Genomic DNA, 134169 nt, shown 5'->3' with positions numbered 1-134169 from the left:
TTTCTGGATCAGAGAATTCTGGGGGCGCGCGGCCAAGAGAGGCAGTGAACGATTTCCATACTATATGACAGACGTTATTACTTTATTCATTCCTAACACTCTTCTGAAGGTGTTGATGTTCTCCAACAAGGTTGAGGGTGGTTATCAGCCCAGCTAGGCCTCGCGGGTTCCAACGGCACGCCTCTGGAAACCCCTGGTCTGTTTTCCATCCCTGTAAGTTTTCCTTTGCAAGACTATTATATAAATGCAATCATGAAATATGTAACTTTTTGTCTTTGGCTCCTTTTACCTAGCATAATGCATCTGAGATGCAACTACGCGGCTCCATATATTGTTTCTTTTTTATTGCTTGCTAGTGTTTCATTGAATGGATGTGCCATATTGTTTATCCATTACTCAGTTAAAGGACATTTGAGTTGTTTCCAGTTTTGTGGTTAGGAATAAAACCACTGTAAACATTCGTGTGAAGTTTTTTGGGTGAACTTAAGTTTTTCTTTCACGTGGGTGAGTACTTAGAAGTGGGACTTCTGGGTCAGGTAAAACGTGCATTTAACTTCATGAGAAACTGCCAAACTGGCTTCCAAACTGTACAACTTTGAATTCATACCAGCTACGGATGGGAGTTATGGTTTGGTTATATTCTTGCAAGAAATTGGTATTGTCAAAAAAAAAAATATATTTTCAATTGTTGTAATTCCAGGAAGTGTGTAGCATCTCATTGAAATTTTATTTTACATTTCCCTAGTGACTAATAATGTGTGGGGATCTTTATGTACTTGTGTGCCACTCGAATATATTCTTCTTTGACAACGTGTCTGTTAAAATCTTTTACTCGTTTTTAAAAGATTGTGTTGTTTGTTTTCTTACTATCGAGTTCACGATTTGTCTATATACTTTGGATACAAATCCTTTATCACACATCATGCGATTTGCAAATATTTTCCCAGACTGTCTATGCCTTTTCAGTCTTATAACGGAGACTTTTGAAGAGCAGAATTTAATTTGTATTTTAAATTTCTGTTTATGTATTTATTCTTTTAAAGTAGGATCCACACCCAGTGTGGGGTTCAAACTCATGACCCTGATATCAAGAGTGGTACACTCCACTGACTGAGTCAGCCAGGTGCCGCCCAAAATTTCTTAATTTTGATGCCATCCAATTTATCACTTTTTGTCTTTTATAGATGGTACTTTTGGTCTTGTATGTAAGAAATCTTTGCATAACTCATGGTTAACAGGATTTCTTTCTCCTCTGTTTTCTTCTAGAAGTTTTATGGCTTTATTTTTTATATTTAGGTCTATGAATAATTTTTTTCCAAAACTTTTTACTGTTTATGTAAACATTTTTAATTGCACTATAGCTAACATATGGTGTTCTATTAGTTTCAGGTGAATTTACCTGACAAATGCACTAATTCACCTGAAACTAATAGTGATTCAACAACTCTCTACATTACTCGGGGCTCACCATAAGTGTTCTCTTAATCCTCTTCACCTGTTTCACCCATTCCCCCCCACCTCTTCTTTGCTAATCATCAGTTTGCTTTCTATAATTAAGAGTCTGTTTTTTTTAATATATCTCCTTTTTTATTCATTTGTTTTGTTTCTTACATTCCACATGAGTGAATTCATATGTTATGAATTCAAAAAAATTTGAATTTGTCTTTCTCTGATTGACTTATTTTGCTTGACATTATACCCTCTAGATCCATCCATGTTGTTGCAAATGGCAAGATGTCATTATTTCTTATGGCTGAGTAATATTCCTGTGTGAGACAGAGAGAGAGAGAGACATCTGTTTTATCCATTCATCTATGGATGGACACTTGGGCTGTTTCCATAATTTGGCTGTTATAAATAATGTTGTAATAACACAGGGGTGCCTATATCTTTTTGAATTGGTGTTTTTGTAGTCTTTGGGTATATACCCATTAGTGGAATTACTGGATCATATGGTAATTCCGTTTTTAATTTTTTTTTGAGGAACCAGGTTTATGATCCATTTTGAGTTAATTTTTGTATAGGGTACAAAGTATGGATTGACATTTATGTGTTGCATGTGGATGTATAATTGTTTTGGTACGATTTGTTGAAAAGAGTGTTCTTCCTCTACTGAATTGCCTTTGTGCCTTTGTTGAAAATCATTTGATGTGCAGGACTATTTCTAAGCTGCTAGTCTGTTTCGTTGAGCTGTGTGTCTGTATTTTCTCCAGTACCACACTTGTCACTACTTTTGAAAGTAGTACAGTAAGTCTAGAATTCAGATGAGTCCTTAAACTTTGTTCTTCTTTATAAAAATTGTTTTTGGGGGTACCTGGCTGGCTCAGTCAGTTAAGCCTCCAACTCTTGATTTCAGCTCAGGTCATGATCTCATGGTTGTGGGATTGAGCCCTGCAATGGACTCCACACTGAACGTGGGGCCTGCTTAGGATATTCTTTCTCCCCACTACCCCCACTCATTCTCTTTTTCTGTCTCTCAAAATAAATAAATAAGCATTGGGAAATAAATAAAAATTGTTTTGGCTACTCTTAAGTTACTTAACCTTTTCCAAAATTTTTTTTTTAGTATTTACTATTTTTAGGCAAAAATTGTTAATTGAAATGCATTGTATCTATTGATACACTTTTCTTGGAGAAAAGTGATATTTTAACAATATTATGTTATTCAGTCCATAAACATGATATATCACTCCATTTATTTAGATCTTCTTTGATTTCTTTCATTAGTTTTTTTATCATTTAAAACATGCAAATATTGCATATATTTTGCAAGATTTATACCTTAGTATTTCTTTTTTTATATTATTGTAAATGCTACTTTTTTCAATTTCCAGTTGCTTATTACTAGATTTTTGGTTTTTGTCTTGGATCCTGAGACCTTGCTACACTCACTTATTAGTTCTAGTAGCTTTTTGAAAGACTGGGATTTTTTATGTAGATAACCATGTCATCTGTGAATAGAAACAGTTTTATTTCTTCTTTTCCTGTATGTTTGCCTATTATTTCTTTTTCTTGCCATATTGCACTGGCTAGGATGTCCAGTACAATAATGAGCAGGAGTGGTGAGAACGGACATCTTTACCTTATTCCTGATCTTAGGGTTCAGAAAGCATTCAGTCTTTCACTGTCAAACATTATATTAGCTAAATATTTAATTAGATGCCATTTATCATGTTGAGGAAGTTCTTTTCTGTTTCTGGTTTTGGAGAGGTTTTTTTGTTTTGCTTTCTTTTGTTTTTCATAAATGGAGGTAAAATTTTGTCAAAGGCTTTTGCTTCTCTTGAGATAATCATAGTTTTTCCTCTTTAATCTTTTTGACTTGGTTAATTACATATAAAATTTTTTAATGTTGAACCAACCTTTCATTCCCAGATTAAACCCTACTTGATCATGAAATACATATTTTTTGTAGCTTGTTGAAATCAACTTAATACTTGGTTGATGATTTTTACATCTATATTTCTTATCTATTTTCTTATATATTCTGGAAGAATTTATATAAAATTAGTATTATTTCTTCCTTAAATGTTTGGTAGAATTATCCAAAAAAACCACCTAGGCCTTGAGTTGTTTTTTTTTTCAACGTTTTTTATTTATTTTTGGCACAGAGAGAGACAGAGCATGAACGGGGGAGGGGCAGAGAGAGAGGGAGACACAGAATCGGAAACAGGCTCCAGGCTCTGAGCCATCAGCCCAGAGCCTGACGCGGGGCTCGAACTCACGGACTGCGAGATCGTGACCTGGCTGAAGTCGGACGCTTAGCCGACTGCGCCACCCAGGCGCCCCTTGAGTTGTTTTTTTAATTCTTTTTTCTCAAAGATTTTAAAATACAATTTATTTATTTAAAATATACTTCAATATGTTTAATAGTTATAGAACTATTCAGTGATCTGTTTCTTCTTTGCTATTTTGTCTCAAGAATTTTATCCATTTCATGTAAGTTGTTGAATTTATGGCCATAGCGCTCTTCATGCCCTTATTATCTATTGAATGTCTGTGGATTTGTGATGTCCTCCCTTTTACACTTGGCATTCATAATTTGTGTCTTTTGTTTTTCTTGGTAAGTGTGGTTAGAGGCTTATTGTATTATTTTTTTAGAGAAGAAAGCTTTTGGTTTTATTTTCCTTTTTTTTTTTTTTTTTGCTATTAATTTCATTGATTTCTGCTCTAATTTCCTTTCTTCTGCTAGATTTAGGTTTAGTTTGCTTTTCTCTTTTTAGTTTCTTAAGATAGAAGCTTAAATGATTGATTTGAAATCTGTTATGTTTTAATGTAAGCATTTAACGCAAAAAAAAAAATTTCCTCTTAGTGCTTCTACTGCATCCCATAAATTTGAATATGTTGTGTTTTCATTTTTATAAAATTCAAAGTATTTTCTAATTCTTCATGTGATTACCCTTTTTACAATGTGTTATTTAGAAATGCTTAATTGCCAGATATTTGAGGGGATTTTGTGGATATATTTTTTGTTGTTAATTTCTAGTTTCAATCCAGTATTGTCCAAGAATTTACCTGGGAAACTATCTATTCTTTTAAATTTGTCAAAGTTTGCTTTATGTCTCCGAATATGGTCTACTTTGGTGAATGTTCCAACTGCATTTGAAAAGTTGTTGTTACCTGGAGTGTGGTATACATGTTAATTAGGTAAATTGGTTGGCAATGCTGTTCAGGACTGTTAGGATCCTTACTGATATCCTGTCTACTTGTTTCATCAATTGCTGAGAGAAGAATGTTGAAATCTATCAATAATGGGGGATTTGTCTGTCTTTCTACACAATCCTACTGTTTTTGCTTTAGATAGTTATATTTTGGAACATTTATAAATATGATAAAATGAATTTTTATAATTACCTCCATGTATGCCATTCTCAGTGTTCTTCATTCATTATATAGATACAAGTTTCTCTCTGGTATCATTTTCCTTCTATCAGAGAACTTTAACCTTTCTTGTAGAATAGGTCTGCTGGCAATAAATTCTTTCAGGTTTTGTTTATTTGAAAAGTATTTATTTCTCCTTCAATTTTGAAAATATTTCCAGTGGATATAGAAGTTTAGGTTGACAGGATTTTCATTTCAGAACTTTAAAGATGTCCCTTCATTGTCTTATGGCCTTCACAGTTTCTGATGAGAGGACTGCTGTGTTTTTATCTTTGTTCTTCTGTATTTAATGCCTTTTTTACTTTGAGTATCTCAGTATTTTCTGTTTGTCTTTGCTTTTAGCAGTTTAAATATGATATATCCAAGTGTGTGGGATTAGGGGTGGGTGGGTATTTATCTTGTTTAGCATTTTATAAGCTTCTTGAATTTATGGTTTTGTGTCTTTCATTATGTGAAATAATGGGAAAAAAAAATATGCTAGTCTCTGTCCCTAGTTCCTGTCACAGAGCTCCTGAAACCCTTGTAATTTCCTAAGTGATGAGACCATTAGGAGCATCGTTTGTTCTAATATTTGCTCTTTAACCTGTACCTGACACGGGGCTCCTAAGACCTTCATAAACTCATAGTGGTGAGAGCACTAGGAACATCTTTTGTTCTAATGAGGTGACTCTGAGTGGGCTCCTGGATGGCTCCTGGATGGTGACTGGTTACCAGAAAGGCCAAGCCATTATTAGAAGCTTGGACTTTCAGCTCCCTGCCTCCTCCAGAGGGAGAGGGGCTGGAAATAGAGTTAATAATTGATCATGCCTATGTGAGGAAGCCTACATAAAAATCTCAATTCTCTGGGGCTCAGAAAACTTCCAGGTGGGTGAATACATCCATGTACCAGGATGATGTACCTCAACTTCACAGGGACAGAAGTTCCTAAACTCAGGACCCTTTCACAACTTGTCCTATGTATCTCTCCATCTGACTTTTCATCTCTATCCTTAATTATATCCTTTAATAAACTGGTAAACAGAAGTGTTTCTCTGAGTTCTGTGGGCCACTCTAGCAAATAATTGAATCCAAGGTGAAAGGAGTTCATGGGAACCTGTGAATTGTAGCCAAGTTGGATAGAAGTTGTGAGTAACCTGGTGACATACTACTTGCAATGGACCTCTGAGGTGGGGGTCAGTCTCATGGGATCTGATGCTATCTCCAGGTAGACAGTGTCAGAATTGAGTTAAATCAGAGGACACTGAGATGGTATTGCAGAGAATTGCTTGGTGGCGGGAAAACCCCTACTATGTGAGTAGTAAAAGAGGCACACAGGAGAAAGAACTGAGGGTTTCCCCCTACTTAGAAGGAAAAACTGGAGGCTTTTTCCAATACATAATAATCTTGAAGAATTCTCAGCTATTGTCCTTTCAAATATTTCTCTAATTCCATTATCTCTCTCTTCTCTGAGATTTCGGTTTTATGTTATACTGTTTAATATTGCCCTACAGCTTTTGGACATTCTGTTTTGTTGTTTCCACCACACCTTACTTTTTGTGTTCTTTGCTTTTTTGTTCTGGTGATTTCTTTTGATCAGTATTTAGGTTCACTAATTCTTTCTTTGGCTGTATTGATTCTATTGATAAGCCCATCAAACACTATCTTCATTTCTGTTACCAGGTTTTTCATGTCTAGCATTTCCATTTGATTTTTTTTTTATGGATTTCTATCTTTCTATTTGAATTACCCATTTTTAACTTTTTTTAAGTTTTATTTATTTTGAGAGAGAGAGCAAGCATGTGCAAGGATGAGCAGGAGAGGGGCAGAGAGAGAGAGATTGAGAGAGAGAGACAGAGAGAGAGAGAGAGAGAATTCCAAGCAGGCTCTGCACTGTCAGCACAGAGCCTGATTCAGGGCTTGATTGCACAAACTGTGAGATCATGACCTGAGCCAAAATCAAGAATTGGATGTTCAACTGACGGAGTCACTCAGGCACCCCTGAAATTACACATTTGATCACACATTGCCCATTTTTCCTCTAGAGCTTTTAATACGTTAATCATAGTCATTTAAATTTTTAAAAATATTTTCAGCTATCTATCATCCTTTAGTCTTTTTCTTTCTTTTGATTGCTTTACCTTTACCAGTGGGATTTTTGTTTTCCTTGATGTTTTGTATGTCTCAAGTTTTGTTGAAAGACATTGTGTGTAAGACTATAGAGAAAGATATCTATTTTTTGCCTGAAAATTAACACATGTTTTCTTTTGCTATGCTTTTAGTATGGAGGTTGTCAGTCTAGTCAGATGTTGATTGGATTTGTTGGATTTGTTGCTATGGTTACCCCCAACAATACCATAAATTTCAAATTTCTCTAGTGTTACCCTGTGTTTAGGGTGGAGACTGGTTTGCCAGTGAATTTTTCTCAGTATCTGCTACATGCTCATCTTTAAGTCTTTCTTTATGCTTGGTGATAGAGAGATGGTCTCTCTCCATGCTTTTGCTCCTCTGATAGCAGTGGACTGCTTCTGTTACTGAATGCTTATTACCGTGGTGGTAGGAAGTACAGGAGGGAAAAGGGCATTCTCTGCTGTTCTAATTCAACCTCACAGGCAGACACTATGGATATTAGGATATCAGAGCATCTTGGATTTCAAGGTGAGATCTTCTCAATGATCTTTCCTGTCCCCAGTGACAGGGTCTCTCTAATGGTCTAGAGCCATGATACATTTCCTGCCCCTGTCCCAGATTAGGTTTATTTCTGTTTTCTTCTCCCCAGCTGTAGTAGGTCATGATCAGTGTCCTATAGGTGGTAGAGTTTGCTGGGGTCATGATCTCACAGCCTGTGAGTTCGAGTCCCACATCGGGCTCTGTGCTGACAAGCTCAAGCCTGGAACCTGCTTCTGATTCTGTCTCCCTCTGTCTCTGCCCCTCCCCTGCTCACACACACACACTCTCTCTCTCTCAAAAATAAATAAACATAAAAAAAAAAAAAAGTTGGTCTAAGTTCCTGGATAATATAGTGGTAGATTTCCTTGTGAGGTCCTGCTTTGTCCTTCACAACTTCTAGGATGTGAACTGCACTGGCAAAATCATTTAACCATCTGCATCAGTTAACACAGAGTAGCATCAGTGATTTTGGGTTTTTGAACCAGATCATAGCCAAGAAGTGTGTTCATCCCTTTATGACAATTCCCAGGCATTGATATCTGACTTGTTGAAGCATGTTGCCCAGTGAACATCAAACTCCTCATCTGTCTCATGTGACTCCTGGGAGCAGCAGGGAATTGACTGGAAAGTGGCCATGACGCTGGAGGACAGAGCAGGGTACAGGAGGCCTCAGGGGCTGGCATTGGGGGGTGGCTGCTGCTGCACTGCAAAGGGGTAGAGTGGGAGCCGAGCATGATGGTGATGGCGGCACACAGTCTAACGCTAAAGGGAAACTGGGTGAGGCTTTGTATGTTTTATTTATAAGAAAGTGACAACTGGTTTCTAGTGTGGCTAGATACCATTTTACATTCCCACAAGAAATGTATGAATGATCCAGTTTCTCTGCATCCTTGCCAGCATTTTGTGTAGTCACTATTTTTTATTTTAACCTTCCTGATAGATGTGCAGTGAAAGCTCATTGTGATTTCAATTTACATGTCACTGATGGCTACTAATGATGGTGAACATGCTTTCATATGTGTGTTTGCTATATGTATATGCTGTTTGGTGAAAATTTGTTCATGTCTTTTGCCCATTCTAATTAGTTCTTTTTACTGTTGTATTTTGAGATATATCTATCTATATCTATATCTATATCTATCTATATAGATAGATAAATAGGTATTCTTATATGCCATTCCTTGTCAGACATGTGGTTTGTAAATATTTTCCTAATCTGTAGCTTACCTTTGCACAGAGAAAAATTTCTAATTTTGATGAGATCCAGTTTATCAGTTTTTTCATTTATGGACCATACTTTTGGGATCAAGTCTAAAAACTCTTTGCCTAACCGTAGAACCTAAAGATTTTTTTTTCTAAAATTTTTATAGTTTTCTATTTTACATCTGAATCCAAGATCCATTGTGTGTTACTTTTTGGATGAGATACAAGTTTTAGGTTGAGTTCCCAGTCCCATGGATATCCAATTGCTCCAGCACCACTTGTTGAAAAGACTGTCTTTTCTCCATTGAATTGCACCATTGTCAAAAATCACTTGAGCCTATTTGTGTGGGTCTATTTCTGAGTTCTTTGCTCTGGGGTCAACTATTCCATTAATACCACATTTTCTTGATTACTGTAGCTTTATAATAAGTCTTAATATCGTACAGAATTATTCCTCTCACCTTTTTTGTCAATGTTCTTCATTCTAGCGCCTTTGCCATTCTGAGTTTTAGCATAAGCTTGTCTATGTCTGTGAAAAACTTCACTAGGATTTTATAGGATGTGCATTAAAACAGATTAGTTTGAGAACTGAATCTTTCCTGTGTTGAGTCTTCCAATCTATGAACACAATAGGTCTGTTTAATTTTTTCTTCAATTTCTTCCATAAGCATTTTGTAATTTTCAGCATACAGATCCTGTACATTTTGTTAAACATATACCTAAGTATTTCATTTTCTTTGGAGTGATTATAAATGTTACTGTTTTTAAGTTACCATATGCTCATTAGTAAGAGAGATCAGATTTATTTTTGTATGTTGATACTGTATCCTGTGACCTTGCTTATGTCATTTATTGTAAGTTTTTTGTAGATTTCTTGGGATTTACCATGTAGAAAATCATGTGCAAAAATTCAGCTAAATTAATTCAGAAACTGCTTAAATGTTACAATTACAAAAAAAAAAAATCCCCATAGCTTATGGTGAAATCCTGTACTTTTCTTTAAAATTGTAAATAAGAATGATTACTATCGCTTCCATTATTTGATATTATTTTGGGAAAGTATAGCTAATGAAATTGAAAAAAACCCAACTGAGACAATCTGTATGACTTTTCTTTTTCTTGCTTTATTACATTGGGTGGAATTTCTAATTCTATGTTGAATAAGAATGGTTCAGAGTGGATATTCTTGCCATGTTCCCAAATTAGGGGGAAATCATGGAGTCTTAAGTACAACATTAGCTGCAGATTTTTTCTGGATGCTCTTTATACTTAACACCATTAAGTACAACATTAGCTGTGGATTTTTTCTGGATACTCTATCAGATTGAAGAAATTTCCCTGAAAAACTTGCTGAATCCAAACAAGTTGGATTTTGGATTACACTGATTAATTTCAAATGTTGAAACAGCTTTGCATACCTGGAATAAATCAATTTTTCATGGTATATAATTATGTTCATCTATTGTAGCATTTACAAAATTTGCTAATATTTTCTTGAAGATGTTTGTGTATAACTAAATTCATGAGAGATAATGCCTGCAGTCTTTTTTTTTTTTTTGTATTTGGTTTTAGTATCAGGGTAATACTGGCCTTATAAAATGAATTGGGAAGTGTTCCTTCTTCCCAATGATAAAATTTGTCCTGTCATGGGACACGTGGCTGGCTCAGTCAGTACAGCATGTGACTCTTGATCTTGGGGTTGTAAATTTGAGCCCCACATTGGGAATAGAGATTACTTGCAATCAAAATCTTAAAAAAGAAAATTTTTGTCCTGTTGATAAAAATTATATAACCAATTTCTGGAAGAAGAGTTTTCTGGAATAGATTTTTCTGGAAGAGACTGTCTTAAATTAGCATTAATTCTTCCCTAAATGTTTGGTGTAATTTTCCAGTGGAACTGTATAGGCTTGGAGATCTCTTTCTCAGGAGCTTTTAAATTATGAATTGAAATTAATGTTACAGGGCTATTCAGATTATTTCATTTTGAATTTTGGTAGTTTATGATTTGAAGAATTGGTCCACTTCAATTTTTTAAATGTAGTTATTGGTAGTATTCCTTTCTATTTTTTTTTTAACAGTTGTAGGATCTTTGGTGATATTCACTACTACTTTCTTACTGTTGGTAATTTGTGTCTTTTTGTTAGTCTTGCTAGCTGTTTAAACACTTTACCTTTTCTCCCTCAACCAGCAGCTTTTTTTGTTTGTTTGTTTTTTTCAATTTCATTAATCTCTGCTCTGATCCTGCTTTGGATGTGCTTTTTCTAGGTTGTTGAGTTAGGGAATTAAGATTATTGATTTAAGACTTTTCCTTGTTTCTAATGCAAGCACTTGGCACTTCTAAATTTTAGTACTCTTTAACAGCATCCTACATATTTTAGTATGTTGTATGTTGACATTCATTTCTGTGTTTTTAAAATTTTCTTGTAAGATTTCCTCCTTGGTGGTGCCTAGGCGGCCAGTCAGTTAAGGGTCTGCTTCTTGATTTTGGCTCAGGTCATGATCTCGCAGTTCATGAGTTCGATCCCCACATCAGGCTCTGCACTGGCGGCACAGAGCCTGCTGGGGATTCTCTCTCTCTCCACGCCCCCCTTGCTTGCATTCTCTCTCTCTCTGTCAAAATAAATAAACTTAAAAAGATTTTGTCTTTGACCCATCAATTATTCGTAAGTGGATTGTTTAGTGTTGTGATTTTCCTATTGTCTGTTATTGATTTATGATCTGATACTATTATGATTAAAGAAAATACTCTACATAATTTCAATTGTTTTAAATTTGTTTCATGACCCAGGAGATAGTGTCTTGGTGAACATCCCATGGATGCTTTTTAAAAAAAAAAAAAAAAAAAAAAAAGTGCATTCTGTTGTTGGTTATAAAATGGCAGTATCTATTTACACTCCCCAATAGCAGCATATGAGTTCCCATTGATCCTCTCCAACATTTTATGTTAGAGACCTTATTTTTGCTAATTCAGTAGGTAAAAACTGTTATTTCTTATGGCCTCAAATTTTCATATGCCACACATAAGAAGGCTGAGTATCTTTTCATGTTTATTAACTACACGAATTTCCTCTTAAGTGAAATGCCTGTGTATGACAGAGAATTACTTATATTCATATGTTGCTCTGTAGTCAAGTATGCCCAAGTGGGTTCTGGCCAGAAGGATATGAGTGCAAGAAGTCTAAGTCTCTACCAAGTCTGGCCCTTAAAAACATCCAGTGTGATCCTATCTTGCTCTGCCACATCAATATTAGAGACCATATGTTCCAGGTGGCATAATTACAAGATGGAATAGGGCATCTCACACTGCCATACTTTCCATGAAAATGGAATATCCTTTATACATTTGCTTTATACATTTATTTCACTTTCATTTTGATAGTTTTGCTGGGTACAGAATTCCAAGCTGGTAACTTTCTTTTTTATTTAATCAAAGACTAGTGATAAATAGATACAGCACAATTACCTAAGATCATTCTTTATACACACAATGTATATAGATTACATACAATCTGAAAGAAACCTGCATTCAGCAGTGAAATGTTTAGATTTTCCTTCCCTCCCTAAAGAAATTTTTTTAACCACCCAAATTTAGAATTTCATCAATACACACTCTCCTGTGACAAACAGTTCAGACATAGAGACATCTTGCAAAAACAAGATGCTAACGTTATGAAACTTTGTTAATAAAAAAAAAAAATAAATAAGTAAACAGAAGCAGCCATGATTGAGATACATTGTTACTGACAACTGTGTCCTAAGGGACAGTATCAAAAGGTTGTGATGCGAGGAAAGCTATATATACATACGCAATAAGAAAATAAACTTCACAATTAACACATGCATGTTTAATTCTGGAAAAATCATAGCCCTCCAAAATTTCTTCGCATTTCAAGCTGACAGTTATTTTTCTCTCAAAAATTTGAAGATATAATTCCACTCTTTTTGGTGGTCATTGTTGCTAATAACTCATTATTTCTATTTGGTGATCACTCCATTTCTCTGACTGCCTGCTTATGGTATTGTTAAGACCATTGAAAAATAGGTATGGATTTCTTTGGGATGTACTCTACCAATCCCTGCTATAGATCTCTTAATAGCTCTTGCATTTTCTTTCTCCTTGTCTGTGCTATATCCTGGTACATTTACTGTATATAATTTCTAGCTGATTTTCTCTTTATGTGTCCAATTGTTTTAACCCATCCATTGAGTTTTGCTTTTGGTTTACTTCAACACTTTCTTTCCTACAAATCTTTTTCCAAATCTGCCCATTTTCCTCCAAAAATCTTATTTCTTTAAACATTTTACAAATAGCTAGTCTACTGCAGTCCTGGAAAGAGGATGATGAACTCTATTTGTTGTTCATTGTTTCTGCTAACTCTCACCCACTGTGGCTTGCTTTTTGTATCATTCATCTTTGATACTAATTTCTTGACCTTAATTTGTGGTGATCCTGCTTATGTCTCTAGCCAACCTGGGACCACTCCAGCTTCTTGAAGACAACATTCCCTCAACATTGGTCCTGGCATCTGACTTGAAGAGAGCCCTACCATTTCAGTTGCTTACTGCTCTCCTCCCAACTAAATGTGTGTGTGGCAGGGAGGGAGGGGGTTGGTCCTCAGAGAGTTTCCCCTGCCTCTGAGACTGGCAATGCCTTAAAAAATGGGTCTCATGCAGGATATATTTGTAGTACTAGAAACAAAATTGGTAGGTGTCTAAACTTAATTATAATCTAATCCCAATCAAAATTCTAATTTTTATTTTCACTCAACTTTTACAAATTGGATAAAGTGATTATAAATTTCTTAGAGTGAGAGCTATTGCCATTCAAAGGTTCACTAAGTAAACTGTGGCAGCATAACTGATAGTTCATTTAGAAAAAAAGAAATCTGGTTCCCTATCTCTTACTATATATAAAAATGTCTTTAATCCACCTGGAATCTTAGTGTAAAATTTAATTGTCTCGATTTTAAGTACAAAATAAAGACTATTTTATCATCTTGACGTGGGGGATACAATCCAAAACAAGGCAGAATAGCCAGACACTATAAAGGAAAATCCAGACATACGGCTATATAAAATTTTAAATTTTAATGGAAAAAAAGGCAATAAATCTCAAAAGACAAGCAGTAGATTGTGAAAAAATGTTTCTAAACCAGAGGGCCAACATTTAAAAAAAAGAAGAAGAAGAAGCAGAAGCAGCAGCCTTGTACACATTGATAAGATAACCCAAAAGGAGAATGAGTAAAGGATATTATTGGTTACTAGGCAAGTCACATGGCTAACAAATACAAGAGAATCTACTCCACCTGTAGTCTGGGAAATAGAAATTTAAAAAGCCGATTATAATTTTTTCATTCAGATTAGCAAAGAATATGAAGGCAGTAATATCCAATGCTGGTGAGAATAATGGGGAAAATAGTACTTTCAAACTCCTAGGAATGTGACCTGATCTAACATTTTTTGGAAAAGTTATCTGGTACCTCCTATTAAAATAAAAACTACTCCCTTTGATTGTAACTTCTAACCCAGCAATCCCATTTTAAGAACTCTACTCTTTAGAAATAGAAGCACAATTATGCAAGGCTACATAAACAGTATATTTACTTCAGCATTGTTCATGGTAGAAAAAGACTGGAATCAACTGAATCAGTAGGGGATTATATAAATCATGATATGTCTGTTCTTTTAAAAAAAAAAATGAAAAAATTTTAACGTTTATTTACCTTTGAGAGAGAGAGAGCGAGCCGAGAAGGGGTAGAGAGAGAGGGAGACACAGAATCTGAAGCAGGCTCCAGGCTGAGCTGTCGACACAGAGCCCCACGTGGAACTTGAACCCACGAACCATGAGATCATGACCTGAGCCGAAGTCTGGCACTTAACCGACCAAGCCACCCAGGCGCCCCATGATATGTCTGTTCTATGGAATGAAATACATACTTTTAAAAAAGAATGAATTAGTCTATGTCCATTTAAAGACCTAGACAGATGCTCATGATGCATTAAGAAAAACCCAACTGTCAAGTAACATGTGTAAATGATCATGTTTTTGTAAAAACAACCCCCTCAACGTCCTGACATGTCTATATTTGGATGAGCAAAAGAAGACTGAAAAATCTTTGATCTCTCAATAGTTGGGGTGGAGAGGAAAGTGTTTCTTACTATCTCTACATTGGTAGTAAGATTTCTGGGCAGCATTATGGCTAACGAGTTTATGCTCATGAATTTGAAGTGAGACTGGTTATGGTTCCATGTGTTTCTGTAACCACAAACAGCTTCATGGGTGCAGAGCGGGCAGTCAGATTTAATAAGGATTTGAGTTTTGCCAAGTGAATACAACATGAAAGTAAATTATAAGGAACAGAAACTTGCATAAGGAAAGCAGTGAGGGTATGAAGGGGAGAGGTACTGTGAAAATCTATAGGATTAATGGATTTTAAGGTCATGGTGAGGTCTAACAATTGTTGGAGTCAAGGGTTATCTGGAGTAAGCTAGAAAAAGGTATGAGGAAGTAGTAAGAAACTAGCGTGCTTGAAATTGAGATCAAGGAAAGATTTTAGTTATTGGCAATGACAAAGGAGTGGTTAAAGTTAATTAGCTATTTTGATCATTAGCAGGGAGGTCAAGGGACTGAGAAGTGTCCATTAGAGAGAAATATTGAGACAGAGACTAAAATCTCTGGGAAACAAGGAGTGAACCAGGGATGGTAAATGACTATGGGTGGTATAGTCTGATGATCATGACAAACTTAAAGTGGAGGATAAAAAGGAGGAACTGCGAGGGTGTGGGGGGGAAGATGGTCTGCAAGTGGCACCCCAAAAGTAAGAAAAACACTAGTGAAGAAACGGACTAAATGAGAGCTTGCAAGGGAGAGCCCAGGTTCAGTCAGAGCAGTGGTTCTCCAACTTTAATGTGTATTAGAATCACTGTTCATCTAAGGATTATTGGACCCTGCACCCAGAGTTTCTGACTCAGTAATTCTGAAGTCTGAAAATTTGCATTTCTAAAACATTCTCAGATGATGCTAATGCAGCTGGTCCTGGGACCACATTTCCAGACAACTCAAGAAGAGGGAAAAAACAAGCAAAAACTTGATTATATCGGGACTGATCCCGAATCCCAGAAAACAATATGAAACAGTTTTAGAAGTTGGAGAGTAGTAAGAGATGGGGACAGAAATGGGGTCCTCACAAAACTAGGCTTGAGTTGAAGGCAAATAAGTTACATGCAGTATTTCATGCATAAAATTAACAGAAATAAACTCCATACAAGAAGTTAAAAAAAAGCGAAACAGTCTTTTACTAAAAAATAATGCCTAATATAGGAAGGATCAGTTAGTCAGTAAGCCGATATTTTCTCTGCTAATCACTACATATATCTGATATATCTTCCTTAAAAAAAAACACACACACACAGATATATCTAATCTACAGATGATCTTTTAGGAAAATAACAATGCATACTATTCAGTATATATATATATACATACTAATTTCTTGGTTAAAAAATAGCTATAGTTGAGTGGATATGATTACCACTTTAATTCTAGCTGTTTCCTGAAGGTGTCACCACCATTTTAGCTACTAGTTGATCGTAATTTTAAAAATGGCTGTAAAGTATTTCAAAAAATTATATTGATTATAAAACAAGTGAAGTCAAGAAAACTTTTCCTCTTTCTCTCAATAATACACACAAACTTTGAATTTTTACTTCAGATGGTATCTTAATACTGCCTGAATCATTTTACACTTTAAGAGTGCAAAATGTTAAAATATATGAAGCAGATACACATGATTGATACATAATTGCAACTTGAGGATGATGAAACAAAAATAATTTATAGATTTAAAATAAATACTATATAGTTAAGTAAAAATGTAAACATTCATTGCTATCACATATTCACATTAAGAAATGTATAAGCTCCTATAGAAACTTACATCATATTTACTATTATTTTGCTCAAATTTAACATCAACCAAACCATAGGTAACATTTTCTTTAAGCTAGATTTCATTATCAACTTTGCATACAGAATCAGCAGAGAATTTTACGTAACCTGATGCTCAAAGAAACCAAGTATTATTTGTTAGAGGTTCTAAATGTTTTTGAAGGCAGATAGATACTTGTTATAAAAGTTAAAAACTCAACAGGAACTGGTTTTTATATACCTTTATATATTTTTTTCATTTTTAAACAAGGGGCTATCTCTTTTGGATTTTCATTGCTTATACAGGCCTATAATACATAGCAGACTATTATTTATAAAATAAATAAAATCTGGGAATTTATTCAATTTTTAGGGATTCAAAATTATAAAATTTCCTGTAAATTACACCATTTAGAAAATGAACATATAGCTATTAAAAAATATAGTGAAAATTGTTTAATCATTTTAGAGCAGTCAAAAATACAATATAAGATTGGTATCCTGGTGTTTGAAAGCAATCATTTTACCATATGCATTTTAATCTTTTAAATCATTCATTTTAAGCTGATGGTTAATTTAAAAAGTTTTAATCAAAGTTGTTTTCAAACATTGTCATAATATCGCTTTGAAGAGTCATATCAATGGTACCAGCCATCTGTAGAAAGAAGGAAACAATTCAATGTTACTTTTAAAAAATGTATGCCTTCATTATAACTATATAAAAATGATTACACAACATTTGAAACAAATTATACAAAATGAACACTATTTAACATAATGAGTTTATGCAGTTTTCTATTTCTGTTCAAATACTATCTGACTTTTGTTAAAATATTGCCCATATCTGGGGCGCCTGGGTGGCTCGGTCGGTTAAGCGTCTGACTTCGGCTCAGGTCATGATCTCACGGTCCGTGAGTTCGAGCCCCGCGTCGGGCTCTGTGCTGACAGCTCAGAGCCTGGAGCCTGTTTCAGATTCTGCGTCTCCCTCTCTCTCTGCTCCTCCCCTGTTCATGCTCTGTCTCTCTCTGTCTCAAAAATAAATAAACGTTAAAAAAAAAAAATTAAAATATTGCCCATATCTGGGGCACCTGGGTGGTTCAGTCGGTTGAGCATCTGACTTCAGCTCAGGTCATGTTCTTGTGGTCTCTGTAAGTTCAAGCCCCGCATCGGGCTCTGTGCTGACAGCTCAGAGCCTGGAGCCTGCTTCAGATTCTGTGTCTACCTCTCTCTTTGCCCCTGTCCTGCTTGCCCTCTGTCTCTCTCTCAAAAATAAATAAACATTAAAAAAAATATATTGCTCATGTGATAAGTAAAAGTTTTAAAACTTACAAGAACACTGAGAACAAGTTTAACTTCTCTCTTCAACTAAGAGAGTAAAGTCTCAATGTAGGCAAAATATTAATAAGAATGTGAACTGAGATTATATTGTTTCATCTACCTCTGTAATCAACATAGTGTGCTAAGACACGTAAAATTATTTTCTGAATAAACCAATATCTTAACTATTAGAGAAAACTATTAACATTAAAGTTACAGGCTTTCCTTGATTGTGCCACTTACTATGTAACCTAGGACAAATTTTGTAACCAAGTTTATTTTATATATTGTCAAATGTAGGTATTTATGAAGATCGAATCAGATTGCATATGTAACATTTAGCACACTGTTTTTCATTAAATGCTAAAAAGCCACTAAAAATAACAAAGTAAACAAAAAGCAAATTAAGACAAAGGAAATAAATGTTTCCTATATTTGAAGCCTTCTATAAATGCCCATGTGGTACTAGTCTTTGGCATCTGAAATGATACCAACTATGAAATTAAAAGAAAATTTTTTTTATCAGTAAATAGTAACAGCCCAGAGTGATGGATAAATGTGCCAATTTGCAATCAATTGGTTAACTTCCTTGATGAGAATCAGTATTCTTATTGGCTATGTGGGAGAAGATTTAGAATTATGATTTAGCTACCAAAAGGATAATATATGTGACTCATAAACTATAAATATTTCTTTAAATATGCCATAGAAACAAAAGAATTTTTTTTTGAGAGAGAGAGTGCATGTGAGCAGGAGAGGGGTGGAGGGAGAGAGAATTGTGGGGCTCGACCTCACAACTATGAGATCATGACCTGAGCCAAAATCAAGAGTTGGATGCTTAACCAACAGAGCCACCCAGACGCCCCCAAAATAAATTCTTAAAATCTTTACCCAGACCACTTTTTTTAAAAAAAGGTTTTATTTTTTAAGCAATCTCTACACGTAACTTAGGGTTGAACTCACAACCTCAAGATCAAGAGCTGCATGCTCAGTTGGTTAAGTATCTGACAGCTCAGAGCCTGAAGCCTGCTTCAGTTTCTAGTCTCCATCTCTCTCTGGCCCTCCGCCACTCATGCTCTATCTCTCTCTCTCTCTCAAAAATAAATAATGGGAAAAGAACACTAACCATCTAGAATTCTATATCCAGCAAAAACATATTTTAAAAAATAAAGGCCAGTTTAAAACACATCCACACAAAAACCACACAAATATTTATAGTGGTTTACTGTAAATGCTGTAAGCTGGAAACAACCAATATGTCTGTCAATAGATGAATGGATAAACTGTGGTACATCCATATAATGGAAGTATTTAGTCAGCCAAAAAAAAAAAAAAAAAAAAAAAAGCTATTAAGCTACAAAAAGACATAGAGGAACCTTAAATTCATATTACTAAAATGAAAGAAACCAATCTGAAGCAGCTACATATTATATGATTCCAACTATATGACATTCTGGAAAAGGCAAAACTATGGAGATAGATCAGTGGTTGGAAGGCATGAGTAGAACACACACAAGCAATTTTTTTTTTAAGAAAAACAGACTTAAAAAAATGTTTTATTTTTGAGAGAGCACAAGTAGGGTAGGGGCAGAGAGAGAAGGGGACAGAGGATCCAGTGTAGGCTCCATGCTGACAGCAGCAAGCCCTATGTGGGGTTTGAACTCACGAACTGTGAGATCATGATCTGTGCCAAAGTCAGACACTCAACCGACTGAGCTACCCAAGCACCCCCAGGTGACTTTTAAGAAAGGGAAATTACTCTTATTTTTTTAGTAGGCTACACCCCCAGCGTGGAGCCCAATGCAGGGCTCGAACTCACAACCCTGAGATCAAGACCTGAGCTGAGATCAAAAGTCAGATGCTTAACTGACTAAGCCACCCAGGCACCCCAGAAAGGGAAATTACTCTGATGGTACTGTAATTGTTGATCTATGTCATCATACATTTGTCAAACCCATAAGAAGTACAACACTAAGAGTGAATGTTGAAGTAAACTATGGATTTTGCTTGATAAACCAAGGTTGACAGTGATGTGTCAATGTTGGTTCATGGACTGTGGGGTGCTGATGGTGTGGAAAGTTTTGTGTTGATGGGAGGAGGGGAGGAGTATGTGGAAACTCATTGTATTTTAGGCTCAACTTTGCTGTGAATCTAAAATGCTCTAAAATATAAAGTCTATTACTGATATAAAAAGGCCAAATAAAGATATTTTCAGATACACAGAAGCTGAAAGAATTCATTACTAACTGACCTACGCTACAAGAAATGTTAAAAGTCCTTTAGGAAGAAGGAAAATTGTATCATTTGGAAATCTGGAGCTAAATGAATGAAGAGCACTGGAAATGGTAACTACACAGGTAAACATAAAATTTTAACTTATTTAAAACTTTTAAAAAGATTATTTTATGGCTTAAATATTAGCATAAAAGCAGGGAAGGTAGAAATGGAAGTACACTGTTGTAAAGCTATTCTATCAAATGTGAAGTGGTATAGCATAACTCACAGGAACACTGTGCTAAGTTAATGTATGTACTAAAATCCTAAAGCAACCATTAAATAACAAAGTGTTAGTGATAAGTCAATGAAGGAAATAAAATGGGATCATAAAAATGCTTGATTAAAATAATTCAGGAAAAAAAGGAGATAAAAAGAATGGACAAACAGAAAAGAACAAGATGTTGCACTCAAACTTAACCATATCAATAATCATATTGAACGCAGTTGATCTACACACTCCTATAAAAGGCAGAGATTGGATTAAAAAAAAAAGATCTCAATACATGTTGCCTAGATGAAACTCACTTTAAATATAAAAACACAGGTAGGTTAAAAATAAAAGGATGAAAACATTTTTTAAATCATGCCAACACTAGTAATACAAAAGTTGAAGTGGTTATATTTCAGAGTAAATAATATCAGGAATCAAGTACATCATTTTGTAATGAAAAGGGGGTCAATTAATCAAGAGGCCATAAAAATCCTAAATGTTAGGTCCCTAACAATGCAGCTTCAAAATACGTGAAATAAAATAGAATTACAAAGATAAAAAGACAAATCTGCAAATCATACGATCATAGATGCCAATGCCCCCTCTGGACATTTGGTAAAATGAGCAGGCAGAAAATCAGCAAGAATACAGGAGTCTTGAACAACATGCTCAACCAACTTGGCTACCCAACAGCACCAGAACATACATTCTGCTCATGTGCACACAGAATATTTACCAAGGTAGACCATAATGTGGACCATTAAAAAAGTCTCAATGGGGGCGCCTGAGTGGTGCAGTCAGTTAAGCATCGGTTATGAGATTGAGCCCTAAGTTGGACTCTGCACTGAGCTGACAGCGGAGCCTGCTTGGGATTTTTACTATCTCCCTCTGCCCCTCCCCCACTCATGCTCCCTCTCTCAAAATAAAAATTAAAAAAAAAAAAAAAGTCTCAATGAATCCAATACATTATATATTCTCTGATTACACTGGAATTTAATTAGAAATTAATAACAAATTACTAGCCAGATAATTCCCAAATATTTGGAAACTAATATACTTCTAAATAAATAATCCATGGCTGAGGGGCACCTGGGTGGCTCTGTGGGTTAAGCATCCGACTCTTGATTTCAACACAGGTCATGATCTCATGGTTTGCAGACTGAGCCCCACATCAGGCTCTGTGCTGAGCCAGCAGTATGGTGCCTGCTTGGGATTCTTTCTCTCTCCCCCTCTCTCTCTGCCCCCTCTCAAAATAAAAAACAAAACAAAATAAAAATGAAAAAATAATCCATGGATGAAAGAAGAAATCCTAGTTTTTAAAACATCATTTTCTGTATATTAAGACTCCTAAGCAAGTCAGGTTTTTTTTCTTTCCAATCTTATTAAGATATAGTTGACATATAATAGAAGTCAACTTCTTCCTCTAGTGTTGAACTAAGAAACACTGACCTGGGGCAGTTATGCAGATGGCATAACTCTGGGCCACAATTTATAGATAGTTTATTGATTTTTTCAAGAGTAATAACTGTAAGTAATGAACCACTTTATGTGCCAGGCACTTTCCTATGTGTTTACTACATGTAAATTCATTCCATCTTTAGAATAGGTATTATTTATTACCGACAAGTAGACTGAGGTACAGAGAGGTTAAATAAATTGCCAAGCCCAAAAGTCTAGAAAATGGGAGAACTAGTATTTGAACCACATAGTCTAGTAGCTCTAAGACAATACTCTATGATTATATTCTAGATCTTTTAGTATAAAATTTTTATTTTAGGCTCTGAATTTAAAACTTGATCCTCACTAAAGATGTAACTCCACTGTCACGGAAAATCACCCTGAATATATCTTTGAACATGTAAAAGACAGTACTCTGTTAAATCTTTCCTTAGATGTAATGAACTAAAATTTACTTACTGCTTCTCTCCTCCTCCGCTCTTGTTCTTTCTCCCTTGCTAAATTACGGTCTTTGAGAAGCAAGAGTTTGTATTTATCTTGAGTTTCCAAAGACTGCTGATGTTCTTCCTGCTCTTTTCCAAGGCACTGGTTTTGCATTTTATTTGAAAAAGATTGTTGAATGCAGCCAAGGTCCCTTAAAGAAACAGTATAGCTCAAAGTGGGTTTCAAAAGTTCCTTAAAAGTTTTTATTACATTACAAAGATATGTCATTAAAGTATAAATATAAAGCAATGTTTTAGATTCCCCTTGTCATGTTGTGATGTCGGTTTTTGTTATAATGCCATTTTTAAGCTTAACTTTTGATGTCAAATTTTACAAAGACAATCTATATTAACAAAGAGAAGTTTACATAGAAACTGTGACCAAGGTTATATAGAACTGTATTACGTTCTTACACATAGAATGGAAACATTAAGACATTTCTGGAAAACAACGTCTTTCTAATTTAGTTACATTAGTATCTTTGATAGTTTAATCACTTGATAAGTTCTATCCTCTTCAAAGTAGATACTACTTGTTAATTAAAAAAATCAATAAAAATTTGATTTTTGCAGTTATAATTTGCTCTGTATTCTACTAAATAGCTTAATCATGGTCACTTGACAAAAAAGAAATTTAATATATTTAAAATTATATGTCCATCATAGGGAATGGAGATTGCTACACATAGTCAATGCATGCAGATATGAATGAATACTTGAATAAATAAAAAGGAACTGATAAATGGAAAAAAAAAGTCCATATCTCCCAAGTTATAATCCAGTAAATTACAGACCTCTGATTTTCTTGCAATACTTTTGGTTCCTTTGTATTTTGTTCCACATGTTTCCGAATTAGTTCCTGTGTTCGAGCTTTTACTTCTTTTTCTATTGCTGCTTTTCTAAATTGGTTGAAGAGCTCATCTGAGGACTTTAGTATACCTGATGTTTTGACTGATTTGCCTAAACTTTTCCAAGAGTCTGCATTCTTGATCTTTATATCCTAAAACAAATAGTTGATTCAGTCTGTGTCTACAGATGTCAACATTTTGGAAGGAAAACAATAATTTTTGATATAGTAATAGATCACAGTAAGATTCTAAAGAACTTCCTGTAATTTTATTAAACTTAAGTTAAAAGTAACTGATGTCAGAAAAAATATGAAAATATGATTAACAGATAAACTCAATCATCTAAGACCAAATTAAAATAGCATACTTACCAATTATTTCAATTTAATGTAAAACATATACAGTTGACCCTTGAACAACATGGGGATTAGGGGTGCCGATGCCTGCATAGTCAAAAGTCCATGTATAACTTCTGACTCCCCCAAAAAACTACTAATTGCCTACTGTTGACTAGAGGCCTTAACCAGTGACATAAGCAGTCAGTTAACACATATTTTCTATGTTATATGTATTACATACTATATTCTGACCATAAAGTAAGCTAGAAGAGAAAATGTTATTGAGAAAATCACAATGAAGATAAAAATATATTTACAATACTATACTGTATCAAAAACCTGTACAAACTGTATCAAAACCATATCAAACTGTATCAAACTGTATCAAAAACTATAAGGGGACCCACACAGTTCAAAACCTCTGTTGTTCAAGGGTCAACTGTATATTTAAAAAAATATATTTTTTAACATTTATTCATTTTTGAGAGACAGAGACGGAATGTGAGTGGGGGAGGGGCAGAGAGAGAGAGACAGACAGAATCAGAAGCAGACTCCAGGCTCTGAGCTGTTAGCACAGAGCCTGACACAGAGCTCGAACTCACGAACTGCGAGATCATGACCTGAGCTGATGTTGGATGCTTAACCGACTGAGCCACCCAGGTGCCCCAAGGGTCAACTGTATATTAAGAGTACGAGAATCTGCAAGGAATATAAAAATAAGTAAACTAGTCACTGTAAATAAAGATATTTTTGGTCCTATAGGGAAAATAAACCAAATATACAAATTATTAATAAGAGGCAAAGAAAGATAATGCCATATTTGTTGGGAACCCTCTGACATGCCTTTGTCTTTCCTTTCTTAATAATTAACTGATTGTGACTGCTGTTCTTAAGGGAGATGTGTCATGATCTAGATCAGTGCAATCCAATAGAAATACATATAGTTTAAAATTTTCCAGCACAGGGATTATATCTGGAAGAAGGTGGAGGAGGAGGATCTTAAGCTTACCTTGTTCCATGGATACAACTAGGTAACAAGCATATAAATGTAAATAACCCAGAAAATCACCAAAGACTGGCAGAGCAGCCTCTACACAGCTAAATACAGAGAAGAGGCCATGTCAAAGAGGGTGGGAAGGGCTAGAGGTGGTGGGGAGCTAAACAGACCCAACAGACTCTCTGTGGGACTGTCTGTGGGAGGGAGGATGCTGAGCACAGGGAGAAGAGAGAAACGGACACCCTAGGCACCAGGAAGATGAAGCTCCATAATATTTGGCTTTGAAAGCCATAGAGGCAAAATTTTGCAAGTTCTTACAATCAGCAGGACTTTAACATTTGAAACATTAAAAATAAGAGGGCTCTGAACTCAGAAACCAGGAAAGCAGAGTCCAAGTCCTTAAATATTCCCTGAGCACTGAGACCATCCAAAGTGATGCCACAAGCCTGGCAGTGTGCAAGCAGCCCTGAAAGGGGCCAGCACCACTCCAAAGTGACCCCTACCATGGGAAGAGAAAAAGATAACCACACACACCAGTTCAAATGCAGCACCAGCAATAGGGTGGGGGCAGACATCTAGTCTGGCTGCAGTACCCAGCCACTAATGAAAGCTTGTCATGGTCGGGGATCCTTGGTGGCTCAGTCGGTTAAGCGACTGACTCACTGTTCATGAGATTGAGCCCTGCATTGGGCTTGTGCTAACAGTACAGAGCCTGCTTGAGATTCTGTCTTCCTCTCTCTCTCTCTCTGACCCTCCCCCACCCTCTCCCTCTCTCAAAATAAACATTAAAAAAAAAAAGAAAGAAAGCTTGTCAGGGCAAAACACCTATGCTACTGTGTCTCTGGCAAATGCTGGGTCTGAGTCAACTCAAACCCAAGGCAACCAAAGACTGGCTCATTAAGAGCATTGGGACTAAATCCTACCTACAACAGGCAAAGAGAGCCATTGCAGATGACTGGGCTGAAGGCAACAGTAAGGCACATACAACACACATAAGAGACACCTCTGAAACTCCAGGTTCTGGTGAACAGGGAGCAACTGCGTTGCAGGGCTCTATAGAACCTCTTTTTCAAAAGGCCATTACTTTCAAGTGTAAGAGGTGTAGCTGACTTTCATAACACACAGACACAGACATACAGAGTTAGACAAAACGAGGAGACAGAAGAATGTGTCCCAAATGAAAGAACAGGAAAAATACACAGCAAGATACCTAAGTGAAACAGATAGGTAATATGCCTGATGGAGAAGTTAAAGTATTGGTCATAATTATACTCACTGGACTTCAGACAAGAGTGGAAGAGACTTCGGTGAGACCATTAAAAAAGAGATAGAAAACATAAAAAAGAACCAATCAGAGATGAGAAACTCAGAAACTGAAATTAAAAATAAAATAGGTGGAAGAAATAGTAGACTAGAGGAAGCACAAGAAGAGATTAGTGACCTGGAGGAAAGAGTAATGGAAAACAATGAAGCTGAAAAGGAGACAAAAATATAAATAAATAAATAATGAAATGACACTTAGGAAAATCAGCAACACCATCGTAGGTAATAACGTTCACATTATAGGGATCCCAGAAAAAGAAGGGACAAAAGGGGGGCAGAAAATTTGAAGAAATAATAACTGAAAACTTCCAAAATCTGAGGAAGAAACCAGAAATCCAGATCCAGGAGGCACAGAAAGCTCCCAACAAAAATCAATCCAAGGAGGTCTACTCCAAGACATGTAGAAATTAAAATGGCAAACTATAGTTTTAAAAGCAGCAGGAGAAAAAAAAAGTTACATACAAGGGAAAACCCCACAAGGCTATCAGCTGATTCTTCAGCAGAAACTTTGTAAGCAAGAAGGGAGAAGACATGATATATTCAAAGTGCTGAAAGAAAAAAACAATCTGCAATCAAGAATACTCTATCTAGGGGTGTCGGGGTGACTCATTGAGCATCAGATTCTTGATTTTGGTTGAGGTGATGATCTCATGGTTCATGAGGTCAGGGCCTGTGTCGGGCTCTGCGCTGACAGTGCGGAGCCTGCTTGTGATTCTGTCTCCCTCTCTCGGCCCCTCCCCACATGCTGTCTTTCTTTCACTCTCTCTCCCCCAAAATAAATAAATACTTAAAAGAGAGAGAGATTACTCTATCCTGCAAGGCTATCATTTAGAATATAAGGAGATAGAGTTTCCCAAACAAAAGTTAAAGGAATTCAGCACCACAAAACCAGCCCTACAAGAAATATTAAAAGAGGATTCTCTGAGTGGAAAGAAACATCCTAAGTAGGAATAAGAAAAGTAGGAAACACAGAAGTAGTAAAATTAAGTATAGCTATAAAAATCAGTCAAGGGAGTCACAAAATAAAAGGATGCAAGGTATAATACCACATACCTGAAACATAGGTGGGGAGGACAGGAGTGAAGAATGGGTCCAAACTTAAAGGACCATCATTTTAATATAGACAGCTATATATAGAAGATGTTATATATAAACGTAATAGTAACCAAAAATCAAAAACCAGTAATAGATAAGCAAAAAAATAAATAGAAGAGAATCCAAAGTCTGTCACTAAAGAAAGCTGGCAAACCTTGAGAGAAGGGAGCAAGAGAAGACAGGAACAGGGAAGAACTACAAAGCAAACATAAAACAAGCAATAAAATAGCAATAAATCCATTCCTATCAATAATTACTTTGAATATAAAAGGACCAAATGCTTCAATCAAAAGACATAGGGTTTTGGAGTGGATGCAAAAAAGCAAGACCCATCTATATGCGATCTCCAAGAGACTCATTTCGTACTAAAGATACATGCAGGGGTGCTTGGGTGGCTAAATCAGTTGAGTGTCTGACTCTTGATTTCAGCTCAGGAGGGTTCCCCAGCGTTGTGGGATTGAACCTTGCATTAGGTGTAGAAACAGAAAAGCAGTTCTCATGCAAATGGAAGTAAAAGGAGAGCCAGGGGAGCAATACTTGTATTAGACAAAACAGATTTTAAAACAAAGACTGTAACAAGAGACAGAGAAGGACACTATATAATCATACAGGGAAAAATCCAACAAGATAGAACAACTGTAAATATTTATGCAGCCAACGTGGGAGTATCCAAATACATAAAACAGCTAATAACATAAAGGAAATAATCAATAGTATTACAATATAGTAGGGGACTTGAACACCCCACTTACACCAATGGATAGATCACCCAAACAAAAAATCAACAAGAAAACAGTGGCTTTGAATGACACATAGCACCAGATGGATCTAATAGGTATATTCAGAACATTCCATCATTAAACAGTAGAATACACATTCTTTTCAAGTGGAAACACAACACTCTCCAGTATAGATTTCATGTTAGGCCACAAAACAAGTCTCAAGAAATTCAAAAAGAAGTCATACTATACATCTTTTTCTGACTATAACACTATGAAACTAGCCATCAACCACAAGAAAAAAAATCTGAAACAACACAAATACACGAAAGTTAAATATCATGCTACTAAACAACAAATGTGTCAACCAAGAAATCAAAGAGGAAATCAAAAAATACATTGAGACAAAAGAAAATGAAAACATAATGGTCCAACATGTTTGGGATGCAGGAGAAGCTGTTCTTTTTTTTTATTCTACAAATTATTTTTTTGTTACATGTAAAAATTTTTTTTAATATACATACTAGTTAGCATACAGTGCTATAATGATTTCAGGAGTAGATTCCAGTGATTCTCCCGAGTATAACACCCAGTGCTCATCCCAACAAGTGTCTTCCTTAGTGCCCCTTACCCTATCCCCCCCACCTGCAAAAGCTCTTCTAAGAGGCAAGTTTTTAGCAATACAGGCCTACTTCAAGATGAAAGAAACATCTGAAATAAGCAACCTAAACTGACACCTACAGGAGCTAGAAAAAGCCTTAAAGCCTAAAATCATCAGAAGGAAGGAAATGATGAAGATTAGAGTAGATATAAATGAAATAGAAACTTTTCCCCTAAGATCAGGAATAAGGTAAGGATGTCTGCTCTCACCACTTTTATTCAACATAGTGTGGGAAGTCCTAGTTACAGCAATCACACAAAAGAAAGAAATACAAGGCATCCCAATTGGTAAGGAAGAAGTAAAACTTTAGCTGTTTGTAGATTACATGATACTATATATAGAAAACCCAAACATTCCACTAAAAAAACTACTAGAACTGATAAATGAATTCAGTGAGGTCACAGGGTTACAAAAAAAAAAATAAATAAACTTACATAAATCCATTGCATTTTTAAAAAAAAAATTTTTTTTTAACGTTTTATTTATTTTTGAGACAGAGAGAGACAGAGCATGAACGGGGGAGGGGCAGAGAGAGAGGGAGACACAGAATCTGAAACAGGCTCCAGGCTCTGAGCTGTCAGCCCAGAGCCCGATGCGGGGCTCGAACTCACGAACCGTGAGATCATGACCTGAGCCGAAGTCGGACACTCAACCGACCAAGCCACCCAGGCGCCCCAATCCATTGCATTTCTATATGCTAATAATGTAGTAGCAGAAAGAGAAATTAAGAAAACAATCCCATTTACAATTGCACAAAAAACAGTAGGACACATAAGAATAAACTTAACCAAGGAGGTGAAAGACCTGTACTCTAAGAAGTATAAACTGAAGATGACACAAACAAATGTAAAGGTATTTCATATTCATGGGTTGGAAGAACAAATATTGTTAAAATGTCCATACTACCCAAAGCAATCTACTGATTTAATGCAATCCCTATCAAAATATCTATAGCATTTTTCACAGAGCGAGAAGAAATAATCTTAAAATTTGTACAGAACCACAAAAGACCCCAAATTCCCAAAGCAATATTGGACAAGAATGAAACTGGAGGTATCACAATCCCAGATTTTAAGATATACTACAAAGCTACAGTAACCAAAACAGAATGGTACTGGCACAAAAATAGACACATTGATCAATGGAACAGAATACAGAGCCCAGAAATAAACCCATGATTAATCTTTGACAAAAACAAATCTTTGAAAAAGGAGGCAAGAATATACGCTGGGAAAAAAGACATTCTCTTCAACAAACGGTGTTAGGAAAAGTGAACTACTTTCTTAGACTATACACAAAGATAAACTCAAAATGGATTAAAGATTTAGACGTGAGTCTTGAAACCATAAAAATCCTTGAAGAGAGGAGAGGCAGTGATTTCTCTAACATCAGCCATAGCAACATTTTTCTAGATATGTCTCCTGAGGCAAGGGAAACAAAAGCAAAAATAAACTATTGGGACTACATCAAAATAAAAAGCTTCTGCACAGCAAAAGAAACAATAAAAAGAACTAAAACACAACCTACTGAACGGAAGAAGATATTTGCAAATGTCATATTGGATAAACAGTATCTAAAATATATAAAGAACTTAACACCAAAACCCACAAATAATACAATTTAAAAATGGGCAGAAGACATGAAAAGGCCATTTCTCCAAAGACAGACAGATGGCCAAAAGATGCATGAACAGATGCTCAACATTACTCATTAGGGAAATGCAAATCAAAACCACAATGAGATCACCTCACACCTGTCAGAATGGCTATAATCAAACACACAAGAAACAAGTGTTGGCAAGGATGTGGAAAAAAACAGACCCTTGTGCACTGTTGTTGGTAGACATGCAAACTGGTGCAGCCACTGTGGAAAACAGTATGAGGAGTCCTCAAAAAATAAAAAATAGAATTACCCTATTCCATTACTGGGTATTTATCCAAAGAATATGAAACACTGATTCCAAAAGATATATACACCCCTATTTTTATTGTAGCATTATTTACAATAGCCAAGTTATGGAAGCAACCCAAATGTCCATTGATAGATGAGTGGATAAAGAGGTAGTATATATACACAATGGAATATTACTCAGCCACAAAAAGAAACGAAATCTTACCAGTTGCAACAACATGGATGGATCACTTAGCATCTAGCTAAGTGAAATTAGCTATTCAGAGAAAGACAAATAGCATATTATTTCACTCATGTGGAATTTAGGAAACAAAACAAAAAAGACAAACCAAAAAACAGACTCTTAATTGTAGAATACAAATTGATGGTTACTAGAGGAGAGGTGGGTGGGAGGATAGGTGAAAGAAGTGAGAGGGATTAAGAGTACACTTATCATTATGAGCAATGAGTAATGTATGGAATTGTTGAAATCACTTTTTGCACACCTGAAAGTAATATAACACTATGTTAACTACACTGGAATTAAAATTTTTAAAAATATTCTAATACATTAACAAGTTTAAAAAGTGTAAAATTTTACTATTTATCCAAATATACTCAAAGCATTATTATTTCAACATACACTCAGTGTAAAAGTTTGAAGATAATTTTATATTTTTTGTAAGTCCAAATTGGTGTTTATTATATATTTATAGCATATCTCAATTCAAATGCTAAACTGATTGGAAACAATTGATTTGCAACTGCATTTCATGAAACATACAGCTGAAAAAGTAGATATGCACAATCAAGCTGTTCCAAACATACTTAAATGTTCCAAAAAGTGAACAGAGTACCAATTTTGAAATTTAATTAAATAAGGATTAAAACTTAGTTCTTCAGTTGCAGTAGCCACACTTCCAGGTTTTAATAACCATATGTGGATAGTGGCTACCATATCAGACATTGGACAATTCAAGTCTAGATGGCCCTTCTAAGAGTTAACGTGCCACATCATCTAGTATAGATCATGTGCTATGCCACAAAACAAGTCTGCATAAATTTAAAAAGATTGAAATTTATCGAGCATCATTCTTAACCACAACATTATGAAACCAGGAATCAATAACAAGAATAAAACTGGAAAATTCACAAATATGGAGATTAAACAACATTCTACTACTGAACAACCAATGGCTCAAACAAGAAATCAAAAAGTAAAAAATATCTTGAGACAAATGAAAATGGAAATATACCAAAATGTATAGGATGCAGAAAAAGCAGTTCAGGAGGAAAGTTCACAGTGATAAATGCACACACAAAAAACAAGAAAGATCTCACAAAACCTAACTGTATATACCTCAAGGAACCAGAAAAAGAACAAAGCCCAAGGCTTACAGAAGGAAGAAACAAAGACCAGAGTAGAAATAGATTTTTAGGGGCACCTGGGTGGCTGGGTGGATTAAGCATCCGACTCTTGATTTCAGCTCAGGTCATGATATCATGGTTCGTGGGTTCAAGCCCCACGTTGGGCTCTGTGCTGAGTGTGGAGTCTGCTTGGGTTTCTCTCTCTCCATATTTCTCTGCCCCTTTCCCACTCACACTCACTCTTTCTCAAAATAAACAAACTTAAAAAAAAGAAAGAGTCCTAAAAGACATTAGAAAAGATCAGTGAAACTAAAAGCTGATTTTTTTTTTTGTAAAGATAAAGGAAATAGACAAACCTTTGACTAGACTCACCAAGAGAAAGAAGACTCAAATAAGCAGAATCATAAATGAAAGAGATATACAACTTATACCACAGCAATACAAAGGAAGATAAGAGTCTACTATAAGCAATTATATGTCAATGACATGGACAACCTGGAAGAAATGTATAAATTTCTAAAAACATAATCCTCCAAGACTAAATGATGATGAAACAGAAAATCTGAACAGAGTAATTACTAGTGAGGACACTAAGTAATCAAAACCCTTCAAACAAACAAACAAAATCTAAGACCAGATGGCTTCACATTTAAAGAATTAATACTAATCCTTTTCAAGCTCCCCCCCAAAATTAAAGGGGAAGTCTTTTTTTTTTTAAAGTGTATTTATTGTGTATGTGTGTGTGTGTGGGGGGTGAGGGACAGAGAGAAGGAGACAGAGGATCCAAAGCAGGCTCAGTACCAACAGAGAGACCAATATGGGGCTCGAATTCACTAACTGTGAAATCATGTCCTGAGCTGAAGTCAGATGTTTAACTGACTGAGTCACACAGGTGCCCTGAAGGGAAAGTCTTTCAAACTCATTTTATGAGGCCAGCATTACCCTGATACCAAAACCAGATAAGGACACAAGAAAATTATAGGCCAATATCCCTAATGAACATACATACATACAAAAGTCCTCAACAAAATATTAGCAAACCCAATTCAACAGTACATTAAAGGCATCATATATCACAATCAAGTAGGATTTATTCCAGGGGTGCAAGGATAGTTCAACATCCACAAATCAATATGATATACTAGATTAACTAAATGAAGAATAAAAATCATATGATTACCTCAATGCAGAAAAGGCATGTAACAAAATTCAACACCTGTTTATGGTAAAAACTCTCAATAAAGTGGGCATCAAAGTAAGATGCCTCAACATAATAAAAGCTGTATCTGACAAGCCCCACAGCTAATATAACAGTGAAAAGATGAATGTTTTTCCTCTAAAATCAAGAACAAAATAAAGATGCCCACTCTTGGCAATTCTATTCAACATGGTATTACAAGTCCTAGCAAGAGCAATTTGGCAGGGTAAAGACAAGGCAGTCAAATCAGAAAGGACGAAGTAAAACTGTCAGTACTTGCAGATTACATGATAGTATATATAGAAAACCCTATAGACTCAACAACAACAAAAACCTGTTAGAACTATTAAACAAATTCATTAGAGTTGCTAGACACAAAATTATATGAAAATTTATGCTGTTTCTATACACTAATAACAAACTGTCAGAGACACTAAGAATACAATGCCATTTACAATTATATCAAAAAAGAAAAAAAATACCTAGGAATAAACTAAGGAAGTCAAAGGCCTATACACTGAAAACTGTAACCATGGTGAAATAAACTGATGAAAGAAATTGAAGAAGACATAAATAAATGAGAAAATATCCCAAGCTCCTGGAATGAAAGAATTAATATTGTTAAAATGTCCATACTACTCAAGGCAATCTACAGATTCAGTGAAATCCCTATCAAAATTTCAATGGCATTTTTCACAGAAATCAATCTTTAAATTTTTATGGAACCACAAAAGACTTCAAATAGCCAAAGCAATCTTGAAAAAGAACAAAATTAGTATCATGCTTCTGAATTTCAAACTACATTATAAAGCTATAGTAATCACAACACTATGGTATTGACGTAAAAACAGACACATAGGTCAACAGAGCCCAGAAATGAAATTATACAAATTTGGTCCATTAGTGTACAACAAAGGAGTAAAGAGTATAGAATGAGCAAAGAACAATCTCTTCAATAAATGGTATTAAAAAAATTTTTTTATTTAGGGGCACGTGGGTGGCTCAGTTGGTTAATAAGCATCTGACTTTGACTCAGGTCATGATCTCACAGTTTGTGGGTTCAAGCCACACATCAGGCTCTCTGCAGCCAGCGCAGAGCCTGCTTCAGATCCTTTGTCCCTCTCTGCCCCTCCACTGTTCATGCTGTCTCTCAAAAATAAGCACTTAAAATAAACAAAAATGTTTATTTATTTGAGAGAGAGAAAGAGAGCATGTGTATGCATGAGCACAGGAGGGGCAGAGAGAAAGAGAGAAAATCCCAAGCAGGCTCCATGCTGTCATCACAGAGCCTGACACCGGACTTGATTCCATAAGCCATGAGATCATGACCTGAGCCAAAATCAAGAGTCAGATGCTCAATCAACTGAGCCACCCAGGCACCCCTTCAGTAAATAGCATTGGGAAAACTGGATAGCCACATGCTTTTATAAAACAAAGGAAACCATCTACAAAATGAAAAGGCCATATATTGACTAGAAAAACTGTGCCTGTGTTCATTACAATACCCAAGACATGAAAGCAATCTAGGTGTCCACTAATGGATGAGTAGATTAAGAAAATGTGGTACACATACAATAATGGAACATTACAAGTAAGGGACTATTATTCAGGCAACAAAAAGAAGAAAATCTTGCCATTTGTAATGACATAGGTTGACTCTGAGAGTATTGTGCTAAGTGAAATAAGGCAGATAGAGAAAGATAAATACTGTCTAATTTCACTTGTATGTGGAATTAAAACAAACAAAACCAAACTCTTGATAAAATGAATTGGTGGCTGTCAGAGGAGGGTAGTGACAAGTGGGGAAATTGGGTGAAGAGGGTTAAAAGGTAGAAACTTCTGGTTATAAAATAAATCCTGCAGACGTAGTGTATAGCATGGTCACCATACTTAGTAATACTGTATTATATTTGAAAGTTTTAAGAGAATAGATCTTAGAAGTTTGCATCACAAGAAAAACGATTTGTAACTATGTGTGGCACTAGACTTACTGTGATGATCATTTCACAATAAATACAAATATTTAATCATTATATACAAATACTGAATCATTATGTTGTACATCAGAAAACCAACATGTTGTATGTCAATTATTTCTCAATAAAAACAAAAGATTTAACCTGCCTAGCTATGGTAGGAAAGTATACAATACCTAAACATCCTCTGTTGAAATTTATTTTTTGATAATTTTCTCCTTAATAAGTATGCTTACTTACTCTTTTCACAGATTTCCATGAAATACTAGGAGAACTTGTCAAGAGTCCCAAATAAAGCATAAGAAAATTTATGACTATATATACTCACAGGCCCTTAATTTCTATCCTGAAGTACTAAAGAGAGTCAAACATCACCAGGAGTCACCTAGATATCCTTCACAAGTGCTTCCAAAATTGCCCATGAACCCTATTTTTGTTCTTACCCATGGAATGAGCTAAAAATGAGTTTCAGAATTCCTTTGGCTACTTAAGTGATTTAAAGCATGTCATCTTCAGGGGGAGGGGCCCAAGATGGCGGAGCAGCATGGAAGTTTTTTGCATCTCTGGCCCCTGAAATGCAGCTACATCAACACCAAAACATCTTTCACACCTAGAAAATTGATCTGAGGATTAACACAGCAATTTGCATAACCTGAACCACAGAACTCGGCAGATGCAGCACAGAGAGGTGAACTTGGGGAGAGAAGTTGCAGAGGGTAGGGAGCTGTTTTTGCTTGCAGAGAGAGGACAGAGATAGGAGGGCAGAGTATAGGAAAAGCACCCCCTCCCCCAAAAGCAGCTGAAGACAGAGTGCAAACACCCATAAGTGACTTAACAAGAAAGGGAGAAAGAAAAAAGGAGAAAGGAGAGGGTTTGGATACCCCTAAGACTCTATGAACAGGGGAGTGCAGAGTCTGAAATTCTGCAGCTCGATACCTGGTGGAGCGCCGGTGGGAAGGATGAATCCTGAGGAGCAGACAGCAAGGTCTGAGGGGTCCTCAGGCCACATGGGGAGAGGTGGTTCCCCTGCTGAGAAGACATTTGGTAGAGGCTGTGCAGCCTCCACAGAGGCAAAGGTGCCCACAGACTCCAGCAAACAGCCACATTTGCTAGTGTTGGAATAAGGATGTTAGGGGGTGGTGAAGCTTGGCGCCAGATGTGTGTTACAATTTACCATAATCCCTGAAACACTGCTACTACACGATTGCACAAACTTTTTTGGGGGTGGGCTGGCATCCAGCCGCAGGCTCTGGGCATTTGCAGCAGCGTGGCTGAGTGACCACTTCTGGGGGCAGGCCAGAACCTGGCCATTGCTCAGAGAGACAGTCCCACAGAGTGTCTGAGTGGGTCAAAGCCACAGGGCTCTCAGAAGTGACGGGTTTGGAAACACAGCCCTATCTGAGATAAAACTTGGGAGGGAGGTACTGCCTGGCAGGCTGATGGCTTGGTAGCAGATGGTGTAGAAGCAAGGAGTGGATAGAAGCTGGAGAAAAAGGAGAGGTGCTTGACTGCCAGTCAGGAGAACACAGAATTCTGATACCAGAGACAAGGTAGCTGGGTGATGCCATTTTCACCTCTCCCAAGCATGCATATACAAAAATACATGCACCAAAACAATCCACCCCAGTAAACTAAGCAGCACCATTTAGTGGAGAATGGACCTGCTACACAAGCCCTGTCCCACTGTGCCAACCACAGCCTAGAAGAATACCACAAATCTCTCTGCCTGCTTAGTTTACAGACTATAGAGTGCTTCAAAGTTTGACTTCTAGGGAAAACTGAATGTAATTCCAATCGTATTCCATTCTGTTCACTGGTCCATCTATTCAATTTTTTTTCTTTTCTTTTTCATGAATACAAAGAGAAAAAAATTATTTTTATTTTCTGTTTTTATAAAAACGAATTTTTTTCTATATTTTTTACTTTTTTGTAAATTTTTATTCTCTTTTACTTTCATCATTTCATTTTATGCTATTTATTAATTTTTTTTAAATTTTCAAACATTTTCTTTTTTTGTTTCCCTTTTTTCTCAATTCTATCAAATGTCTTTCAACAACCAGACCAAAACACACCTAGGATCTAGCATCCTTTATTTGATTTTTTTGTGTTGTTTTTAATTTTTTAATTTTAATTTTTTATTTTATTCTATTTCTTCCTCCAAAATGACAAGACAAAGGAATTCACCCCAAAAGAAAGAACGGGAAGAAATGACAGCCAGAGCCTTAACACAGATACAAGAAAGATGTCTGAACCAGAATTTAGAATCATGATAATAATACTAGCTGAGTTGAAAACACAGAATCCCTTTCTGTGGAGATAAAAAGTAACATCTAGTCAGGATGAAATTTAAAATGCTATAACTGAGATGCAATCTTGAATGGATGCCAGGTGGCAAGGATGGATGAAGCAGAGCAGAGAATCAGTGATATAGAGGACAAACATATGGAGAATACTGAAGTAGAAAAAAAAGAGGGAAACTAAGGCAAAAGAACACAATATAAGAATTAGAGAACTCAGTGACACATTAAATAGGAGTAACATCTGAATCATAGGTGTCCCAGAAGATGAAGAGAAACAAAAGGGGGTAGAAGGTTTATGTGAGCAAATCATAGCAGAAAACTTTACTAACCTGGAGAAAGTCACAGACATGAAAATCCAGGAAGCACAGAGAACTCTCATTAGATTCAACAAAAAGTGACCATCAACAAGGCATATCATAGTCAAATTCACAAAATACTCAGGAAAGGAGAGAATCATGAAAGCAGCAAGGGAAAAACAGTCCTTAACCAAAAGGGAAGACAGATAAGGTTTGCAGCAGACCTATCCACAGAAACTTGGCAGGCCAGAAAGGAGTGGCAGGATATATTCAATGTGCTGAATTGGAGAAATATGCAGCCAAGAATTCTTTATCCAGCAAGGCTGTCATTCAAAATAGGAAAGATAAAAAAGTTTCCCAGACAAACAAAAAGTAAAGGAGTTCATGACCACTAAACTGGACCTGCAAGAAATTTTAAAGGGGACTCTCTGAGGGGAGAAAAGATGAAACAGAACAAAAATGACCAAAAGCAGCAGAGACTATAAAGGATCAGAGAATACCACCAGAAATCCAACTCTACAGGCAACATATTGGCAATAAATTCATATTTTTCAATACTCACTTTAAATGTCAATGGACTAAATGTTCCAATCAAAACACAAAGGGTAACAGAATGGTTAAGAAAACAAGATCCATCTATATGCTGTTTACAAGAGACCCATTTTAGACCTAAAGACACCTTCAGATTGAAAGTAAGGGGATGGAGAACCATCTATCATGCTAATGGTCACCGGAGTACCCATACTTATATCAGACAAACTAGATTTTAAATAAAATAAAGACTGTAACAAGAGATGAAGAAAGGCATTATATCATAATTAAGGGGTCTATCCACCAAGAAGACCTAACAATTATAAACATCTATGCTCCAAATGTGAAAGCACCCCAATATATATATCAATTAATCACCAACATAAAGAAACTTGTTTACAATAATACCATAATAGTAGGGGACTTCAACACCCCATTTACAGCAATGGACAGATCATCTACACAGAAAATCAACAAGGAAACAATGTCTTGAATGACACACTGGACCAGATAGACTTAACAGATATATTCAGAACATTTCATCCTAATGCAGTGGAATATTCATTCTTCTGCAGTGCACATGGAATGTTATCCAGAATAGATAATACTAGCACACAAATCAGCCCTCAACAAATACAAAAATATCAAGATCATACCGTGCATATTTTCAGATCACAACGCTATGAAACTCAAAATCAACCACAAGAAAAAATTTGCAAAGACCACTAATACTTGGAGATGAAAGAAGATCCTACTAAATAATGAATGGAATGAAAAGTACATGGAAGCCAATGACAATGATAACACCACAGTCCAAAAGCTCTGGGACACAGCAAAGGTGGTCATAAGAGGGAAGTATATAACAATCCAGGCCTTCCTAAAGAAGGAAGAAAGGCCTCAGAGACACAACCTAACCTTACACCTTAAAGAGCTGGAAAAAGAACAGCAAATAAAACCCCAAACTAGCAGAAGACAGGAAATAATATTAGAGCAGAAATCAATGGTATTGAAACCAAAAAATCAGTAGAACAGATCAATGAAACCAGGAGCTGTTTCTTTGCAAGAATTAACAGAATTGATAAACCCCTAGACAGTTTGATCAAAAAGAAAAAGGACCCAAATAAATAAAATCAAGAATGAAAGAGGAGAGATCACAACCAACACTGCAGAAATACAAATAATAAGAGAATCATGAGCAAGGATACGCCAATAAATTGGGCAATCTGGAAGAAATGGACAAACTCCTAGAAACATATAAACTACCAAAACTGAAACAGGAAGAAATAGAAAATTTGAACAGACCCATAACCAGTAAGGAAACCAAATTAGTAATCAAAAATCTCCCAAAAAACAAGAGTCCAGGGCCAGACGGCTTTCCAGGGGAATTCTACCGAACATTTAAAGAAGAGTTAACACCTGTTCTTTTGAAGCTGTTCCAAAAAATAGAAATGGAGGGAAAACTTCAAAACTCATTCTATAAAGCCAGCATCACCCTGATTCCAAAACCAGACAAATACCCCACTATAAAGGAGAACTACAGACCAATTTCCCTGATGAATATGGATGCAAACATCCTCAACAAGATACTAGCCAACCAGATCCAACAATACATTAAAAGAATTATTCACCATGACCAAGTGGGATTTATACCTGGGATGCAGGGCTGGTTCAATATCTGCAAAACAATCAATGTGGTACATCATATCAATAAAGGAAAGGACAAGAACCACATTGATCCTCAATAGATGCAGAGAAAGCATTTGGCAAAATACAGCATCCTATCTTGATAAAAACCCTCAAGAAAGTAGGGATAGAAGGATCATACCTTGAGATCATAAAAGCCATATATGAAAGACCCACCGCTAATATCCTTAATGGGGAAAAACTGAGAGCTTTCCCCCAGGTCAGGAACAAGACAGGCATGTCCACTCTCACCATTGTTATTCAACACAGTATTCGAAGTCCTAGCCTCAGCAATAAAAGTCATCCAAATAGCAAAGAGGAATAAAGCAATAAAAGAATAAAAGGCATCCAAATCAGCAAGGAGGGAGTCAAACTTTCACTCTTCGCAGACGACATGATACTCTATATGGAAAACCCAAACGATTCCACCAAAAAACTGCTAGAAATGATCCATGAATTCAGGAAAGTTGCAGGATATAAAATCAATGCACAGAAATCAATTGCATTTCCATACAGCAATAATGAAGCAACAAAAAGAGAAGTCAAGGAATCTATCTCATTTACAACTGCACCAAAAACCATAAAATATCTAGGAATAAACCTAACCAAAGAGGTGAGAAGTCTATACACTGAAAACTATAGAAAGCTTATGAAAGAAATTAAGACACACAAAAAAGGAAAAATATTCCATGCTCATGGATTGGAAGGACAAATATTGTTAAAATGATGCTACTACCCAAAGCAATCTACACATTCAATGCAGCCCCTATCAAAATAACACCAGCATTGTTTACAGAGCTGGAACAAACAATCCTAAAATTTGTATGGAACCAGAAAAGGCCCCAAATAGCCAAAGCAATCCTGAAAAAGAAAGCCAAAGCTGGAGGCATCACAATCCTGGACTTCAAGATGTATTACAAAGCTGTAATCATCAAGACAATATGATACTGGCACAAATAAGAAAAAAAATAATAGAGATTACAGAGATGGTAGGAGACCTCCACTATAATAAATCTGCTGAATGCAAGAGAATTAAGAACAGAGATGAGTTAGTCTTGGTAACGAAACATCTTTTCCTGAGGCAGAAGAGAAAAACGGCAAAGCTAGGGCTTCCAAGTAAAAAGACAAGAGTCTGAGTGTTTGTTGAAATTCTTTTGGTCTTAGTCCCAGCTCTTATTTGGGCAGGATGCTTGAACCATCTGGGTTGCAGTTTATTCACATAGACTAATTCTCAAAGAGCTCTTCTAGCACCAAAATTCCATAGCCTCTCTTTTCAATAGGAGGTAATACTACTGACAGTGAGGGAGCAATGGTAGGAAATGTCAAGAATGGAAAGTCTGTTGTGGGAGAACAAGCCCCAGAATCCCATTCTTCCTTTAGCTTTCATGTCAACATTTTAGTTCCTGCTACATGCTAGACATTGGAAATAATCAGAGTGGTCTTATGTCACTTTCACCTATGGCACAAACTTCAACTGTATGACATATACTAGATGTTTTGCTGCTTATTTTTGCCCTTTTGGAAATTTTCTTATTGTTTTTAAACTTTATTTTGGCTCAATCAAAATTATAAACAGGGTTGTTAAATTAGAAACATAAAGATTACAGTAAGCCAAATATTTAAGAAATTTTGGAGCACTGGGGCACCTGGGTGGCTCAATCAGTTAAATGTCTGCCTTTGGCTTAGGTTATGATCTCATGGTTTGTGGGTTTGCGCCCTACATTGGGCTCTGTGCACTCTCAGCACAGAGCCTGCTTCAGATCCTCTGTGTCCCTCTCTCTCTGCCCCTCTCCTGCTCTCGCTCTCGAAAATAAAATTTTTAAAGTAAATAAACTCTGCAGCACTATTCTTTCCATCGTAAAGGGGATAGGTGACACTTCTGTTATTAAAACAAAAAACAGGGGGCACCTGGGTGGCTCAGTTGGTAAAGCATCTGACTTTCGCTCAGGTCATGATCTCATGGCTCATGAGTTCGAGCCCCATGTCAGGCTCTGCACTGACAGCTCAGAGCGTGGAGCCTGCTTTGGATTCTGTGTCTCCCTCTCTGCCCTTCCCCTGCTTACTCTCTCTCAAAAATAAATAAACGTTAAAAAAATTGAAAAATTAAATAAAAAACCAGTAAAATAAAAAAATTAATGTTGGATTATCAGAAAAGACACTTTTTTTAAATGGTTCTTATCAATAACAAGACACCCAAATTAAACATAATCTTTGATGATAGTAATTATTAGCACATTATCAAAGAGAATTAAAGATACTAAGAAAACACAAGGACCAAATCAGTGTGTTCCTTATGGTAAAATCATATTCCTAAGTGTGCTGAAACAAAGAAATAATAAGACTTGTCCTCTGATGTATTTGCAAGGAAAAATAAAGGAAAGAAAGGGAGGGAGGGAAGGAGGGAGGGAGGGAAAGAAGGAAAAGACAAGGTATATAAACACCTCCTTTACAGTAAGTTTCTGAGAATGACTCAAATGCCTAGAATAGTAGCTGAGCTATTTAATGTATCCCAAACATCTATAATATTTGTCGAAAGGATGATCAATGTGTGGTTTGAGATTAAGTACACAAAAAGACTCCATTAGGAAATCCCCCACCACAAATTCTAAAAGACAGCTTTATGACATGCTTTAAAATCTGGATAGCTGGCAAATGCAGCATTATAAAACTTAAACACAAGCATGGGAACTGATGATAGAGGATGGGGGGCGGTGCTGCTCACAAGTAAATTTTTTAAATTTTATTAGATAGGTAAAAATTTTTTTTATTAAATAGGCTTAGAGATCCAAAATCTCATTCAAGTTAAGGCTTAAAACACCTCTTGTGCCACTTCTATATTCAATTTTAAATCCCTTCAAATTTGTTAGGAAAAAAAGTAACATCACTCTTACCTTCTGCACAGGTACTGGACCTTCAGATTCTAACACCGTTGTGTCATTATCACCAGACTGATGCATCATAGTTAGGCCATTCAAATGTTGTTCACAATCACCTAGATGCACACATTTTTAGAATAGTATAATCAAGATATTTCATCTTGTTTGTCCATAATTTGACTTCTTCTCCCCCCCAACCCAGGTCAGAAACTACGAAAACAAAAGGATTAATTTGTTTATGCTGTTTAACTTTGGAATATTCTTAGTTGAGGAATTGTTCTACTGAAAAATAAACATTTTTTTGCTTGGAACTTATGTCCTCTTGTTTTGTCTTCATAAAGGATAGCTGACACAGTGGCCACCCACCAAAATCTGTTTTTTCTGTCCCCATGGTATAGCAGTCCCCCAGTGTGCAGAATGACCTCTGCTCCAAAGATGGGTTTTCATTAGGCCAAATCAATCATGGTAATCCTACCCCAACACAAGTGAGTCATTTAGTAAAGAGCAGGCCTACACCAATGCAGGGATCCTAGGGAAAGATACTTCTTGGTGGTCAAATTGAAAACAAAGAAAACACAAAGAATGGAAGAACTAAGACACTAAATACCTAGACTAGCTAGTGAGAAGATAACATGTACGAAATGCAAGAGGTTGGCTTGACTCTGAGGTAAAAAGAACAAACTATGCAATTGTATTAGCTGTTAAACTTGCATACAAATGTTTCACTTATCACCAGTAAAGATAACTACAGAAAAATACCTTAAGCTTTGGTCAAACCATGCCTAGACTGACCTACCTTTGGACCAGTGGTTGTATATAACTAACAAAATTACTTACATCATTCATGTCATCTCGAACTGAGTTTTTTGGCATATGCAACCATGAATATCCTAATGCAGAAACTTAGTTGAGTCATTTCTCTTTCACTTCTCCCTAGTTCTTTACTATGGGCCCTAACAAGTAGCAAAAGGTCAGAAGAGACAAATGACAACTAAGTTACTATCTCTGTTAACTGATTCCAAGGTCACAAAATCCTGGCCACTTACATACTATAATGTAGGAACTTACATTTAACCTTCTACCATCTGTCAATCCCTTGACTGATTCTCTGGCCAAATCCTATTTTGAGGTTGAGGCTTGAAAAAGAGAGGAATGTTAAGAGATGGGAGTGATCATGGAAGGGTGAGAAAAAACTGTTAAACTAGAGGCATGAATGAAAGAACAAAGTTTAAATTTGTATGTCCCTACATGGCCTAACATACCTATGTTTTCTCAGTTCAACAAGGAAGGGAAAAACAGGGAGTATAGCTTTAAGTACATAACTACATCCCTTCTGTGCTTGAGGCCACATATTATTTAAGATGTAGAAAGAGTATGCATGTCAAGAGAATTAAATGCTAAATGACTCAGTTTGCTGAAATAGGTGGTGGCAGTGCTGTTATTAAGAATGAAAGAGGAGCTGGGAATGCAAGCTGGTGCAGCCACTCTGGAAAACATTATGGAGGTACCTCAAAAAACTAAAAATAGAACTACCCTATGACCCAGCAATTGCACTACTAGGTATTTATCCAAGGGATACAGGTGTGCTCTTTCAAAGGGACACATGCACCCCCATGTTTACAGCAGCACTATCAACAATAGCCAAAGTATGAAAAGAGCCCAAATGTCCATTGATGGATGAATAGATAAAGAAAACGTGGTATATATATACAATGGAGTATTACTTGGCAATCAAAAAGAATGAAATCTTGCCATTTGCAACTAAATGGATGGAACTGGAGGGTATTATGCTAAGTGAAATTAGTCAGAGAAAGACAAACATCATATGACTTCACTCATATGAGGACCTTAAGAGACAAAACTGATGGACATAATGGAAGGGAAACAAAAATAATATAAAAACAGGGAGGGGGACAAAGCAAGAGACTCATAAATATGGAGAACAAACTGAGGGTTACTGGAGGGGTTGTGGGAGGGGGGATGGGCTAAATGGGTAAGGGGCACTAAGGAATCTACTCCTGAAATCACTGTTGCACTATATGCTAACTAACTTGGATGTAAATTAAAAAAAAAAAAAAGAATGAAAAAGGAGCAGTGCTGCCACTGCCTGGTCACAGGCTCCATGCCTGCTTCACATAGACATGGCAAAAATATCCAGCCCTACTGAGACTGAGCAGTGCATTGAGCTTCTGATTGCTGTTTCCCACAAGTATGCTGGAAAGGAGGCTAACAACTGCACCTCTCCAAGAAAGAGTTCCCAGCCTTCATGAATACAGAAGTGGAAGCCTTCCTAAAGAACTGGAAGGACCCTGGTGTCCTAGACTGTATGATGAAAAAACTAGACCTCAACTGTGATGGACAGCTAGATTTCCAAGAATTTCTGCATCTTTCTGGTGGAATGGCCATATCTTGCCATGGCTACTTTATTAGGTCTACCCATTTCTAGAAGCAAATGTGAGGTGCTCTTGGGCCTGGCCTCCAGACCACACTCTCTCCTTCAAAAGAGACTCTCAATCATTATCCCCTCCTCACATCCTACATGTACCCTGAGCCCAGAGCATCCACTGCCCCATGTAGGCTAGCTCTATTGGTAGTTAATAAAGTAATAGTGTTTTTTATTTCTCATAATTTATTTTTATCTTTTTAAGTTTATTTATTTTTGAGGTAGGGGAGGGGTAGAGAGAGAGGGAGACAGAGAATCCCAAGCAGGCTCTGCACTATCAGCATGGAGCCTGATGTGGGGCTTGAACTCACAAACCAGGAGACCATGACCTGAACCGAAACCAAAAGTTGGACACTTAACCCACAGAGCCACCCAGGCGCACCAGTCATAGTGTTTTTTAAAGCAAAAAATTAAAAAATTAAAGAGGAAAGATTAAAATCGGGAAATTCAGTTTTGGCATGCTGTGCTTGACATACCTATGAGATGCTGAAGGAAAGATGGTCAGCAGAGGTGTATAAACATGCATGGGGCCTCGATGCTTGACTTGTAAAAATGAGACCAGAAGTAACAGACACCAAGATCACTTAGGCACAATGTATAGATCACTGCCTTTCAACCTTTTACATGTTATAATAAGTAGAAAATGATCAATGTATGGAAAATCTGGGTAAATGGGAAGGCTGCTCCAAGCCTATTGCTGTGAAAGTGGAGAGGATCACTAGCTCAGTAAACCTAGGCTTTGGAACATGGCTGGAAAGCCCTGAAGTAAAAAGATATTAAGGGCTTAAGGCAGATACAGAGATATCTGTAAGGAATATTCTGAGAGATGGGACGATCAAGAAAATAGTATCACAGAAGCCTAGGAAGTATGTTAAGGTCCAACTTTCTGAAAAACATTTTTATGGGGATTACCCTCTAGTACCCAAAACACTACAGAACTCATCTTTCCTAAGACTTATGTTCTGCAACCCGGACCAGTATCTAGCCCATATTCTCTGAGTCACTGAAGCTTATATTCCTTTGTTCTTAAAACCTAGCATATATTCATCTTTTGCAGACCTGCTTGTTTGACCCTTATAATTTTTTAGCCTTTCCCGTTTCCTTCTTTCCATCACTTTGTTTTTTTTTCTGCTACTGCAAAAACACAATTGCTATTTTCTTTCTGTTCCCTATGGCCCATTCCTCCAACTGGCCTACATAATATTGGCATATTAATTACTTTGAAGCACACCCTTTGCTCGAAAAAAAAAAAACAAACAAACAAAAAACCTTCACTGGCTCCCCAATGACTATACCATTACCATTAAGTCCAAAGTCTCTAGATATCAAGGTTCTTTATGATCTGAACTGGTCTACCTTCCCAAATTCATTTCCCCATATTCCTATTCATCCAACCAAAGGTTTAATCACATCCAATTGTTGATTGCCTAAATACCTTCATTCATGTTGTTTTCTCCATCCAAAATGCCTTTCAGTCCTAGACATACATAGATAAGTCTTACTTCTTCCTCCAATATCCAGCTCAAATGATAACTTAATCTGTAAAATACACATCTGCCAAAGAGATCAGGTAATTTTGCCTTCCTCACCTCCTTAAATTTCATTTTGATTCTTTTAGGGAACATTATTTTTATTTCGCATACCCAATTGTTTATTTCTCCTACTTGATGGCTAACTCTTTGATTAAGCCTTTCATTTGCCATGTTAATTCACAATGATATGACAGCATAAGTATTTTTTTTAATTCTTAATACAACTGAGTGAAGATTTTTATAAGCTGGGAAATGGATAAGTAATAAGAATAAGACTAATAATCCTTTATAACTAAGAGCTTCAACTTATTTTAAGGGGAAAAAAAAAGAGGCTTCTTCTAGTTCATATGGAGATGATGGCAGTAATTTTGGGAAAAGCTGACAACACTTGATTCAATTTCTTTTTTTTTTTTTTTTTTTTCCAACATTTATTTATTTTTGGGACAGAGAGAGACAGAGCATGAACGGGGGAGGGGCAGAGAGAGAGGGAGACACAGAATCGGAAACAGGCTCCAGGCTCTGAGCCATCAGCCCAGAGCCTGACGTGGGGCTCGAACTCACGGACCGCGAGATTGTGACCTGGCTGAAGTTGGACGCCCAACCGACTGCGCCACCCAGGCGCCCCCACTTGATTCAATTTCTTAAAGCTTTTCTGTACTAACATTTTTCAAGGTTTTTTTTGTTAAGAAAACTTAAGTGAAAAAAATCTTTATTGTTTAAAAGACTTAACCAAAAATTTATTTCCATCGAGATTAAACTCCAGAAAAGTAAACTTCTATATATATTTTAGCTTGTATACATTTGTAGTTTCCCTTGGGCATAGTGCCACCTACAGTTAGCAAATGCAAACCACTGGGTTCTGAAAAACCTGGTTAGTTCAACAGAATAGCATCTGTGGCATCATACAAAATTCCTTTTACACACTATGTTACTCACAATCACATATAAGCCCAAATTGAAGTAAAATACAATAAACTTACCCCAACTGAAGACTTAGATATTGAAAGCCTGACTTTTCACAGATAGGGTGTTTTCTCAAAATAGGAACAAAAGACCATCATGAATGCATTCTTTTGGTTTTCCATTGTCTATTTCTTCTTCAGGGCTATCCCTATCAATTGTTCTACAAAAGTGCTATAATGAAAACAGCAACCTTTCCCTACTGTGGCTCTTTCTGATCAACCTTCAAACATGCTCAAATCTGATTCAAAAACTCAAACATAACAAAACAACTTCTCCCAGTCTGAGAAAACAAACAAAAAACAAAACACCAAAACCCCAAAAAACAAAACAAACAAAACCCCCGCCTATTTTCCTGTTAAAGTTACAGCTATCCTCTCCAACAAACTTCTTGAAAGACTGGCTACATTCAGATTACTTCTCAATTTACAAAAATCTGGCTTCTACCTCAATCACAATGGCCACTAAAAAACCTTTTGCGAAAGTAAAAAATCTCAACTGCCAACTTTAAGCCTCACTCCTCATCTTACTTTAATGCACTGTAGTATACTCTTGTGGCGCTTTTGTACTCTGGTGATTTGATAACATCGTCTTTTAACTAATTTTTTAAAATTTTTACTGAGGAAGTTTTGTTTCCTAGAATTTCGTCCTTAACCTTCCTCTTCTTGCTTTGTACATTTTCCTGGATGTTTTCATCCATTCTTACAGCTTCAAGTAGCTTCTATACGCTGGTGATTCATAAATTATAGTTCTTGCTATATCCTATTAGTTCTAGAAACCTACTTCTAGTCATATATTTCTAATCAGATACTCTAGTACCTCAAATACGCCCAAAGTGAGCACTGCCTCTTATTTTCAATCTAACTATTGGATGATACCTTGGTGAGACATTCATTCTAACAAAGCCTATGCGCTGTGCCACAAAAATATTCTTCTAATTTATCCACATCTTTCCATGCTTACTGCCTCAGTTATGGTCCTCGTATAATTTCTCTCCTAGACTACATAGCACTCAGCTTCCTTACTTGGTTCCACCTACATCAGAGCATCTTCATCTTAAAATCTGTCTGTCCCCTAAACAGTTAAGCAGCAATCAGTTCCGATTATAAAATCTGATTTTGTTAGGCTACTATTTAAAGCTACTTGTTGTTGAGGGACGCCTGGGTGGCTCAGTCGATTAGGTGACTGACTTTGGCTCAGGTCATGATCTCGCGGTTCGTGGGTTTGAGCCCTGCGTCGGGCTCTGTGCTGACAGCTAGAGCCTGAAGCCTGCTTAAGTGTCTGTGTCTCCCTCTCTCTGCCCCTCCCCTGCTTGTGCTTTGTCTCTCAAAAATGAATAAACGTTAAAAAAAAACAAAGCTAGGGGCGCCTGGGTGGCTCAGTCGGTTAAGCGTCCGACTACAGCTCAGGTCACGATCTCGCAGTCTGTGAGTTCGAGCCCTGCGTCGGGCTCTGGGCTGATGGCTCAGAGCCTGGAGCCTGTTTCAGATTCTGTGTCTCCCTCTCTCTCTGCCCCTCCCCTGTTCATGCTCTGTCTCTCTCTGTCCCAAAAATAAATAAACGTTAAAAAAAAAAAACAAAAAACAAAAATCAAAGCTACTTGTTGTGTGCAAAATAAAAGACCCAAATGCAACACTTGCATTCAAGATAATTCATGACCTAGAATTAACACATCTTCAGTTATGCTCCTGCATACTTTGAAAACCTTTTTCCACAAAAGGATGGATATAAATATTTTATAGTTTGGATCTTTGTTTTTTTTTTTTTCTTTAATTCCTGGGATGCCTTCCAGTGTTGCTTTAGGTATTTTCTATTTTGATCTCCATTCCCTTCTCCACACTGAAGAGCTATAAGTTGAGTTACATACAAAATGAAATAAATACTCAAACACAGAACAGAGAGCTTTCACTGGAAGCACTAAAGGAGGATCAAAACTTCTCTCTTCCTCCTAATCTGTACTGTAGTAAAACAATTTAGAAATTTCTTCTGCTTTGGAGAAACCCCTGCCCTTGGAAGGCCAAATAGAAACTGGTGGGCAGCCTACTAGAGGGAAGGCGACATGGATGAGGAATATTCACACCTGACTCTAGACTAGACCTGAATACTATCTCAAGGTTCAGGTACTCCTTAAGCTGGGCTCATCAGTATCGGAGAATTATTGTTTGTGGCATACACGGCAGGAGAATCAGGACGAGACAGGCAATAACTCCACTTCTGACAAGACTAACAGACAAGATATTTGTAGTCAAATGAATGTAACAATATAAAAATTTAGCCAGGTTTGGAAGATGATTTTGGTAAATGGGAACTACCACTAGGCAAGTATTTTTGTCCTAAGTTTCCTTAGCTGTAAACTACTTCTCATGTATAAAATTTATTTCTCTACCTATAAAACCTCTATCTTTTCCTTATTTCATCCTACCTTTCCAACTCAAATAGGAATCATGGAAATTAGAGCTACATTTCCCAAATCTGCTCAGAACTCAGTAGTATGGGCTCTGGCAGTGAAAGGTTTTAGTATTTGACCCACAAGCCAATGTATATAATCTATATGAAAGTAAATTGCATGTGAACTGTACATATAATTTTCTTATTCAAATGTAATGAATACCTTTAAAAATAAAGCAGATAATTTCTAACTATGTGCTTCAGTGATTATTTCTAACCTGAAATTTAGTAGTTATTAACTAGTTAATTTCTTACCTGAGGGAGGCAGAATTTGTAAAGACGAAATGTTTTGCACACTGTGTAAATGTTCTAATTCTTGATGATTAAATGCTAACTGATGGTGATCTGGTGGTATTTCACATGAATATGAAGTCTGACAAAAAAGGGTAGTTTTTGCAGAGGCTTCATCTTGTACAGAAGACTGTATCTGTTAAGACAAAGATAAAGACAATTGTCTTTCAGAGTTTTAACCACACAAGAAGTTTAACTAAAAAAGTAGAAACAGAGAGGAAAAGAATATAATTTAAAACTACCTTCAACTATGATATAATTATTTAAGTCATACAAACTTATAGGGTATAATTATCCCATTCTTACAGATGAGAAAAATAAGGTGTGGAAAGATTAAAAGACTTGGCCATCCTATAGTTTTAGGTAGAGTTAGTCAAAGCCTATAATCTTAGTTAATAATACATACAAACTTACATATGTTATTAAATAGTGCTGCTTATTTCCAAATGCTTTCCTGTAAGCTTTTATACCAAATCTAGAGACTAATCTGCTTTCTTTTACCCCCTTTACCTTACTGAATTATAGGCATAATGGGAAGGGTGGGTAAAAATCACATGATAGTTGACCTGTAAGACTATCAACAAAATTCTGATTTAGTAAGTAACAACTGTATTATATAGCTAACATTTATTAAATGCTTACAATGTGTGAGGCACCAGGCTAAACCCTTTATATAAAGCTCTTCAATTCTCACAATAATCTCATGAGTTCAATATAACTATTATCCCCGTTTATAGTTTACAATAGGACTCAGATATAATAAAAGCAACTTTCCTAGAATCTCACAATTATTTAGTCACAAGCTAAGTTATAGTACCAAAGCCCAGGTACCTTATCTACTAAGCTTTGAGTTGTAGATAGTACAGAGATCAGTAAGACAGTCTTTCTCCATCTAATAAAGGGGTTAGAGTGAGTAAATAAGGCAAGTGTATGAATACCTATGCTAGCTTGAATAAAACTAATGCCATAGAAATGTTCCAACAATAATATAGACCCAAGCTGCAAAGTTAAAGTCAAATGCTGAGGTTTAAATCAATAAAAAATCACTTTCTGAAACACACAAATATATGCATTTACTCATATTTCTAAAAAAATTCCCTCTTTTATTATCAACGGGCATTTTGTTCCTCAGTGAGTGACACTGAAAAAATTCTGGCCACAAACAGATCATTAAGAGAGCATTCTAGAGGCACCTGGGTGGCTCAGTCAGTTGAGCATCCAACTTCGGCCCAGGTCATGATCTCAGTCTGTGAGTTCGAGCCTCACATCAGGCTCTGTGCTGACAGCTCAGAGCCTGGAGCCTGCTTCCGATTCTGTCTCCCTCTCTCTCTGCTGCCTCCTTTCCTCCCTCCCTCCCTCATAAACATTAAAATAAAAAGACAGCATTTTATATGCTATGTATTGAGGATGCTTTCAAAGTTCATTGATATAATTTTGATTCCACTAAAATCTATGGCAACAGACAATCTGTACCTTTGAGAACTCATTCTTGTCTACCAAATTAATTACCACTTCATCTGGGTGTCCAAAGCCCTCTTTATTATGTCCCCCAAGCCAACTAATCCCTGACAAATACCCTCTGCTGCCATTTTTCCCTGAACACAACTTCTGTGCTTCTTTGCCTCTCTTCACACTACTACCTCTGTTTAGAAAAAGTAAGTCCCTAATCTGTGTCAATGTACTAACCATTTCTTTCCCTTCCCTGTAGTTTAAAAGCCATTTTAAGCATTTTCTCCTTCAGATAGTATATATATTCCTTCTACATTTTCTCAATTATGAAAATAGATGATCGCACTAATCATGCAACCTCTTAACAGGATGATTATATATATCTCTATATAATATATATAAGATAAGATATAATTATAATAGAGAGCTCCCTCAACACACGTATTTATGTTGTACATCTGTAACCTAGTTAGATGATGTTAATTTATAATTTAATAAAGGTATATACCTGTAATTCTATATTCAGGAAGGTATAGAGGATTAAAGCTTTAATGAGAATTACAACTTGAATTAGTTTAGTAAGAGATAAAATTACTTCTATCCTTGTCAAAGCATGTCAACTACTAATGATAGATGTGCTAAAATTAGTAGCCGGTAATTATAAGCTTTATCTTTAGAAACCCTGCCTACCATTTTCCTACTCCCTTTAGAAATCCCACCTTACTGTGTGCACCCTACATCCTACTGTGTGCACATAGGGAAAGCAAGGCCTTTCTTCTGTATTTACTCTCAAGACTAACTCAAAACTTCTATCATTTGTTCTTCTAATATGATTTATAGAACAGTTATATCTTATTAGAAAAATGTAGCCAAATACTTCCTGTATTCAATTTTAAGAAGAAATCTTTGAGTATTTAGTTGACAAACTGAAAATGTGACAGCTCTTCGTTATAAACAAAATCAAAACAAATTTTAAAGAAGCTACTACTATACCAGTTGAGTTATAACATACATTTTTAAATTCTAAGGTAAAAAAGGAGGAATTAACTTACCTTTACTTGTTCTTTAGGAGAATCATTCTGTTTTGCTTCAGTAAATTTAGGAAACATTTCTGCAAATGTATATAAATAAATATTTCAATATTTGTTAGCTTAAAACCTTACGATTTAAATTATAAATTGTTTTCATATTAAAAATAGAACGGTCATCTCAGGAAAATGTCTTTAATACCAACCTCTTAAATCAAGAAATTCTTATAGTTACCAGGTTTTTGCCCTTTGAATCAGTCAAAATTCTAAAGAGATACTTGCGTTTTAAAGGGGATATTTTCTTTTCCACATAATTGAATAAATATCCACTCACAAATTTCAATTTGGATCATTTAGGCAAAAAAGAACAGCATAGTAAAGAGCTTGAATAAGCGACAGTTTAAACAGGAACAAGTTACAACACAGATAAGGTTTTAAACAAGTAGAATGAATTATAGCAAAATCATCTTTTACCAAGTAGCCATAAATACAGCCACAAGGAACTTAATTAAAATAATTAAGAACTTACTATAAGAGAAGGATATATCACTGATCTGAGAGGATACAGTCTTTTATGAAAAGTGAAGCTATTTGATTTCATGGTAAAGTCTGCTCTGCTTACTAAGCATTATGGGAAGATCCCAAACAATTATTTATTTACTCTCTAGTTATTTGGCAGCCTCAACTATGTTGTAACAAATGGTTTTTATAGTACCTTCTTTACCTTTAGAAATACCTTTACAGCAGACACTGGTGGTACAGTAGATATAAAAAGAGATCTCTGACATGCTACTCATAAGTTCCTTTCTTTATCTTACAATATTTTCTGGCGCTGTCCTCCCCAATCATAAGCCTAGGCCAGTGCAATAAAGCACCAAACTGCCAGTTAATGCCTTGACCCATCTCTCCAGGTGGGCATTGATGAGCCACCTTAGCATTATTTGTTTCAGGCTCCAGGGCACCAAAGCTGGTTAATACCAAATCTTATTCAAACTTAAAACGTTCTAATTTTAATAATTACCTTCTGCTTCCTGAAATGCCATCAGTTTCCACTGGATGTGTTACTGTTCTTTCCTCTCCTAAAATGTTTGATGCTGGACATTGTTAAAATTGCTAAATGCCACTCAATGACGTGCTTTAGTTTAAAGAATTCAAGTTTTGAAATGACACGAACCATCTTAATGTCACTCCACTAAGTATTATTTAAGTGTTGGGGGCGAGGTGGAAGGGAAGGGAAGAATATAGACAGGAAAGATTGAGGGTATAGATCCAGGTAGCTTTCACATTTAGGGGATAAATTATGGTTTCAGCTTTGAACAAAAAAAACAGACTTCATTAATATGATCATATAATATATGCACATCTACACAGCTATCTTAAATATTCAAATATGCACCCAAACTACATTATTCTACAATTTACATAGACTCTTAAGTATAATAAAATATGACATATATTAGTGTTCTACTAAAAAATTCAAGGGCGTTATCTTAGTTTTCTGATATAATAGCTCAGAATTTTAAAAATTCTCTGAATCTGAAGACACTAGGAAAAGGCATCAAAATTTTTTTAACTAGAATGGTAACTAGACTTACTGTAGTCATTATTTTGCAAAGTACACAAATGCCAAATCACTATGTTGTACACCTGAAACTAATATTGTATGTCAGTTATACTGCAATAAAAAAAGGTCAAAACCATCCGATACAGTATGTTTCATAAAAGTCTTAGACTATGGACAGAAGAATAATTAATGACAGCCTAAAACTCAGCATTTTGATTCTCATTCTACTTTTACATAGTTGACTTTCTAGAAACATAAAACATAAAACTGTTTATGAGTTCCTGGCCCTTGTAGTTAAAAGGCAAACATATACATTTTCACTATCGAGTTTAAGATCCCCTTTCAGTTAGTGAAGAAGCTCTTCAGGTCTTGCAAATCTTAATGAAACTGAGCACTATAGTGACAACATATATACTGTCAACTAATTTCTTCAGGGAACTGTGATAATATGCATACCCACCTTAAGAGATTCAAATTGGGTAATATATGTGAACTACTAAACAAATGCATATTATGCATGTTATGTAATATGTTCTATTTTCACATCTCCCCCAAAACCTCAACATAAAACTCTGATGGAAAAGTTTTTATTTTAGGGGCGCCTGGGTGGCTCGGTTGAGCATCTGACTTCAACTCAGGTCATAATCTCGCAGTTCGTTGAGTTAGAGCCCCTGTGTCTGGCTCTGTGCTGACAGCTTAGAGCCTGGAGCCTGCTGTGGATTCTGTGTGTGTCTCTCTCTCTGCCCCCTCTCCCCTGCTCGCTCTCTGTCTCTCTCTCAAAAATAAACATTAAAAAAAGTTTTCATTTTAAACTAAGGCAAAAAATTTTAATTATAGAATAAAAGAGAGCTGGAATTGAATATTTGATTAAAGAGTTGGTTTAATATCCATCACCTATCAAAGCACTGAGATAAATGCTCCAGATATAGCAAATGTTATCAGGAAGACAGTATGGACTAAGAAAAGTTTAATAAGCTGAATATGAATATAATACCATAATGCAAAACCAGAACGTTATGCCATATATAGCGGAAAAAAATTACTGAAGAATTTTGAATTAGAAAACTAAATCACACTTCTGTTACACAGAACAGGGTTTAAAAAGGTAGTTGGAATTCACTACCTGGTTCTGTTACCTTATTTTATAGGAAAAAAGCATGTCCAGAGATGTTAAATGATTTGCCCAAACTTATCACCTAAGACATGGTCTGTTGGTTAAAAAACCAAAACCAACCAACCAAACAAACAAACAAACAAAAAAACCCAAATAAGCAATTTGTCTTTGAACTAAAAAAATGTGCTCCCTTTACAGACTGCTTTGGCAATTTTCATTGAAGTGTCTGGTACTTATTTTAATATATAAACACAACCCAAGTACAAAAAGTGGAAACTGGGGCGCCTGAGTGGCTCGATTGGTTTAGCATCAAACTTCAGCTCAGGTTTGTGGGTTCGAGTCCCGCATTGGGCTTTGGGCTGACAGCTCAGAGCCTGAGGCCTGCTTCAGATTCTGTGGTCCCCCTTTCCCCAACACTCCCCCATTTGTGCTATCCCTCCCTCTCAAAAATAAATAAACATTTATAACAAAAAAAAAAATTTAAAAAGGTAGAAACAAAAAACCCCCTAGGTCAATGGTTCTCAAACATAGCAGCGTATTAAAGTTACTTGGGATACTTAGATATCACATATATCTAGCCCCATTCTATATTTAATTCAGGTTTGGACACTAGTTTAAAAGTTTTGCAGGTGATTCTAACATACTGAGAAAATACTATTCTAGACAGCCTGCTTATTCAGGAAGACCCATTTTTGAACAGATAATTTTTAAATACACAAGACAAAATTTATCACTCTTTTTCAAAGACTCAAGGCTCAAGCGTGGACCTCAATATATATAGGTTTTTAATCAAAGCTGGGTCTTTGAATTTATCTTTCTAGTGCTTTGAAAATACTATAGTTGATGAGAAAGTCATCATAGTTTTAAAATTTTAAGTGATAAACTAATCATTTCTCTTAAATGCCAAAGAGTATTCCCCAACTGTCATTGTGTACTTCCTACATGCACTAAACCATTCTCCGCCTAAAAAAGGTATAACAAAATCTGGACTTGAACCAAGTCCATTTTGTCCTTTTTCCCCTTGCATGAAAAAAAAAATCATATCCTCATCACTTCTACAGAAAACCTAGGTTGTAAAACTAAAAAGAGAAATTGTTTTAGTCCTGTTTGTAAGTCACCCATAACTAAGGAAGTGTTTTTAAAAAAGAAACTGTTAAAGGGCTTCATAACTTTCCTCCTCTGAATATTACACTGAAGCCAATAAAAGCAAAAAGTCTAATGAATGAAGTGACAAATTTACTTTGTCTTAATCAGGTGAAGAATTGATGCCATAACCACTGAGTTTGAGTGTAACTATTAAACAACTGAAATTATAAACATTCCTGAAAAATATTCCTTTTTTTGTTTTTAATGTTTATTTTATTTTTGAGAGAGAGAGAGAGAGATTCAGAGAGAGACAGAGCATGAACAGGGGAGGGGCAGAGAGAGAGAGATACAGAATCTAAAGCTGGCTCCAGGCTCTGAGCTGTCAGCACAGAGCTTGACACAGGGCTCGAACCCACAAACCCTGAAATCATGACCTGAGCCGAAGTCGGACGCTTAACCGACTGAGCCACTCAGCTGCCCCCCCTGAAAAATAATTCTATTCCACACTAATCAAGTATCTGAGCTAACATTTAGACAGTTCCTTAAGTTATTTTCTTTAAGATTTCAATTAAAAGTACTACCACCAATGAGATGATCCCATTTGATTCTCAGTAATATTACCTATGGAATTGAATCTATTAGTTATATCCCTCCCTATTATAGCACTCAAGATAGCCAAAGCTGTGGAGAATTAGAAAACTATCAGTAGGAAAAAAAAAAAAAAAGAAAGAAAAAGAAGAAGAAGAAAACTTTCAATAGGTTTTGTGTACATACTAGCAAAGCCCAGCTAACATAGGATATAAGCATCTGGAATTCATTTTACTGTCAAATCTCATTTACATATTTGATCTGATATTTGATGATATTTTGAAGGTTATGAAAAATCATTTAGAAAAGGGTTACATTTTTACCAATGTTTAATAAATGTTCTTGACTAAGCTACACATGACAATTTGCATACACTGATGTCAGTCAAGAAAATAATTTAAGTGATAAAACCAAAACACAACAAATCTGCAATCAAGTACTGCTTTTACTCCAAAGATATCTCATTTATATTTTTCAAAGATTTGGGATTTCATTCCAATTCCACCTTAGAACTGATTCAATATCTTGTTTGAAATTTTAATTAAAGAATTTTTAAATAAAACTTTCCTTGGAAATCACAGCTTGGCCATTTAATTAATCTTTTTTAATAAAGCAGAATTGAGCCTGTATTTTTCAAAAGTGCATAAAATAAGGTTTGAAAATACATGAAATATAATCATTTAAATAATGTGGAATAAACAACTGTAACACAATTTACAACACTTAAATGTTTTTCACAGATGTTACCATTCAAACATTTCACACATCTAAACAGAATGCTACTGCAGTAAAGACAGAGCAGCTCATAATAAGGATAATTAAAGAACTATGAATCAATATTAAGGAACTAATAAAAGTTAATTTAGAGCTCCATCCTTGATAACCAAAATTACAAAAGATTATGATTTTGCTAAGGAAATTGCATATAGCCAAACTGCTATAAAATTCTAGAAGGCAGGTATTAAAAAGGTTAAGAAAAATTGCTAAAGATCAATATCTTTCTATCAGAAAAGTTTCCTCTATTAAAGTTTTGAAATGAAAATATATTCTTATCTCCTATCTTGAATAATCAAAAGCCTTATTAACCAGAGTTATGGCAATGAAGATATTCTAACTCTAAGTTTAAGTTCTGAACAAACCACAATAAATTTAAAAGCTACAAAATCTTATATATTTTTTCAGTTAATTTGTACTTATGTAACAGATAAAGTTTTTGCTGACATTCCTAATTTTCACAAATTGTATTTTCTCAGTAAGTAGCTCCATTTCCCTCTACCCTGAGACTTGATTTGGGATTTGTTGTCTGCTCTTTGATAATGTCATATACATAATTAAGAATAGCAGATGCTTTTTACTATTTTGCATTAAGTATTATTATTGCTATGATATGACTTCATTATTTTTCATAATTTACAATCCTTTCATTTATAGTTTTTGTCAAGAAAGTAAAAAATGTTCTTAGCTTACACACCAGAAGTAAAAAGCCTTATGGTATTTTAATGGGTACAAGTGAAGTTAATATTTAAGACAAAGGTCCTATTGCTTCATTTACTAATTTATTTTGTTAAGCAAATAAAGCAAAAACAAAAACAAAAAAACAGGAGAGAACTTAATGCTCATTTAAGGTAAGCACTGAGTTTGCAATTTATAACATGCATGTAAGTGTGTTTCCAAGTACACAGTTTGAATGTTTATAAAACAATAAAAATTTCAAAGAAATTCACAAATTCATACTATCACATAAGAAAAACTGACCTTAGTGTCACAAACCTATATACCCTCATAATGTAGGTTGAAACATAACAATGTGCTACTTTGATTTTAACAATGTTTTTAAAAACAGTACTTGTTATAGAAAGATAACATTAAACAAGGACATCAGTCATAAAATAAAAATTCAACACAAATGTGTTAAAAAAAATTATAATTCTGAGGCCAAGTTATTCCACTGGAAAGTTAGGAAACCATATATAAGAACCATTCTAAGAACACATAGTAGATGATAAACATCTTTCCTTCAAGCAGTGTGTTGGAAGAATCTATCAGAAACTGAAATTAAGGTATTTTATTGAAGCACTCTGTATATATCACTTTTCCACTAATGCTTAAGGCATCTATTGATCAGTAGCCAATATATAATTAGATAACTCAAACAGCTTTATCTTACAAATAAAAGACAAAGTGCTGTAACTTATTAGGCCACAAATGCTTTATTAGATGAAGTTACAAATGCTAATTATTACAATTTAAAATTCTAAATGCAACTTTAGTTTTTCCAGCATTGTTTTATGCTTTATTGTCAAATATAAGAAAATAATGTATAATTACAGCCCTAAATCAATTTAAAAATTTTCTAGTATGACAAATCCAACAAAAATGTTTACCACTATATACTTTAGAAATGTAAAAACAAAATGCAGCAATCAGCACCACATAAATGCAAACTGAACAGAACCAAAAGTGAAACAAAAGGGACTGCAAGCCAGCAAGCCTTTACTACCACAGTGAAATAAGAGGGGTGATCTTACAAAAGGTAAGAATCCCTGATGTGACAATATTCTGTGTAGGATTTTTTTTTTTTTTTTTTTTTTTTTGAAGAGAACTGAATCTCATGACAAACAAGAAGCATCTCATTCAAAATAAAGCAAAATTTGGGGTAGAAAAGTGCTCTATATTCTGAACATGCCTTCTGGTGGATAATGATGGAATGCCACTTGGGCATCCTTGGGGCAGTGATTACTTGTCAACTACATGACCATCAGTGAAACAGCACAAACAAAACATGAATGAGTTAAGCTTGATACAGTTGATGAAAATCTACCCAAGGTAATATGGTACTTCAGCATAACTGGAAATCTCAATTTGAAGTACATTTTTCTATGAATGGAAGATAATATTCTACAATGAAGAAAACACAGAAGTGAATAAAATTCTCCTTTAAACATTTTCTGGGATGACTGGCTTAATTCAAAATGATGAAATCATTCAATATATTCAGTCAGAATATATTGTCACAACGGGACATAACTGCAACATTACAGTAGTCTGATACATCACAGAGAGTAAATGTTCTCAATCCTTCACTTTATAAAAAAATGAAGACTGGAATTTTATTATTTGTTATTTTCTTGCATTAAGATCTGGTGTTATATATTAAGAAACTATCCCACCTTTAGTAAACTTATTTTCGATGTTACACACCTCTAAGTCACATATGTGTAATATGAAGTTTCATTTTACACGGCATCTTTTAAAGAAAATAGTAAGATTTTCAACATGCAATTCAATAATAAGTGTGGCATCCAAACCATAGGTTCTGGGTAAGTGACAGACGTTTCTTAAAAATCGAAGTCTCAATAGTACAAGGAAAAAATTTCCGCACAAACACAAGTACACTTAAGGGGACAGCTAACCTGATTCAGAATCACTGCTGTCTGAGGAGCCTGAATCACTGCTACTGCTTTCAGTCTCCGAGGAGCTGCTGCTGCTGCTGCTGCTGCTGCTGCTGCTGCTGCTGCTGCTGCTGCTACTGCTTTCGCTTAATCGGGAACCACTTCCAACAGCCTTGGATGACTGCGTCTTCTCAGCTACAAAATAGGGAAGTACATTACAAGGCTACCAGAATGACATCATCAAAGGAACATTTAAAGGACTGCCACCTACATTTTGGTTGACGTTTTCTACAGTTTAACTGATTATTGACCTCTAGTAACCGCTTTTCCAACTCCTGTTTTTTCTGTGAATGAAATTCTTCTCTGGACTTCATTATCTTCTTACCTATAGGATTTAAGAGGAAAAAAGAGTATTCCCAAAAACAAAAACAAATACCAGACTGACCTCTACTGCTACACAGAAATACATACCATGAGGCTTTAGTGGTCTTTTTCTTAGACATGCAGCAACATACTTTTCTAGTTCTCGCAGTGTTGATGCTTTTAGTGTTTCAAAGTCTATCTCTATCTCATCAGGGTTGGAATTTCTCAGTGAAGGCTCTCTTGATTGTATTATATGAACAACCCGCCCAAGTTTATCTCCAGGGAGTTTGTTTATATCCAAGCTTAACTGCCTTTTCTCATCATAGTTCATAGGTTTAGCATTAGCATCATCTTCAGGTTTCAGAGCCAACACCTGCTGTTTCCTCTTCTTTGGCTGACTAAACAAAAATTAAATTTAATCAAAATTATTTGAGATAACATTATGATTTGAATAAGGCATTTTTAATAAAAGATACTTACTTGCTTTTAGACTTTTCCTTTAATTTCATTTGCTTAAACTTTTTCCTTGGATTTTCATCTCTGTTATTAACCTTTTCTTTCTTCTTTTCCCTTTTAGACTTATTCTTTTTCTTTAGCTTACGGAAAGGTACTTGGGATAGAACTTGTAGCTGTTGATGAACAGCTTTCAGCTGATAAAGAAAAAATTCTATAAACATTCACGGCTCTAAGTAAAGACATCAGAAAAAAAATGAAGGCACTCAAAAGTCAGGACTATGCTGAAATTCATGTCCTTCAGGTTCTTATTTTATTTCACGAATTCATTATTTTGAAGGGCATACACTAAATTAGAAATACTATCATGTGCTCAACCCATAAACTTAGGTATTCATCTATAACCAGACCATGAAAATTAAATTTCCAGTAATCTTAACTTTTTAATTGTTTTTTTCAGGCTTGAGTTCAGAGAAGGTTAACCTTTTATCACAAAAGGTAGCAATGTTAAAATCTCATCCATAAAATATCTTGGATTACATCATATAAATCATTTCAATGAGAATCCATTCATTGGGGTTAAGAATATAAATAACAGAATTTTAAGATATATAGACCTTTGGGTAAGAAAGACTATTAAACATTATAAATGTGCCAATAAGTAAATAAAGCCACAGTTGCTAAGTGATCTAAATGTAACAGCTTTTAATCTACAAAAAGCATTTTATAATAGATCTGCATCAAGAGCTCACAAAAATACCAAAACTTTTACCAATACAATCAACTACCTGCTCCTGAAGTTTTGCAAGATGTTGAACTCGTTCATCTTCAGAATCACCAGAAGAGTCATCTTCAGAGGAAGCTTCACTTCTGCTTTCTCTATCATGGACTTCTGTGGTATCTGTTTTGATGTAGCATACAGGCATACTCTCAACAGGTTCATCTGGGATCTTTGCAAAATGCATTTCAAAGACATCCTATAATGGAAAATGAGACTATAAACATTTTCTGTATTTCCAATTTAATGCAGCAATAACACCTTTTAACAAAAGTGTCACATTTTGATAATTCTATTTTTCCTTGTGGTAATTGTTATATAATATATACATCAAGTCATTATGTTGTATACCTTAAACTTACACAATGTTAATTTACCAAAGAAGAAATATAAGACTCGTGCTTCCTTGCTTGCTAACCTTAGCAACTTTTCTCTTCTCTTCTAGGTCTCTTCTAAGACAGACCTCTCAAGTTGTGTAGAGAATGTTCTTTCAAGGATCTTCTGCCCCATGTTTTGATCCATCATTCCACTACCTCCCACTGGGTCAGCCTCAACAGTCCTCGAGCTTTCCTTTCAGGGAGACATGGGCTCCAGTCAATCCTATCTCAGTTATCTACTATCCCCTCTTCGCTAATATTTCTCCAATATCTTCTATGTGCACAGCAGCCTCATAAAAAGATGTGCTAATGTATGCTATACCTCAAAAACAAACAAACAATCTCTACACTTTAATAAATTGTGCTTTATTTTGGGAAGTAGGGTGTTCTTTGTCTTTTCAGTTATGGTTCAAAAATTTCCAAACTGTTCAGAAGAAACTCACTTTCAGGAACACGGAAGATGGCAGTGTAGGAGGATGCTGGGCTCACCTCGTCCTGCTGATCACTTAGATTCCACCCACATCTGCCTAAATAACCCAGAAAACTGCCAGAAGGCTAGCAGAACGGACTCTCTGGGGCCAAGCATAGAGGAGAGGCCCATGGAAGAGGGTCGGAAGGGCAGAGAGGCGGTGCGCACTACATGGACTGGCGGAGGGAGCCGGGGCAGTGAAGCGGCAGCCAGCCCACCCGGCAAGGCAGAGCCCCTGAGTCTGGCTTGCAAAGCGGAGGGGCCGGACGGAGTGTGTTCTGACAGCCAGCAGGACTTAACATCTGGAATGTTATAAGTCAACAGCTCTGCTCCGAGAGCGGGAGGGCTAGAAGACAACGGGAGGGAGAGTTGTTGAGCTCCGGAGAACAGAGCTCAGCTTGGCGGGGAACAAAGGCGCACGCCAGCGCCATCTCCCTCGCCCATCCCCCAGCCAAAATCCCAAAGGGAACCAGATCCCGGCACAGAACTTGCTTGCACCGCAAACACCCAATGCTGTGCTTCTGCGGATCCATCCCTCCGACGGGTCTGCCTCCCTCCCAGTGCTGCAGGGCCTCTCCTGCAGGGGACCACCTACAGCAAAGTAAGCTGAGCCTGCTACTCCTGCCCCTGTGCACCTTGCGGATCCACCCAGGCTAATACACCAGATCCCATCAGAGCAGCACCACAACTGTGCCTGGCAGTGTGCAAGGAGCCCAGACAGGGGCCTCACCACTCCACAGTGAGTCCTGCCCCTGGGAGAGGGGAAGATAAGATACACACCAGTCTAACTGTGCCCCCAGCGGTGGGCTGGGGACAGACATTGGGTCTGACTATGGCCCTGCCCACCAACACAAGTTACTCCAGACAGCACAGGGGAAGTGCCCTGCAGTTTGGCGCCACCCCAGGAACTACCCAAAATGATGAAACAGAAGAACTCGCCTCAAAAGAAACTACAGGAAGTAGTGACAGCTAACAAACTAATCAAAAATGATTTAGGCAATGTAACGTAACAAGAATTTAGACTAATAGTCATAACATTAATCACTAGGCTTGAAAAAAGCATAGAGGATAGCAGAGAATCTATTGCTACAGAGATCAAGGGACTAAGAAATAGTCATGAGGAGCTAAAAAATGCTATAAATGAGGTACAAAATAAAATGGAGGTGGCCATGTCATGGATTGAAGAAGCAGAAGAGAGAATATGTGAATTAAACGATAAAATTATGGAAAAAGAGGAAGCTGAGAAAAAGACAAAAAAAAATCCAGGAGTATGAGGGGAGAATTACAGAACTAAGTGATGCAATCAAACGGAACAATATCGGTATCACAGGAATTCCAGAAGAGAGAGAGAAAGGGGCTGAAGGTGTACTTGAACAAATCATAGCTGATAACTTCCCTGATCTGGGGAAGGAAACAGGCATCGAAATCCAAGAGGCACAGAGAACTCCCTTTAGACGTAACTTGAATTGATCTTCTGCAAGACATATCATAGTGAAACTGATAAAATACAAGGATAAAGAGGGAATTCTGAAAGCAGCTAGGGATAAACAGGCTCTAACTTATAAAGGGAGACCCATAAGCCTAGTGGCAGACCTATCTACTGAAATTTGTCAGGCCAGAAAGGAATGGCAGGAAATCTTCAATATGATAAACAGAAAAAATATGCAGCCAAGAATCCTTTATCCAGCAAGTCTGTCATTCAGAATAGAAGGAGAGATAAAGGTCTTCCCAAACAAACAAAAACTGAAGGAATTCATCACCACTAAACCAGCCCTACAGGAGATCCTAAGGGGGATTCCGTGAGTGAAATGTTGCAAGGACCACAAAGTATCAGAGACATCACTATAAGCATGAAACCGACAGACATCACAATGACTCTAAACCCGTATCTTTCAAAATAACACTGAATGTAAATGGACTAAATGCTCCAACCAAGACATAGGGTATCAGAATGGATAAAAAAACAAGACCCATCTATTTGCTGTCTACAAGAGACTCATTTTAGACCTGAGGACACCTTCAGATTGAAAGTGAGGGGATGGAGAACTATCTATCATGCTACTGGAAGTCAAAAGAAAGCTGGAGTAGCCATACGTATATCAGGCAAACTAGACTTTAAATTAAAGGCTGTAACAAGAGATGAAGAAGGGCATTACATAATAATCACAGGGTCTATCCATCAGGAAGAGCTAACAAATATAAATGTCTATCAGCCGATTACGGGAGCCCCCAAATATATAAAACAATTAATCACAAACATAAGCTACCTTATTGATGAGAATGTGGTAACTCCAGGGGACTTTAATACTCCACTTACAACAATGGATAGATCATCTAGACACAGGATCAATAAAGAAACAAGGACCCTGAGAGATACATTGGATCAGATGGACTTGACAGATACATTTAGAACTCTGCATCCCAAAGCAACAGAATATACTTTCTTCTCGAGTGCACATGGAACATTCTCCAAGATAGATCACATACTGGGTCACAAGACAGCCCTTCATAAGTATAAAAGAATTGAGATCATACCATGCACACTTTCAGACCACAATGCTATGAAACTTGAAATCAACCACAGGAAAAAGTCTGGAAAACCTCCAAAAGCATGGAGGTTAAAGAACACCCTACTAAAGAATGAATGGGTCAACCAGGCAATTAGAGAAGAAACTTAACAATAGATGGAAACAAATGAAAATGAAAATAACAACAATCCAAGCGCTTTGGGATGCAGCGAAGGCAGTCCTGAGAGGAAAATACATTGCAATCCAGGCCTATCTGAAGAAACAAGAAAAATCCCAAATACAAAATCTAACAGCACACTTAAAGGAACTGGAAGCAGAACAGCAAAGGCACCCCACACCCAGCAGAAGAGAAATAATAAAGATCAGAGCAGAAATAAACAATATAGAATCTAAAAAAAACAGTAGAGCAGATGAATGAAATCAAGAATTGGTTTTTGAAAAAATAAACAAAATTGATAAACCTCTAGCCAGGCTTCTCAAAAAGAAAAGGGAAAGGACCCAAATAGATAAAATCATCAATGAAAATGGAATTATTACAAACAATCCCTCAGAAATAGAAGCAATTATCAAGGAATACTATGAAAAATTATATGCCAACAAACTGGACAACCTGGAAGAAATGGACAAATTCCTAAGCACCCACACACTTCCAAATCTCAAACAGGAAGAAATAGAAAATTTGAACAGACACATAACCAGTGAAGAAACTGAATCGGTTATCAAAAACCTCCCAACAAATAAGAGTCCAAGACCAGATGGCTTCCCTGAGGAATTCTACCAGACATTTAAAGCAGGGGTAATACTTATCCTTCTCAAGCTGTTCCAAAAAATAGAAAGGGAAGGAAAACTTCCAGACTCATTCTATGAAGCCAGCATTACTTTGATTCCCAAACCAGACAAAGACCCAGCAAAAAAAGAGAACTACAGGCCAATATCCCTGATGAATATGGATGCAAAAATTCTCAACAAGACACTAGCAAATTGAATTCAACAGCATATAAAAAGAATTATTCACCATGATCAAGTGGGATTCATTCCTGGGCTGCAGGGCTGGTTCAACATTTGCAAATCAATCAACGTGATACATCACATTAATAAAAGAAAAGAAAACCATATGATCCTGTCAATCGATACAGAAAAAGCATTTGACAAAATTCAGCATTCTTTCTTAATAAAAACCCTCAAGAAAGTTGGGATAGAAGGAAAATACTTAAACATCATAAAAGCCATTTATGAAAAGCCCACAGCTAATATCATCCTCAATGGGGAAAAACTGAGAGCTTCCCCCCTGAGATCAGGAACACGATGGGGATGTCCACTCTCACCGCTGTTGTTTAACATAGTGTTGGAAGTTCTAGCATCAGCAATCAGACAACAAAAGGAAATCAAAGGCACCAAATTGGCAAAAATGAAGTCAAGCTTTCACATTTTGCAGGTGATGTGATATTATACATGGAAAACCCAACAGACTCCACCAAAAGTCTGCTAGAACATACCTGAACTCAGCAAAGTCACAGGATACAAAATCAATGTACAGAAATCAGTTGCATTTTTATACACTAATAATGAAGCAAAAGAAAGACAAAGAAACTGATCCTATTCACAATTGCACCAAGAATCATAAAATACCTAGGAATAAACCTAACCAAAGATGTAAAAGATCTGTATACTGAAAATTTTAGAAAGCTTATGAAGGAAATTGAAGACGATATATAGAAATGGAAAAACATTCTGTGCTCATTGATTGGAAGAATAAATATTGTTAAAATGTCAATACTACACAAAACTACCTACACATTCAATGCAATCCCAATCAAAATTGCACCAGCATTCTTCTTGAAGCTACAAGAAGCGATCCTAAAATTTGTATGGAACCACAAAAGACCACGAATAAACAAAGTAATATTGAAGAAGACCAAAGCGGGAGGCACCACAATCCCAGACTTTAGCCTCTACTACAAAGCTGTAATCATCAAGACAGCATGGTATTGGCACAAAAACAGACACATAGACCAATGGAATACAATAGAGACTCCAGAATTAGACCCACAAATGTATGGCCAACTAATCTTTGACAAAGCAGGAAAGAATATCCAATGGAAAAAAGACAGTTTCTAACAAATGGTGCAGGGAGAACTGGACAGCAACATGCAGAAGAATGAAACTAGACCACTTTCTTACACCATTCACAAAAATAAATTCAAAATGGATAAAGGACCTGAATGTGAGACAGGAAACCATCAAAACCCTAGAGGAGAATGCAGGAAAAAACCTCTCTGACCTCAGCTGCAGCAATTATTTACTTGACACATCCCCAAAGGCAAGGGAATTAAAAACAAAAATGAACTATTGGGACCTCATGAAGATAAAAAGCTTCTGCACAGCAAAGGAAACAATCAACAAACTAAAAGGCAACCAACGGAATGGGAAAAGATATTTGCAAATGTCATATTGGACAAAGGGCTAGTATACAAAATCTATAAAGAATTCCCCAAACTCAACACCCGAAAAACAAATAATCCAGTGAAGAAATGGGCAGAAGACATGAATAGACACTTCTCTAAAGAAGACATCTGGATGGCCAACAGGCACATGAAAAGATGCTCAATGTCGCTCCTCATGAGGGAAATACAAATCAAAACCACACTGAGATACCACCTCACGCCAGTCAGAGTGGCCAAAATGAACAAATCAGGAGACTATAGATACTGGTGAGGATGTGGAGAAACGGGAACCCTCTTGCACTGTTGGTGGGAATGCAAACTGGTACAGCCACTCTGGAAAAAAGTGTGGAGGTTCCTCAAAAAATTAAAAATGGATCTACGCTATAACCCAGCAATAGCACTGCTAGGAATTTACCCAAGGGATACAGGAGTGCTGATGCATAGAGGCACTTGTACCCCAATGTTTAGAGCATCACTTTCAACAATAGCCAAATTATGGAAAGAGCCTAAATGTCCATCAACTGATTAATGGATAAATAAATTGTGGTTTATATACACAATAGAATACTACATGGCAATGAGAAAGAATGAAATATGGCCTTTTCTAGCAACGTGGATGGAACTGGAGAGTGTTATGCTAAGTGAAATAAGTCATACAGAGAAAGACAGATACCATATGTTTTCACTCTTATGTGGATCCTGAGAAACTTAACAGAAGACCATGGGGGAGGGGAAGGAATAAATAAAGGTTAGAGACGGAGGGAGCCAAACCATAAGAGACTTAAAAACTGAGAACAAACTGAGAGTTGATGGGGGTGGGAGGGAGGGGACAGCGGGTGATGGGTACTGAGGAGGGCACCTGTTGGGGTGAGCACTGTGTGTTGTATGGAAACTAATTTGACAGTAAATTTCATGTTAAAAAAAAATTAAAAAAAAAAAAAGGAGAAATTCACTTTCAGAGCACACCTATCAACTTACCTGGAGTGTTCTTGCCATTGTCACTACTTCATGGTCTGGAGGATTGTACTTGTAGCAATTCATGAACATTAATCTAACATCTGCCGCAAATTCATATGCATCTTTATATTCTTGGTTGTCCATTTTTCCCTAAATTAAGGAAAAATTACAGGATTCACAAACAACATAGTTCAAAAATTATTTGAGCACCTACATTACTAAATAGTTCAAATAACAGAAGAATATAGACAATACCAGAAACAGATACCCACCCTCCAAATTTGACATATGTAAAAATTCTGCTATATTTGTTTTGATATTTTTTGACTTTGAAAATATCCAATGAATTTTGACATGCAGAGATAAGGAAGGAGGACATTCCAAGTAAAAACAAAAACAAAAACAAAAAACAGAAACAAAATCACAAAAGCAGGAAAACAGTGCATTTCCAGGTAATCTTGGATAGACAAGTTTGATCCTAGGAAAGTGGTGAAAAGATAAATTCCTTAAATGAACCCTGAACATCTAAATGAAAGGTTTTTACTAAAATTCTCCTAAAAATGAAAAGACGTAAAAAATTGAACAGAATTGGTAAAAGGAAGGAAACAATAAAGATCAAAGCTGAAATAAATGAAAGACAAAAACAAAAACAAACAAACAAAAATTACAGGTCAATATCCCTGATGAATATAGATGCAAAAATCCTTAACGAAAGATTAGCAAAATTCATTCACCATGAGCAAATGAGATTTACTCCAGGAATGCAAGGATGATTCAATAATCTTATAAAACATGTGAACAAAATGAAGGATAAAAACCATATGGCCATCTCAATAAATGCAGAAAAAAATTGACAAACTTCAACATCTTTTCATGATAAAACTCTCAACAAAGTGGGCTTAAAGAGAACATACCTCAACATAATAAAGACCATATATGAAAAACCCAGTTAACACCATACTCAGTGTGAAAAACTCAAAGCTTTCCATTTAAGACCACGAAGACAAGAATGTCCATTCTCACCACCTTTACTCAATATAGTACTGAAAATCCTAACCACAGTAACTAGACAAGAAAAAGTAAAAGGCACTCAAAGTGGTACAGAAAAAGTAAAACTCACTTTTTGTATATGACATGATACTATATACAGAAAACCCTAAAAACTCCACCAAAGAACTATAAGAATAAATGAATTCAGTAAAGTTGCAGGAAACAAAATTAATATACAGAAACATACTGCCTCTATATGCTAATACTGAAGTAGCAGAAAGAAAAATTAAGAAAAACAATCCTATTTATAACTGCATCAAAAAGCAAAAACAAAAACAAATTCCCTAAAAATAAATGTCACCAAGAGAGTGAAAGACCTTTACTTTGAAAATTATAAGACACTGACGAAAGAAATGTCTTTTCACAAATGAAAAGATAAACCATGCTCAGAAATTTGAAGAATTAATATTGTTAAAATAGCCATATCACCCAAAGAAATCCACAGATTCAATACAATCCTGATGAAAATGCTAATCATAGTTTTCATAAAACTAGAACAAACAATCCTAAACCACAAAGACCTTGAATAGCCAAGGCAATCTTAAGAAAGAGGACCAGGAAGACTGGGTGGCTCAGGTGGTTAAGTGTCAGACTCTTGGTTTCAGCTCAAGTCATGATCTCACGATTTTGTGGGTTTGAGCCCTGCATTGGGCTCTGTGCTGACAGTGCAAAGCCTGCTTGGGATTCTCTCTCTCCCTTTCTCTCTGCCCCTCCCCACTCACACTGTCACTATCTCTCTCTCAAAAATATATGTAAAAAAAAAAAAAAAAAGAACAAATCTAGAGGAATCACAATCCCAGATTTCAAAATATACTACCAAGCTATAATAATCAAAATAGTGTGGTATTGACACAAAAATAGACCCATAAATCAGTGGAGCAGGATAGAGAGAGCCCAGAAATAAACCCATACTTACATAGTCAATCTATGACAAAGGAGTCAAGAATATACAGTAGGGAATAGACTCTCTTCAAATGGTACTGAGGTAACTGGACCACTACATGCAAAAGAATGAAAATTGAACCGCTTTCGTATACCATACACAAAAATTCAAAAACGGATTAAAGACCTAAATAAAACCATAAAACTCCTAGAAGAAAACATAGGCAGTAATCTCTTGGACATGGGCCTTAGCAACATTTTTTTGGATGTGTCCTCAGGCAAGGGAAACAAAAGCAAAAATAAAGTACATCAGATGAAAAACCTTTTGCACAATGAAGGATATCATCAACAAAACAAAAATGCAACCAACTGAATGGGAGAAGATACTTGCAAATGATTCATCTGATAAGGGGTTAATATCCAAGATATATAAATAATTCATATAAGGAAACAAAAACACTAAATCAAAAAATATATATGCATCTCTGTTTATTGCACTATTATTTACATAGTCAAGGTATGGATGCAACCTCAGTGTTTATCAACAGATGAATGGATAAAGAATATGTCACACAGACAGTCACACACTCACATACACACACATATATCACACACAGCCATAAAAAAGGATGAGATCTTGCCATCTCTAACAACATGGATGGACCTACAAGGTATTATGCTAAGCAAAATAAGACAGAGAGACAAATACCATATCATTTCACTCGTATGTTGCATCTAAAAAACAAAACACACACACACACACACACACACACACACACACACACACACACTTACTTTTCTCACATGTATAAAGTTGCTCCTTCCCACCAATAAGACCAAAGTTACTGGGGATTGGATAACATTAGCTAAAATAAAACCAAGAAGTCAGAGGAGGAGTTCAGATATGTCAGCTCCATACAAACCTAGCTTTTGTGTATATTTAAAAACGGTACTGGAGTGCCTGGGTGGCTCAGTCAGTCAGGCGTCCGACTTCGGCTTAGGTCATGATCTCACAGTTCGTGGGTTTGAGCCCCATGTCGGGCTCTGTGCTGACAGCTCAGAGCCTGGAGCCTGTTTCAGATTCTGTGTTTCCCTCTCTCTCCGCCCCTCCCCTGTTCACGCTCTGTCTCTGTCTCAAGAATAAATAAACATTAAAAAAAAAAATTTAAAGACGGTACTTACAAGGCACATCCAAAACAATTCCTCTGACTTTCAAAGAGACTAGTATTTGGTTCACATATGAAAACAAAGTCTCAATTAATTCTCAAAGTGCCATTAGTAGGTTTTAAAACTTACCCCTCAGAATAGAAGTAAATGGTGTAAGACTTCTCAACCCGTGTGCCCATATGAGAACAGAAAATGAAAAGATCAAGAAGCAGCTTTTAGGAGAATTGTTCTATCAAGTGCCGGGGTTATAAAATATTTTAGGAATATTTCTGATACTTCTCAAGCAAACTTACAGGGCTTAAATTATAATAACTTCATTATGTGTTCAAATACACCTAAACATTTTGTTTATAAAGAAAAATGTGGGAAGGCAGTGATGTAGAAAGAACAAATATTGTTAAAAGGTCTATACTACCCAAAGCAATCTACACACTCAGTGCAATCCCTATCAAAATAACACCAACATTCTTCACAGAGCTAGAGCAAACAATCCTAAAATTTGTATGGAACCACAAAAGATCCCAAATAGCCAAAGTAATGTTGAAAAGAAAACCAAATCGGGAGGCATCACAATCCCACACTTTAACCTGTATTACAAAGCTAGAATCATCAAGACAGTATGGTATCGGCACAAAAACAGACACACAGAACAATGGAATAGGGAACCCAGAAATGGACCCACAAATACATGGCCAACTAATCTTCGACAAAGCAGGAAAGAGTATCCAGTGGAAAGAAGACAGTCTCTTTAGCAAATGGTGCTGGGATAATTAGACAGCAACATGAAGAAGAATGAAACTGGACCACTTTCTTAAACCATACACAAAAGTAAATTCAAAATGGATGAAAGATCTAAATGTGAGACAGGAAACCATCAAAATCGTATAGGAGAAAACAGGCAGCAACCTCTCTGAGCTAGCCCACAGCAACTTCTTGCTTGACATGTCTCCAGAGGCAAGGAAAATAAAAGCAAAAATGAACTATTGGGACCTCATAAAGATAAAAGGCTTGTGCACAGCAAAGGAAAGTCAACAAAACTAAAAGGCTACTGATGGAATGGGAGAAGATATTTGCAAATGACATATCAGATAAAGGGTTAGTATCCAAATTGTACAAAGAACTTGCCAAACTCAACAGCCAAAAAACAAATAATCCAGTGAAGAAATGGGCAGAAGATATGAATAGACACTTTTCCAAAGAAGATAACCAGATGGCTAACCTCATCGATAGCACCACACACCAGTCAGAATGGTTAAAATTAACAACTCAGGACACAACAGATATTGGTGAGGATGTGGAGAAAGGGGAACCCTTTTGCACTGTTGGTGGGAATACAAACTGGGGCAGCCACTCTGGAAAACTGTGGAGGTTCCTCAAAAAATTAAATATAGAACTACCCTATGACCCAGCAATAGCACTACTAGGAATTCATCTAAAAGATACAAAAATGCTGATTCAAAGGGGCAGATGCACCCACAATGTTTATAGCAGCACTATCAACAATACCCAAATTATGGAGGAAGCCCAAATTTCCATCAACTGATGGATTAGGAAGATATGGTCTCTCTCTCTCTCTCTACACACACACACACACACACACACACTGGAATACCACTTGGTGACGAAAAAGAATGAAATCTTGCCATTTGCAACAATGTGGATGGCACTGGAGGGTATTATGCTAAGCGAAATTAAGTCAGAGAAAGATATGATTTCACTCATATGTGGAATATGAGAAACAACAGACATAAGGGAAGGGAAGGAAAAATAAGATAAAAACACTGAGGGATTCAAATTATAAAAGACTTACAAACACAGAACAAACTAAGGGCTGCTGGAGTGGGGTGGTGGGTTAAATGGGTGATGGACATTAAGGAGGGCACTTTTTCAGGATGAGCGCTGGATATCATATGTAAGAGATGAATCACAGGTTCTACTCCTGAAGCCAAGACTACCCTCTATGTTAATTAACTTGAAAAAAAAATTTACAACGACAAGAATACTTTTATAATTAAGAAGTTCTTCCTATTAAGAAAACATTTACCTTAATAGTTCCAAGATCCATTGGATTTTTCACAATATCATAGTAGTTATGGAGCCCCAAAGCATTAACATCAACAGGATTATAAAAGGGCCATGCATAGGACAAGTGTTTCTTTGCAAGCATTTCTTTAAGAATCTCACTACAGTGCCTTAATTGTTCGGTCACTTCAACACTCTTTATGACTTTACATAGTTGCTGAGAATCTGGCAAAACAGTCTTCAGCACATTTTCTTTCATAGGTGGCATTTTCACTGATTTTTTTTCTGCAAGTGTTGGGGAAGATTCACCACTTGCGTTAACTACTGAAGTTGTAGGAGTCGTGGTATCTGCTTTCCTCTTCACACCCCTTGTAACCTGAAACAATTCAATAACAACAACTGTAATTAAAGTGACATTCACAGCAACAGTTTTCAAACTTTTTTTGATGGTTACTCCTACAGTTAAAAAAAAAACAACAAAAAAAAACAAAAAAAAGGAAAAAATTATCAGTACCATGTCGTCTATATATTAAATATTAATATTAGTAAATTAGTAAATATTAAATATTAGTAATATTTAAATATTAGTAAATATTAGTAAAAGTTAATTTCTTTTCTACAGGTAAATTAATAGCTCAAATATTTTCTTCCTACATCCCAAAGAATGGTCTTATGCAAACCTTTGAGATCAATGAGAGATGGGAAACAATAAAAGTCACTGTTATGCAAAAACAAGTTCTGAATACCTGAAATCAGCTACGGTATACAATTTTAAATTATCAACCCATCAAGTTAGGATTCAAAAGAAGTTACGTAACACACACAAAATAGGTAGTTGGGCAACTGATACTAATATAAAAACATATAAGCCAGTTCAAATTCTACCTAAAAATCTCTAAAATTTGGTTCACATTCTAGATCTGTTAAAAAATGTACACAAAGATTGACTGTGGTATACTGAAGACCAATTTTCAGATCAACTTAAAAAAAGGTTTAGTCATTACAACAATCCCTTACACTGAAACATTTTAAAGTCATAGTAAACTTACTTGGGCCACTGTTTGTGAGGTAGTGTTGAATGGAGTACCTTGTGACATGTTTGAAGGAGAAATAGATGTCTTAGGAAATACAGAGGGAATCACTTGCTGCTTAAATACTTTGTCCAGTGCTTTTGGGGATTGTTTTTCTTTACCAGAAGGAACTGCTACATTATGTTGAATCCCTAGTAAAGTGTGAACCAGAGTAAATATGAGTAAAATATAAAACCATTTTTCTATTAGTATTCTATTTTAATTCACTTAGTTCAGCTTTTTAGTAATATAAACACAGGAAACTCCCATTCTCCTTTGAAACCCTCCCACAGGTACTTGCTAACATTTGTTAGACCAATTTAGATATAATATTAGAGACTTCAAACCTGATATTAATGGAAGACTTATCAATTTTATTCAGAAAGGTGCCTGGCTTAAATTTACACTAATAGAGCTCTGTGAGTAGCTTCAGTAAATTTTAGACATCCTGGAGACAAACTACATAATACTATGTGAGGTCTCCAGAATGCTCTGCATAAATATCCAAGAACCTTAAAACTATGACAGAGCCCATCATTGGTTAACACAAAACAATAGATATGAACATAATCTTCTTATCAATATATCCTTCAGATGACTCTGCCGAAGGAACCACTGTGTATGGTCTTCTGCCTTGTATGTTCCCAGAGAACACCAACCCTTAAGACATTTGGATCACATCGCTCTGAAATCTATCATTTCAAAAGTCCATCCTTGTATCCAGGTAACTCCATTCTTCAGACTATGAGACTAATGTGCTGCCCACTACACCAAGAGGGCTGCTACGGTAACTCCACTCTTCTAATCACTCGCACCATAAACCTTGGAGTCATCTTTGACTCCATGGTCGTTCAAACCCAATATCCCCATCCGTCAGCAAACTCTTTTGGCTCTATTTTCTTATCCAGAATCTGATTACAATTACAAGTGGTAATCACCCTGGTCCCAGGCATCAATTCTTAACTGGATTTCTACAGTAGTATCCTATGAGCCCTTCCTTCTTCTGCTTTTACATCCTGTAGTCTGTTCTCAAAATAGCCCTCGAAGTGATATTTTAAATTCAAATAAGATCATGACACTTCTGTTCAATGCCCAATGACTTCTAATCTTTTCTTTTCAAATAAAAGCCAAAGTCCCTACAATGCCTTGTAGGGACCTGTGTCATCTCTCTACCTATGCTCCTCCCCCATGTCCCCACCTCTGCCCTCCTTCCAACTGCACTTCCTATCACTCCACCCCTTCACTAATTTCACTTAGCCTACTGGCCTACTGTCCTCAAATTTGGTAAGCATAAGCAGACAATTTGCTCTGCCTGTAAGGAGATAGCCTCATCAGCTCACTCCAACATTCCCTTCATGCCTTTGCTGAAATGTTACCTTCTCAAGCTACCCTATATAGAACAGCTTTCTCCTTCCACTCCCACCACTTTCTTATTCTCTTATTCTTATTTTTTTCTTTGCCCTTATCACATTTGACATAGAATATATAGATATCCCTGACCCTCCAAATTCTCAACAATATATTTTTTTGAATATATTTTAAGACAGGGCTGGTATTCCTCAATCTCTTATTTCTCATTACTCACTAACTAAAACTTAGGAACCAAAGAGACTGAGATAACCTCCTATCTTTTGATATTCCAACTGTGGCTCTTTGAACTCAGGAGCTAAACAGATAAGTATAATGAGAAATACTTACATTTACTTAATGTTACCAATTTCCTCAACAAAAACAAAAAGCTCTGTGAGGGGAAAGGAACTTTGTTTTGATCTCTACAATATCCCTTGTGCCTAATACAGTACTTGGGACATAAGAGGACTCAATGGATATTTATTGTATGCTTATTATGTATCAGGCCACCATTCTAGGTGCTCAGGCACAATAATGAACAAGATAGACAGTTTCTGTCCTTGTTGACCATATTGTCTAGTATAAGAAATAGAAAAAAAAAGTAATCAAATTGATTACAATTGATGCTAAGCACTAGAAAGGAAATAAGTGGGAGTACTGACAAAAGACAGAGACCTACTATAAAGAAGATAGCCAAAGAAGTCTCTTTGAAGAGGTATCAATTCAGATGTTACTGGAAAGAAGTAGCCAGCCAGAGAATGGGGTGGCAGTAAAACTGTATTCCAAGACAATCAGTAGGGAAAACTTCAATGAGTGAGATGAAAGTAGTTCAGGATGAGAATAGAGAAATGGGCAAAGATTTAATCCCAAAAGGCCACGGTAGGAATTCAGACTTCATTTTAATATGAGAAGCTATAGAGGAGGTTTTAAGCAGGTTAATGATGTATTTTTATTTTTTGATGTATAGTTTATTTTTAAAAGACTGCCTTTGCAGGGCACCTGGGTAGCTCAATCAGTCAAGCGTCCGACTCTTGGTTTCAGCTCAGGTGATGATCTCGTGGCTCATGGGTTCAAGCCCCACATCAGACTCTGTGTTGAGGGTGGAGCCTGTTTATGATTCTCTCTCCCCTCCTCTCTACTCCTCCCCTGCTCATGCTCTCTCTCTCAAAATAAATAAACTTAAATATAAATAAAAATAAAAGACTACTTTTGCTATTGTGTAGAGAACACAGAACAATTGAGATCACAGGGGCTAAGAAGATTGTAGCCCAAGTTAGTATTATTGCAAAAACAATCTTAGGATTGAATTCAAATGATTACTAATGAACAGAAGGGGAGAAAGAATCAAAGAAGGAAGGAATCAAGAACAACTTCTACTATTCTGGCTTGAATAACTGTTTATTAGTACCATTTTCTGTTATACAGAATAACCTAAGAAGTTCAGTGTTTAACTATAAGCAAGGTAAATGAAAGATGTGTATCTCTCATCCAAGTGGAAGACATCCATGTGGAAATGTCCAGTGACTTGAAGATAATAATTGGTTTCTCAGGGAGGACTGTGTTAGAGATATAGATTTGAGGATTAATAGCATACAGATGGAATTTAGAAAAAGGATACTAATATCAAGCCCTGAAAAGAAAACCCCAATACTTTAGAAATCGAATAGAAAAGAATAGGGGCACCAGGGTGGTTCAGTCAGTTAAGCGTCTGACTCTTGATTTCAGCTCAGGACATGATCTCATGGTTTGTGAGTTTGAGCTCCATGTCGAGCCCCATGCACTAAGAGTGCAAAGCCTGCTTGGGATTCTCTTTCTCCTTCTCTCTCTGCCCCTCCCCTACTCTCTCCCTCTCAAAAAAAAAAGTTTGTTTTCAGTATTTAGAAAAGAATGATAATGCCAAGAGGACTACAGAATGGGAAGTAAGCTCACACAACTAGAGTGTGCACGAAGAATAAAGGCATTTCAAGAAAGAGACAGTAGCCTTCTAAAGCAAATACTGATTAAGATCAAGTAAAATGAGAATAGAAAAATATTACTTAAATATTGTCACATGAAGACTGATCCAGCTCATGAAGGCAATGGCCCAAAGTGACAGGGAGAGAAAGGATCCTTTTAAAGACCTTTGCTCTAGCTGATCCCCCTGCCTGGAATGTTCTTCTTTGTTCAAATCTTAACTTCTTAATGAGGCCCACTCTAAACCCATCATGCTTGTTTGCCTCTCTTTTCCTACTACAATGTAAACTCCAAGATGGCAAAAGTTTTTGTTTTGTTTGATATATCTCAAGAACGCTGACCAGTGTGGTGGCACCTAAAAGTTACTCAAGTATTTCATCTATCAATTCAGTTTAATGTACTAAATTTAAATTTCTTCTTTGCCATAATGTATCAACACATAACTACATTATTTGGCTGTCATATGACAATTTCCCTACCACTGTGCATAAAAATGACATGACTCTGGCAGTAGAAAACTCCTAAAAAAAGTTATTTGGAAAGTCTACCAATCCATCAAGACCAAACTCAGCTTCTGTCACCACTAAAGCCTTCCCCAGCTTTGCCAGTGTGAATTTCTTACTCTTTTGGACTATAGCACATACTATGTGTAATTTCATCTGACATCTATCATAATGCATGTCTTATTTTTTTTAAAGTTTTATTTCTAACTAAAATGTAAATTGAAGCTGAGAGTTAGGTTGGTTATACATCTTTGTAACCATCACAATATGTGCATTTTAAGTGACAAACATCCAAATACATAATGACAGAAAAACAAAGTCAAAGAACTTTTGTCTGACGGAATCTTATGCTTTTAGCAATAATCTGAGCATCTGAAACAAGTAGCTACAACTTAACCACCAAGAAAGTATTAAATCTTTTTTTAAGGGAAGCATTCTAAAGATAAATAATTTTTACCATGCTTGATAATTTAAGTCAGCAATAATTATCACTTTGCTTTAACAATTTAAATGGCATACTGATATACTCTTGCAGAACCCTAGGCCATTTACTGTCAGACTTAAGAACAACCTTTTCCAAAGGTGAGAATCAAATAATAACTTTAATAAACAGTGAGTATCTCACAGGATTGGGTAAAGCTTTAAGCATGACCCATCTTAAAGATCTATCAACAACAAGGAAAAAAGCACACATTATTATCAATTAAAACAATCTTATAGTGGTATAAGTCTCCTATATCCCAGCCACTTAACTATATACTTTACAAACACAAAAGCTAAATATTTTCCTGATATTATACATGAAGAAACTAACATGGAATGGTGATTAAGAAACTTAGCCAAAATGTACACCTGCAGTGATCTAAAAATAAACCAACATTTCATCTATGACAACTTTGGTTAACCTCTACAATAAATCCAACTGAATACCTAAGATTAGTTTTGTAACTCCATATTTAAATATTATGATTATTAGCTGTAAAATATTTCCCTCTAAAGTTTGTTTGTTTGTTTGTTTGTATGTTTTGAATTAAAAGATAGGCGAATCCTCAGACACAACAGTAACATTTCATTCTTAGCTATGGGATCTTTGGTACAAGGAACATTGAAAAGTTTTGCCCTCTTATTAGTATAGCACAGATACAAGATCCACTAAAAATACTAATAAATTTATGGGGTGCTTACTATGTGAATGGCACTGTGCTATAGGAAATCTCAGACTCCAAGGCCATAAATCGAGACAATCCTCTCTAATCTTATATGATAGCCATCCTTGTTTTCAAAGTTTGCCTTACTGTTTAAATGGACACCTTATACCAATAAATAGGATATAGAAGGACTTCGGATTGCCTATCTCCTTTGAGGGATTTATTTAGTTCTAGTCATTATATTTATACATGCACAAGTACACATGCATATAATATAAAACACAGAGAAAGAAAGAAAACATAAAACTTTTCTGTCTTACCTTTCCTTATTCTTTCCTTACCACCTATAATTTGTTCTTCTTGTGGCATCTGAGATAATTTCTGCCTAAACAACTTCTCTAGAGCTTGTGCCATAAGAACAATGTCATCTCCAGGCTAGAAAATATACAAGATTACAACATGGTCAACAATTCAGGCTACCTTAGAGAAGACAGTGACACAGTACTCTTAGTATTTACTAAACAGTATTTATTGCTTCTAAATTAAGTTTAGAAAATAGTGCAGCGGCTCATATTTTAAATTCTAACAAGTCATGTTAGAATGTAACATGTAACTTCTAAAAATAACCCAGGTAGCCTTTATGAGTAATAGAGGATTACAATCCAACCAATCCTACTAATACAGAAAGGTTTTAGAAATTAAAATTTCTACCTCACAAATAAGTTAAAATATATTAATGGCTGTGCAAAGTACAAGACTTGACTTGATGTGATTGTTTTCAATTAACTATAAGTGATAAAATGACACTGCAGAGCTAATTTAGTTTTTAAATCTTTTTTTAAAATTTATTCTGAGAGCATGTGCGCATGGGCGCAAGCTGGGAGGGACAAAGAGGCAGGGAGAGAAAGATTCCCAAACAGGCTCCACCCTCAGCAGAATCCCAGGGTGACCTGAGCCTGACCTGAGCCAAAATCAAGAGTTGGTCACTTAAATGACTGAGCCATCCAGCCGCCCCTTTTTTTTCTTTCAGTTTTTAAATCTTAACTACCTGCTTGGAAGTCTTCCACTTGCTTTACTCACTACTGATAAAAAGCCTAAAGCAGAGAACACTGACTTCGAATTAGGTATATCAGGAAAATTACTGAACTTCATTTTAATATGTTAAATGTAGGGGCGCCTGGGTGGCGCAGTCGGTTAAGCGTCCGACTTCAGCCAGGTCAGTGAGTTCGAGCCCCGCGTCAGGCTCTGGGCTGATGGCTCGGAGCCTGGAGCCTGTTTCCGATTCTGTGTCTCCCTCTCTCTCTGCCCCTCCCCCGTTCATGCTCTGTCTCTCTCTGTCCCAAAAATAAATAAAAAACGTTGAAAAAAAAATTAAAAAAAATGTAAAAATACACTTGACATTGTTAAATTAAAATGAAGTTTCCAATGGCACTTTCAGAATACCATTAGTTCTGATTTTTTTAAAAAATTCATATTGACTAAGAGTCTTAAATTTTTTATTTTTATTATTTTATTTATTTTTAATTTTATTTTTAATTTTTTAAAATTTACATCCAAATTAGTTAACATATAGTGCAACAACGATTTCAGGAGTAGATTCCTTAATGCCCCTTACCCATTTAGCCCATCCCCCCCTCCCAAAACCCCTCCAGTAACCCTCAGTTTGTTCTCCATATTTAAGATTCTCTTATGTTTTGTCCCCCTCCCTGTTTTCATATTTTTATTTCCCTTCCCTTATGTTCATCTGTTTTGTCTCTTAAAGTCCTCATAGGAGTGAAATCATATGATTTTTGTCTTTCTCTGACTAATTTCACTTAGCATAATACCCTCCAGTTCCATCCACATAGTTGCAAATGGCAAGATTTCATTCTTTTTGATTGCCGAGTAATACTCCATTGTGTGTATGTGTGTGTGTATATATATATATATATATATATATATATATACACATACATATATGCCACATCTTCTTTATCCATTCATCCACCGATGGACATTTGGGCTCTTTCCATACTTTGGCTATTGTTGATAGTACTGCTATAAACATGGGATGCATGTGTCCCTTCGAAACAGCATACCTGTATCCCATGGATAAATGCCTAGTAGTGCAATTGCTGGGTCGTAGGGTAGTTCTATTTTTAGTTTTTTGAGGAGCCTCCATATTGTTTTCCAGAGTGGCTGCACCAGCTTGCACTGCCACCAACAATGCAAAAGAGATCCTCTTTCTCCGTGTCCTCGCCAACATCTGTTGTTGCCTGAGTTGTTAATGCTAGCCGTTCTGGCAGGTGTAAGGTGGTGTCTCATTGTGGTTTTGATTTGTATTTCCCTGATGATGAGTGATGTTGAGCATTTTTTCATGTGTTGGTTGGCCATCTGGATGTCTTCCTTGGAGAAGTGTCTATTCATGTCTTTTGCCCATTTCTTCACTGCATTATTTGTTTCTTGGGTGTTGAATTTGTTAAGTTCTTTATAGATTTTGGATACTAACCCTTTATCTGATATGTCATTTGCAAATATCTTCTCCCATTCTGTCGGTTGCCTTTTAGTTTTGCTGATTGTTTCCTTTGCTGTGCAGAAGCTTTTTATTTTGATGAGGTCCCAGTAGTTCATTTTTGCTTTTGTTTCCCTTGCCTCCAGAGATGTGTTGAGTAAGAAGTTGCTGTGGCCAAGATCAAAGAGGTTTTTGTCTGCTTTCTCCTTGAGGATTTTGATGGCTTCCTGTCTTACATTGAGGTCTTTCATCCATTTTGAGTTTATTTTTGTGTATGGTGTAAGAAAGTGGTCTAGTTTCATTCTTCTTCATGTTGCCGTCTAATTATCCCAGCACCATTTGCTAAAGAGACTGTTTTTATTCCATTGGATATTCTTTCCTGCTTTGTCAAAGATTAGTTGGCCATACATTTGTGGGTCCAATTCTGGGTTCTCTATTCTGTTCAATTGATCTGAGTGTCTGTTCTTGTGCCAGTACCATACTGTCTTGATGATTACAGCTTTGTAGTATAGCTTGAAGTCTAGGATTGTGATGCCTCCTGCTTTGGTTTTCTTTTTCAAGATCGCTTTGGCTATTCGGGATCTTTTCTGGTTCCATAAAAATTTTAGGATTATTTGTTCTAGCTCTGTGAAAAATGCTGGTTTGATAGGGATTGCATTGAATATGTAGATTGCTTTGGGTAGTATTGACATTTTAACAATATTTGTTCTTCCTATCCAGGAGCATGGAATCTTTTTCCATTTTTTTGTGACTTCTTCAATTTCTTTCATAAGCTTTCTATAGTTTTCAGTGTATAGATTTTTCATCTCTTTGGTTGGATTTATTCCTAGTATTTTATGGGTTTTGGTGCAACTCTAAATGGGATCGATTCCTTGATTTCTCTTTCTATCGCTTCATTGTTGGTGTATACGAATGCAACTGATTTCTGTGCGTTGATTTTATATCTTGCGACTTTGCTGAATTCATGGATCAGTTCTAGCATGTTTTTGGTGGAATCTTTTGGGTTTTCCATATAGAGTATCATGTCATCTGCGAAGAGTGAAAGTTTGACCTCCTCCTGGCCGATTTGGATGCCTTTTATTTGTGTTTTCTGATTGCAGAGACTAAGACTTCCAATACTATGTTGAATAACAGTGGTGAGAGTGGACATCCCTGTCTTGTTCCTGACCTTAGGGGAAAGCTCTTAGTTTTTCCCCATTGAGGATATTAGCATTGGGTTATTCATATATGGCTTTTATGATCTCGAGGTATACTCCTTCTATCCCTACTTTCTTGATGGTTTTTATCAAGAAAGGATGCTGTATTTTGTCAAATGTTTTCTCTGCATCTATTGAGAGGATCATATGGTTCTTGTTAAGAGTCTTAAATTTAAGGTGGCACTGATAGTTTGGGAACCAAATTTCTATTACATTTCAGCATCACTAGTGATTTTGAGTAAATGGGATGCAAGTTTTAAAATATTTAGATATGGAACAGTTTAAAAAGGATGCAGTGTTCTAGGAAACAGGAATACTATATGGAGAAAAAGCTTAATACACAAATCCAGTTTTACAGATGAAAGCAAAAGTGAAAATTAGGGTCAAAATGTCCACATACAGTATCAGACAAGCTAATGCATCAACACAAATGCAAACATTTCTACTGGAATAGAACACAGTATCTTTAGGTTAACTTGTCATGTCATGAAGTTTAGATGTACGTAATTTGTTTGAATCCATACCATGAACATTTAACTTAGATTGGTTTATCATTTATAACTGAAATGGCAGAAGTATGGTAAAGAACACATAAATGATACTTTATTCACAGAAACCAGCTATCATTGGCATTTTGGCTCAGGTTATGTTCCCATGGTCTGTGAGATCAAGTCCCACATTGGGCTCTGCACTGACAAGGTAGAGTCAGCTTGGGAATTTCTCCCTCCCTCTCTGCCCCCCTCCCATTCACACACATGCTCCCTCTCTTTCCAAATAAATAAATAAACATTTCAAAAAATGAAAAAAAAGAAAACAAAAACCATTACAGGTATTCAGGCAAAATTATGGCAAATAGATCGTGAAAAAATATCGATACATGAAAATTATGAAATCCAGCAAAAAAAAAAAACACCCCTATCCTTAAAAATATGTAAAATACCCCAGGAGCGCCTGGGTGGCTCAGTCGGTTAAGCGTCCGACTTCGGCTCAGGTCATGATCTCGCGGTCCGTGAGTTCGAGCCCCGCGTCGGGCTCTGTGCTGACAGCTCAGAGCCTGGAGCCTGTTTCAGATTCTGTGTCTCCCTCTCTCTGACCCTCCCCCATTCATGCTCTGTCTCTCTCTGTTTCAAAAATAAATAAACGTTAAAAAAACATTTTTTTAAATAAAAAAAAATATGTAAAATACCCCAAATCAAGGTATGAAAACTGAAATCAGCACACTTTTTATGCACATCCTCTATATGTAAGACCAAAAAAATAATCAAGTATAACATAAACCTTACATACCTTGTTGTATAAATAGCAATTTGAGAACATTATGTTGAAGTCTTCTATACACTCTGAAGCCTTCATATAATATTTATGTTCTAAGCGCTTCTTAATTGTATTTAAATCCATTGGGGTTTTTATAATGGTGTAATAATCCTGTGGTTTTCATGAAAAAATTCTAAATGTTAGTAGTAAGAACAAATACAACTATTGGTACACAAAGAAATTTAAGAAGCTATATACGTGTAACTAGAAAGAGCAATTGATTACCTTTAAAAGGCTATAATCTAGAAAACAAAACTTTTGTGATGAGAAACAAAGCTGACTGCCATGGCATTTTTCTTCAGAGAAAAAAATAAACAACAAATAAGACTAACAAAGACAAGAGCATAAGAGTAGAACTATCCTGGAAAATAAAAAGTGAAAGGCATGAAGAAAAACCTAGAATTTATGAAGTATGACAGACCCAGAGTATAATCCCAGTGCCATGGTTTACTACTTAACAAATTACTTAACCGTTCTGTTACCAGATGGCTAAAAATTCCTAACAGAAGACCTAAAATTGAATTCTATGTATGATGCCTCTAAGTCTTACGTATGATGCTTCTAAGACAAAAGTGTCAAGAGCAACTTCATGGAGAAGGTGACATTCATGACAACCTTGCATCAAAAGGTCAAACGACACATTCAAAAAAAAGTCAAGTGACACATTCTATAACAAGAAAGCATTAACTATAATTTACTACAAACTGTTAAAATAAGAATTAATGCTTAGAAAAATGAGCTTTGTCATTTAAAAAAATGCTCATTCGGAAATTCTTCAGTGGTACGGAATAAATTGTCTTTATTAAAGATATTTTATAATATTAAAGACTAGTTTATTTCTTTTAGAGATTTATGGGATTTTTCTTTTATAGCTAACATAATCATAGGACACACTTACAGGCAACTTTAGTTTCACAGCATCGACAGGCTGCTGAAAAGGCCAGGAAAAATTATGCCTCCATAAAGCCTTCAGGACAACTTTTTGTAGATACTGCAGTTGATTTGTCAATCGCCCATTTTTCTTAGTATTTATATATTCTGGTGGTGGAGGGTTAACAATTGCTGTTTGTCGACTTGACAGAGACATTCTTAACTGCGTCAAACACTGATAGTACAATGTTGTCTACAAATACACGTCCTTAAAACACAAATACAAAACTAAGTTACTTTCAAAGCACATTTAATATAGTTTCTATAGGAACTAAAAAGGGTTAAAGAGTGGTATTATATTTTGCAGTACATCATGATTAAGACAAAAAAAGCCAAATGATAAATGAATCCATTTTTACACAAATACAAACCTTTTTCTATGTAAGTACTAAGAGTTCTTTCATTATGTATGCCTTAGTTTTGGATGATTTAAGGTATTTAAAATTTCACAGTATTTCTTCTGCCTTTCTAAAACACAAACTGAGGTCTTAACAGGAAAAGTCTGTAAGTTCCTGGTAAAAAAGAATTAACAGGAATGTTTATAGTTACTCTACAATTATTAATTCAGTAAAAGAAGAAAGGCAAAATAAAGGATTTTTCTGGCTAATTTAAGTGATTTATTTTTTTTAAGTAGGCTCCATGCCCACGTGGGGCTTGAATTCATGACCCTGAGATCAAGAGTCACATGCTCCAACAGAGTGAACCAGCCAGGCACCCCTAAAGTGTGCCTTTTAAAACCTATTAGAAAGAAATATGACACATATTAAAATGCTAGTCTTTAGTGCATATTACTATATCTAAAGTAAAACTTCGTATTTCAGTAAGACAATATCTAAAATTCCTACACAGCATTATTACTTTAAGGATAAAAGAGCAAAGGTACTACGAAGTACATCAATGAAACAAAAAGCGAGTTTAAATAAATTGTCCATTTTTTTAGAACAGTGTTAGATTTAGCCAGTGTATTTGTTTGCACTAAAGCAGTGTTAGTTAGGGGCACCTGGGTGGCTCAGTCGGTTGAGCGTTCGACTTCAGCTCAGGTCATGATCTCACAGTTCATGGGTTCGAGCCCCGCATCAGGCTCTGTGCTGACTGCTTGCTCAGAACCTGGAGCCTGCTTTGGATTCTGTGTCTCCCTCTCTCTCTGCCCCTCCCCCACTCACACTTTGTCTCACTGTTCCTCAAAAATAAATGTAAAAAAAAATTAAAGCAGTGTTAGTTCTCAACCACGTATTAATCACTTCTGGATCTTTTAAAAGAATAATAAAATACATAAAATTTACCATTTTAACTATTTTCAAGTGTACAGTTCAGTGGTATTAAGTATATTCATTTTTGAGCAACTAATCTTTAGAACCTTTTCATCTTGCAAAACTGAAACTCTATACCTATTAAATAATTCTCTCTTCACCCCAGCCCCTGGCAACCACCATCCTGTTTCTACGAATTTAACTACTCTAGGTATCTAAGTGGAATCATATAATATTTGTCTTAGTATAATGTCCTCAAGATTAATCTATATTGTAGCATGTCAGAACTTCCTTCATTTTATAAAGTTCAATATTTAATTATCTGTATATGTCACATTCTGTGTATCCATTCATTTCATCGACACTTGGTTAGCTTCCACCTCTTGGCTATTATGAATACTGCTGTAAACATGGGTGTATAGTTATCTCTTCAAGACCCTGCCTTCATTTCTTATGGATACACCCCAGAAATGCAGAAGTGAGAATTGCTGGACCACATGGTAACTGTTTTTTTTGAGGAGTCCCATACTGTTTTCCATAGCACCAGCAAGATTTTACATTCCCATCAACAGTCTACAGGGTTCCAATTTTCTCCACCTCCTCACAACGCTTTTATTTAATTTTATTTTATTTAAAAAAAAATTTTTTTTAACGTTTATTTATTTTTGAGACAGAGAGAGACAGAACATGAATGGGGGAGGGGCAGAGAGAGGGAGACACAGAATCGGAAGCAGGCTCCAGGCTCTGAGCCATCAGCCCAGAGCCCGACACGGGGCTCGAACCCACGGAGTGCGAGATCGTGACCTGAACTGAAGTCGGACGCTCAACCAACTGAGCCACCCAGGTGCCCCTAATTTTATTTTTTTAATTACCAGCCATTATAATGGGTGTGAGGTGTTGTGGATCATTTTAAAAATACCAATGACAAATGCCCAGGCCCCTTGGAGACAGGGCTTGCAAATCAGTTTACTCTTTACATATCCCCGGTGCTTGTGATGTATAGCCAGGATTAAGAACCACTACACTGAAGTGAATTAACTTGGAGGCGATTAACAATCTTATAATTTATTTCACTTCATTACACTCTTCTCATGTCATACAAATGTGAACTTTTTTTAAAATTTTTTATTTTTTTTTTAATGTTTTTATTTTTGTGAGAGACAGCATAAGCTGGGGAGGGGCAGAGAGGGAGACACAAAATGTGAAGTAGGCTCCAGGCTCTGAGCTGTCAGCAGAGCCTGACACAGGGCTCGAACTTGTGAACCACGAGATCATACCTGAGCTGAAGTCAGAGGCTTAACTGACTTAGCCACCCGGGTGCCCATGGACTACAACCATTAATGTTATTAACAAAGGGGATAGTCTAGTGTTACAACTGAAACTGGTTCTGTTTTGCAATTATTTAAAGTTAACCTATCTTTGGAGTGTCCCAATTACTAGACCCTCTTCTTCACACAGATAACCACTAAGATAACTTCTTTCCCATAGATTAAATTGTGACTGCTTTTGACCTTTACATAAATGTAATATTATTTACTATGTATTACACTGCATATGGCCTTTCATCAATATTATGTTTATGAGATTTATCTGTTATTTGTTCATCTTCATTGCTGTATAGTATATTATGATTGAATTGGACTATACAATCAATCCAACTCATCTTGCAACTTTTGGGTTGCTTACAGTGTCTGACATCTTTGTACATGCTATGAACATGCTTGTGGTGAATATGCACATAATTTTGGGTATAAACTCAGAAGTGAAAATGTTGGGTCATAAGTTTTGTGTATTCAACTTTAGGAGATACCAGATTTCAAAAATGTACCAATTTATAGGAGCAGCAGTTTGAGAATCCCACTTATTCCATATCCTTGTTAATATTTAGGGTTAGCAGGGTGCCTGGGTGTCTCAGTTGGTTGAGCCTCTTTGACTCTTGTCATGAGCTCATGGTTTGTGGGTTCCAGCCCGCATCTGGTTCTGCATAAGCAGTGAGGAGCCTGCTTGTCTCCCTCTCTCTGCCCCTCCCCTGCGTGCTCTTTCTCAAAAAATAAATAAAAACACAAAAAAAATTGTTTCAATTAAAAAAAAATTATCAGTGCGTTCCATTTTAGCCATTCTGGTGAGCGTATGATGGGATCTCACTGTGATTTTTATATTTCACTGAGGATTCATGATATGAAAAACCTGTTTAATGTCTATTGACCACATGAATATCTTCTTTGTCAATCACCTGCTGAAGTGTCCTACCCATTTTTCTATTTGGTGTCTGCTATTATCTTACTGATTTTTAGTTCTTCATATAGTCTGAATACAAAACCTTTGTTATGTGTGGTCCAAGTATTTCTCCATGCTTTTCCTTCACAACGTCATTTTAAATAGGCATTTAAAAAAAAAATTTTGTTTTATTTATTTTTGAGAAAGACAGAACATAAGTGGGGGAGGGGCAGAGAGAGAGAGAGAGACACAATCCAAAGCAGGCTCCAGGCTCCAAGGTGTCAGTACACAGCCCGATTCGGGGCTCGAACTCACATACCGTGAGATCATGACCTGATCCAAAGTCAGACACTTACCCAACTGAGTCACCCAGGCACCCCATAAATAGGCATTCTTGTCTGCAATGTTAATCCATCAGCTATTACTGTTTTGCCACTACCTTGTTTATCTACTGGTTTACTACCTGTCTCCCAAACCCTCTCTCCTGCTTTGTTTGTATTGCTATAGGACAGACTGAGGTCTTGTTTGACTAATGCCTAGGACAGAGCCTACAGAGGCTGAATTAAAGTGTTCAGATTCAGTTTTATGTTAGAGATAGAGAAGATGTGACTTTTTATATAGGGAGAAATAGGGAAAGAAATCAAGAATGTTTTACTTTTGGGGCACCTAGGTGGCTCAGTCTGTTAAGCATCCAACTTTACCTCAGGTCATGATCTCATGACTTGGGAATTCAGGCCCTGTGTAGGACTCTGTGGACAGCTCAGAGCCTGGAGCCTGCTTCAGATTGTGTCTCCCTGTCTCTCTGTCCCTCCCCTTCCCATGCTCTGTCTCTCTCTCTCAAAATAAACATTAAATTAAAAAAAATTTTTTTAAAGAATGTTTTACTTTTAAGTCTTGTTGCTCAGGAATCTGCCTTAAAAAATAGATGAATGAATGACTTAATGAATTCTTATCAGTTAAAAAAATGCCTTTTCCAAACCTGTTCCCCTCATCAAAACCTCAACTCCACTATACCCTTTTGCAAAGGATCTCAGTTTATAAGAGAAACCCTTTATTTAAAAAAAAATTTTAACATTTATTTTTGAAAGACAAAGACAGAGCACTAGTGGGGGAGGGGCCGAGAGAGAGGGAGACAGACAGAATCTGAAGCAGGCTCCAGGCTCTGAGTTATCAGCAGAGCCCGATGTGGGGCTCGAACCCACGAACCGAACCGTTAGATCATGACCTGAGCCGAAGTTGGATGCTTAACCAACTGAACCACCCTGGTGTCCCGAAGAGACACCAGGGTGGTTTAAAAATTAATTTCCTTTAATTTTTAAAAATTAAAAATTTTTTAATTTTTTAAATTAATTTCCTTTAAAAATTAATTTCCCTTGACTTCTTTTACTTCCTGTTCTATTTCCTCTTACTTCATAAGTGCCTCCCCTTTTCCATGAAGATCTTTCCCCTTTTCCAGATTCCTATTATTTCATTAACAATTCCTTCATTTCTGCTATTGTAGGTTCCTTTTTTAATTAGGTTTAAGAAAGTTTTCCTCTAAAGATTATACAATACATAATTCTATTTCCTGCTCTTAAGACTATATTTTCTATAGTCTTATTTGTAATTAAGTCTTATTTGTAATTTGCCTTTACAAATTAGTTATTTATAATTAATTTCTGCTAGTATTTATGTCTGTAGATATGCTCTAGTCAGCCTTAAATTTTTTCCTTAAAAACACCTTTTCACACAAAAACCTGCACACAGTTGTTTATAGCAGCTTTATTAAAACTTTGCCAAAACTTGGAAGCAACCAAGATGTCCTGCAGAAGGAGAATGGATAAACTGGGAAACATCCAGAAAACGGAAGGTTATTTAGCGCTAAAAATAAAAGAACTATCAAGCCATGAAAAGACATGGAGGAATCTTAAATGCATATTAAGCAAAATAAGCCAATCTGAAAAGGCTACATACATACTGTATGATTCCAACTATGAGATTCTGTAAAAGGCAAACTATGGAGACAGCAAAAAGATCAATGGTTACCAGGAGTTGGGGAGAGGGAAGGAGAAAAAGATGGAGAGCACAGAGGATTTTTAGGGCAGTGAAAAGACTTCATATTAGATCATAATGATGGATAAATGCCATTATACATTTGCCCAAACCCTCAGAATGTACAACACGAAGAGTGAACTCTAAAGCAAACAAAGGACTTTGGGTGATAATGAGCTACCATTGTAGGTTCATCTACATATTTTGCCAAAAATATCTAACAATCTTTTAGATTTAATTTTCATGTAACAAAATTAAAGGGTTAGGGCATCTGGGTAGCTTAGTGGGTTGAGCATCTGACTCTGTTTCGGCTCTGGTCAGGATCTCACGGTTTGTGATTTGGAGCCCCATGTCAGGCTCTGCGCTGACAGTGCAGAGCCTGCTTGGGATTCTCTCTCTCCCACTCAAAATGAAATAAATAAACTTAAAAAAAAAAATTAAAGGGCTAGAGCTGCACTGTCCAATATAACAAACTTTAGCCACATGGAAGTATTTAAGTTCAAATTAACCAAAATTTCCTAAGTCAAAAACTCATCCACATTTCAAATGCTCAATAGCCATAAGTTATAAGTCTATTGGCTACTATATGGGACAATGCAGCTATAAAACATTGCTATCACTGCAGGAAAGTTCTGTGGTACAGTGCTAGAAAAAAAATGAAACAAAACCATTAAGAAAACAGACAAATGTAGAATATATAATATTCTATAAGACAAATGACCTAAAACAAATAAAAAAAGACAAATGGTCTATCTTTTATAAAAAGATTATAAAAGAAAATGTCTGAAGACATAACAGAACTCAATTTTATCATCCTAGATCAAATACTGGTTTGAGATCAACTATTATATTTTGGGGACAACTAGGGAAAATTATGGAATTGTTCATTTTGACAGGTTTGAGAATACATTATGATAGATATGAGAATAGTATAGTGATTATGTAAGAGAAGTGTTTAAATGTATGCTCAAAAAATTTGATGTGAATAACAACATTAAAATAGGTTCTAAATGATTTGGGAGAAAAACCTATATACACAAGCAAACAGGGCAAAATATTGACAATTGTTGGTAGATATACAGGTGTTCTTGGTCCATTTTTTCTATATATTAGAAATTTTAAGCAATAAACTTATGGTACACTGTGGCTGAAGGCTGCAGATGGACTGATCATGAACAAGAGCTCTGATTTATCATTGGGCAAAAGAATAGTTAATTATTTCCTTTATAAAATATTCTTTGTAATTACCCCAGTCTTTCTTTTAAATGTATTTTAATCTTCCATTTCTTATTAAAAATTTTTAGTTTTTTAATGTTTATTTATTTTTGAAAGATAGGGAGGGAGGGAGAGAGAGGGAGAAAAAGGGAGAGAGAGAGAGACAGAAAGGGAGACAGAACCCAAAGCAGGCTCCAGGCTCTGAGCTGTCAGCACAGAGCCTGACATGGGGCTCGAACTGACAAACTGTGAGATCATGACCTGAGCCAAAGTCAGACGCTTGACTGAGCAACCCAGGCACCCCCTTATCTAAAAAAATTTTTAAAGGAGTTGTGGTGGGGGCACCTGGGTGGCTCAGTCGGTTAAGTGTCTGACTTCAGCTCAGGTCATGATCTCACAGTTTGTGAGTTCAAGCCCCGCGTTGGGCTCTATGCTGACAGCTTAGAGCCTAGAGCCTGCTTTGGATTCTGTGTCTCCCTCTCTCTCTCTGCCCCTCCCCTGCTCATGCTGTGTGTCTGTCTCAAAAATAAAACATTAAAAAAAATTTTTTAAGGAGTTGTGGTGTTTTATATTTGGCAAATTTCTGTTAACTGACACGATTCTACTTTCTCTAAAGCCTTTTATTATTAATCCTAATAATTTTATTAATTTTTATTAGAAAATGTTCTCAGAAATAGAAAACAAAATGCCAGCATAATAGTTCAGCAACACAAACCCCCAAAAGATTTTCACCTTATTTGATATAATGGTAGGTTCTAATCAGCTCAAAGGTGTCACTTACTTATACTCCAACATGATTAAACTATGGAGTTACAAGTATACTGCCAAATATACATAACCTGTAGCCTCTCTTATCTCTGTGAAAGTTCACTGTTGTTTCCAATGTTCATGGTCAGTTGTCATTTTATTATTGTTTCTGCTTTCAGACACTTTTTATCCATGGAAAGACAGTGAAGGCAAATGAAATCTTATCTCTTAAGAATTCATCTCTTAAGAATTCAGTGTTATATAACAACCACCACTGACAATTGCACAAAGACAATGTAACAAATTCTGAAAAGTTCTGGTTTACTTTGATGAAGATAATCACATAATTAGTATCACTTTGTCAGATCATTCTATGGTTCCATGAAGAAATTGGCTGAAAATCAGATGTTTATTTTATTTTATTTTCTATTTTAGAGAAAGAGCACATGCAAGCAGGGGAGAGGGACAGAGAGAGAGAATCCCAAGCAGGCCCCACACTCAACACAGAGCCCAATGCAAGGCTTCATCCTATGATCCTGGGACCGTGACCTGAGCTGAAATCAAGAGACACTCAACTGAGCCACCCAGCTGCCCTGAAAATCAGACCTGTTTTGTTCACTTAATAGCTCATTATAAAATAATCTTTTGAGTTTTGGGAAAATTCTTAAGGATTATATACTATTTATAGACTTCATTAAAAAATGAGTTTATTTGAATTTTAACATCCACGTGGCATACAAAGTTTCCTTTCCCATTCTTGTTCCTTAGCCAACGAGGACCCCTCCTTACTGTTAGCAGTTTCTTGTGCATCCTTTTAGAAACTTTTTTACACTTAATTCATATTAGAAATGGTCCCAGGGCAGCTCCATTTTTAAGTTTATTTATTTTGAGAAAGAGAGAGGAAGAGGCAGAAAGAGAGGGAGAGAGAGAATCCCAAGCAGGTTCCACACTATCAGTGCAGAGCTTGATGTAGGGCTTCACCTCACAAACCATGAGATCATGACCTGAACAGAGATCGAGTCACTTGCTTAACCAAATGAGCCTCCAAGTACCCCCAGTCCCTCTATTTTTAATGGCTTCCCATTAAATATATATAATGTTGCAATCAATATCCTCATAAATACATCATTGCTTACATCTGCCAATACCTATTAGAGATAGATTTTTTTGGCCTGGCCTTTGGATATATTTCTATTAATGATTTTTAGGACAACACTTTTACATATTGCTATATGTTTAATTGCCGTTGAGAGATTCTAATTTATATCTCTACCAACATACAAGAATAAAAATTTAAACTTCTAAGAAACAAAAGTCTTTGAAGCGGTTGTGAATATTCCAGTCATTCCTGACAAAAGTTATAAACCAAGCCAAAGGTTTCCTGAAATGCACAAATAAGCTAAAACATGTTTCCAAAATGTTACAAGAAACATACAAGTTCACCTCAAATTCAATGTAGGCACAGACATATCAGCAAGAGTCTGATCTCTTTGGCAAAAACCAACTTCTTGAGTTTGCCAAGAAAAAAATGTTTACAAAATTCTTCAATTATTACCACCTCAGTGGTGCAAGTATTAAATTGTATTGCGCTATATGCTTACTGAAGTCTCAAGGAATTGAGCTGATTGAAAAACAAAATAATTGGGTGCCTGGGTGGCTCGGTCGGTTAAGCATTCGACTTTGGCTTAGGTCATGATCTCACGGTCTGAGTTCGAGCCCCGTGTCGGGCTCTGTGCTGACCACTCAGAGCCTGGAGCCTGTTTCGGATTCTGTGTCTCCCTCTGTCTCTGACCCTCCCCCGTTCATGCTCTGTCTCTCTCTGTCTCAAAGATAAATAAACGTTAAAAAAAAATTTTTTTTTTTAAAAAGCAGCCAAACTGTTTAAAAAAAAAAAAAAGAAAAAGAAAATAATGTAAATTAATATATTTTGAGCCTCAATTTTGGATGGAATTGAACTTTGAGGTTTTGAATAAAGATTGTTCAAAAACATCTTCCATCATTTCAATAAATAGCACAGAATAAGTTATTCTGCTGTGTGGTGGTACTTCTGGTTGAACTTCATGGTAGATTTTACACATGCAGGGAAGCAGTACAGCAAGGAACTCAAGAGTTTGGATTCTGAATACCACGTGGTTCCAGGGCTCAGAAAGGTCAAAGGCAATCCACCCAGTGTGAGCTCACATAGGGACTCCAAATCCTGCCTCATCAAATGAGCAGTCTCCAATTCAAGGGAGAAAATGGTTTCTTCAAATTAAAATCAGGCTTCACTTAAAGTCAAACAAATAATTTCTAGAAAATGTATACTCTTCACAATGATTCAATCTTCTCGTCTACTCCTTTCATTCTAGAAATGGGACACCTTCCCCGTCTAGAACTTGGTTCCCAGGTACTCTACATAATGAGATAACAACAGTCCTTGATCTCTCTTGCTTGTATCATCAACATTTCTATACTAGCTTACCCTCCATATACACTTTCTCAAGTATCCTTAAAAATTCTTCTCGATCTTATTGTCTCCTTGAAGCCTCAATCTTCTCTCTTCTGTACCTCACACCGGAGCATCCTAAAAAATGACACTGTTTTTACTCCCCACCTCACACTCAATTCTGTCCCAGCCATGCCTCTAAAATTCCCCCTACACTAAGGCTAATACTTACCATACTTAGTTGTTAAATGGATTCTTTTTGAGTTACATCTTACTTGACCTCTCAGCAATATCTGTCACTAGACTATCTTGACTCTCTTGAAATTCTTATCTGGTTTCCAGGATACCACTATTTTCTTTTCCAGATTCTATTTGTTCTTTTATTACATACTTATAAAGCACCTACAATGGTGCCAAGCACTGAACTAGGAATTGAGGATACAGTCTCTTTATAGAGACTTACAAATAGGTAATTACAACAGGATACTGATAATTACTGCTTTGACAGAGATAGGAACTGGGTGATATGGGAACAAATGGAGTCAGGCTGGAAATCCAGAGGATGTTATCTCCTTCATTATCTCATTTTCTGCTAACCTATTAATATCCTCCAGCTTTCTTCCCTTGCTCTTTGTTTTTTGTTTTTTTTTTTTTTTTTTTTTAACTCCATCTACACACTCCCTGACTCTGGGATATAAATTTACATATTCTGAGTACATAGGGTATTTCTATTTTCGATCCCCCAAACCACTTTTTTTGTTCAATCACTTGTTACTCCCACCTGAATTGATACAAAAGTGAGGTTTTGATTTTTGTTCAGTAATTTACAACCACACTGTTCAACCCACTGCTGTTCATGATATACACATATATAAACCCCCTTGCCTGTCTCATTAGACTCATGTTGCTACTATCCCAATCCCCAACCTGCATAAGCCACACCCAAAAATTTACACTTCTTCACTGACCCCCGGCCCCCACTTTGTGCTCACACCTGTCCATGGTTTTGAAATTTTTCCCCTGCTTACCAGAGCTCCTCCCATCACTCTTTAGGCTAATTTCTATCTGTCTTTCAAGACCCAGCTCATTTATCACTTCTACCCAGATACCTCCCCCATCCCCTTCTACCCACTCGGGTCCTTCCCACGGGTCCCAAAGCACCACGTAGATACTTGTAGATACTTCATCTGAATTCTTAACGTAAGCCAGTGCCTTAAGGTTAGGTGAGCCTGACCTGCCGCACTCAACAGAGGATTAATTAAGCATGTTAAGAGCTTAATAATGTTAAACGAATAAATAAAGGAATAAATCAAGGCTGGGGATCTTCCTGTCCCAAACGATGATACCCAGGATGAACAATAAAATGCCAGCAACAGCTAAAGCTCCGTACTTTCTTCTGGACACCCAAAACTACAGTACATCCAGAGACCCACCAATCCTAGGCCTAAGAGCTGCACAAAGACCAGGAATGTTTTTCAAGAGTTGGGAGTAGGCGGTTGTGTAACCGGAACGTCACCCCCTCGCCCTAACCTCCTTCTTCCCATCCCTTCCTTGCAAAAAATGCCAAAGCTTTTAAGAGGAAGGTCCCCAGTTTTTAAAAGGGTCCACTGGGGCAACAAGCTTGCAGTTGGTAAGCCAAAGAAAAGCAACTGGCAGCTCACCTGGGCAGCAACGCACGCACGGGTATGGCCTCCCCAACTGCCTCGCCAGTCGCAGTGTTGATGGGGGAGGGGAGAAGAGAAAAAAACGGTTGTTTCCTACTCAGGGTCCCGCCGAGGGCCCGGATCCCAAAGCAATGCTCCAGGTAGAGGCTCTGTCACCTTTGGTGAAAAAGACCTTATCTGATCGTCCCCTCCAGCTTGCACAAGATGAAGCGGTGCGAGGTAGCAGTCCTTCCCCGACCGTCGCCGCCAGCTCTCGCCCTAATGGCGGAGGCCACTAGCCGGCAGCGACAGGCGCCTTTATGGGAGACCTGCTGCAGGCGGCCCGCCCATTGGCCTGAGCGTGTCACGTGGCCACGCCTGGAGCCCGGCGGCGGGTAAAGTGCGCGAGGTATCAGCTCCGCAGTCCGGCTTTCGCCGAGGTTCAAGGTCTTTCACCCTGGGAGTGCACGTTTGTTGAGCCTTTACTGAATGCCAGGTATGGTGCAAAGAGCTGGGGGTTTAGGAGAAGGAGTGCCACCCAATAGTTTATCATTAAAACAATTTAACGCATTAGACCTGTGTTGTTTTGGGGGGAGGGGGTCCTGAGTTTTGGCTTGCATTGTTTTCGTCATTTTCGTACTTTTCTCCAGTTCCCCCCAAAGTTCCCATCTCTTGCACATAGTGAATGCTCAGTATTAGCAGGTGAGGTGGGAGCCCACATGAGCTCATTGGTTTTAAAATGGCACTTAAGAGTATTTTAAAGACAGCTGCGTGAAGAGAGTGATTTAAGATTTTGAGAGTCTTGGCGACTAACTCCTTTTTATTTGTGGACGTGTATTAGAAGAGTGTATTTAACACCGAAGAGTCAATACCGTAGCGTATACTTGGTTTAGATTTGATGTTTGTGTTCTTGTTTTTGTTGTTTAAACCCTTATTAGGTAGGAAAAAGATTGGAACTAGGGTGTGATCTAGGTATAGACCTAGGGTGTGACCTTTATGCTGGGAAAGGCCTAAGGGAAGTCAAAGGAAGTAAAAGCCAGGAATGACCTGTGCAAATCTTGTTCAGCTGTCAACTTTTTGGCTCTCCTCCTGAGAACCAATATAAGGGAGAAGCGCATAGTCCACACTCCAGTGATCTTTTAAAAAGCTAAATCTCATTTTGTTAACACCCTTAAAACCTTTCAATTACTGCCCATTACTTTTAAGATAAATATCAAAACCTTTTAGATGAACTACAAGAGGGGGCACCTGGGTGGCTCAGTGGGTTAAGCATGCGATTCTTGATTTTGCTGCAGGTCATGATCTCACAGGCTCAGGTCCAGATCTCACATCGGAGCCCAGGCATTGGGCTGTGTGCTGATGGCCTCAGGGCCTGCTTGGGATTCTGTCTTTCCTTCTTTCTCTGTCCTCCTCCCCCACCCCATGCACACACGGGCTCTCTTTCAAAATAAATAAACTTAAAAAAGAAATGCTACAAGGCCTACATGAATTCTCTATCTCCAGCTCCAACCACCCCACCAACAGTTCCCGTATTTCCAGCCACACTGACCTTTTAGTTCTTCCCAGTACCCTATTACTCTCTCCTCCTTTCCTTTCCCCTCTCCCCCCAGGGCTTCTACGATGGTTTCTTCTCTCTACTCCCATCCTACCCTCAGGTCTCAGCTCAGTCATTTCCTCAAGGAGGCCTCCACTAGATTGGTCTTCCTATTATACACTCTCATTACAACCATATTACATAGCACCCATTACAATTGTAATTATACAGCCAGGCAAATAGTTAATGTCTATTTTCCCCACTACACAGTAAGCACCATGAATGCAAAGTATCAAAAGTCAGAGTGTATTATCATTAAGTACATTATCCTTTGATCCTGCCAAGTTTTAAGGACTGTGACAAATCAGATTTGAATTAAAGGTGGGGGAGGTAGTGAGGGGGAGAGTGACAAAAACAGATTTGAGTTTTTTAAAGAAACTTAAAATGGTTGTAAAATGGAGAATCTGGAGAATGGGTTTATTTGGGAGGTAGACTCCCAAAGATTTGCTGTTAGAGTGGATGTAAAGATGATATGGTGTTTCTGGCTTGAGCATTTGGAGGAAGGCACCATTTACTGGAAAGGGAATTGTAGGAGGGGAGCAAGTTTGGGGGAGGAGGAAGATAATGAGTGCAGTTTTGAACATGAATTTAGGGTGCCCATAAAATATCTGGATAGAGGTTTTGAATGGTGAGTTTATTATACAGCTCAAAATTCAGTCTAAGTTAAAGATGGGAGAGGAAGGCAGGAAAGAAGTTACAAGAGTAAAATAGTTTTGAATAGTTTTGAATAGTTTTGAAATAATGTTTATGGAGAACAGGAGAAAAAATTGACTGGGAAAATGTCTTAGTAAGACATATCTGAGACAGTTAAGATGGAGAAATTTGTAATTGTTCATGGAGAAGATAATTGCTTTTCCCCAGTATTGAGATTTTCCAGGGAATGTGTGACAGATAATACAGAAAGTTGCTTCTAAATTATTGGTAAAAAAGTGGCTGAAGACCAGCAACAGTATAATACAGTAAGACTAGGATATCACAAGGCTATTCTGTGACATAAAATAGTTGTAATTATGGGTTTTTTTTAGAAAAACATAAAAAAGTTCCATTTTAGTTTAAATCAATATATCACATGAATATAGATGAAAGACATTTTCAACTTTCCATCTTACATTCTAGCATCACATTCAACAAGAGGAAGCCCATCTTTCTGGTCTCCTATGGATTTACAAGGATCCCCAGATAACTGAGAGAATTTAAATTTACAGGGTGTCTACGTGGCTCAATTGGTTAAGTGTCTGACTCTTGATTATCTGGCTCAGGTCTGAAGTGGGTTGTGTGCTGGGTGTGGAGCCTTGTTGGGATTCTTTCTCCCTCTCTCTCCACCCCTCCCCCACTCTGTCTCTTTCTCTCAAAATAAATAAACATAAAAAAAGAACTTAAATTTGTAAATGGTTTTGTATAGGAATTTGGAAGCAATTTAATACATACAGCTATAGAGGATAATTTGTTACTAAAAATAAAAATATGTTAACTCTGTGTTGCTAAATCCGAAAGTCAGCTCTTGCTAGTTCTTTCTTCTCAATGTTGGAATTATCCAATGCTCACTCCTTGGACCTTCTCCCTACTGAAACACCCTTAGGAACAGCACATCCAGTCTCAAGGCTTATCTGTCCTTGGCTCCCAAATTTACATGTCTATCTTGAACCCTTTTCCTGAACTCCAGACTCATACTTCCAACTGCCTACTGCATATCTCCATGTGGAAAGTCTAATGAGCATCTTAAACTTGGTATTTATGTCCAGACCTGAGTTCCTGATAATCCGCCTTCAAACTGCTCTGCCCACAGTCTTCCACATCTCAGTGTATGGCAGCTCCAGTCTTATAATAGTTACTTAGGCTAAACATTTCGGGACTCCTGGGTGGCTCAGTTGGTTGAGCGTACCACTTCAGCTCAGGTCATGATCTCGCGGTTTGTGAGTTCGAGCCCTGCATCGGGCTTTGTGCTGACAGCTCAGAGCCTGGAGCCTGCTTTGGATGCTTTGGATTCTATGTCTCCTTCTCTCTCTGCCCCTCCCCAACTTGTGCTCTGTCTCTCTCTATCAACAATAAATAAACATAATAAAAATTAAAAATTAAAAATTAAAAAAATTCAGTCATCCCCTGTCTCACATCTTACAGCCAATCAAGTTTAAAAGGATTTGATTCATCAGCAAATCTTTGTGGCTACATTTTCACAACCTATCCAGAATCCAAAGTAGTCCAAGTCCATATAATGTTTCATCTAGTTTATTGCAGCAGACAGATCGCCAGTGCTTCTGCTTCTCCCTTTGGTCTTCTTCAGTCTAGCCTCAATACAGCAATAGAATGATCTTGGTAATCATCTCATGTCACTCCACTCCTCAGAACTTTTCAATGGCTACCCATGACCCTCAGTGAAAAAGTCTTGCAGTGATCTCCAAGGCTCTACACCATCTGCCTATTAGTTGACAAAGCATGGAAAAATGTTTTGAGTCAAATAACACATACACTTAACTCAAGGGGAGGTATGGCTTGTAGTCCCAGTCTTGCTTCCTCCCTATTCAATTTCATAGTTGAAAATTTTGACCTTTTACTTACTTGCCTTAGATATCAATATTTTTACCAGCAGACTTTCCATTCTATTTTAAAAGTAAAATTAAACGAGGGGCACCTGAGTGGCTCAGTCAGTTAAGCGGCCGACTTCGGGTCAGGTTGAGAGGCCTGAGAAAACTGAAACTTAAAAGCTTAAGTTACGGGAAACTGAAACCTAACCAAGCCTAACCAGCTTGTTCCGCTTCTGTACAATTGCTTGGCGCGCCCGTGTATTCCTGATCAATCATTGTTGCTTGGCACATCCGTGTATTCCTGATCAATCATTGTGATACCTGTACCCCCGGTTGTTGTCTGACCTAAAGGCAGGAACCAATCGAATACTGCTAAGTGTCCAACTTTAAACATCAACCAATTGCAGCTCTGTAACTGTGGAAAATCCCTGGTTTCCCCATGACTTATTTGTACCTGTCTATAAAAGGGGTGTAAAAACCTCTCTCGGGGCCTCTTAGCGTCACCGGCAACGAGTGCGCACAGGTCCAGGTTCGAACCTGCAATAAATGACCCTTGCTGCTTAGCTTTGACTCTGGACTCTGGTGGTTCGTTTTTGGGGGTCTCTTGGACTCTGGGCATTTCAAGGTCATGATCTCAAGTTCAGGCCCCTCATCGGGTTGTGTGCTGACAGCTGGGATCCTAGAGCCTACTTCAGATTCTGTGTCTCCCTCTCTCTCCGTCCCTCCCCTACTTGTATTCTGTCTCTCAAAAATGAATAAACGTTAAAAAAATTTTTTTTAAAGTAAAATTAAATGAGTTTTTAAATGTTAAACGTTTTAACAAAATGTGTAATGTTTTTCCATAGGTATAAGCGTGTAATTTCCTTTATCAAATTTATTTTGGAAATAGCATTAAATATAATTGAATATATATTTCTCAAATGTAACTTAAATGTGTAGAAGATTCAAATTTGGATGTGAATGTACATGTGTAACAAACAATGAGTTATCTTAATATAATCATTTCAAATAAAGATTACAAATAATTTTGGGGAGGTGGGCAGTAATCATGAGCCCCATCTGTGAGAAAAGAGCCACAAATTTTATATAGTAGTACCACAAAGCTTGAGTTTAGTTAATCAGCTTAAGATTTATTTGTAAGATTTGGTCCCATTAACCCTGTCAATCAAGATTTTGTAAATAATAAAATCACAATGGAAAATACTAAAAGTTAATTTTGCATCTACAATGCTGAAACTATATGATATAAAGAATTTCTATCAGCATAAAAAATATAAATCAGGTCCAGTAGGAAGTTACAGAGAATCTGTGAAAAGGCTATAACCTAATCTGGAAGTCCTCAGAAATTCCCAGCCCTCTAGAGTAGCAAGGATGCTTGTCTGTTTGGCTTTGATCGCACTTTCAGGCTCTTTATGAGAAGACCCATTATGAAGTGTCCATTTGTCCAAGTCTAGATTCCTAAAGGGCTGAAGAGGGGTGTTGATGAGCCACATACTCCAAAATAAAAATGGAGGATCAAATTTCAGTGGGGCTTCTGATTTCCGTCCCAGGACAGTATTAGGAACTTAAGGACTCTGACAATCCTGCACCTCCTCACTTACACAGGAATCAGTCAGTAACCCATTAATCCTATTACCTTTTTGCTATCCTTCCACCTACTGTCCCCTATTCCCTTCTTATCCAGCTTTCATATTACAGCCAATCATGATAATCCCTTCTTGCAATCACTCCTAACTCCTGTACCTCCTCTTCCTTATTTCATGCTTGGGAAGATTACAACGTTTATTAAACCCTTATTAAACCTTAAATTTAATCCTTTTTAGGTCTACATCTACTCTTTGCCTTATAGTTTAGTGTGACTGAAGGAAAAGTCACAACAATGCTTGTCAAGCTGCCTTTTAAAGAAAAGAATAGCTACCACTGCCATCCCCGCACTCCCGAATCATTTTCTGTCCTATAGTTTTCTCCATAGCACATATAACCATCTGATACATTATAGAATCGTTTAGTTAATATATCTCTCTCTCCATAGAATGGAAGCTCGGAAAATAAATTTTTGTCTTTTGGGGTGCCTGGGTAGCTCAGTTGATTAAGTGTCCCTTCGGCTCAGGTCATGATCTCACGGTTGCTGAGTTAGAGCCCCGCATCCAACTCTCTGCTGTCAGCACAGAGCCAGCTTCAGATCCTCTGTCCTTGTCTCTCTCTGCCCCACCCCCGCTCCTGCTCGTATGTTTTTTTTCTCTTTCAAAAGTAGGTGATGGGCGTTGAGGAGGGTACCTGTTGTGATGAGCACTGGATGTTGTATGGAAACCAATTTGACAATAAATTTCATATTAAAATAAATAAAATAAAAAAATAAACATTAGAAGAAATTTTTGTCTGTTTTGTTCACTGCCTTATCCTCAGTACCCATTAGAGTATCTGGCACATAGCAGGTATTCAATTAATAGTGGTCTAATAATGAATAAATGATTTATGCCTAAAGACCTACTCTTCACCAAAAGGGACAAATATGTAAAGTGATATATATTTCTCAGTTGAGAAATCCACTGTCCAAAGTGAAAAGTAAGAGATGGTGCCCTGACTTATGCTTGAGAAGAGGCCTGAAGTTCCCTGACATGGCCTGTATTAAGTACAGGAGACTATCTTGTATTGGAGTGGATTAGGGAGTTCCTAAATATTTGCTGGTGTTGCCCAGCAATTTAAACAGGCTACCAGCTTTCAAATGTCATTGAAATTATGAAAACTCTATGGATCTAAACCCCTACCAATTGGCTGGAAATTGGCACATATATTTTCTATTGTACTGAAAAAGCAAAGAGACCACAGGAAAAATTTATGTGTGTAATAATGACCGGTCTTTTGGCTCCTTTCAACAATTATAATCCATATTAGGAGACTGAAGAAGATCCCTTCAGTGATCCAGTGGGTCTTTCCCATATCTGAACTCTTTTATCAGAACTAAAATAAGTTATTCAAAAGAGCGAAATTCCCCTCTGACAGAATCAGAGAAAGAGCCATTAGTAAAATGAGAGCACTTAAATTCAAAGGAAACCAGACCTTTTTGTCAAGATTCTTTTGTTGTCTACTCATTGCTTATTCTTTGTTTCTTAGGAGCCTTTTATGTTAACTTTAGTGAATTCTGACCCCTTGTCCTGACCTAATACATTCTAGGGATTCGTTTCTATTGGAGAATTGCACATTGTTACTCAGCCACTTCCTAAATTGTTATTGGCACATAGGTAATTTTTACAGTGTACACAAAGGCTCCTCAGAGAAAAATAAGCAACAGAAAGATTTTATTTTGACAAAGTGGAGTACAGATCATGAAAGGGGAGGAAATTCTTATTCACTCATTTTGGTTAGTTTTCCTTTGAATTTGTTTTACTTTACTTTGAGAGCTAATTATTGACATGTAGATAAATTTTACATGTTATTAGTGGTTAAAAAAAGGATTTTTGACTATGTTTAAAATGGTAAAATTTTTAAAAAATTTTTTATATAGCTGAATCTATAACTTCTATGTATTCACCTAGAAATGCTGAGGTTTGAAGTCAGAATTAATAATGCCTATATTTCTTTTCTTTTTTTTTTTTTTAAGATTTTTGTTTGTAAGTAATCTCTATACTCAGGGTTGGGCTTGAACCCACAACTCTGAGATTGAGAGTCACATGCTCCACTGACTGAGCCAGCCAGGCACCCCATTAATGCTTGCATTTAAGAAAATTTTTTGAGTGTAGTTGACACACAGTGTTACACACATTAGTTTCAGGTGTACAATGTAATGATGCATCTCATCTCTATAGCTTATGCTGGGCTGGCCACAAGTGTAGCTACCAACACTGTTACAGTATCAATGCTTATACTTCTTTATCCTAAGTTCTACCAGAAGATGAAGCAATTCAAATTATAAGTAATGAGATAATGTGTTATAACCTACGATCCCTTAGGCTAATAGAATAAGCAAATTGTCTCTCAAAAGTACAATAAGGTAATATAATTTCAGAGAGATAATGCTACTTATTTAAAAACCGTATATGCCTTTCATTCTATTTTGATCAATGTTGTTACTGTCTGTTTTATAAGCGAAAGTCTCCAATGCGATAATTGTTGAAAATGAACAGTTTTGTTGTTTTTTTTCACTATCATCTATTTAACAAATACTTGAGTATAGAAATCTAATAGGTGTACGCTTTTTATACTTCTGAATGGCATTCAAAGAACTTATTAAGTTCAATTTTTAAGAAGTCTTAGAATCCCAGATGATAAGTTTCAGCTGTAGGGCTTTGGATTGTGTCTATGGGCTATGCTCACGCCAGCATGTATGCTCACGCCTTATGCTCACGCCTAAGTATGTAGGGAACCTCTAACCAGGCCCTGCGGGGCACTCGGCACAAAAAAAATGAGGTCAGTAGCATGAAGCACTCTGGGCTCTGAAGCATTTGGAACAGGGTTTTACAACCCTTTCCCAATATTAGATCCTTTTTAGGCAAAGGATCAGGGAAAGAGAAACCGGAAATGAGGTCATCCAGCTGGTTTGATAAAAAAGAGAAGGGCAAAGGGACCAGAGTTACAACAGGGAAAAGCAGGTCAACAAACTCAGGCGAGGGGGAAGGAAGAGGGATGTGATCAGAGAAAGGAAACTCCCTTTGAAGCCCTGGAGGTCATGCAGTTCTGAGTGAGGGCTGGGTCCAAGGTGGATGGGTGAAAAACGGTAGAAATGAAAGTCTCTGGAGTTGAGGAGATTGAGAAACAGGGAGGCAAGAGTGTCCTGGAAGGAAAAGCCATCTCTGCTCTTCTCTTTCTAGCTGTATTCACTCATTTCCTTGTATTTGTGTCTTCTCTACCTCTGGTGCCTTCCTTTAGTTCACTAAGTGACAAAAACACGTAAATAACAGCTGATGGCATAAAGTCTAGGTTTTTCATTAATGCTGATTTTACTTAACATGGAATCTGTGTTGAAATGCTGCAAATCAATGGATTAAAGTGTGGGAAGAACTCACTGGTGAGTGATTTGAGATGCTTCACAGACAATAGCAATAAAAAACAGGGAGTCACAGCATCATGAAATTATTACATGTTTAATTCTCTTTCACCCCTTGTTAAACCCAAGAGAATAGGTCAGTTTGGTGCTGGTTTGTCTTGAATACAAGGCTCAAGAAATAGCATATAAGGGGTACCCTGGAGATTCTGATGTACACATCCATAAATAACATTTAGAAAACACTGGCATAGACCAATCCAGTTTGTGTGTGTGTATGACCAGGTATCCCATGAGTAAAAATTTTAGCATACACCTGTAATATTTAATGTAATAAGTGATATAGTCAGAGTAACGCATTTGTACATATTTGTTGCTTTTTAAATTAATGTTTTAGATAATTTTTTGCTTTTTGCTTTTTTTTTTTTAAGTTTATTTTATTTTTGACAGAGACAGAGTGTGAGCATGAGCGGGGGAGGGGCAGAGAGAGAGGGAGACACAGAATCCGAAGCAGGCTTCAGGCTCCAAGCGGTCAGCACCGAGCCTGACACGGGGCTCGAACTCACAAACTGCGAGATCATGACCTGGGTCGAAGTCGGATGCCTAATCGACTGAGCCACCCAGGCGCCCCTGCTTTTTCCTTTTTTTATTGAAGTCTATTTTACATACAAATTACATTAGTTTCAGGTGTACAGCATCGTGATTTGACACCTCTATGTGTTATATGGTGCTTACCACAAGTTTAGCTACCATCTGTCACTATACAATATTATCATAGTAGCATTGACTGTAATCCCTATGCTGTCTCTTTCACCCCTATGACTTATTCATCCCATAACTGGAAGCCTGTACCTCCCACTCTCCTTCACCCCTTTTTACTCACCCCCCCCCACCTCCCTGCCCTCTGGCCATCCTGAGTTCTCTATATTTATGGATCTGTTGCTCCTTTATTTGTTTGATTTGTTATTCAGATTCCACATGTAAGTGAAATGATGTGGTATTGTCTTTCTCAGTCTGACTTATTTCACTTAGCATAATACCCTCTAGGCCATCTGTGTTGTTGCAAATGGCTAGCTCTCATTCTTTTTTTTTGTCGGAGTAATATTTCAGTGTGTGTGTATGTGTGTTTGTGTGTGTGTGTCACATCTTCCTGATCCATTCATTTATCAGTGGGCACTTACTTGGGCTGCTTCCATATCTTGGCTATTGTAAACAATGCTGCAGTAAACAGAGGGATGCATATATCTTTTTAAATTAGTGTTTTCATTTTCTTTGGGTGAAATGCCTAGTAGTGGAAGGGCACCTGGATGGCTCAGCATCTGACTCTTGATTCCAGTTAAGTTCATGATCCCAGGGTCATAGGATCGAGCCCTGCATTGGGCTCCACACTGAGCATGGAGCCTGTTGAAGATTCTTTCTCTCTCCCTCTGCTCCTCTCCCACTCATGCTCTCTCTCTCTTTAAATTAAGAATAAAAATTTAAAAAAAAAAACAACAACCCAGCAGTGGAATTACTGTGTCATATGATATTTCTATTTTTAATGTTTTTAGGAACCCCCATACTGTTTTCCACACTGGCTGCACCAACATACATTCCCACTGACAGTGCACATAGTTACTTTTTTCTCAACATCCTTGTTTTAACTTGTTATTTCTTGTTTTTTTGACACTAGCAATTCTGACAGGTGTGAGGTGAAATCTCATTGTGCTTTTGATTTGCATTTCCCTGATGATTAGTGATGTTGAGCATCTTTTCATGTGTCTGTTGGCCATCTGGATGTCTTCTTTGGAAAAATGTCTATTTGGATCCTCCGCACATTTTTAATGGGATTATTTGGGTTTTTTTTGTTGAATTGCATAGAGGTTTATATTCCTATATTTTGAGTATTAATCCCTCACCACATATATCATTTGCAAATATTGTCTTCCATTTAGTAGGTTGCCTTTTTGTTTTGTCGATGATTTCCTTTGCTGTGCAAAAGTTTTTTATTTGGGTGTAGTCCCCGGAACTTATTTTTGCTTTTGTTTCCCTTTCCTGAGGAGACATATCTAGAAAAATGTTGCAAAGGCACTGTCAAAGAGATGACTGCCTTTGTTTTTTGTTTCTTTTTGTTTTAATGTTTATTTATTTTTGAGAGAGAGAGAGAGAGTGTGAGCAGGTGAGGGGCAGAGAGAGAGGGAGACACAGAATGTGAAGCAGACTCCAGGCTCTGAGCTGTCAGCACAGAGCCTGATGCGGGGCTCAAACTCACAAACTGTGAGATCATGACCTGAGCCAAAGTTGGACACTTAACCACTAAGCCACCCAGGGGCCCCTGCCTCTGTTTTTTTTTTTTTTTTTTTTTAATGAGTTTTATGGTTTCAGTCTCAGATTTAAAGATCTAGTTCAGTTTATTTTGGTATTGGTTTTAATAACAATTCTATCTGATAAAGATATCTCACCAAGATACAAAGATTCAAATGGAAATACACTGTTGCCCGTACTTAGTAAGTCTTTTTTTTTTTTTTAAAGAGAGAGAGAGAGAGAGAGGATGCAAATGAGTGAGGGGCAGAGAGAGAAAGAAGCGGGGCTCACCTGAAGCAGGGCTCGGGGTCACCCAATGTGGGACTTGAACTCACGAACAGTGAGATCCTGACCTGAGCCGAAGTCAGATGCTTAATGACCAAGCCACCCAGGCACCATGTACTTAATAAGTCTTGATACTCATTTTTATAATTCATTACACAAATTTCTCAGTTTTTAAGACCTGTCTAGTAAATTTCTTTCTTTCCTGATGTTAACCAATGTTTTTGTGAACCAGGAGATTTTGCATTTTTAGTATTTTTAGCAAATAGTTTCAAAACCTGTTGAAGTTTTTAAACAAACCATAAATTACATCTCCAAGTCTTTTTACTGTCCAGGCAAGACTTTAGAGGTAACAGTTACATCATTTTGGGGAACAAAATTGCCAAACAATGGAGATAATTTTATAGATCAACTTTCAAAATATTCTTTCCATAGCATGAGTGTTTAAAAAGCAGATATTTTCTTCTTCATTCTATAACTACTTGTTATATCTAATCAAGTGCCACAGTTTTTACCTGGAAAACTCATGATATACTTCTGTTTATTAACACTGCTGTTTATTAATACTTCTGTTATAATACTGCTTCTATTATTATTTTCAGTTTGTGTCTTATTTGCAGAAACCTTTTAAAGTCAAACTGTATAATGTGTGATTTTTCTGACACCAACAACCAGTTCTCCAACAACAACAGGGTTTCTAGTAATTTAATTCAATTCTGACACTGTCAGGAGTTAGCACAAACCCAGCAGGTTAAGGGCTCAGTCCCTTACGACTGCCCATACTTTAGATGCCACTCACAAACGGGGTACCCAGGCCATCCACACTTCTGCCCGTGGGGTTCCCATGACCCCTCCTTAAATGCATAATTTGCTAGAATGCCTCACAAAACTCAGAAAAATACTTTTCTTACATTTAGAGGTTTATGATGAAGGATACAACTCAGGAACAGCCAAATGGAAGACATGCACAGAGCAAGATAAGGGGTGGAGGTGAGGGGAGCCTGTGTGGAACTTCCATACCCTCTCCTTGGCAGCCAACCTTCAGACCCTTCAGTGTGTGTTGACTGACAGGGAAGTTCCCTGTACCTTCTTGTTTAAGAGTTTTTACGGAATTCAATCTCTGGTCCCTACTTGGAGGTCGGGGATGGGGCTGCAAGTTCCAACCTTCTAATCAATGGTCTTTCTGGTGACCAGCTCACATTTTGAAGCAATCTAGGGGCCTCACGCGGAGCCACCTTGTTGGCACAAACTCGGGTGTGGTCACAAAGGGTTTGTGTTGAATAACAAAGGCACTCCCATGCTTCTATCCGGAGATTCCAAGGGCTTTAGGAGCTCTGTGCCAGCATTGGGGAACAAAATTAAATACCTATATTTTATTATGCCACATAATATCCTATGTGACTCTTAAGCAGAGCCATGAAAATTGCAACTACAGTGTGCTTAAAATGAACGATTTTATTCCTGTTAATACTCACTATTGAGTAAGGTTGCGACTATTAGCTCCCACTTACACTCCCAATATCTCGCTGTATCAGAGTTTCTAATTGCGAAGAACAGAGTCTACCTTAGCTAATTTAAGCAGGAAAAGGACCAGATATTAGGGAGCTCACAAAATTGTTGAGAAGTCTAGACTCAAAGCTAAACTTCAGGAATACTCCACACCTGCTGTGGAACTAGCCTTAAATGAAAATTGCTGCTATCAACTGCCCCACTAAACTTTACTCAAGTTGCTCCTTCTGTCTTTCACGGTGACCTCTCTGCATCAGGAACTTGACCTTACAGTCCTCGCTACCACCCCCCCCCCCAAAGTTGGATGCCTCTGCCATCAACTGTGCCATCAAGGATAGACATTCCTTTCAGAGCCCAATTAATTTCCTTTCTTACTTACTCCTGAATCAATGAATCGAAGTCTGATGGTATCACTAACTGGCTGAGCCACTGCACCTGCTGTGTGTTCAAGCGAGGCGAATGGCCTCATAATGTGGGAATTTCTACCCATGTGGAAAGGCTAATAAAAAAATGCTGGGCATCCATGAATACAACAAATGTCTACCTACATTCCTTAGTCTAGGTACCTGTGTCATTGTGTATATTAAATATTACAATAGTTTACTTTCTTTTTTTGTTTGATTAAAAAGCAGATATGGAGCAGGGGACAGAAGCCCTGTTAGCTCCACCACTGAGGAAACTCTTCAGGTGTGTGGAATGTCTCTGCTGGGGCTGTGGGTCCCTCTGGCACCTTTGAGCCCCAACTGCCACAGCAGATGGCTGCAAAGGATTGAGGCCAAAATGAACTGTCCAAATAAAGAAGATACTTGCTGGTGCTAAAAGCTCTTGTTAAGATATTGAGAGGTCATGGCAATGCAGCAGGATCTCTTACTGAATAATCTATGGGTCTAAACAAGTGAATAGAGGAGATGAAGCAGTATTAAGAAGATGTCTAAGAACTTAATAAAGTTGAAGACATTAACTATAATCCACACTAGTAATATGCAAGAAAAAGACAAATCAGAATTGCAATAAGAAAACAGGATTGTGTATGTTGCCGGAGAAACTTAACATTTACTTCAACACTTAAAATGAATGAGTACGAAGAATAGAAGTTTAGGTTGCTAATATCTAGCAAAAGAAATGACCCTTGTATAAAAAGCAGCATTCCTAGGGGTGCCTGCTGACTCAGGAGAGCATGCAACTCTTGATCTCGGGGTTATAAGTTCAAGCCCCACAGTGGGTGTAGAGATTAGTTAATATTAAAGAAAAAAAGCAGCATTCCTAGGTTGGCATATGTTATAACTATGCCAAATTCTTCCTTGATAAATCCTTGAAATACCTCAACATGAAGGGCTTGCAAGCAAATCAGAATAAAATACATAATGTGACCAAAATATGGAAATGGCAGCAGTCATTTGAAAACCTGATGAGCAGCATCAGGAAAGAGATTTTCAATTGGAACGAAAAAACAAAGGGTTGAGAGACATCTCTCAAATGACTCCAGAATCTGTTTTGAGCCTCAGGAAAGATGATACATAATGACCCACAGTGGCATGAGCTTGAGAAGAGCTTCCACATTTCTGAGCTGCTTTTACATGGTTCCAAACTGTCATCAGAGTTGGTCTACTTACTGGACTAATTGAGTAACAGAAAAGCACAATCCCAATTAAACCTTCAACTTTATTTTTCTACTATGTTGATCTCTTAATCTCTCAACAGGAGCTTTAGCACCTCACTTATTTATATAATTCTCTGACACTAGCGTTTATAAGGAGAAGGTAGCACCAAATACATAGTTAGTGGTCATGGGCCATATTCCTATTAAAACATAACTGAGAAGCAGAAATTTAAGCCATTGTTAATAGTGAACATGTAGAAAGCCTGGGTACTCACACTTCTGCCCAGCAGACTAAAATTTAGGGTTTCCATGAAGCCCCTTGCCCCACCTCAAGTTTGATAATTCCCTAGAATGACTTAGCACAGAAAAAAACACCTTATTTATTATACTTACCAGCTCGTTATAAAGAATACAACTCAGGAAGAGCCAAACTCAGGGTTGCATAGGGTGAGGTATTGGTGGGAGAGGTGAGTGTGTGTGCACAGACTTTCCATGCTGTCTTGAACAGGCCGCCCTCTGGGCCCATCATCGTGCTTACCAGCCTGGAAGCTCCCAGACCCCATCATCTAGGGGCTTTTATCTAGGTTTCGTTACACAGGCACAACTGATTAAATTATTGGCCATTAGTAATTGAATTCAGTCTCCTGACTCCTTTCCCCTCCCTGAAGACCAGGGAAGTGGGGCTAAAAGTTCGAACTCTCTGGTTACCCAGTGGTTTATTTGACGGCTAGCCCCCCATCCTGGAACTAGCTAGGGGCTCCCACCTTGAATCATCTTGTTACCATAGAAAAGTTACTCATCGCTCTATAGATTTCAAGGGTTTTAGGACCTCTATGCCAGGAACTGGAACAAAGAACAAATATTTAATTTTTATTATATCACAATCTCATTTTAAAATTACAAAATTTGGGGTACTTGCATGGCTCAGTTGGTTAAGCATCTGACTTCATGTCAGGTCATGATCTCACCATTTGTGAGTCAGAGCCCCGCGTCGGGCTCTGTGCTGTTAGCTTGGAGCCTGGAACCTGCTTCGGATTCTGTGCCTCTGCACCGCAACCACCCCCCCCCCCCCGCGTTTCAAAAAACAAATGAATAAACAAAATTTAAAAAAATAAAAAAATAATAAAAATACAAAATTTGCCACAGTTTTGTGAATGAAAGATTCTCTTCTAAGTTTTATCCTTCCTGTTAGATGTGGAAGTTAACAAATGGCTTGTGTAATAAAAAAAATTTACATATAGTGATTTGACTGTCTACCTTCCTACTGATGCACACATTTTTATCCAAGCAAAGTCCATTTTAAAAGCAGAATAATGATGGGGCACCTGGGCGGCTCAGTTGGTTAAGCATCTGACTTTAGCTCAGGTCATGATCTCACAGCTCAGTGAGTTCGAGCCTCATTGTGGGCTCTGTGCTGACAGCTCAGAGCCTGGAGCCTGCTTCAGATTCTGTGTTTCCCTCTCTCTCTGCCCCTCCCCTGCTCACACTCTGTCTCTCTCTCTCTCTCCTTCAAAAAATAAGCATTAAAAATTAAAAAAAAAAAAAAGCAGGATGATGATTAACATACCCACTTCAACTTTTCTTAAGAGAGAGTCCAAACAAAGCATCATAAATCCAGTGAAATTAAATTACGTCTGTATTTGGTTCCTGGTAAAATGAATACTTACATAAGATAAAATCCAATGAAATTAAAATACCTCTGTATTTGGTTCCTGGTAAAATAAATACTTACATAAAATAAAATAAAATAAAATAAAATAAAATAAAATAAGAATGATGAATGAGGTTCTAGAACAGGCAAAAGGACGAAAAACAATCAGAAAAGTAGTGGCTTGGGAGGGGTGGGGGTGGGGGGGGGTGGGAAATGACCAGGAGGGGTATGAGGAAACCTTCTTAGGTAATGTTAATATTCTATATTTTGATAGAGTTTAGGGTGACACAGGCATATTACTTGTCAAAACTCTGTTCACTTAAGATCTGAACATTTTATTGTATGTACATTTTACGTCAAAAGAAATTAAACTGAAAAATATTTGACACTAGTCAATTATACACACGTTGAAGTATGTAGGGGGAAATGTACTGATTTCTCAAATTTACTTGGAAATGCATCAGAAAATTAGATGGATTAATGGATCAACAGAGGAATGGATAGGTGATAAAACAAGTGTACAAAAATGTTAATGGTAAAATGGTAGAGAGTGACATACTGGTACTCACTTAAATTTATTTCATCTTTGCTATTTGTTTGAAAAAATTCATAATAAAGTACCGGGAAGAAATAGACACACACACAAAAGCAGAATGAATGTTTTTTATGCACAATAATCAAAAGAAGTGCTTTAATTTTAACCAATGTCTTGCCATAATTGGTACTTGCCTAACAATTGTACATAATTTGTTTAAAGTGGACAAGTATATAAGATACAATCTCAGAAGTAAAAAACAAAGCAATCGTACTTTCTAAGAAGGTAGACCTTATAAAATACATAACCAATAGGTTAAAGAACTCAAAAGATTAATTTTAGGCTTTGGGTCTATCACTAAGATATTTTCCTCTTCCCTGCTTGATTTTTAAGGCTATTTATGTGACATTTATCTGACAAAGTTGTTTTTTTTTTTTTTAACGTTTATTTATTTTTGAGACAGAGAGAGACTGAGCATGAATGGCGGAGGGTCACAGAGAGGGAGACACAGAATCTGAAACAGGCTCCAGGCTCCGAGCTGTCAGCACAGAGCCCGACGCGGGACTTGAACTCACGGACCGAGAGATCATGACCTGAGCCGAAGTCGGCCGCTTAACCGACTGAGCCACCCAGGCGCCCCATGACAAAGTTTTATATAACTAGCTGGGAATGAATTTCAGAGTAAACTGGGAATCTTGTGATTTAGAGAGGCATTTACTCTCTTTAGTAAAGACAGTTATTCTTTTTATTTTTTTTAATTTTCTTTAATGTTTATTTTTGAGAGAGAGAGAGAGACAGAACATGAGTGGGGAAGAGGCAGAGGGAGAGGGAGACACAGAATTTGAAGCAGGCTCCAGGGTCCGAGCTGTCAGCACAGAGTCCCACGTGAGGCTCGAACTCAGGAGCTGTGAGATCACGACCTGAGCCGAAGTTGGATGCTTACTGGACTTAAGAGATACTGTATTTGTTTGCAAATACAAAGTACCACGGGCTGGATGATGGGAAACAACAGAAATATATTCTCCCATAATTCTGGAGGGTTGAAGTCTGAGATCCTGATGTTGGCAGGGACATGCTGCAGGGGAGAATCTATCCATGCCTTTCTCTTAGCTTCTGGTTTGCCAACAATCCTTGGCATTCCTTATCTTGTGGACAGTTCATCTTACATCTCAATTATGTCTGCAAACACCTTATTTCCAAATAAGATGACATTTACAGATATGGGGATAGGGAGGTTAGGACTTGCATATACTTTTTTGGGAATACAATTTAATCCACAACAAATACCAACAATAATAAGTAAAATTATTATTATATTATTTTCATGGATCAAGTCTTGGCATTGCACCCCATTTTTAAAACCCATTAGAAAGGAGCTGAAATGTCCGTGGATTTAAATTTCTGCTTAAAAAAATTTTTTTTGCAAGATTGCAAACTTTATGTAAAAAAAATTTTTTTAAAGATTACCAAATTCAGGAGTAGGCTTTTACTTGACACAAATTGGAAAAACTTTTTCTTGCTTTGTGCTGATTATAGATATAGGGGAGGAAAAATAATTTTCTCTGTACCTTCCTGGGTTCCTAGTTGAGACCCTTGTAATGAAAGATTAACAAAAACAGAAGTTTATTAGCGTATATGCCTCATGTATTTATGAAAGATACCCAGGGAAAAATGAGTAACTCTGAAGTGGCTTAGAGTTTAGACTTAAATTTCATCTTAACAAGAAAAGAGGAGGGGGAAACATAGGCCCATTAGGGAAGAATAACTGATTTTTAGGAGAGGTGAATGAGCCCTTGGAAGAACAGATCTGAGGTATGACAGCTTGTGACAAAGGTTGTTAGGGTTTGGTGTTGGCTTCTCATCTCCTGTGACAAGGGTCAATCCTCCCTGGTTGATGAAACTCCTGGGGAGGGGATTTGTGACAAGTGAATTCCTATTAGAGGATCTGTCTTTAGGCACATATTAGTTCAGAGAAAACTTTTCCCTGAATTTGCTGTTTCCAAGTACATACAATCAAAATAATCAGTGTACCAAAGGGGTATATTTTAGGGTGGTATATTTTGCTACCCTTCATAGGATAAAGGGGGTAAACCTGAAAGAAGAGTGAAAAATAAGTTTGAATATAGTATACCGACTTATAATAAATGTATATTAAAATTAGCACAAGTGAAAATAATCACATTAACAGATTAAAGAAGGAAAACAACACGATCTTATCAATAGATGCAAAAAAAAAGCATTTGATATAATTCAATTTCCATTCATATATCAACTCTTAGTAAATAAGGAATAGAAGGTGTTATAGGCTGAATTGTGTAACCCCCTTACCCTGCAAAATTTGTATGTTGATGTCCTAACCCTCAGTACCTCATAATGTGACTGTATTTAGATAGAGCCTTAAAAGAGGTGATTAAGTTAAAATGAATCTGGGGTGCCTGGGTGGCTCAGTCGGTTAAGCGTCCAATTTCAGCTCGGGTCATGATCTCACAGTCTGTGAGTTCGAGCCCTGCGTCGGGCTCTGTCCTAATAGCCTGGAGCCTGCTTTGGATACTGTGTCTCCCTCTCTCTGCCCCTCCCCTGCTCATGCTCTGTCTCTCTCTGTCTCAAAAATAAATAAAAACGTTAAACAACATTTTTTAAGAAGTTAAAATGAGTCTGAAGAGAGCATATTGATGCAAACACTTTCAGAAAGTTTGGCGTTCTTTTCTTTTTCTTTCTTTTTTTTTTTGTATTTTTTTTTAATGTTTGTTTATTTTTGAGAGAGAGAGTGAGAGCATGAGCAGGGAAGGGCCAGAGAGAGAGGGAGACACAGAACTGGAAGCAGGCTCCCGGCTCTGAGCTGTCAGCACAGAGCCTGACGTGGGGCTCAAACCACAAATCATGAGATCATGACCTGAGCCGAAGTCAGACACAACCGACTGAGCCACCCGGGCGCCCCATATTTTCTAAAATTGAAATTTCACATACTCTACAACCCAGCAATTGCACTCTTAGATATATCCCCAAAAGAAACTCCAGCCCATTTACACCAAGAAACATGTAGAGAATGTTCCTAACAGTACAGTTAACAATAGCAGACACCAGGGAATAACTCATCTGCTGACAGGAGTGTGAATGAATAAACTGGCATATATACATACTGGCATATCATACAACAGATTCAGTGAAAAAATATATGTCCCAAAAGCTTATGACATGGTACTCTTTGAAGAAAATAATAAACAACTAAAAAGTACTTTTAGGAAATATTTATCATCTATCTGTTAAAACAAACCTATTAAAAAGAAAAGTAAGGAGGGGGCGCCTGGGTGGCCCAGTTGGTTAAGTGTCCGACTCTTGATTTCGGCTCAGGTCCTGATCTCACGGTTCAAGAAATCGAGCCCCTGTCAGCTCCGTGTTGGGGATGGAGACTACTTAAGATTCTCTCTCTCCCTCTCCCTCTGCCCCACCCCTGTGCACGCTGTCTCTCTCTCTCTCTCTCTCTCTCTCTCTCTCTCTCTCTCTCTCTCTCAAAAAGAAAGAAGGGGATGCCTGGGTGGCTCAGTCAGTTGAGCGTCTGACTTCAGCTCAGGTTATGATCTCACAGTTCGTGGGTTCAGGCACCATGCTGGGCTCTGTGCTGACAGCTCAGAGCCTGGAGCCTGCTTCAGATTCTGTGTCTCCCTCTCTCTCTGCCCCTCCTCCGGTCATACTCTGTCTCTCCCTGTCTCAAAAATAAACATTAAAAAAAAATTAAAAAAGAAAGAGCGAGAAAAGAAAGGCAATTATGGAGACAAGATTGAGGAGCAGGATTCCCCCTGGAGGGTGAGGTAGGGGATAGGAAGAAAGGTGTGCACAGACAGACAAAGTTAAGTGGTAGGTTTTATGTTGGGGCTGGGTTCATGGATGTTTATTTGCCTTGTTAAAACTAACTAGTTAGTTTATTGTTTAATAAAGGATGATCCAATGATGAGAGTATGTCATGAAACAAGGATTATTCTCAATCCAATTCTATGCACCTGACAGTCTTTAAATAAGCAAAAATAGCAAAAATTTAGCTTGTCATCCAAGGCTCTTCAGGTTTTCACCTACTTTTCCAGTTTTATTTCCCATTCATTCATTCATTTAATGTTGCCAAGGACCAGGGAGCAGCCCATAGACAAAGAGAAAGGTCCTCCATTTATAGAATATACCTTCCACAACTAGTACATTAAACATTTAGTGCTCTGTCAAAGTCCTTACTCTCTTCTTTATGTTTAAGATATTTGCCATACACATTCTCTCCTCACCATCAGACTCAGAGCAAGACCTAATGTGACCCGATGTCCCTTTCATTTTTTGCATCTCTTGTAGTGACTAACACTGTCTGCTTGGCATGAGTTCAACATTGTTTAATGAATGAAGATAACGGAAGAGTGGAGAAGTGAAAAGAAAAGAGAGAGGAAAGTGCACCCAAGTTAGCCTTGATTCTTGTCCTTCTCTGGGACGAATAAGATTTGGCTCTCAGCTCACTTTCCTCCTATAAAAAAAAAGAAATTTTTTTTATATTAGAGAGAGCGTGCGTGTGTGAATGGGGGAGGGGCAGAGAGAGATGGGGAGACATAATCCAAAGCAGTCTCCGGGCTCTGAGCTGTCAGCACAGAGCCCAATGTGGGGCTTGAACTCATGCACCCTGAGATCATGACCTGAGCCAAAGTTGGTCGGTCAACAGACTGAGCCACCCAGGCACCCGAAATATCTGTTTTTTAAAGTTTATTTATTTTGAGAGAGAGAGCAGTGCACAAGTGGGGTGGGGGCAGAAGGAGAGGGAAAGAGAGAATCCCAAGCAAGCTCCACACTGTCTGCATGGAGCCGGCCGAGAGACTCGATCTCATTAACCATAAGATCGTGACCTGAGCTAAAATTGAGTCAGACGCTTAACTGACTGAGCCCCCCAGGCACCCTTATAAGTGTTAAATATCTTATGTAACTGATTGAATACTGTACTAAAAGTGAAAACCCGGATAGTTGTATGGGTACAGTGTAGTTGTAGGTGTATTGGCTTTGTACCCTTGTGATTGTGTGGCTGAGTGGGAGCTTCGGCTCCCTGCCCAGCATCACGAGAGAGCATTGTACTGCATATCGATAGCCTGGGAAAAGATCACAATTCAAAATTCAAAGTGTGCTTTCTACTGGATGCATATCACCTTTACACCATTGAAAAACTGTAAATCAAACCATTGTAAGTAGAGTATCATCTCTCTATTGCGAAATGATCACCACAATAAGTCTAGTTAACAACCGTTACCATACATAGACACAGATTTTTTTTTCTTGTGATGAGTTTCTTCCAGTTCTAAAATTTTGTGAGTCTCTAATTCCAGGCACAGCTTCTTGACTTTTTTGGGTTCTGTCCTAGACCCAGGCCACCTCTCCTAGACCCTGCCCCCACCGTGTTCCCTGCCTCAGTTCCTGCAGCTCACAAAGCCCTTTCTCCCATGAACTGTGGCCTTGGCACCAGCTCCCCTTCAGCATTTATACATTGCTTTGTGTTGTCTTTTATGTGCATGCCTTTTATCTCCTTAGATGTCTTCTGAGTGCTTTTAAGGTTAGGGTCCTGTCTTGTGTGATCCAAACTGAACTTGCCAGGTCACCTACCTGTAGTGGACATTCAGTAAATATTTACTTTCTGCGTTGAAGAGTGTCTTCAGCATTTATGCACAATTGTTACCAAAGTTTGTGTTTTTTTGTTTTTTTTTTTTTTGAGGCAATCATGAGTAAAAATAACTCTGGCTTTCCTGACTTCACTTATTTCAGTGTAAAGATGTTATGCATTCTTCTTGTATCACCCTCCCTGTGAGTTCCCTTAAAAGAGCTGCTTGTATAAACGTTTTGAGAAATTTATGTTCTTACGGGAACCGTTTCTCCCCAGGCATTCCATTAAACTTGTCTGTCAGGTTATTTGGTATTTTATTTTGTTTGTCAGAGGGTTACTGGGAATGATTAGGTCATTCCACTACTCATAACCCTCCAATGCCTTCCTATTGGACTCAGGGATGCCAATGCCAAATGTGAATTTCTAACCATGGTCTCTACCAACCTGGCATCCCCACCACCCCCTTATTCTCTGCTCCACTGGCCTTGCTGTTCTTCAGTCATGTCAAACTTACACCATTTTCAGGATTTTGTACCTTCTGTTCCCTCGGAGTCAAATACTCTTGCCTCCCAAATTTTAGCATTTTTCTCCTTCACTTCCTTTAGGTTTCCTTTTTTTTTTTTATGTTTATTTTATTTATTTTGAGAGTGTGAGCACGAGCAGGGGAGGAGCAGAGAGAGAGAGAGAGAGAGAGAGAGAGAGAGAGAGAGAGAATGAATCCCAAGCAGGCTCCATGCTGTCAGCGCAGAGCCTGAAGCCAGACTCGATCCCGTGAACCATGAGATCATGACCGGAGTCAAAATCAAGAGTTGAACACTTAATCGACTGAGCCACCCAGGTGCCCCCACTCACTTTAGGTTTCCTGAAGAAAACCTGAGAGGCTTTTCCTGATAATGGTATCTGAAGTGGAACGTGTACTGCCTTGCCAGTCACTCTCTATTCCCCCTACTCTGTTTCTTCTCATACAACTCGTTATCAACTAACATATTTTATATTTATCCGTTGATTGCCTCTGCCACTATGATGTAAGCTCGGTTAAAAGCAGGAACTTTGTTTCATTGCCTGCTATAGCCCTGGCACAAGGCAGCACCTGATAACTACTCTCATGTTAAATGATTATATGCTGGGGTAAAAAAACCCAGATCTGACATGGAAAAAAATGTGGTATTAGGCAGGTTATAAATTTTAGTTCAAATAGATTACTGTTTTGTAATTATGTTTCTGATGATTATTTTTTCTGCTCCATTGGTGATACAACATAGAGTCAGAAAAAGTTGATGGGAGATTTGATAAGTTGAGTGGATTGGGTCAAAATTTCTAAAAATATTAACAAGGTTTATATCTTTAATTTGATCTTAATACCAGGAGCAAAATTAAAAATAACTTCATGTGGCCACTAGGTGGCAGGATATGCATATATACTTTGCAAATGGAGGCTTTTTTTTTTTTTTTTTTTCCCCTCAGGTTCACCTTTTGGGAGCAGTAATATTAATTAATTATTTGAGGAATACTTTATAGTAGGCAAAATACTTTCACAAACAATATCTCATGATGCCCCTGTGAAGTAGGCACGACAGATATTTTTCTGTTTATTATTTATTTATTTATTTTTAATTTTTAATATTTATTTTTGAGAGAGAGAGAGAGGGAGAGGGTGAGCAGGGGCGGGGCAGAGAGAGGGAGACACAGAATCCGAAGCAGGCTTCAGGCTCTGAGCTGTCAGCACAGAGCCGGATGTGGAGCTCAAACTCACAAACTGAGATCATGACGTGAGCCGGTCAGACGCTTAACCGACTGAGCTGCTCAGGTGCCGCTCTGTTTATTTTTAATCTGTTTTCTTTTTCAAGCAGGGAAACTGAGGCTCGAGTTTAAGGGATTTATCCAAGTAAAGAAGCTAAAACTGGAGCTAGAACTAGAACCCATGTCCTGGGCCTTGTAGTCCAGGCCTCTTTCCACAGTTTCACTCAAATTGAGGGAAATGACGTTCCTGGAAATTTGCTAGTCAGTCTAAATTTCCCATGGTGAAAGAGTCTGAAAATATAAATCCATTTTAGCTTTTAAAAAGGAAACAAACCAGGGGCTCAGCTGGTGGAGCATGTGACTCTTTGTCTCGGGGTTGTGAGCACAAGCCCCGTGTGGGGTGTAGAGATTACTTAAAAATAAAATCTTAAAAAAAAAAAAAAAGTAAACAAACCATAAATGCTTTCCAACCTCCCCTTTTGGCTTGGGATTGATCCCGAAATGCATCTTTTTGCATCTTCCCAAACTTCAAAGTATGTTCAGGGGGAAAAATAGTTTGAGTTATGAAGCTTACACACTATATCTGCAGACAGAGTCAGTGGGTAGCAGGGTGCCTAGTCACATGACTTCTTGTGCCTGACTCTTGGAAGTTTCTGTCTCTTAAATGGCTGAGTGCTTTCGGGTGTGTTTTCTGTGAAGAGCTGGCGTGTGCGATTCACATTAGTATTAATGAGAACCGCACATGCACTGAGCCCTGGATGGATCTGGAAGACCACTCGAGTGGAATAGCAGAAGCTATCACTTCAATTCATCCAATGATTGTTCTTAAGTTTTCTAAGTTGCTAAGTTTTCTGTCGGTATATTTTTAGCTTACATTTTTATTGGCAGAAACGTGATTTGACAATGTTCATTAATTGTACCTTGCTGCAGTGTGGTGTGGCATATTAGAGACAATTTAGGCTAGGAGGCTCAAGTCTTGGGTGTGATCCTTGTTTACCTGCTCACTTGGTTGTGAGACCTTCAGCAAGTGATTCAGGCCCCCTGAACTTCACTGAACTTTCACTTGTGTGAAAAATAATATAATAATACCTGCCTCACAGAGTTGGTACGGAGGTGAAATAAGATGATTATGGAAAGGTTTATAAACTAAAATCCCTGTAGGGGCGCTTGGCTGGATCAGTCAGCGGAGCATGCAATTCTTGATCTCAAGGTTTTAAGTTCGAGCCTTGTGTTGGGTGTAGAGATTACTTAAAAATAATAAGATCTTTGGGGCCGCCTGGCTCAGTCAGTTAAGTATCTGACTCTTGATTTCGGCTCAGGTCATGGTCTCACAGTTCCTGAGATTGAGCCCCGTGTCAGGCTGTGTGCTGACAGCATGGAGCCTGCTTGGGATTCTCTTCCCCTCTCTTTGCCCATCCCCTACTTGAATGCACTCTCTCTCTCTCAAAAATAAATAAAGAAACATTTAAAAATAAATAAATAAAATCTTAAATTATAAAATCTCTGTATGTAAGGTGACTGTTATTATCACAGAGTCATGGGAAAGCTTGTTTTTTTTTTAAGTTGGAGGTCCTGGGCTTTGTCATTACCTGCTGTTGACCTTGGGTTACTTTATTTAAATCGCCAAGCCTTCATTTTCTTGCTGGAAAAAAAAAAAAATGAAGTAACCAGCAACTCATTTAGTGAGGGCTTTCTCAGTTCCTGGCACTCTTCTGAGTTCCTTATATAATAACTAAATCTCTATAGCCACTTCTGAAGCAAATTTGTTAAATAAATTGATTGATTATTAAAATTTTGTCATTTTAGGGCTAAAGGAGGCTTTACATAGTATGGTCTAACCCCTTATTTTACACATAAAGAAAATAAACTGAGAGGTGAGGTAAAGTGCCCCGGGTCACATGGCTACTTGTGGACAGAACTGAGACTAGAAAATAGTCCCAGCTGGTTTCTGGGGCATTGCATTGTCTCAGTTCCTATAATGTCGATTCAAAGAAGCATAAAACAGAGAGTTACTCTTATACCTTTTAGTCCAGTTGGAGGCAAAGGTGAGAATCACTTAGAACAGTTTGTGCCACAAAGTAGCCAGAAGAAAACAGAGGTGGGAGAGAATAACATAGGTGGAGGTGATGTCAAGAGGGCTTCCTGGAGGAGGAGAGATTTCAAATGGTCTAGAAAAACAACCAAGATGCAGTAAGCAAAAGGAGGGAGTAGACATTCCTGAAGGAGAAAATGGCATGAATCAAAGTGGGAAGATAAGACAGAATCTGTAGAAGCTGGGGCTTCCCACTGAGAGTGGCCCATGAGCAGCATAAGTGGTAGGTGGTGACTAGAGGCCAGGGACCTGGAATGCCAGGCAAGTTTTGTTCTTAGTTCTATAAGCAACAGGAACCATTAATTAATCAGCTCAATCATTTGTTTAACAAATTACATATTGGGCGTCCACCATGTATTTAGCCAATCACTGGATATATAGTGCTGAATAGGAAGGGCTTGGTTCCTACCTCTGAGGGGTGCAGTGCCAAGAGATGGCGACTAAACTGGTAAATGAACTCCAAGTGGAGAAATGCTAAGGGGTCACGGATAGGGTGCTGTGTTAGAGGGTAGCCGAGAACACCTTACGCAGGGCAGCCAGAGGCAGCCTCTCTGGCCAGTTAGAAGGAGGCCCACATGGCTGGGCCTGTTCGCAGGAGAGGCTGGTGGATGGCTGGGTATGGGAGCAGGCACTAGATAATGCCACATTTTGTACTAAGTGCAAAGGGAGTTCTAAGTGCTTTGGAAGTTTCTAAGCATGTGAGTGATATGGTCTGATTTATATATTTAAAAAGCTGCTCTATAGGGAATGAACTCTGGAGGAGGGGGCCAAGAGTAGAAGAAGCCAGAGACCAGTGCTGCTAGGCAGCCATTGCAGAAATTCTCAAGAGACACAAAGTACCTTTAGTGGGGGTCATGGCAATAAAGCAGTGGAGCATAGCATCTTCATAGCAATGAGGAGAGATGGCTGAGAGATAAAAATTGAAGATGCATTCTCCAGGACTTATGGATGAATTGGCTGTGAGGGGTAATGGAGAATGTATTGGATTGAGTGGTGGCCCCCCAAAGATATATGGCCCCCCTCAGATTCCTCCCATCTCTGCCATAGCCTGGAAACTCACTGTCAGAGACTTCCTTCCCTCTCCCCCTGGTGTACTGCTGATAGAATCTAAACTGGCAGACTCTTTTCCAGAATGAGTAGAAAAGTGGAAGAAACCCCAGTGACACAGCAGATGGCTTTACTCTATGATGAGAGAAAATCTATTGCATGGAATTTGCAGCATTTTAAGGGATGAAGTTTCTACTTTCTCCAAGGTGATGGTTACATTTACTGGCCAGTTGATATTACCTTCTCTTGTCTCTGCTGCTCCCGTCCTCAGTTTAGCAGCAGGCCCCCTGTGATTCTCCTACAGCAGAAACACTACGAGAGAGCCCCACACCTAGCCCCACTGTCCCAGACCCTCCTGCGAGATCTGCTGCCAGAGTGAGGATTTCAGCATGCAAGCACACTTCTCACCCTTCAGTGTCCTTGGAGAAAAAACCATAAAGCTTTCCTTGATCTAACAACTGCCTGTGTTTCTGAGTTCATCTCCTCTTCCATCCCTATCAGCTTTGCATGTGAGATGCGGTTGCACTGACATTTCTCCAGCTCCCCGGGCACCCTCCTCACTGCTCCCTGAGTCTGGAATACTTTCTTTTCCCCCATATTCTCACTTTTTAGGGAAGCTAATAATACACCCACTTTATTAGGGAAGCTATCCTGACATCTCTCTCTTCCCACTACATCAAATCCCCTATTTTCAGCCTTATGGCGCTGTATACTGTTTCTGCCTAGTCCTTATGATAGTTGTGTGTAGATACGTTTAGGGTGTCTGTGTGTGTGTGTGTGTGTGTGTGTGTGTGTGTATAGTGTACATATATGAATATAGTGTACATATAGTTACTTATCAGTGTCCACTTATAAACATCAGTTCCCACACCCAACAGAAGAAGACACATTCTACATTCTTTCAGGCCCCAGGAGAAATGGTGTTGCTTTTGTGATATGCCTGTCAGCATACAGAGCCAACCCTCACCCGACACTCACACCTTAATCATATGCATGGTTATTTGGCAGTGTGTTTGGCTTCCCTAGAAGAATAAAGATGATAAACAAACTCAGTTACTTCAAATAAAAAGGAGAACACGGGGGCAAAACTTGATAGAATTACCAAAAAACATTAATCTAGGAGAAGAGTCAGTAACATGTCTCAAACATAGTTCTTTTGAATATTAAGTCTCCAAATAAATGACTCTAGTCTTCAGAGTGATGAAAATATGGTGTACATCTGTACATTTGTTTTCTCATGGCTTGTGTTTAATTATCCACAAAGAAAAATAATTCACAAAATATTTCATGTTCTTCTCTTTTAACTGCCAAAATAGGAACTTCTGAGGCTGACAGAATTGGTTGCGATCCCTTTGAAAGTTTTATTAATGTAGACAGAGTATGTTTTTAATCTTTTGTATTTTGATGATGAAAATGTATTTTCTATGATTCGTTCATGCTTGCTTCTACCATATTTTAAGTAAACAAGGAGTCAGCAGTTTTGCTTTGTAAAACATATTGGGCTTTTTTTTAATGCAGAGCTAAGATGATTAATGAACAAACTAAATATTAAATCAGAGGACTCTACTTTGTCTAGGACGGAAAGGAAGTCTTCAGATTCTTTGAGAGATTAGTATCTACATTCATTTAATATAAACATCAGAGACATTCCACTGTGAGCATATTTCTTTCCTCTAAAAAATAATGCTGTATGGATGCTGTGTTTTCTGGGTATTTGTAGATGTAGAAATATAAATAAATGAAAGTGCTTACTTTTTGGTTTCAATTGATATTTTGGGTGGGCAGTTGAAATTTAAAGCAACAAGTGTTTTTAGTAGAGTACAAAACATATTAGTACTCTTAAACTAGTACTATTAGTTTTAAATATATAAGTGTGCATGAGAAAATATTGAGTACTGCAGCTAATCTTTTATCATAATTGTCGTTGTTATTCATATTTTTCAAAGCTTCATTCCAGTTTCACAGATCTCATTGTTTGGGGTGTGTTCGAAGTGTTTGGAGCATAAACAGCTGGCTGCTTATCAGTAGATGCCTGAACAGAAAAACAAGATGTCTTCTCTTTGAGATGAATCTGTAAAAAGAGTTTATCTCAAACAAAATAGAATTTTGGGGTTAACAGTCTCAAAATTGACTTATAGTTTTACTGCAATGCCCAAACAAGAAGGTGCTTTAGCAAAAATAGAGGTCAAAACATTTTATTGAAATAAGGTAATCTCTTTTTTTTTAATAAAAAAGTTTATTTTTTAATTAGTGATTTTGACCTTGTAGAGTTAAAGCCTCAGATCCTCATTTTTTTTTTCTTGTTATTGTTAAAATTGCACTATAATCTATACAAAACAAACAAAAAAACCCTAGTACTTGACTGGATCCTGCTTGTGTTACCAGATTTTACAGAGACGTGAACCCTCTTGCCTAACATATCTATCATTTAAGGGTTGAAAAGAATGCTTAGTAATGGGAAGTTGCCCAACAACTTGTAAACATCAGGTGATCTGAGATAGGAGCCCTGACTGCATATCATAAAGAACCGTTTTCCATCATCCTTTTGTTCACTAATTGAGCAAGTATTATAGGGCTTCCCACATACCAGGCACAGTTCAACATGTTGAGGACACAGAAGTGAGCTAAAGAGATGGTTTTGGGTAGCTTTTATGTTGGTAGGTGGAAGTGAAATGCTTAACATTTAACCACATCTTAATCTAAGTATAAATAACATGCTATCAAAATGCTCTTGAGATCATTATAGATTGAGTCCAAGAACACCTATAGAATAAATATATCATGATATATTATTTTTCTTGATTTTAAAAAAGTATGAAAGTTCTTCACATTAGCTCATAGTTTACTGTATACAAGTGATTGCTTTCTCTATGATTAAATCTATATACATCTCCATAGAAAATTCTGCTTTTCTCTGTAGGAGAGCCAAAAAGTTTAAGATTACTCAGCTAGCTAGTGGCAGAGCTGGTAACAGATTTTGCTGTTTTATTTGCTATCCCTTGATCTAATTAGTCACTTTATCTTCAATTTAGAACCTTGCCAGAGCGATCTGTTCTGGATTGGAGAGTGAGAACTGACATTTATAAAGTATTTGCTATGAGCCAGTACTTGACATATATGGAGAGGCAGGTCTTATCAGACATAATTCACAAAAGAGAAGACTTTTCTGAACAGATAAATAAACAATAAGTAACAAGACTGAAGTTTGGACATAGTTCCTCAGCTTTCCTCTGTGCCAGGCTACAGCGGAGTGAAAACCATACATCTCTTTACATTTAGATTGCCTTTTGAATCCAAAGTAGGGATAATAATCAACATTTAAATTCATGTCTGACAACAAGTTCTAATGATAATTGACATGTAATAGCACTTATTGTGCTGGGTACTTTACATGGAGTGTGTCATTTCATCTTCACGGCAATAATTACTAACCCCCAATTATGGCTGAGGAAACTGAGCTTCAGAGAGATTCAGTGGCCTGTGGTCACAGAATTAGCAGATCCAGGACTCAAACTTGACATTGTTGTTGGGCTAGAGCCCAGACTTCTAACCTATTTTTTCAATGAATGTCACCAAAAGGAAGTGGTGAGGGGGAGGGGCAAATGAGGGAACACTGCTTAATCTAGGACAACATCCCACATGATCAGAGAACCTCTTCCCTAGTAGCCAGGTCCCTAGTAGGATGCACACCGAAGTGGGCTGTCCCTCTCTTTCCCCTTGGATTCACTGATCTAACTCAAGGGGACCTAAAGGAAGGAAACTTTGGGGTACCGGTAGCTCTGTTGGTTGAGCGTCTGACTCTTGCTTTGGGCTCAGGTCGTGATCCATCCCAAGGTCACAGCATCAAGCCCCAAGTGGGCTCTGCACTGCGCATGGAGCCTGCTTGGGATTCTCTCTCTCCCTCTGCCCCTCTCCTGCTTGTGCTCTCTCTCTCTCTTAAAAAAATAATATCCCTTAAAGAAAGAAAGAAACAAAAAAGAAAGGAAACTTCAGCTGGAGACTTGTTGACTTGCTGTTGCAAGTTGGGGCAGATGGGGTGAGGGTCTGCAGTGGGTTTACATGGAAGGTAACAGAAAGCAGTAGTTCTCTGCTTGAGCCCTGAGCATTTCCTGAAGGCGCCAGTGAAAGAACAGAATGGTTTCCTCATACTCATTCAGCAAAATAGGGGTTGGCAGCATAAATGCTGGCTAAAAATGCGTGTTGGGAACAGTATCTTCCCTTTTTTTGGAACTTTTTGGGGCTTTTAGTCATTCACTTAAGGAATGCTATCTGAACACCTAGGCATAAGTGGCTGTATGCTAGACAAAGTGGCAGACCCGAAGGCATACTTTAAGGGACATGTGTAAGTGAAAAGAAGGAGCTACAACAGAGTGAATCTTAATCCAAATCTAAATGGATTGAAAAATCTGAATCAAAAATGAAAGAGTTTACAATGAAATTAGAATGTTAAGGAAAGAAACTCCATAATTCAAACACAGATCTAACATGGAATTATACAGAGTAGAATAAATATCTGTCTTAATTGTATTGAGTGAATAAGCTGTCCAGTCTACCTTTCACATTTGGTTGTATAGACATCATGACAAAAGGCTGGTGGTGTTACACTATACCCTATTTAGGTAAATTGAAATGGTACAGATAAGGTACCAAAACTGTCAGGACAGAAGTTAGGAAATAGTTTTTTTTTTTTAAGTTTTTATTTATTTTTGAGAGAGAGCACAAGAAGGGGAGGGGCAGAGAGAGAAAGACACATAGAATCCGAAGCAGGCTCCAGTCTCTGATCTCTCAGCAGAGTCCAACGCGGGGCTCAAACTCACGGGCCATGAGATCATGACCTGAGCCAAAGTCAGATGTTTAACCGACTAAGCCACCCAGGCATTCCTAACTTAGTAAATATTTTGAGAATAGTTGAGGAAAAATTAGATTTTCATAAAGTGATACTAGTAACTTACCATGTATGATAGGGTGTACACTGTCCATTGACCTTCAAAAGGGCTCTGGAGATAAACCAAAAAAAAAAAAAGAAAAGAAAAGAAAAGAAAAGTCTTGATGTTCAGCTTACGAGTTGCAAAAGCTTCCTCATTGCAATATTTCATTTCTGGGATGCCAGTTTATTACATATTAATTAGTAAGTTGATGTTTGGATATGATACCTTCCATATGGGATTTTTAATGTAATGTGTTGGTGATTTAGGGAGACACTGTGCACTAGATTGATAATAAGGCATCAAATTTTGGGTGTGTCACTCTTGGGAGGGTGTCTTCAGATGGCTCATCTCATTCTTTTTCATGTTTCCATTGCAAAGGGTGGCTGTTTTTTCAAACCTCTTCCCCATATTCTGTGACTATTCCCTATTTGGATTGTATCAGAGAGTTTATATATATATAGCATGGATTTCTTTTTGATTTTTAGAAAAGTTGTATTATGGGGCTTATGTAAATATTTTCCTTTTTTCCTCCCTGATCATAAACTTGCCCTCACTCCTGGATTTGGAATGTAACCAAGCTGAAAGATGAGATCATGTTTGTAGAGCAGAGTGAGGTCTCAGCAAGAATCTTCTAATTTGAAAGGCATCAGTATTTTATGAACTTGCTTACTGAAATGCTGGGGAATGAAATCAGGAGTTTAAAAGTTATTTTCATCAATGGGGCTAAACGAAGAAAATAGAGTTTTCCTTTTTGCACTTTGCATTCACAGTAACTTATTTTCCCTTGCAAAAAGAATTGTACTGTTTCACTTAGAAAAATGGACTCAACAGTCATCTGCTAATGCAAGTAATGCTAATGTCTTCTTTTTGTTTTATTTTTGGTATTATGTAAATCGGTTATAGAATGGTAACTCTTTTGTTCTTATTTTGAAGTTCGCAAAATTTTAGACTATTATTTATTAATATCCCAATGTCCTTTTTTTTATATGGAGGCATATTTCCTTTGTTTCTTTTTCATTAATTGTATGTGATTATTATTTATTAATAGTATTATTTGCTTTTGCAATATGGAAAAATAATTTCCTTTTTTTCCATGTAATCACACACATACTATACTGCTTAGGATACAGAACACATGAGGATAACAAGTTCTTTTTTTTTTTTTTTTTTTTGCAGATGTTTACCACATGTGGAGCTTAGCGTGAAGCTAAGTCATGAGTCAAGCATGTCCCATCCCAATGCCCTTTGAAACATTTTTATGTGGTTCCATGAAATAGTGTATATTTTAATAGATGCCGTGATGGCCTTGCTCAGGTCCTTGTTTTCAGACAATCCAATTCAGACTATCTGCTGTGGGTATCTCTTGCTTTACCATCCTCCTTTGTCAGGAATCAGATCTTGATTTTCTTTTGGGAATCTCCTCTCCCCAGGCCATGTGGTCCCAGTCAGATGACCGCAGTGCCCCACCTACTCTGAACTAATAAGAATCTTCTCTAAGATTTGTTTCTCTCCGATCTATAGCTGCCAGGAGAGAGAGGAGCTCCTTTTACTCTGTGCTGTCAAGCTGAAAGAACCACATAAGCCTGCAGCTTATGGTCCTAACCCCAGGCTTCATGGAAGAAGCTCTCTGCAGAATGATGCCAACACACGGAGGGAGCCAGAGCTCTGGCAACATTTACCACCATCTGAAGCTAAACCAACCCTTCAACTTTCCAGTTGCTGGAGCCAATACATTCCCTTTTTCTTAAGCTAATTTGAGTGTCATTTCTATCACTTTCAACCAAAAGAGCTTTGAATATTGCTTTCCATCTAGAGGTGAGAATGATCAACTCAGTACAAGCAAAAGTAACTCGTCAACAGTTGTGAGTAATAGAAAATCTTATCAAAATTTCTTTTGGAAAAGTATTAAGTTTTTGTTGGTTTGGAATACTAAATTTAGAAAGCTCAAATAACTAACATTTTCATGTACCCTAGAGACAAGTGTTAAGTAAACTGACCCTAAGGATTATTCAAATATGTAATTCTAAGTTATGTCAGAGTGTCATTACAGATTCAGCTTAATCACCTATATCTTCAGCCTTAATAGGATTATTCTATAGGAATTGATGCCAAGAGAAATGATCGGAAGGCTCTGTGCTAATAACAGTTACAATGTATTGGCACATTCTATGTGCCAGGAAGTGTGCAAAGCCTGTCATTGTTTTACATTTAATTCTCACAGAAATTCTAAAAGGTAGATGTTATTATTTCCCTTTTACAGATAAGGAATCAGGGTCAGCAGTATGCCCAAGTTCACACAGCCAGCAAGTAGGAGAACCAACATCTAAGCCTGTATCTTTCTAATTTCAAAACATAGGCTTTTACCACTGTTCTCTCTTTAAGTTTCCAAACTTCGTAAGAATTCATTCAATTATCAAAATTTCCAGCATATTTTGGAGATATTCCTGGCTCCTAGTGGATATATCTATATCCATATACAATTATATAATATGTAATATATGTACTTCCCAGTAGATATTTCTTATGAACTTATATGTATATGAATATATGTATGCTTTTTATACCTACTATGAGCCAAGTTTAAGAATTTATAATTCACATGAGAGTCCTATTTCAAACCTCTTATGGGTAAATCACAATTTGGCATCAGCAATTCAATATCTGAATTTTATTTATTTTTATTTTTTATTTTATTTTATCTTAGTATTGATTGATTGTATGATATCTGAATTTTAAATTCTTTCTCTTATGAGAGAAAGAGGCCTAGGCTGGCATAGAAAAAAAAAAGTGAACTAACCAATCCGTTAGACTTTTAGCAGAACCTTGGGGTTGCTGTTGTTTCCAGAATTGCACAAACCCTCAGTAATTTTGGAAGCCTTGGAAGGCATCTCTGCTGATCTATGAGATTCTAGGCATAGCAGGCAGGAAGGGAGTGGAAAGCATGGCACTGGTCCTCATCTACAAACTTCTTCTTTCATAAGCCAAGTCTCTTGTGTGGGTGTGGGCTGCTGACCCCTGTCATCTGGATGTGTGACAATAACTTGTTTTCATGTTGACTCTTCATAACCGGGAGCTGTATTGGCATTGCATGTTTGCTTTAACTTCCCACACAGAGACTAAGTCCAAAATGTAATTAATTGAGCCCTTATTTGAAAAAAGAAAAAAAAATGTTCTGTGTATTTAGAGACCCCAAAATGATGTGAAAAAATATTTTCAAAACTAAACTAATCCAAATAGAACTATGTTTTCTCATGGAGGAGTGAAAAGAGGGATTTGGAGAGAGAACACCTGGCTTTGAGTTTCAGCTAACCACTCATATATATGGTTTTGGACAGATAATTTGTACCTCAGTTTTTCTTTTTCTTTTTTTTTTTTAAGTTTATTTATTTTGAGAGAGAGAGAGAGAGAGAGAGAGAGAGCATGAGCAGGGGGAGGGGCAGAGAAAGAGGGAGAGAGAGAATATAAGCAGGCTCTGCACTGACAGTGCAGAGCCCAACCCGGGGCTCAAATTCACAAACCATGAGATCATGACCTGAGCCAAAATCAAGAGTCGGACACTTAACTAAAGCACTAATATTATAATAGGCCCTCCTACTATTGATAGGAAAACTTCTTAGAAATCTCTGAAGTATCAGAGAAACACACACCATTCATTCTCATATGTTTATTTCCATAGAATTTCAAAAACAGTTGAAAAAGTCAGCTTAATATCTTTAAACTTATTATAATGCAGTATATCATAGTGTTTGTAATGTTCAAATGTATACAATGCTATTATCTGAACAAATAGCTGACTAAAAACAAATTCAATTTCTTACTATTTTAATTATATAAAAGATCAAGCAATTGCAAAAATGATTCACTTGTTTCATTCTGATTTTTAAATATAGTTTACCTTAATGTATATTTGTAATTTTGGTTCTTACTGTGATTTCCTTTCATATTGGAGAAACTACTTATTTTTCTTTGGAGACCACTTGTCTGTGTTCCAGGTAATTAAAATATTTGGACTGGGGCGCCTGGGTGGCTCAGTCGGTTAAGCGTCCGACTTCAGCTCAGGTCACGATCTCGCGGTCTGTGAGTTCGAGCCCCATGTCAGGCTCTGGGCTGATGGCTCAGAGCCTGGAGCCTGCTTCCGATTCTGTGTCTCCCTCTCTCTCTGCCCCTCCCCCGTTCATGCTCTGTCTCTCTCTGTCTCAAAAATAAATAAACGTTAAAAAAAAATTAAAAAGAAAAATTTGGATTAATGAAGAGTTGTTATATTTTTTTCATAAAATAAAAGCCAATAAAAATACACATAATAACTACATAAGACTGTAAAAAACAACAACAACAACAACCAGAAAATAAGTGTTGTGAGGATGTGGAGAAAACCCTTGTGCTCTGTTGGTAGGAATGTAAAATGGTGTACCCACTGTGGAAAAC

General features: G+C 37.2%; 1 protein-coding gene, 1 long non-coding RNA gene and 1 pseudogene across 5 annotated transcripts; 2 read left to right on the top strand and 1 right to left on the bottom strand.

Annotated features, from left to right (window-relative positions):
• Positions 1-17095: 17095 nt before the first annotated feature.
• BRDT (bromodomain testis associated) lies at positions 17096-97626 on the bottom strand. 4 transcript variants are annotated; one of them, XM_042997862.1, is made up of 20 exons: positions 97385-97626; positions 95760-95861; positions 86210-86350; positions 85807-86046; positions 84882-85019; positions 80228-80342; positions 74933-75105; positions 73906-74259; positions 68784-68912; positions 61998-62186; positions 61237-61406; positions 60865-61154; positions 60665-60778; positions 60415-60588; positions 52674-52732; positions 50137-50308; positions 42514-42614; positions 23194-23399; positions 22377-22551; positions 17096-17309 (listed from the first exon to the last, which is right to left on the bottom strand). In XM_042997862.1, exons 4-20 carry the CDS (start codon positions 85993-85995, stop codon positions 17241-17243), a joined length of 2817 nt encoding a protein of 938 aa, XP_042853796.1. In that variant the 5' UTR covers positions 85996-86046; positions 86210-86350; positions 95760-95861; positions 97385-97626; the 3' UTR covers positions 17096-17240. The 4 variants fall into 4 exon arrangements, with proteins under 4 accessions (XP_042853796.1, XP_042853798.1, XP_042853797.1 ...); XM_042997864.1 differs by lacking the exon at positions 97385-97626 and adding an exon at positions 95956-96053; XM_042997863.1 differs by lacking the exon at positions 86210-86350.
• On the top strand, positions 44640-44944 carry LOC102950615 (annotated as a pseudogene).
• A 50-nt stretch (positions 97627-97676) lies between the features above and the next one.
• On the top strand, positions 97677-131497 carry LOC122241516. Its single transcript, XR_006221697.1, has 2 exons — positions 97677-97862; positions 131266-131497. It is a non-coding gene; the product is annotated as an uncharacterized LOC122241516 (long non-coding RNA).
• Positions 131498-134169: the final 2672 nt, after the last annotated feature.

The sequence above is a fragment of the Panthera tigris genome, chromosome C1 (genome assembly GCF_018350195.1).
Source record: "Panthera tigris isolate Pti1 chromosome C1, P.tigris_Pti1_mat1.1, whole genome shotgun sequence".
Classification (NCBI taxonomy): domain Eukaryota; kingdom Metazoa; phylum Chordata; class Mammalia; order Carnivora; family Felidae; genus Panthera; species Panthera tigris.
Note: the sequence above shows the minus strand (reverse complement) of the source record. Positions and strands in the feature narration are given on the sequence as shown.

Coding starts and splice junctions, on each gene's coding strand:
- BRDT (XM_042997862.1), bottom strand. CDS start 85,995: ATGTCTCTGTCAAGTCGACAAACAGCAATTGTTAACCCTCCACCACCA. Junction 85,020..85,806: donor CTGTGAAACTAAAGTTGCCT/GTAAGTGTGTCC, acceptor TGAAAACCACAG/GATTATTACACCATTATAAA. Junction 68,913..73,905: donor TGGATCTTGGAACTATTAAG/GTAAATGTTTTC, acceptor TCCTTAATTTAG/GGAAAAATGGACAACCAAGA.